We start from the raw sequence: 136,004 nt of genomic DNA on the forward strand, positions 1-136,004 counted from the left end.
AAAAATCCTTGGTAACATTGGTTGTTTTGAACTTTTTAAACCTGCTGCTTTTCTGTGTCTCATGCAACATAGCACTGGAGCAACTTAAATGATTGATTCATCTGGAAAATTCATTGGAATAAAAGCGACAACTTTGGGCTTCATGGCTCTCCTTCATGTCGAGCCGTGTCTATTTCCATTGTGGGCGTTTTTGGTTTAATTCATGCATGAATTGTTATATTTATGATTCCAGGCATGACCTGCCCTCTCCGCTGATAGGTCCCCACTTCCCGCATTCCACACCATTGACTTTCCTCAGAGGATATGGTTTTAACTGTGCAGAAGTAATTGAGCACAGACCAACAATCTAATGTGGCTTATTCATTCACACATGACAAACTTTTTCACCATGGTCATTTCACTGTTAGGCTTCATCTACCTTACAGTCCTTGGTGCGAGAACTTAAGTTTAGTACTGATACCATGTAGAAAAAAAAAATAATACAAATAAAAGTCTGGTATTAAAAAATAAACCTAAGGAAAGAGTACAAGAAAAGGCTAGATCTGTGTCATTCAGCTACATTCAGTGGTCACCTTGAAAATGTCAACAAATAAAACTGAGGGAATGTGAGACAAAGAAGAAGAAACAGAGTTCTGATACACATTTTGTGAAAGGTCACAAGACAAAACTAACATAGCTGGAAATTCGACTTTCTGAATGTGGTTCTTGTCCCAGTTTACATGCAACGGAGAAAATAAAATGACTGACGGGTGCATGTCCTCCTCCCTTCACACTAGGTGGCGATATGTGTCTTTTCAGCAGGTTAAAACCAGGTTAATACTGCCACCTTTCCGGTTGACCTATTACGTCATATAATAAACAAAAGTCATTCATGCGGCAGACCGCCACTTCACACAACAACAGGATGGATAATAGTACAGCTTTTTTAATCTTATTTGTAATGTGCATGCTACTTATGGTGCAGATAAAATGCACACTGTTCCTCAGGTGATTCTTCTGCTGGCTCTGTTTACCTTCTTCTTCTGCGACCAGCTTTCTTGGATGTTTTTGTTCTGAGGTCAAAGCCAGCAAAATGGTTGTGGCACACGCGCACACGCGTTATCTAGTTAAAAGTCAGAATAAGCGTATACATTCGCATTATCACAGTATCTTAATTGGATAAGGAGAACTCTGATTTAGTTTTACATGCACTTAAGTTGTCCCGTTAAAGTCAGATTAAGGCAATAATTTGTTGTTGTTTTTTCACATAGATGTACTGTGTGTTAGCCCTGCGATAGACTGGCGACCTGTCCAGAGTGTACCCTGCCTCTCCCCCGATGACAGCTGGGATAGGCTCCAGCAACCTCCACGACCCTTGTAAGGATAAGCGGTAGTAGAAGATGAAATAAGATTGTCTTTTATCTTTATATCTTTCTTTCAATCTTTTTACTTCATTAGGTACACCTTGCTAGTAAAAGGTTGGATCCCCTTTTGCCTTCAGAACTGCCTTAATTCTTTGTGGCATACTTTTCCACAGAGATTTTGGTCCACATTGACATGATAGCATCAGACAGGTGCTGCAGATTTGTCAGCTGTACACTGAACGAGATGCCAATCTCCTGTTCCACCACATCCCAAAAGGGGGGTCTATTGGATTGAGATGTGGTGACTGTGGAGGCCACTGGAGTACATTGAACTCATTGTCATGTCCCAGAAAACAGTTTGAGATGATATGAACTTTGTGACATGGTGCATTATCCTGCTGGAAGTAGCCGTCAGAAGATGGTACACTGTGGTCATAAAGGTCAGCAACAATACTCAGGTAGCCTGTGGCATTTAAACCATGCTCAGTTTGTACAAAATATGTTCCACACCATTACACCACCAGCAGCCTGAACCGCTGATATAAGGCAGGATAGATCCATGTTTTCATGTTGTTTAAGCCCAATTCTGACCCTGACATCCAAATGTTGCAGCTGAAACTAACCACTGTGTCTCCCTCTTTCCCCTCCCCTCCTCCTCCATCTTCTTGTAAGGGTCTCTGGCCTGTGGTGCTGTTTATCTCAAAATCAGAATCAGAATCAGAATTACTTTATTGATCCCAAGGGGAAATTACTTTTCGTTACAGCGGCTCCTACCCAAAGTATATGAGTGTTAAGAACAAAGAGCAATGTCAATATCTGACCTGTTAAGTTCCAGGCTACATCTGCTGTCATGTCCTCAACAACCAGCCCAGTCTTCATGGCTTGCAGTTGTCCACTCCTACCTGGATTCTCCAACCTGCCCATGATTCCTCTTATACTCTCAAACTGTCACATAAGGTCATCAGCTATATCTTGTATTATTAGATTCTACGTGTTTTCTTCTGCTTGATATATGTATCTTTGACGGACGTTTGTTTATGTTCCTGCACTTCTTTTCTCTCTATCTTTGTTTCTACCTGCTGGCCTTTGGCAGATGAGTCCCTCTATATTAGTTGGGTTCTGCTCAAGGTTTCTTCCTGTTAAAAGGGAGTTTTTCCTTGCCACTGTCACTCTCAGGCTTCCTCTTGAGGTTATTTTTTGTAAAGCGTCTTGAGTCAATTTGTATTGTTACTGATGATATGTAAATAAAATTCAATTGAATTGAACTGAAATCGAGACTCGTCAGACCAGACCAAACAACTTTTTTCTAATCTTCTAATGTCCAGTTTTGTTGAGCCTGTGTAAACTGCAGTCTCAGTTTCCTGTTCTTAGCTGACAGGAGTGGCAGCCGGTGTGGTCTTCTGCTGCTGTAGCCCATCTTCTTCAAGTTTCTGTGGCTTTCTGGCACCAACAACCATACTACGTTCAAAGTCACTTAAAGCCCCTTTCTTCCCCATTCTGATGCTTGGTTTGAACTTTAGCTTCAGTTGTCTTGATCACCTCTACATGCATAAATGCACTGAACTGCAGCCATGTGATTGGCTGATTAGCTATTTATCTTAACATGAAATTGAACAATAATGTGGCAAGTGAGTGTATATATGTATCTTGATGAAACAGAATTTTGAGAACTATGCATACAGTCCAAGTAAATCCAACAATAAAATGACATCAAAATGCAAAATCATTTAGTGTTACAGGCTGAATTAGTATTCAGAATTAAGCTTATTCTCTCAAAATATCCAAGTGTTCCAGTGTGATGTTACACTTACCACTGAGCATGGCAAGCAACTTACTGCCTCTGACCTGTTGGTGTTAGACTGGACTGGCTTCAGGTTGGGATCTGCCGGGGCTACTGATATTGAGGCTGGGGTTTGTCTGGATTTGTTCTGCACCTGATTTCCGCTTCTTTAAAAACAAAAGTCAGAAATATCCCTCTTCTCTTCACAAAGTGAGACTACCAGGTTACACATCACATAGGAGAATCTTAATCCCTATATGAAAAAATATGAGAAAAATAAACCCAATACAATACAAATAATCTATCAATTCGACATTTGAAGGGAAATAATGGAATTAGGCATAATAGAGGCACACAAATCCAAACCAAAAACAAAAGTATATCCTCCTATTTCTCTGTATGGGAAAAAATGTTTTAAATAATGTCTTCTTTTGCGGCTCGTTTTATACACGTTAAAGTGGTAAAATCTTGCAACCGTACGTGAATTCCGTCACAATCTCGACACTTTGGTTTTTTGCTTATACTATTTTATAATATTTTGACTATCTTCACCTTTTTTTGAGTTTTTTATGTGCAACTGTACTAAGCAATTTCCCTTCTGTCAAGTCTAAGCTGGAACACTTGTCTAAAAACCACAAATACTTCCTAGATGCAACATACATACATATTTCTTGGGAAAAGTTCTGAAGATATTTCAGCCTTGTCAGAGAAAAGACATCAAGTTCAGTTTCATTTTAACAAAATGCGTTTGTCATTTCTTCTGTTTTCAGTACAGGAGGTACTAGCTGAGCATAAAGAAAATACACCTATCAAAACTACACAATCTCACTAATTAACATGTTGAAGCAGTATTACTTATGTTTTATGGTGAATTAAATACTGTTGGTATTTCTTGACAAATGGTTTTAGTACAGAGCATCGCTATGGCGCAGGTTGCCAGGGAAACGCCTCACTGTGATAACAGTCCCCTGGAATCTCACGGCATTCTCGTGTGTGGTAAGAAATAGATCCAGTGCTACCCACAAAGCTGCAAATTATTGCTTTGAGGCTGGTGTACAAATCAAACAAACAAGATATGTGTTAATTAGTGAGCTTTTGATTTTCTTTTTTATTATTGTTATTATTTATTTAAGAGAGACAGAGAGTCTGGCTGTTCCAATATAAATGCTTGTTACAGACCTAAAGAAAGAAGGACAATACGTGTATTTCCATTTTTTTTTAAAAACTGGACAATTAAAAATTACTCAACTGTCTAACCAGCCACATTGTGGGGACACACTTAATTGCTGTCTCGATTATGTTCAGAGCGAGTCTCATTTTTTCCAGTGAAAGACACATTACATTAATGTTTTGTCCTGTTGTTGTGTGGTTGTTGTGTGGTGCATGCACACCAGAATCTGGGGTTCACATCCTGTTTTGTAGTTTATTTCCTCAACAAAAGTACTTTCGCCGGAGACAGATTGGGGTTTGGACTTAACGAGCTGTCTCTCGAGTTACTGAAGGTTTCTCAAAGACAATCTTTCTGGCTCTATTATTTAAATGTACCTGGGATATTGTATGGTACAGCTGGATCATTGTGACAGAAAACAAGTTTTAAGAGAACAATTGGGGGACATATTTGCAATTTGCACGCATCGTTTCCTTCCTCCTTGTAGTCAGCTGCTACTGCACCGAGACTCCACGAAGTTTCCAAGTTGTCTATCGAGTGTATAAGTTATGTCTTCCTCACTCATTTATCCCAAAAAGCAATGTCTCCTCTGGTTACATAACTTAACGCCAGGCGAGTGCCTAAAGGGAGCCTCGACTTCAAATTAGCTGCAGCAGAGGAACATTTTGTTAAAGCAAAATCTATTGTTCAGACTAATTAGAGGAGAAGACACACTGTCCTCTGAACACTGAGACTTGTTTACACAGCTTCTGCCAGTCAAAGGTGAATTGGAAAACGATGCCTTTTATTTTTTTTAATTGAATGAAAAGAAAGGGGAACATAAGACCAGAATAACACGAGCAAATGTTTTCAAAGTGCAGTGGAACAGGTCTAGTTGAAAATACTGAGCTGATAACTAGATGGTGTGTGAACATTTTTCCAATAACACACTGGAAATTAAACATGAATGGGATGAGCCCTACCATGCACTCTCTGGCTCCTCTTGACCTCAAGGTGTGAGAGGTTTCTGTTTCCAATCACTAGGACATAGTGTGGTGAGTCACCCCCCCTCCTTACATCTGCTGGCCCTCGCTTCGCTAGATTTTACCAGCAACAACTGGAAGGTGCTGAGGTAGCTGTCAGAGATGTAATGGCCTGATCAACTAAATCTCTCCAAAGAATTCTGGCCCACAAGAAGGACGAAGATAAAACAGTCAGATAATAACTGATGGCCGGAGGCAGACGTCAAAGTGCCAAAATTCTCCTGGAAGGTCACACCGATTAATATCTCATTCAGTCAGTCTCAGGATCCATCACCAGTGGAACTAATGCGCTTATGGAAAAAAATGCAGGTTATGTGGGTTCCCGAGACTGAGGGGATAGGTCTGGATATAAAGAGAAAATTCTCCTCTCGGAGTAAAATTAAAACTTATTTTTCAATCCATTTTTCAGCCAAAAAATGCCCAGATTTACCTGGCATCTTAGGCTGCTAGTGGAACAGAAACAAATGAAACCAAAAGATTTGTAATGATTTCTGTATCTAACATACAGGCAAAGAGAATCGTTTTATTTCACAGTCGCAGCCGTCAAAGAATACTGTCACTTTAAGAATTTCATGTGTTGAACGCAGGGAACATGTGCACACTGAGGGATAAGGGCTTAATTGACTGGGTCAAATAATTCCTGTATGATGTTTCTGGTATGCAGAAGTCAGTGCTTACCAAAAGTGTTAGAAAGACAGTCGGTGAAGCGCAGCCGGGGTCATGTGAGCCCGGGGTCCACTTTGACGGCCACCTAAACATTGATGCAGACCACGTGCAGTGCATCCCCTAACCTGGCAACAGTGGCAGGCTCCTCTCGGCAGAATAACAGGCCCATCCATCCACACTGCGAAAGAATGATTTGAGAATTACATAACACAGTTTTCAAGTTGTTGACCTGGCCTCCGAATTCCAGAGATCTCAATCTAACATCTGAGGGATGAGGTCGAAAGACAAATCAGGCTCATGGAGGCCCCGTCTCCCAACGCACAGGACTCACGCAGGATCTGCCAATAATGTCTCACTGCCTGATACCACAGGACTCTGTCAGGATCCAAACAGCTCCGTGGCAAAGAAGTGAACCGCATATTATTATTATTATTCATGTTTATAGCTTGGCTGAAAAAAATACCTAATAAGGGCTTAATTATTTGAACACGTTTTCCCTTTCATTTTTTTATTAGTCTTATCTTATCTTATCTTCCTCCTCAACTGAGCGTTAAACCAGAAAACTGGGGATTGGCAAGAAAAAGAAATGTCTTTTACATGAAAACTGCTTTTACTCAAGTGATATTTTAATCTGTATTTATACTTTTCTACTGTAGACCTGCACTTATTACACCTTCTCTGGCTTAGATGCATGTGAAGAAAAGGTCAAGTGTTTTTCAAATGAGTTAAGTTGGTATTTGGTTAATGACCTCACTAGGGGCACACCGTCGCCTCAGAAGCCAGCATGCCAAGCGTGGAAATCTTGCATGCAAATACCTTCACTCTTAGCATGTTTTGACACATGCAGAAACTCACTGAGATTATCTCTCTGCACGGAAACCCGCTCCCTTCCATCTGTTGAACATAATATAACGTACATTTCTGTCCTTCAAGGAAACAGTTCAGTTAGTCTATTATGTAAATGGCCGGGAGGAACACAGATTTAGATTGGATATGGATTGAGTTTCCCAAATCTCATGAGTAGCTCGGAGCCATGTTACTACATTACACTGCTGGGAGCATCCCCAGTATCAATTTCATGGATATCATCTGTCTCTGTTTAATATGAGATACAGATGTAGGATCTCTTTCCCACATTTGAGATGCAATGTGTTACACATGAAACAGCGTAGCAGGGGATTGTTTGTTTGGTTAGCCTCTGCTCTTCCTGTAGACAAGAAGTAGGCAGCCAGAGAGGACAGTGGCACCAGGCTGCATGAGTCTCATGGGTAAAGGCTGCATGGAAGGCGACTAGACATCTTCACACACCACAGCAGTCCATCAACATCACTGATGGCGTCTTGAAGCAAATACACTTTGATCTGAAAAGCACAGGCTTGAAGCCAAAAGATTTTTTTTTTAACTCATTTATTTTTATTGCTGTATTGTCTTTATAGCAACATACACCAATCAGCCACAACATTACAACCACTGACAGGAGAAGTGAATAACATTGATAAATGATCTTGCGACGTTACAGTGTTATGTTGGAAAACCTTGGGATAATTCATGTTGATGTACCACCCACCTAAACCAGACCACACACCCCCACCCCACGGTAATGACATTCCTTGATGACAGCAGGATGCAGCCTGACACAAACACACATAAACGGCTTAGGAACGATTAACAAAACACGAAGAACAGCACAAGGTGTTGACCTAGTTCCCCAAATTCACAAACTGTTCAAGTATCTGTGAGATGATCCACAGAGATCCCTCCTGTCAATTCATAGGATCCACTAACAGCATCCTGTTGACACCACAGGACACCCTCAGAAGACCCATGTCCATTCTCTGATGAGTCACAACTGTTTTGGAGGCACTAGGGAGACCTACACAGTATTAGGAAAGTGGTCATTATGTTATGCCTGATTGATGTATACTTGATTGTAGAAATCTCCATCCTAGATATTCACTGCCAATGATCAAACTTTAGCATGGTGAACTAAGATGATGAACATAGTTACAGTACATTAATGTTGTGCCCATACGAATAATCATAAAGTCCTAAAGCTGCTATCACTGCTACAGATACATAGTCATTTACATCACATACTGATACATTAAAATGTGTATAATCCTGCCAGAAGGATTATTTGCCAATGCTACTGCCAAGAGATAGATACAAGTATGAAATGTAGGACACTTTTTTGTCTTAAGCCTTTGGTGTTCCTGGTGGGGAACACAGGTCATGGACCTGTGTCTCAGGAAATGTAAAACAGGAGCACTTCACGAGAGATCAGAAATAATGAGGTTCATGTTTCCGTTGAATAATCGTACAGTGGTAATCTCCGCCAACAGTTTATCTTACCCAGCATGTAAATATTTAGAGCTTCTAACCAGGAATGGAAGTCATAAAAATTTTCCTTTATCCATCTTCTCCCCCCATAGACATTCTATAATGTAAGCTGTGTCTTTAGAAGAACAGAGTGTACAGTTACAAACATTGCTCAAAGTTAATGCAGAACTGCCTCCTTTCACTAAACTTAATAAAAACTTCTGGTTTGGAGCTTCACATTTGATCAAATTCAATATGCTGCGTTAAGTTGGACATTGTATGTTTGCTATTGTCCTTTGTAAACTTTGAGTTTACAGCTTGATTGTAAGATGAAGGCTGTTGAAGTGGAAGGCCAACCATCTGTACACATATACATATATATGTATATATATATATGTCCTGAATGTTTGCAACTTTAATCATTAAATGTGTAGAACTTCCTTGATTATTTTTCCCTTTTGGCCCAGCTTTGATTCTCCTGAGAAGAGTAATGTAAATGTTTGTACTTGCTAAATCCCCACATAATACACGTTCTAATGAGTGGCGCCCTCTTGAAATAAGAGCAGATCATAGTTGCCAGATTGATGTTTTTAGCTGCGGTGTGGTTCTGTTTAGCTAAAGGTCTTCGGGATGATGTTTAGTGTCCTAATTTGTTCGTGCTGATCAACAAAGGCCGAACTAGAAAAGACGATTATATTTGTTTAAATGTCATCGTGACCACCGCTGCGGCGTGCCGGGGAAGGGACTCGGTGAAATACGTCACAGTGGGAACCAAAAGTCTCTTGCGAGTTTGCTTTTTTGGGAAGAAACGATTGCGTGTTAACCGACGGAAAGTTACGAAAATGCTTTTGCGTGTGTCTGACTGACGGAAAAGGAGTCTGATTGAAAGGTCTGTGCATGCAAGCAATTAAGTAATATTTGTATATAAAAGAGATGCACTGGAAACAACCAGACACAAGTTCTGTTAAATCCCTACCAGATTGTGTTTTGCTTACTACTGAAACCACTGTGAAGAAAAGCTTCCACACTTTTGCCTGTGTAAGAGATAGCATATGTAATTTGGGCCCGTTTGACACTAGTATCACTTTGTGCTATAATACAGCCTTGGTTAGGTTTTAAGTGAGTTTTAACGATTGTATTTCATCTTCTTACTCACATTAAAAAGACAAAAAACCCGAGTACACAGTTCTGAATGAAAGCCATAGCTCTCTCTTTTTTATTAATGATCAACTCTCTTGAGATGTGCTGTAGGTTCTCCGAAGTGTCACAGATATGAACGAATGACCTATGAGTCATGCTTTGGTTCACTTTTCCAAGTCTCAAAAATGTTCTCTTCGCTTTGGCAAATATTTTTGGAACTCATGTGTCTGACTTGCCGGTGGTGGGAATGCCTTTTTGTGGCCCTTTATTATCTTCTGCATCAAATCACATCTAAAGAAAACATCCCACTTGAATATAGTATTGCTAAAAAGAAAAATGCAGACGTCAACCCCCTTTCATCACGACCAAGTTGATAAGAGGATGTGTTGTGTTTCTTAGTATGAATGCTGGCAGGCTGAGCGTTTCATCTGTGATTTCTTTCACGCTTTAGCGCTAACTGAACCTTTACATCGAGGACGACACATGCATATTATCTGTAGTGAATATGGGTAAACCAAAACCTGTTATCAGTCCCCCTAAACGCAAAATGATTGCAGGGTAATGCATTTAAATGCCTCAAGAGAGTGAGAGAAGTTCCTCGGAATAGGGGGGTTTGGCAAGTCACAATTTCCCAGTCGTATGCATAAACTGCAATTTCCTCTGTGCAGGTTGATGTGTCGCTATCTAATTTTGTTCTGTAAACATGACCACAGCCTGTGACTAACTTTCATTTCCTCTAGGCTTGTGTGATCTGGCGATAAGTTACAGGCAGAAAATTAAAACGAGAAAAACTTGAAATTAGTTCATGATGATTTTTGTGTGTTACAAAAACACGGCAGTTACCCACCGTCGTGATATGAGCTGCATCACGTTTCCATCTGGAAATGATGTGTTTATTGCATCACTAGCGCGCTCCAAATTTTTTAATAGTGAGTATAAGGCTGTGAGCTTTGGTGTTGGCGTGGGATTTGTGGTTAATTGAAGCGGAGTGTGTCGGTGATTTACAGCCAAATAAAAATGCGATCGAGTAATAACCATATCAAAGATTATTGAGTTCTGTGGTTGTTGAAAAACATGACGAGAAAGCCATGAAAAACGGATATAAAGCGGTGAGTTAATGTGCACCACATGTAACAGGCTTTGAGATTTCACCGAAGATTAACCACTCAGTCCCAAAATGTGAGCCATAAATTAAATTTTCCTGTTAAAATTTAATCAGCGCAGAGTGTTGAAGGAGGAGTCATAGATCACTCGATTTTATTTTTACCTCACGCTATGATAAAAATCTTCCTACTGTCAAAGTGTATCAGAGTCTGGTTTGTCAAAATGTTAGTGTTGGACTTGTCTATCAGCAAAGCACAGGGGTTTAAAAACACTCTGGCAAGCACAATTTTGTTCTTGTGATATGTGGACAACCAGTGTTGTTACTTTAAAATCAACAAATATCTAAATGAAAGATAGAATACTTAAGTTTTTAAAGTAATGTTCACGCAGTAAAGAATCAGCTTAAAGCCTGCCTAATGTTTTTTTGTTTAATAATCTCAAGGCAGCATATGGGAAACATTTAAGTTAAAAAAGTATTCTGATTTTCAATGCTACATGTGCTGTTATCACTTTATTTGACACTGATTTATTCTCCTGGCCCCAGTCAGCACCCACTGTTCACATTTCAGCAACGGGGAGATTCTAAAGTAAAACATCTCAGACTGTCTTAGCATGTGGCAAAAATAGACAGAACAACATCCATTTAGCACTGACAGTGAAAAATTAAAGATAATATGAAGGTTTTATTTTCAGTACAGCTGCAGCTGGTGCCCCAGTGCTTTTATTACAACCTATTCATTTATGTATACATGCACCTACTATAGCTCAGTTCATCCAAAGGTTAACATGTCCTGTGACTGCGCTGTAACGTTTACATAGTGATATACGCTGATCAGGCGAAACATTATGACCGCTGACAGAAATAAATAAATAACATTGACCATCTTGTGACAATACAATGTTCTGCTGGGAAATTTTTGGACCTGGTGTTCATGTGGCTGTTACTTAGACATGTACCACCCCATAGCAATGACACTCCTTGATAGCAGCAGTCATCCCTAGCAGGATGCAGCCTGACACAGGAACACACACAAGAACAGTTTAGGAACTAAAGAAAAACACGAAGAACAGAACAAGGTGTTGACGTGATCCTCCAAATTCACTAGATCACATACATCATGTATCCGTGGGATGATCCACAGAGGCCCCTCTCCTCAACCCTTAGAAAGACCCCCAATAACAACATCCTGTTTCCACACACCACAGGACACCCTCAGTAGACCCACGTCCATTCTCTGATGGGTCACAACTGTTTTGGAGACACAAGGGAGACCTACACTGTAACAGGAAGGTTGTCATAATGGTGACCAGTACGTGACTGTTGCATAGTGGTGGAACTTTGTAAATGTGAATAAATATGTAGTTTAATTACTCACTGATCTGGGACATAACACATCACTGTAAATGTTCCATTATCAATCAAATAATTATAAGTTCTGCATAATTATATAATTATAATAGTTGTCCCATTGAATAAAAAACAAATATTGTTAATGAGTGGCTTGTTGACACGGACAAGGTAATTAAAATTAAATAAAGACGACAAAAACAAAAGAAATAATGAGAGTCCTCAATTTGTGAGGGCTTTGGACAGTTTTACACTAATGTGTAGGATCTAATTTGAAGGTCAGACATAGCCCGGTACCCAATGCGTACTCTGTGAAATAGCATCACACATGCCAATAAATGTCAGTGATGTAAACAACAACAGTGATGGCTTGAAAATGCATTTTCTCACAAAATGTTTTTGTCTCAGTGACTGGAAAGTACACGACATCCCCCTCCTCCTGCATCCTACACATCGTCTACTCTGATCTCTTCCTTCTTTTGTTTGCTATCATATGGGTGTAGACCGCCAGAAGTATAAACCTTCTCTTAGAGACAACTCTCTCAGAACATCAAATTTGGATTAAAGGCAATATTACATCCCACAAATATACAATACATATTACCAGAACTTCAATATATTATAATATATTTACTTTTTCTCTCGTCATCTGCAAAGTAATTTGGTATTGTGTACTATTGTGTATTGTGTAAGTGCAATATCATCTCATTATGCGTCCAGAATCTTTTTAATCTGACTGATATCAGACTTTGCAAATGTCATCAGTTGGATCTATAAAAAGGTGTTGTGCAGCACAACACCTTTTGACATTTTCTCTATTTCTCCATTCCCGTATTGTTTTTTTTTCTGTATTATTACACTCATCACACACTCACTAATGAGGGTGTACTAAAATGAGGACACACATTCAGCTATCTTTTTTCCCCAATTTTCACCTCGTTATCTAATGGCCGTCCACAACAAGTAAAGTTTTAGTCATTAAGAGTTCACAGCTTGTGAGCGCTCAAAAGTTGTTGCTTTGAAAAATGCAAGTCCAGTCTGTGGTGTATTACAGTACACATGGTGACATCGTGTGTAGTGTCAGACAGCTAAAATATGCATCATGTTCGGATACTGATCTAGGAAAAAATGATTTTTTTCAAATATACTGTAGAAACCTGTTGCAAAATGAATGTAGAAGTGGATTTCCACTTCACAGATATGCTCATTTATACACTGTAATAATATAATATTATTAGAATGGTTATTGGAGAAAATGACAAATAAAGAAACACAATTTCAACCACGTCTTCCCATCCAGAGAGCTTTTGTTTTTTTTGTTTTTTTTTTATTGTTGCTGAATTTATTTCTAATATGGATCCAGCCTTTAATAGGAACCTAAGATTTATTTGTCCCTTACGCTGTTTGCTTTCTATTTTTACGGCTGACCCCTATCTTTTCTCGGTCATATCATGGGAACACACAAGCTCTGAGGAACAACAGGGAGGGCTCATAATAAAGGCCATTGAATCCAGAAATCTGGTGGTTGTTCTCTGGTCTCTGGTGTAACTGAACATCTGAAGTTTGGGTGGTGATGATAAAGGTTTAATACTTGACAGGTAGAACACACATATAAACATATGGACTACGGACTACAATTCTGAAACCAAAGTCTAGTTTCTAGAGAAAAATGACCGACTGCGATTCATCGAGTGCTGCTTCTCCAAGCATTATGTGATGATTAAGATTTGGACGGATAGCTGCATCCGTAGTTCACAAAGAATGTCTGGAATATGTCATTGTGAATATGGGGGAGTGTAAATTATAGCCTTTACTTATCAAACCACCCCACTCTTGGACTGTGGTTGCACATGGATCAAAACGCTCAAAGACACTTTTGAAAGTGATAACTGACTAGTAATTTTGTCTTGTCCAAATGCATTTATGGTTCAACTAAAAAAAGGAAAAAAATTGTGTAAATGAATATTTAGAATTGATTTCCTCAAATTCCTGGTCAGTGTAGCTGATACCAGTCAGACGAGACTCTCTCATAAACGGAAAATCCTTTTTTTTCTTGTTTATCTCACTGCCCTTGAATTTCCTTAACAATCAAAATGATGTTCCCACAGAGTTTTCATTTTAATTCTCCCGGTGCAAGCTGAAATACAATATCTCATTTCACCGGTACAATAACAGATGTGACTGGCACCAAGGGAACGGCCAAGAAATGTCTGAAATGTCTGAATGTGACAACGTGCGCTGCAGCAACATATAAATAAATCTGGTTTAAATTGTTCAACGTGGGCAAGCCAGGCCTTCATTTCATCACTTACACTATACAGGCAGGAAGACACACACTTTAGCAAAACAAAATGTCAAACACATCCTCGCCTCCAGTCAGATATCCTATAACACAATCAGGAAAAGACAAATAAAATTTAACAATCTTAAAAACAATATATTAAATACAATTTGCACTTAAACCCGGATTTATATTAATTTGGGGATGTATCAATTGCAGGCTTACTCAAGCTGTTCTTGGTAGTTCCTGCCCAAGGCCACTCTCGAAAAATCATTCCTCACATAGGTTGCATAATCAGTCATTCCCACATTTCATGGAGGAGGCTACAGTATTCTGTGCTACACTACACCTCCAACACATCTTATCCTGGCTCAGCCCCATCTGGTATAACTTAAAGACCGTGAAGAAGACTCTGCTGACTTGACACACAATACCATTTTCCTTTCTCTTGATGTTGTTTTTCTGCCACTGCTTCAAATAACGTGCCATGTCTTACCATGTGTGTTTGTCCCGGTGTGTATTATTGCATCTGCAATTCTTCAAGCAGCTGTAATCAGTAGTTATCCCCTGAATCTGTGGCTCCCCTTAGCTTTACAGAGCTTTCTAGTGAGTTAATGCAGCTAATCTCTATTACTTCACTTCTTTCATTTTCACCCACATGAGCAGCTTTTACTGTTGAACAGCTCTAAAAACCAGGGCTACACTTCCCGCTCGCAACTTAACAGCACAGTTAGCAAGTAGCTGCTACCCAGCAGCAGCTACACAGCCACAGAGTTTGATATATCAGGAGCCAGGAGTTACTAAGATAGTCCTAAAATAGAGTGAGCATTGGACTTGATTTTTATCAGGTGGCCAGAAACGGGAGTGCAAATGAATGATCAGTATTGTCACAGTTATCCTGAAAAAAATATGTTGTTATGAACAAGACAGCATTTCTTCTACAACACACTGCCCGACCAACTTCTTCAACTCTCCCCACTTACTGGTTTTGTACCAAAGTCCATCTTTGTTGTTGGGTGGTGGTGGACCTCCTGACCTGCATTAGGTGCAGCTCTCTGCTTCGCACAACCGGATGTCACCTGCTCTGTTAGCTTGACCGCGCTGCTGCGACCCCAAATGTTTCTTAAAATTCAACTTATTATCTTAATATCTTAATATCGTCTTCTATAGCTGACAAAAACTCAAAATATTGGCTGTGTCTCCAGCTAGAAAACGCGCATCTCTCTCCTCCCACCGTTATTGTTTACGTTTGTGTGCTGCGTGCACGTGCACGTGACTTGTCCTCATGCCTCATGTTGAAAACGTGACTTGTCGCATACCTGACGTCACGAGATAAAATACGAGAAGATAAGAAGAAAGCGTGTGTAGCGTATGTTTATACGTATAAAAATAGAAAATTGGGAAAGTAGTAGCGCACGGTGACTTGGATAAATAACTTTAATCTGATTACTGATTTGGTAATACTAACGCCTTAGATTAATCCTTACTGAAAGAAGTGGTCAGATTAGAGTAAGTGGCAACACTGTGAATGACAATGTTGTTTCCTAAGTGCAGGCTGTGTAAATGAGCAAGTATTTGCAAGCAGGTTTTTGCATGTCAACTAATAATTAAATATATTATAAATATATAATAATTAAAGTAGGCAAATCAATTATAGGGAAATGTCAGTCATTTGAGTGAAGTTTGACATGTAGAGAGGGTATTAGATAGGTAGGTAGATTAGCCCCTGCTAAAAAGCTAATATAGTCCTGTTTCTTCTGTTTCTTTCTGCATATTTTTGAGAAAGCCATCTATTTTGAGTAGAACCCGGGAAAGCTATAGAAAACTTCTGGACTCATGCACCTCTAGGCAAGTAATTGATATTGATGTGAGTGGGCGCCATCTTTAGCCAGTTCTCTTTAAAACATCCCAAACCCCCTTCTTCTTCTCAGAATAGGGGTAATATGCAGTTGCATCTTTAGTATATTATCTGGTGATAAGGACTAAGTATTAGTAGCTATGATTAACTTTTGAACAACTTTCAAAATGGATGACATCTATCAAAATAAAATTTAGATTAACATTTGTTACATGCAGATATGACCAAATACGTCACATGACATGGTCCAATCAGGCAGTGGCCTATTCAGACTTCTCAAGCACAACCTTGAAATGGATTTACTCAGTCGGAGTATAATCCTATGTCAAGTCCAACTAACCTGAAATATACAAACGGACGTGATTTGGGGCTGTATTCCCCGTTGAAGTAAGACAGCCCAGGAAACTGTAACTTAGAAGAGTTTGTAAACCATCCAAACATTTCTTCAACATCTGATACTCACAAAGTCCAATTTTCCATTGAACTTTACCTGGTAAAGAAATCCAGGCGCCTGTAAATTATGACACACACGTCTATGAAAGGCACATCATCAAAAGGTAGCAGATTGCATGCAAACCCTCTGTTTGAAAGCATGTCACTGATTTTTCATTAATTTAACACAGCATCCACAGATGGTTACAGATGCTGTGAGTATTATGCTATCCTCAAAGAACAGTGCCAGGGGCTCCGTATACTGTTGTATGGATTCTCTGGAGACTTGGCTTTTATCCCTGTTCTTTAAATTGAGTCCACATGCTGGAGTAGTTGTTGGAACTATTAGTTCTGAAACCAGTGATTACTGTTTTCCCCATTCAGACAAAAAAGCTTTACACCTTTGAAAATTAAATGGGACAAAAAAGGTTTTATTGCTCTTATCGCAGAATTATATTTTGTTAGACTTTGTTAGCACGTCTGAAAAAATGCAATCAGTCTTGTTACTGAAGTCACATCAGGTTCCAAAATTGCCCATGTCCTTTCTTTGATGCTCACAGCGTGACTGGTTCCATGGAAACAAATGATGGAAAAAACAAACAAATAAACAAAAATCATAGTCAGAATTAATTACATCTATCTATCTATCTATCTATCTATCTATCTATCTATCTATCTATCTATCTATCTATCTATCTATCTATCTATCTATCTATCTATCTATCTATCTATCTATCTATTTTCAGCTCTAGCCATTGAACGTATTTCAGATATTGCCTTTCCTAATCTTCATCATCTGCATGTACAAACTTTGGGCATTGTGTAAATATAATTGTATCTGGTCTTCTCTACTGAAACCAGAAACAGTTTTTCTCCTATTGAATATCTGAGTAAGGAGCAGCTTAAATTATTCTCAGTGGGTGTTTGTATCTACCATATCTATAACTGTCACCAAATAAAGCACTACTTAATCTTTGCTCTAAAGAATTCGGATTTTAATGGTGCAATAGTATTAAATTTACTAAGGTTTTTTTATTTCTTGTGTAAATAGAGGAAAAAAATATGTAAGACAATCCCGAAAGATGCAGTACACATGATAGGATATATAGATAGAAAATATAGCTTTTGAGACACTGTGTTTATTTTGGTTGGCAGTGTTCACACAAACCCTGTTAGTCACGCTAACATGATTTAGTTCTGCATGTGATTTCTGACCTTTCTGGTGCCACACACATGCTTCAGGTTAGGAACGAGAGAGTGACTGCTGGTTTATACCTGCGTGAGTACACGGAAACCACATGGCAGCTGCACCAACACACTGCTTTGCTATCCTGCACTGCAATGACCCTCCTGCGCTCGGGCAGTCCCACAGCAGGATGCCTCCACACTTACGTCACCAAGTCAAACACTGTCACTAAAATTTTCTGATGAACTGATGATGCATATAGATGCCATGTGCGCTTGAGCAAGTGTCAGTTACATGGCAGTTGTTATACTGATGAGCCCTTGTTGTGATATTGTCATCTGTTTGATGTCAAGGTGTTTGTGTGAAACAATATCAAGTCCAGTATCTGTGGACTTGGGTTAATGTGGTTCAGCTGTGCTGCAACTGGTGGAGACATGGTGAGATAACCATGAACGTGAGGCAAATTCACAAAATAATATCCTACGTACAGTGTCATTTATGCTAAAGCTAATGTGGTGTGGCTGTGCAGTTTTAAATTAATGTGGTGTGTGCTATAGAAACAAGATCTCTCAGTATACAGTCCAGATCATAAATGTTTGGACATTTCCACATTTTTGGGTTCGCCTAGTGCTTCACCTTCGGTTTGAAATTAACAAAATGGATACAACGTTAGCTACAGTGCCAAGTCTCTGCTTTGATTTAAGGAACTTTGCATCAATGTAAAAAAAAAAAAAAAAAAAAAAAAAAGCTTCACATGAGATAAAAAATATTTCAACAGTATCGAATGTGAAAGGTCTAAACGTCTCTTAGCTTTTACATTGAGTTCATTGTCTGAGTCAATGATTCGGAGTAAAGGGGAGAGCAGGCAAGTGAATAAGTGAATCAATATCTGATTTATTGATTTTCTGTTTAACAAAAACCCAAATACCACTGGAAAACCCCCACTCTTAAAGAAAAGAAAGATAAAAATGATGTAATGGCAGTAATAACGATTAATGTGACAAACACATAAACCTGCTCATAGAATATATGAGCTGGTTGTCCACATTGTCAGCTTAACTGAGTGAGACCTGAATACCTGTCTAGTACAGTATATATGTATGTGGACATTGCTGGTGTACAGGTATGCATTCACAGAGTTACACGTGCAGTTACTCAGGTCAGTGTTGACAGATACAACGAGAAAGGCTGCCACATTTTGTCCAAGGCTGCAGAGGTTAAAGAACTACCGTGTCGAATCCTCTCCAGATGCAGTAAGTTAGTCACTTCTGCCAGACAGGTCTTAAAAGAAGGGATGTCCTCATTTTTACATAGGGTTAAAATGTTCCTTTTTGCAAAGACCATGCAATATTGTACCATCTTTAGTTAGAGCTGAAATGCATTGGGACCTGCCCAGTATAGCTGTGTATGGATCTGGTGAGACACATACCAGAAGTTAAGTCAGGAGGTAAATCAAGAAATCAAGGGAGACTTCATTAGCAGTACCTCAAAGATGTTTGTATAGGTTCTCAGTCATCCAGGTCATGCTATATCCCAAAAAAAAGGCAACTGGACTTGTAGAGTTTCTTAAACATTTTTCACTCCTCATCCAAGCGGCTTCTTCAGTTCTAAGGGACAGGTGGGAAGTTGAGGTTTAAAAAGGAACATCTGTGAGTGTAGCCTCAACAGAAACTTGCTAGACTAGTGTCTCTTAACAGCTAGATACCTACCTGTCGCTGAGGGGGGACCTGTTTGTCCCGGTCCTAGTTCCTCAATGATTGGTGCTCTAAGAACCCAGTGAGAGGCTCCAGGCTCAAAGTATAAATGAGGGTGAAATGTCTTGGGGACAGAGGTTTAGACATGACACCGACATTTTACTGATGATTTCACTGCTGACAGCAGAAGCAGGACATAGGTACGCAGGAGAGCTCTGTTCACACACTGATCCAACTGCATCAGAACTCCTCATTTCAGCACTGAGAAGGACTACTATACTGAACAGAAAACTTTTCAGGGTGGGGGGGTTAAATAGCTTCACCGTGGGCGAGTCAATCACCTGGTCTTAGTCCAACAGTCCACTAAGTGAGGACAAAAGCAAAGGCAAAAAAGGGGCCCCATGGAAAGAAACTCATGGATGTGGATGTGGAGAATCCCCGTGAGACCATCAGCAGTGAAGATGAAGCATCTGCTGACACCAGTGGCTGGAAGACCCGTCAATGAGTGCAGAGGGTTTGGGATGGAAGATTGAATATCGTGCTTTTGTTTGACTTTTGTTGAACCTGTCAACTTCTGTCTCTTCAAGTTTAATGGGCTCAGTTTACACCATTCTTTCAGCATCAGTGTAAACCTACTCATATTAAGGCAGAGACTTGGCAGTAAAGCACAGAGCCTGAAGAACCAAAAATGTGTCACTATCCAAACACATCAAATACGCAGTCAGAGTTTAGATTGCGCTGTATATACACCATTTTTAGAAAGTGTTTGTTTTAGATTTTAGTGTTTTCCTTTCTAAATAGCAGATGACATTCACCTTTTGTTGTGGTCTCAACATGCAATGACCTCTTGAAAAAATGTTTCAACACATTTCCGATTTGATTGATTTCTGCGGAGCTGTGCCCTCTCTCCAGAGTCCAGACAAAATGCCGGAGCTTTTTTCTTTAAGATTTCATTCTTATTCTTAAACAGATAAAATCACATAAAGATTTGCTTTAGGGAATCTCCTCATAATCCCCAGTGATTAGGGTGCAGGCGTCTCCATCATGGGAACAGCATGCCCCCGTCTGACCTACAATCATAGTTCTGTTCTCGCTCATTACAGTTTAAACTTGTGTTCATATGGGAAAGAGGTTGTGTGTTTCCGAGTTGCAACATCCTCCTTCTGAACAATATTTTGGAAAAAATAATGATTGGATGTTTGTCTGAGCAGTTTTATTCCCCCATTTTTACAGTTATGAAAAGTGAAATGCAAAGGTGTATTTTTGTATTCTTTAGTTTTTATTGGGCTTTCCTTGTCACAGACAGATACAAGTATTTGAATAAATACAAATGTAAAGCTGTCAATTAAGTAAAAAAAAAAAAAAAAAAAAAAATTGAAAAAAAAATATGTGGAAGCATGAAAAGTCTAGAGATTATACGTATATCAGTAGGCCAAGTCTCCTACCTTCAGTTGTTCTGGGTAAGCCTGATTAATATTTGATTCTAATTGTTCCAATGTAATTTCTATTGTTATAGCTCTTCTTCTCTACAAACCAGCCCCAGTCCCATTTGCTTTGAATTTAGGTCTCACTCTATGGAGACTTATTGACTTCATGTGCGTTCCAGTCCCAGTTGCTGCCAGCCCCCACTCTTGACCTGAGGGAAAATATGACCAGTAATTTGTCTTCTCTCATTTACCAGATGCTGTCCTTTTTTTTTTAAATTTTTTCTTACCTGACAACACAGCATTTCACTTAGAAATCCTGTGAGACATTCAACAGGCTCCTCACCTAGCCGGTAGCAGCCCAGCAATAACAAAAGATTCCAGGTCAAGTAATTTATTTTTAATCTTGAAAGTTATAAGCTGGAATATTTTCATCAATATCTTACATCTTTGCTGTAAAACTCTTTCTGAGAATTACATTTCAAATGGGAAGAAGGAAGCAACCCTTTTAAAGTCGTAGGGTTACTATTTCATGCTCCTTGTATTGTGTTTGGAACTTTAACCATCTTAGCTTGTAAACTTGTGCATTTTCAATTTTCAAAAAGAAAAATTCTACCAGCGTACCTTTGAATAATGCAGTCCTGAGGAAATTAGCTCATAATCAACAGCTTAATTCTCACTAATTAAATCTTAAGCAGCATTTCATTGTTTTCGTATCTGCTTGCAGTGTCCAGATAACTGTGGCTGGACAGGCAAATGTGTCACAGTGCAATTATGTAAAAGTAATCATTTTCGAGTCAGTTATGTACCAATTATGGTAACACTGTCTGCCTTAACTAGTAAACAATTAGCATGTCTGATAGTATTTAAGCTGTGCTCCTTATAAATATCTGCAATTTTCATCCCCATTTAACTAAGAAGCACATAATGAATTAAAAACCCCAAAGTAAGAGGTAGAGGGGTCCTAAGCAGATACCGTATCAGCGATAGATCTTCCAAGGATTACTGAGTTTTTGCTTTGAAAGAGCTGAAATTTATTCCATGTGAGTATTAATTGAACATCTCATATAAAAGTTCACTTATTGCCGTACGTTTATATCGATGCCTTCACAAGCTTCTTCGTAAGGAGGTTACGTGACATTTCCAGCCTGTTAATGACATACAGCATTGTTGAGTCACCTTACAAATGAGCTGTTGCTTAAAAAGCATTTAAACAGCAGAACAGCGTGTCAGTTTTTGGGGGTTTGCCCAGCTGCTAATGCCGGATATGCTGGGAACGTACAACACAAGACAGAGACGCTGGGTACACTGCTGTTAAGTCGGTGTTAATCTGAATGCATCAACAGATATCTGACCCCTAACACTGCATTATGTATTGAGCAGTTAAGCATGATGATGTATTCAGATGCCTTTGGATGAATAATGGAAACTACGTACAGCATTTTGGTCAATACTCTCAGAGCTGACCTGAGGCATAAACAAACTAAGTGGCTGCTCAGGGCTATGGAGTCATTATAGTTTAATATAAACCAGCCACATAAACTTTTTGGGTGATTTGAAAACTGCTGTTTTCCTTATTGCTTTGGATGTTGGTGCCAATGTGAAGGTGTGTAATGACAGCAATTTATCAACTCTATAGCCAGGTATTTATATAGACAATTAAATCTGATCAACCTATGCAGTGGGAGGAGGAAAACTGCCAAACACTTCACACCCTTTACACTGATTCAGGGAAAACTGCCATCAAATATTCAGTCCCAGGATTCAACAAGTCCACTCTTCCTTTCACCTCTTTTTTTAACTGAAGGATGAGCTGTGAGGGGCTGCAATGAATCACAAGATGCCAGGAGGCTATTACTGTGCATAGCCTTCATTCTGCTCTTTGTACAGTTCAATGCTCCTTTCAAAGAGACCTCCTGATCAATAAGACACCATCTTGACCATCTAAAGCTTAACACCAAAATGATCATGTCCATCTTAGATGATAATGATTCCCTTGAATTCCACACAAACCTTCTTCAATAGTCATTTTTGTATAGAAAGCTGTACGGATCTGATTGGGTATTAAAACTCTTTCCCCTGGCGATGCACACCACACGAGCAAAATAAATGGATTGATCCTACCTATCAATGATAATGAAGCATGCTGAGTTCTTGTAGCATCGTTCATTGTGTTGATGTCAACACCCCCTTTTAAAGTTGTTCATCAGAAAGTGGAGATTTCACTTATTGTAGACCACGGGAAGACTAACTCGTCAGTTTAGGTGGGAGCTAATGGGGATCCATAAACAATTATTCATGGAGGAGAATTACATGTTAACATGAAATAATACATGTTAACAGTTAAAATTCACAAAACAAATCTATGTCCTATTGAACAGTCGTTTTGTAACACTTTATGTTATAATAAAACTGCTCCACTTGTCTACAGGTCAACTGTTGGTTGGTCAAAAGCACAAACATGCATATAGTGTGGAACCGCAGAGCAGAAAGCATTTACCTCCCAGCATGTCTGGTTAGATTACATCTAGCAGCAATTCAGCCGAATGAAGAACGACAATAGAGCATCTGGGCATCTGTGAAGTGTTCAACTGAGTCCATCAAATAAACTGTAAAGAAGGAACATTTGTTTTCATTTTTTTTTTTTTTTTTGCATGAGATGCCCTCATGCTCATGTTGTCCCCAAATAAAAGCAAAAGTTAACTGTATGTGACTGAGCTGCATAAGAAATATTCCGGCCCACTTAAATAAATGGTAAAGTCTTTTTTCTGTTCAGAAATAGTGTAAATGTTAATGTCAGGTTATTGGGTTAATAAAAAGAAAGAAAACGGTATTAGATAAAATCGAATGAGATTCAAATATACAATATATGACATTTAACTAAATGTCAACCTGCATTTTGACTCCTGTAAAAGATCACTTTGGATGATGGCTGTTTTCTAATTTTTAAATACCGCTTCTTGCTCTTTTATGGACCTGAACTTCATTCTTTCAGGGCTGCATTTGAGGAATTTAATTTGGCAAGCTGTTTAGTTGCTCCTGACAGCTGTTTACTTATGTTTACAGACAAACAAATATTGCAATCACTCACATCAACCCACTCTGCATATTTGAAATACAGTTGGATTTACTGACTCATTGCCCTAGCACACTTGAGTTATGCCTGTTTGATTGCATCTCCAATCATCCCTGACAGGCTTGGCTGGTTTATGGCACAACATCACAGACTCAGATTTTATTAGGCAAACATAGTTTATACATATACTGTAAGACAGCATCAGTTTTAATGTAATAGTCCAAATGACCTCTACAGATAAAAAGGGATCATGTCCAGTATTGTAGATTTTTTAAAAATTCAGTACTTCAAAATACAAGACAACAAACGATGCTGCCAAGTGACGTTTGATTTAGCACAGGGTCTGAGGATGAGAGAGACAGGAAGAATTATAATATGCAGTCTGGTCATACTCAGCCCAGGAAGTTTCCTGCAGAAGGAAATAAAAGGAGGGGAGGGGGGTTACATTGGTAGGGCACAGAGCTTCTGCAGACCACATCAAACTAGACTCAGCGAGTGATGAGGACTGTGGGTCCTCTGAGAATAATTCTACAAACGGTTTGAAAGGTGAGCTTATCTCTTTATTTATCATTTATTCACTCCAGCATGACTTCACATGGTTATGTGGTTATGACACAGGGCATGCGTGTATTGAATCACCGTTTTTAATTAAAAGTGTTGCATTTATCTTCTCTGCAGGTTACAGAACGACCGATTTTTGATTTATTGTTACAATTATTATTATGTTGGATTGTGCAATTCAACCGCAAGCCAACGGCAAAAACTAACTTTGACGGGGTGAGCTGGAAGGAAATTGCGCAGTAACACCACCACAGATGACAGCGGTCCTGTATCCCGGTTTGTGATGTGATCGCCGGCTGCGCCAAAGTGGCGCTTTTACGCACGATGGAAGACCTTTTGCGGGAGCACGACAGCTGGTCTCAGAATGTTTCTTGGAGCAACTCAAGTCGCGGAAACGAAAGCCACTTAGGAAACGCCACGGTGAACCCTTTGAAACGAAACGAAGAAGTGGCCAAAGTGGAAGTTACCGTCCTGGTCCTGGTGCTGCTGCTCGCTCTGACCGGAAACCTGTATGTTCTGTGGGCTATCCACACCACCAAGCACAGCCAGTCCCGAATGTATTACTTCATGAAGCACCTGAGCATCGCAGATCTCGTCGTTGCAATCTTTCAAGTTTTACCGCAACTCATATGGGATATCACATTTCGCTTCTATGGACCGGATTTATTGTGCAGGTTGGTCAAATACCTCCAGGTCGTGGGCATGTTTGCGTCTACATATATGCTCGTCCTGATGTCCATTGACAGGTGCTTAGCAATTTGCCACCCACTTCGCTCCGTTCACAAGGGAAAAGACCGCCTCTGTGTGATCGGCTCTTGGACGCTCAGCCTGATCTTCAGCACCCCTCAAGCGTACATATTTTCTCTTAAGGAGGTCGGGAACGGCGTGTACGACTGCTGGGGGGACTTCGTGCAGCCATGGGGGGCCAAAGCATACATCACTTGGATGAGTTTCAGCATTTACATTTTCCCAGTGGCAATTTTAATCGTCTGCTATGGTTTGATATGCTTTAAAATATGGCAGAATTTCAATTTAAAAACCAAAAGGGAGTCCTTCCTGACCCTCACTCCAAGGCCCTCCAAAGGCGCCCATCCCATTTCCCGTGTGAGCAGCGTGAGGCTCATTTCAAAAGCCAAGATCCGCACAGTGAAAATGACATTTGTGGTGGTCCTGGCTTACGTTGTGTGCTGGACACCCTTTTTCTTCGTCCAGATGTGGTCTGCATGGGATCCTGCTGCACCAAGAGAAGGTAGAATCACACAACTTGGTAGTCCTTTTTTATGTCAGATGACTAATACTGATATAAATGCACCACAACCAGTGTTTCCTTGATCCATAACATAATTTATCTTTCACATTACCTACTTGCTATTGTATGCAAAGTGCTCAGTGGGTAGAGCTTATCCTTGTCCAAGGTTATGGCGATAAATTGTTCGTCCATAAACCCTTCTTATCAATTATTATTATTCCACAACAATAATTCAACATGTTTCATACATAAAAAATGGCGTCCTTCAATCCATTTGTCTTCCAAGGCAACACAATGGTGTTTAAATTCAGGCTTCCACAGAGTGAACGCAGATGAATGGGTGTGCCATTTACACTGGTTATCAGTCCTCAGAGTCACTGGGAGAGAAATGTGCCAGGACATCAAAGAGTTTCCTTCACTGTTCCCACTGGTAGTTTATTTAATAAGCATTTAACTGAATAGTTTGTTCTCATATCTTGTTGGTTTGTCATTAAAGGGCACAAGAGCAGCGCAGTGCATGCCCTTTCAAGCATTTTTATCCTTAAAACAGGCATTCAGATTTCTCAGAGATTCAGATCAGTCTAAAATAGCCGAAGCTTGCCCAACTTAATCACCTTCCTGTTTTTGTCTTCTCCAAACAGTGAAGCCCAAAATCAGGAAAACAAACACATTAGGGCCAAAAAATGCATGTACTGTGGCAACACATGGTGCAACAGGGGTCGTGGGTTGTTTAAATGGATGAATGAACTATTTCTATTACTCTTTTTTCCAGTTCAACAATTTTATAAAAATATGCATTTTGTAGAGGACTCAAAGGTCATGTTCCAGCAAGTTTTTGTAAAAGAATTAATAGGATAATGTATATTTGTGTCACATTCATGACAGTAAACTATGAAATGCTTATCCCTCCAATGAAAGCAATGTCCGTATCTCCAAGATGTCAACATTTCACAGGCCAAGAAAAACAGTCCTGTTTCCATCTTTGCGCAGTTGTTTGAAAAGTTTAATTCACTCAAGAAGAAGGAGAATCTTCTGAGTCAATAAACAACTTTCAGGATAAAAAACTAAATGTCAGAAACATAGTTTTTATTGGGCACTATTTATAATTTGGAGCCATAAAAGTCACTCTGATGGTCAATTACACATCAAACGTACATTCAGTAAGCAAAAGAAAAGAATTAAAGAATGATAACAAAAATGAAGTGCTGTCAAATGCCATCACTTGACTTTTATATATGTTTTTTATCAGCAGTTTTGTGAGAGCTGGATGAGGAGACTGAATAAATCACTTATTTTGGATACATTTTATATTAAGGGTTAGATTTCAAAGAAGAATTTTCTGAAATAAGCCTCTAAAGAGATAAGTGAGACTCCACTGACTCTCTACCCGTGTTTCTGATTCACTGCAGTTTCTTAGAAGTACTGCAACTCAGTTTACGACTCCATGTTGCAGAGTTTCCTGTTGCTCAGGGCCTTCGATCAAAGTGTGAAAGCCATGAACTCTGTTCCACAGAGCTTTAGTCATATAATCACATTGTAGAACCTGCAGAGGATTCGCTGATAGCGAAGGATAATCCGTGTGCGCTCTTGCAGTGTTTGTTTAACTTTATATCGTCCAAATTATCTTTGATTTAGTGCGTGTTCTTAAAATACGTGACAGCAGTATCATCACAGTCATCCTTGAATGTCAGCATGCTTTCTTTTCTGTTTTTTTTATTTTTTTTTTAACTTCATGCTCAAAAGAGCAATGCATCATGATATTACAGGAGAGGAGGAGCCAGGATTACTGTTTTTCGTTTGTTTCTGGCAGCGCAAAGTGGCGATTGCGCTGTAAGTCAAAGTCAGCTGTACCACTTGCAGTTAAGTTTGAATGCTGTCTTTGAATTTAGGGGTAAGTTTCCACTGACCAAGCTAGATTTGTCTGTTAAACACTTTTTTGAAGTTTGAAGGCTTATTTAGTTGACACTGCGCAAAGCACATCCCCCTCAGTGACTCAGTGTACTGTAAGGAGTCAGAGCACCAGGAGCAGCATAGGTCAGCACTTGAGAGGAGAAGACAACAAGTTCTAAATCTCTTCACACCCCATTAAGGTTTTAGGGGGAAAAAAACAAAAAAAAAAACTTGGAAGTCTCCCACTTTCCACTTCATGCTCTTTCTCAACGCTCTCTGCAGCTCTAACGATTGGAAATGTAACGACTGAGCAGATGAGAAAATAAGGAATATATTTCCCCTCCCCGGAGAGCCACCTTTAATTGAAGCTATTTATCATATATGTGTCAAGTTATTTAATCTTCCCTTTGTGTGGCATCCGTCAACCTTTTCCAGAATCCCAAATGTTTTAGGCCTTGTCTAGAGGGCTGTCAGAGCAAATATTTCCAGATAATTTATGTGTAACACGCTCAGAATGGTGACTGATTTATTCAATAGAGAGTTCACAACTGTCCCAGTGTGGTTTAAATGTCACCTGAATTAACATTTACAGTTGCTGGTTTACAAAGTCTTTAACAGAAAATACAGATTAACGGATGTAGCAGTGCACTCTGGAAGCCATATGCTATGCTATGCTATGCTATGCTATGCTATGCTAACAGATTAACTGTTTTATGAGCTAAAGTTTCAATGTTTCCACTAAACACGTAGCGCAGCTGATGCCAATGGAGGTTGTCATTAGTTTTGGCCACAAGTTCAACAACTGGTTGACTTAAACTTTGACCCCAGGGAGATGTCTGGAGATTAGAGCTGATTGTGTCATGAAGTGGAGGCTGGTCACCATCACAAAGTAAAAGATTTGTTTCTATAAAACAAATAAAATGGCACAAAGAGGCAGCACAGTAACAGGGCGAGCTTTGAAGACTGGTGACTAACCGCATGGCTTTTCCATTTAAAACCCGACAGTGTTAGTCAAACCATCCCCAGAGCCAGACTAAAAAACTAAACAAATTTTGAACTTGATGACATGATAGTATCTTACCGGAATGCAGGAAATATGGTCATTTGAGTGTTTTTTAGAGAACCCCCTCACCCGCTGTTTACTTTCTAAACCGCTCATTTTATCCGTGGTTGCAGGGGACTGTCGCATTTACATCTTTATCACTGACAACAAGGCCAATGAAAGGCCGGAGAGGCACTTGCGTGAGTCTCTCGAGAGTGCCGACAGTTGAGTCGGCAGCAGAATTAATTCACTGTATAGCTAGAAGAAGAGAAACGGAAGTCTGGCGTAAACACACTCAATTCTCATCAGAATAAGAGTCTGGTAACAAACCGTGTGGATTTCATAATGGGACGCGTTTCAACTGATACAAGGAAAAAACAACAACCTCTGCACGCAATTGAACAGTCATACAACCAGTCAGAGCCATTTCGTTGTAAACACGAGTATAGAATGATGAATACAGACTACTGCCACAAGCTGGCATGAAGCTATTTCCTTTTGTGCAGATGCAGAACATATGTGCTGGCTCATCGTGTATGTAGTTCTGATACCCAATCCCATTAATTCTCACTGAAAATGGCGATCCTTAAACCCACAGATTATATCTTATTTCTCTTTCTTTCCCCAACAAAGAAGATGAACTGAAGAAGGGTTCAGGCAAAGGTTATGCATTCGTTGGTGAAAATGTTCCGCCTCAGATTTGGTGGAGTCGTAAATAAACAATCTATATCTATAGGACGGATTCATTCAGGGCAAACATCACCAGGTTTATTCTTTCTTTCTCTCACCTTTCTAAAGCCAAAACTTCTCAGATGCTCTTCTTTGTCTCTCTTTTTAGACATGGCGTTCATCATTGCCATGCTGCTGGCCAGTCTCAACAGCTGCTGTAACCCCTGGATCTACATGTTCTTTGCTGGTCATCTGTTTCATGACCTGATGCAGTGCTTCCTGTGCTGCTGTAGACAGCACCTGACGGACTCCTCGTACAGCTGTGATCAGCACTGCAGGCACAAGAGCAGCACTTATGTCATCAAGAACACCAGCAGTCAGAGGAGCCTCACTCACACGTCCAGTACAGGGGGAACATTACAGTGAAAAGTCACCTGAAAGCCTTTCGAGCTTCCTGTGATCGAGTATTCTAGAAAACACGCAAGTCCCCATTTCAGACAGTTAATATTCTGCAGCAGCTCCGCTGTGGTCTTTGCAAAATGATTGTTTTCAAACATTTTAAACTCAGACAAACAGACAGTGTAAACCTCCTGTCCAGACAATATCCTGTACCTCGTGATAACACAACGCAGGACAAAATGCCTTTGTGTCCAAAATGTGAACAAAATGGGATGCAAAGTGAGGCTTCTATACCGACTCCAGCTGGCATCAGTTTAAACCTCTAAGGATGTGGGCTCTTGGCTTTTCCAAAAGACTCTCTTTTCTTTTGGGTTTCCTTTGAACAAGGATCAAATCATATATTTCTTTAATACTGTGGGCCGTAACTCCATGATATGTATCCCTTAGCTTTCTGTTTCAACACACTACGAGCATTTACGAATGTGTTTGCATACTTCTGTCTGTTATTTTAAAGTACCCATATCGTACTACGTTTTAACATGTCAGTGTAGATCTCACAGAATGTGTCAGAACAGATCCTCCGTTACCATACCTATAAACCCCTGTTTTGTTTTGTTTGTTTGTTTGCTTTAAACCTTGTTTCAAATGGGAAATTTCACTGTATATAGCTTTAAATGCTATTGAGCAGGAGGAAGAATATGGCTGGAATGAAAACACAGGAGCAGTTGTGTTTGAACCAGCTGGGAGTGGAGCTCTAAGGTGCTGAAAACCTGAATTCAGATACAGGGACGTTCATGGTGACATGTAAACCAATTCATTACCCCGATCAGCAATAATATTATGACCACTGACATGTGAGGCGAACGGCACTAGGAATGTTGTCATCATGGCACCTGTCAGTGCGTGGGACATGTTAGACAACAAGTGAACGGTTTGTCATCAAGTCCGAAAAGTGGAAACATTTGAACGACCTTAAGCAGGCCCAGACTGTGGTGACTGAGTCACAGCGTCTCCAAAACATGCGCAGCCAAGGCTCTCTGTTGCACATAGTGAGCAAAGACTGGCCAGCGTGGCCATGACTAAGCTAACGTAGCTCTGACTGCTGGAAAGGTTAATGCTGGTTGTAATGTAAAGGTGTCAGAAGAGTGATTACCAGTGGAACACATGGAACTAGGATTCACCATGGGACAAAGGCAGGCAGTGTGATGCGTTATTTATATCTCATTTTTTTGAGGGAGATTTATTTTTTCACAATGTTCCGCTGGTTGACCTTGAGCCCTGCCATTAATACCACCACCTAGTAGAGGGTGGACACCGTTTCATGGAAATAGATTCCATTGTAGTCAGCTTTTTCAGTTGGATAATGTGGAAAAAAATGAAAAAGACTACAAAAATGAGTTCAAGGTATTGACTTGGCCTCCAAATTCCCCAGATGTCCAATTGAGCATCTTTGGCATGTGCTGAATAAACAAATAGAATCTGTGGACGCCCCACCCAGGATACTCAAGCACAAGTTCAGGGGTCAAGTGGAGTCCATGCTTTGAAGCATGAAGGAAAACTAGAGGATGTCTGGATCTAATGTTATGGCTGATCGGCATTTATATATATATATATATATAAATACCTGACATGGTCCAAAAATGCCACGATTTGACTTTTAAAGAGAAGTAATTACCACACTGTAGGGTAGATGAAATAGTGTTTGTCAGCCCTGAAGTAATTTGAAATTCAGTTTGTAAATAGTTCACTGCTCCTCGTCTCTGTCTCTGCATTAGCATTTTTATTAATTCTGTCTCTTCCTTTCTGGGTTGTTGATTTTTACAGTGTGCATGGGTTATCAGAGGACATTTAATTTGTCTGGAATCAAACCAGAATAATGGCCTCACCTTGTGGCGATGTTGGTGATTGTTGTAACAGTTTCCCGCTCAGTTACTTTATGAGACGATACGTCAGGTTAACATATGGAGAGGTTAAGTGTCATTGTCTGATAAAAGATGATGTGCATTCCTGTCTTATTAGTTGTGTTTCAAATTTAAACTCTGTGTAACCTTGCAAGCTGTCAAAGAGCCTCGCAAGATGTCAGTGGAACATGTGGCAGTATCCACAGGAAGCAGCTGCAAGGCGGAGGATGGGGTTATATGGAGTAGAAAAGGTGAGGGCAGAAGTGTCAGCAGCAGAGCTGTCAATTTAAAATCTGTCTGTGTTGTTTTGTAATTTGGGTCACAAGAAAATTAAAGGATTGGCTCAAAGCTTAACCTGTCGTTTTTTATTACTGAAAAGCTAGAACTGACGGCCACGATTGACACTAAATATGTAAAGTACCTGAACCACGGTTAATTTTAAACAAGAACACACGTTCATATTTTCTGCACGCAAAATGAAAGTATCCGTTCAGACTAGATTTCAGCCACAGTTTATAAATTGTTGTGCAGTGCAGCACACACAGTAAACTCAACAAATCAAAATGATTACATTTAAATTACACGTTTCCCCTCCTCTTGTCCTCCTCACAAAGATCTAAAGGAGTGATGTAAGTGGGGAGTTATTTATTTATTTTTTACACATTTACATATTCATACATACTGTAAATACAAGTCTTCACAAACAGAAATACTGTATATGCTGATGTCTGAAGAACTTCATTCCATTCATGCATCTTTTCTTTTTAATGTGTCGTATGTGTCGGTGAGCTCTGCCACTCTGTTGTGGATGTGGACGTCCCTCCTGGCTGTGATCCTGTCGGCTGTGGGAGCGGCAGTGAATCAACCAAAATACACCTCAGTGGTATTCCAATCCAAAAAATGCCGGCAGGCAGCTGCCACTGATAACTACCTCAGACTGTCAGACACACAGAAGGCACTGCTGACACGTCCCGTCAGATAACGGGACGCACACATGCACACACAACGGTCTTCATCACTTTAAAGGACATTACACTGATTTACATTCATCACTGACGCCTACCACCGCTGGAAATACTAACATGCCTCGCTCTCCCTCTAACTCAAACGTTAATTCAGTTAAATCAAGCCTCCAGCCAAAAATGGAATTATTTCATTTGTGGGGACTTGCTTTTGTCCACTAAAGTAAAGTACATCTTTTTTTTTTTTTTATGTTCCCACAGCAAGACCATTTGATTTTTAAATGTGTAAGTAAATATCTAAGCAACAATTAGAGTGTGAAGAGTAGAACATTAAATCATGTATTTTATTGCTTCTTCCTCCCAGGTTAATGCATTCAATATAACGCGTTTGTCTGTTCTACTGAAATGCGCTGGAAACCCCTTTAGGTTAGTTGTGATTGCTGTGATTGCACGTACATACATAGATGTATGTGCAGAGACTGCTACCAGACGCCTTTAAAAGAGGAAACTCTCTCCCATGTGTGACGTGGAGACCTGGATCGTTCAGGCGTTCGGTGATGCAGGCGACATCTCATGTCCAGCATTTACATTTTGGGAGGACGTTTGCGCACTTGCACAGAGTCAGAGTATCTTTCAAGGGCAGAGAAGGTGTCATTTTAATGTCATTTTCTAACCAAGTAATTGAATTTTTATCCAACATTAATTACCAATCAAAGCATATGAATAGTTTTTTTACACTCCTCCTGAAATACCTGGGGAGGAGCTTTAAAATTTAAACTTATTGTAGTAGAAAATAAAAGCTAAGCATTATGAGAGCTTATATAACCAAATTTGCATAACAAGCACTGCTGAATCACGTTGAAATCTTAATATCAGGGTGAGAAAGCATACAGCACGCAGAGCAAGAACATAAAAAAAGAAAGAAAAAGAAACAAAGGAAAAGTAATCCTGCGTTGAGCTTCTTTTTGTTACTGTGTCAGGTCCAGGAAACTCCAAATTACATAACCCAGATAAGAAGCACTTAAACTGATACCAAGGCTTTGTTCAAAGCAATTTTAACTGTCAAAAATGTGTGCTGTACTTTCTTTTTTTTAATTAAATATTTAAGAATCAATATCCACTTGGGCTAGGTCCACGAGAACAGGACACAAACAGTCCCAGTCTCATTCTTTGGCCAAGTGAATGCTGAAGCCTCCGCAGCATTTCCCAGCACTTGTGAATAAAGGTTGCACAATGATGCCCAGCACAATGCTCCACAGGTTCTGGAGCCAGCGAGTGCCAATGAGGACACAGTGGATGCAGGGACTGACCATCCTGTCACAAGAAGAAACACACAAAAAATAAATCAATCACATGTCCTCTATGTGTCTGCCAACAGAAATTGATTCTATTTTTTTTTCATCATTTCTCATATTGAATCAGGCTGCATCCTCTGTTTCTAGACATCATTCTTAAAGTGTTTATTTTCTTAGAGCTAATATTTCAGTTTTACTGCTTCATCGGACATGTTTTTCCACAGCTCGTAATACACACACGCTTCCTTTTAGCACATATTTCAATTTAATAGGATCGTTCAGTTGCTAACATTGAAATCAGCGTCTCATTCATTTTTTCGACATGTTAAAGGCTACCTAATAAACAGCTGCAGAGATTATTACCTCACCAAAGATTTTTATAGTCAGCCCCTGCTATGGGCACACTCTAAAAACTTGAATTTTCCTAAATGCAACAGGAGATGCCCCGTCTCAAAGCATCCACGTCTTTCCAACTGCAAATCACCAAAACCTGTCCGTCTGAATTTATAGCAGCCAACTTTAGAAAGGCGCTCTGACATTCATCACCATGAGCCCACACCATCAGCGGTGTGGCACTTTAATGGTATTGTAGAGAATATTTCAGTGTGGTTTCGGTCCTTTTCTCATCTCCAGAGGCTTAGAGTCTCTTTAGCCTCAAGGGAAATCAGAGCCATCTTTATGGCTTCACCTACACCTCCAAAGTCAGCAGCCAGCAGAGTGCAGTGAGGTTAAGCGGATTTTAACATGTGGTGCTTGTGCTTTCCCAGTTTTCCAGAAACACTGGCCAGTTACTTTGGAAACTCTACAGATCTCAATGTCAGCCGCGGGTTTTGTTTAAGACGGTGGATAGTGGTTTACAGAAGAAATAGTAACCTGACAGGGTGCGGATTGTCCACACATCGATGCTGTTTGTCATTGATTACTAGTGGGAATGTGTCAGACTTAGGAATGTGAGACATATATTATTGGGATTGTGTGAATGAATGAAAAACAGAGCACAGAGTGTTTAAGACACAAATATCAGTAAGTGGACTTAGTGCATCCAGAGTGACTGCAGGATCTAAACCTACCAGATGTGGAAGCAGCTGAGGACGGCAAAGAGGAGACCAGATATAACGGACATGGGGATGGCAAGAAGCACTGTGACTATCCTGTAAATCCAAACCCTGGACACCTCAAACAGCGCATTGCTCCAGATCCACACTCTGTCCCCGCTGCGCACCGACACCGGCTCAGCGATCACATCCTCAAACGTAACCTGCAGAGACAAAGACAAAAGCGGTGCTGGTGCTACTAAGGGTGATTCACATTTGCCTAATAAATTATCTCCACTGGAGGGCAGTGCAGTCAATCAAGCAGCTTCCTGGACGTGCGTGCCAGTTGCTGAGTGATTATTTATAAGCCAGTGTGCAGCATGGCAAATGCACAAATGGTCCATAAAACAAACTACAACGGAGCCACACTGGATTTTCAATGTAATACCTTGAGGGTGTCATTGATACCTCTCGGGTCTCTGGAATTAATCAGAGGCTTGGTATCACTGATTTCCACTAGTGTAGACGTATGAATGTTTTCCTCCTCTTCCAGGGCAGGAGGGGCCTTCCACAGTGTCTCTGGTTCCTCCTCATTTTCATATTCTTCTGGGTCGCTGGAGTCCCCCAAGTCAATCTCCACTTCCTCTGTTTCGTCCCCTTTATTCATGGTGTCCGCTCAAACATGCAAAGAAAACACGATTCAGAGTGGATGATCGTGACTCCGCTTACAGGCCAGAGTGAAGCCTCCCACTGACTGGACCCCCCTGCAGCTGGCTGTGCAGCGAGGTTATATTGGGAACATTACAGTGGCCCGGATGGTATTCGCAGATGGTCTTTCAAGTGAAGATCATTTTCCTGAGTTCTGGGAGGACAGGAAGGATAGGGGAAGATATAAATACTGTTAGCGTGAATGTGGCTCTGTATAATCCGATACACCCGAAGTAGGAATCTAACAGACACATCAGTAGTAGTAGTAGTAGTAGAAATGCAGTGCTAGCATGAGAGCAAAGGCAGAGAACAACAATTTTCAGCCCAAATATTTAGTGACACTGGTATTTCTTCCTCACTCATTCAGTTCATTCATTTACCACAGTCTGCCTCACTTGTTCGAAATGGCATTGTACCACAAAGTCAGAAAGACAATACTGCCATCCTCAGGGCTCTTATGGTAATCAACTAATCATCTTCGCTTGTAAAATTCTCTGTACACAGTCTCCTTTCTTCTCCCCAAAACTGACCTCTGAACCATTCTAGAGCAAGTGGGATTCATACAGACAATGGTGGAGTTAACCATTAATAAAACTACCATTTACTATGTACAGAATATCTCAGCTACTTTGGTATCTTGACCAAAATAATGATAAATAGAAATTATACTCCTTGTAACAATTAACAAAAATCCACGTGTGCGCCACTTGTCTGCTGACATTTTATGAATTTATAAGCTTTTACGAGCGAAATAATCCCCTGGTACATATAGGAAAACAAACCTTCATCACCTGAACTTTGGACTGTGCAGTTCCAGGACATTGCACACAGTATACCCTCCTCTAGCTGCACACGAGTTCTGTAGGGTACAGCTCATTTTGCAGCATGCCATCCCTGGCAACCTTTGTACCCACTGACCATTCATCCTCACTGCTTTTAGTAGGTCAACTACAAATGTGCAGAATTGGAGCACATCAGAGAAAAAAGAAAAAAAAAAGTTAAAATAACTAGGAATTTGAGTATATATTTATATATGTAGGATGTTCAGTAGTTTTGATCTATGCACTTACTGGCTAATTGTTGGAGGATCAAAAAGATCAGAACAATTTCTGAATGCATTACGCAACAGCCTACGGCCAAGTACAAACTGTACCTCTGTTCAGAGTTAAGAATAAGTGCTCGGCTACGCCATGTCCACTGGACAGTCTCCATGGTAATGATCATTTCTGCCTGCTGGATGGAGATGGAAAGAGAACACAGCGCATTGATGACAGAGATTTTCCTGTGGAGGCGCAGGAGACGGCGGTATGCTAATGGACCACACACCTCACCCAGCAGATGGGGTTTGTTTGTTTCCGGCTGCACAGGTGAGGTCAGCAGAGAGAGGGTGAATGTATGCGTGAATAGGAGGGAGAAGGAGTGGGAGAGAAGGAAGTGAGAGGAGGGGATAGACAAAGGAAAACTGTGGTTTTCTTCCCACACGACTGTGGAAAGTTAACTGCCATTTCAAATAAATAAATAAAGAAATGATTGAGTTGTGCTGTAAATGTGAAAAAACACACAAACTAAGTAACCAATGTCGATCATACATATTATGGAACATGTTGCTATATTTCTAGGAACAAAAATATATTTATTAAGGATTTAGCTTGTCACTTTCATTTAGACTGTGTAGGTGTGGTGTGATGGGATCAGAAAACTGCTACAAAGCAGATACGTATTTTTATCCAGTTCACCAAGTGGAGCTAGCATGTGTTCGTTTTAGCCAGTGCATTAATTCAAATCAAAGCTCAAACCTTCTGCTGACAGCAGCAGCTTATATGGGCTATGAGGGATGTCAGACAGTGTTCCTGCTCAGCACCTGTCAGTCCAGCTGTTTTCAGTACAATGGGTCAGACTGATTATTTTTCATGTCTAGTTCACGGTGAAGTCACCGATTTCAGCAGATCACGAATTCTTCAGCTGCTCACTTTCAGTTCCACGTTCTAACACACGTTTTTAAGTGCGGAGTTAATGTAATGATTAATAATATAATAATTATAAGTCATAATAAGTAAGTAAGTAAGTATAAGTAATAATATTCTAACACACAGTCAGCCAAAATTAACAAGTAGGTGGGATGACTTAACATCTTCTTTGAGGCCAAATGGTTAAAAAAAAGCAAAAAAAAGCAGTGTACTAAACAAAGAGGTGCTGGTGGATAGACCTTCAGACAGAGCCAGGTCTTTCCCCTCTTTTTCCACTCTTCATAATGAGCTCAGTTCATCAACCGTAAACTGTCACCATATGTTTACCACAAAGACATGAGTGGTGGTGTTCTTCTAAGACTCTGCACAAAAGCAAATAATCTTACTTCCTAAAGTGGCGGTGTTATAAACTCTCATTTGTACTATACTTGCTTTGAGTTTATCGTTAGTTTGTGGGACACGAACATTAGCGAAGATGCTTGGACGGCGACCATATTATCTGTGTACGCGCAGATCTGAGGAAACCCGAAGCTGCACGACTTTCCCGCTCTGATGAAATAACGTGGCTCATTCCCTCGGACAGCTCCATCAATCACACCTTCTCCCTTTGATTGTGCAGGAGTGGCTGCCTCATTGTTTCTTCTGCGGATCATTCATCACTGTGTGCATCAAAACAGCCCATCAGGTTTAAAGTAAAGCAGGCAGCACGAGGTAGAAGAACATCGTGTATTTAGAGCAGATTTACAATTAAGTCAGGCTAACAAACCACACTCAAATGGACCCGGGCCGTTTTCTGTAAAGAATGGGCTTGCGTTTGATCTGCGATGAATGCACTATGCAGCAGCAACGGACAGTTGATGTGATTGCCTTGTTTTCATAAAAGCTGCCACTGAAGCGGGCGGTCCTTCATTTAAATTAGCAACCTATGAGGGCTGCTCAGGCTCCAATATTCATGAGTCACACTCTCTGGGAGCAAGGGGATGAAACAGACAGATCTTTGAACTGACTGTCTGCCCCTTAAGTTGCATCGTAAGTGGAAAAATAATTTCATTTTATACAGCCAGACAAGATAATGTATAGCTTGAACAGGCTGTTGCTGCTCTTGAAGCCGCGTGATGTCTACACTCAGTGATACATTTAAACCAAGGGCTTCTGATTTTTATCATGTGAAGCCCCGACAAGATATATATGGAATTATATCTTTGCAATTTATTGGTAGTCTAAAGTGGACACTAAGAGGACAGTTAGGGAGGATAATTGCATTGCATTATTTTATTCGTCTGCTTTAAAAAGTGTGATAACATGTCTTTAAGGGACCGTGTTGCCCGTTACACATGAGTGTGTGAACAAGTGCACCTGAGAAAAATGCAAATATGGCCCCATCAAATACTTTTAACTGTGTTTTATGTTTTTATGTGTTTTTATGTGTGAGCGTGTGTGTGTGAAACATCCCTTCAAGTATCATGTCACCGCTTGTCCTTTTATTATACTGCCTTTGATAACAACACTTGGCTGCCACCGTTATCAGAGCTGCAGCCTACTGGTGCTCCTCAGCACTTAGGTGAATATGTTTGCAGCCAGGAACCATAAAATGGCATGGTGTTATCTTGCTTTTAACATATCCAGGTGTCTATAAATTGGATTTCGGTTACGGTGTGTGTTTTTGTGTCTCTGCAGCTGTCACTGCTCCCATTGATATTTCCGTCTTCGCTACCATCGCAGGCACGAAGAACTGCAGTTCTACCAGACTGCAAGGCTGGGGTTATTTTTATACGTCTCTTTGTGTAATCAATTAATTTGTTTGCTGATTTAGCTTTAGATTGTGTTTACAGGGGTTTGACATATTTAGCTCAGCATGCTCTTTTCATTTGTCACCAGTTCTCAGCGTGTTCATCCGATGTTATCCCTAAAGTCTAATCTGTGTGGGAGAGCTGCACATTCCCGCTAAATAATCAGCATCAAAACATCAGCAATATGTGATCAAACCACCTCCACTGATTGATCTGTGTACACGATAAGCTAGCTTAAACGTCCAAACCGCATACACCACTACACTACGCCACCTTGTATTATATGTGACAATATGTTATTCATGGATAAATGTAACACAAATTATTTGCTGTTAATCTGTGTATAGACACATATAAAGAGGGTATTAGAGAGTTATGAAATGGCATTTTCTCCTTATATAATTGTGTGTGTTAACTGAGCTCAGTCTTAGTTACAGGCTTTTTGGTAAGTGGACAAGTGGAGGACGGAGAGGTCAGGTCCCGGAGAGTCAACACTGGTTTGCACAGAGATGAAATGTACGGAATGAAATGCAGCTTGTTTTTTTAGCGCAGACACATAAATTTGGCTAACGAACTTGCGAAAATCTATAGGGAGCCTACAGTGAGTGCGCTCAAGGGTAATTTGACAGGATTTCTACGTAATAGACTTTGAGTGAGGAGGCTTGTTGTTGATCTTGTGGATACAGGACAGTCGGAGAAAAAAAAAGGACTGTAACCAAACAGAATGCAATAAATGAATCTTGTTGTCAGAACATAGAAAGTAACCCGCAAGAAGAAACCACATTTTTACTCTAGGACCCACCATGCACATATAAATTCCCTTCGTATTGCTTGTACAATAGAAATAAATGTTGACCTGAATTAACAACGTAACAAATGTTTATTTGCACATTGAAATCAATAAGAAGTAACATTTTAAACAAAAAGCAATATGTCTCCTCCTTTCATAGCAATAAATACAGTACACGAATTCCTGTAGGATAAATACAACAACTGATTGTGTTCTAATTACTCGTACAAAGAGTCTATAGTCATATTTAAAGTATAAAAGCAAGCGGTCTTCAGAGATCAGGATTATTGTTAAAATGATTGACTTCAAGTGTAAATCTGATGATAATAATAATAATTGATTCTGTCCATTTGTTCACACAGTAGTGTGAGTGGGCTGCAGCCTGAGGTAGGCCAGGCTCGGTGCTTGCTCAGGGCACCACAGCCATGGACAGGATGGGAGGCGAGCCTGTGACCCTTCTGCCTCCAAGCTGCACCTCTAACCACCACACCACTTTGTCTTCATTGTGTTAGATTCAAATATTGATTGCACGTAAATAGCAACTTTCCATCAGTAACAGGCAACTGCATCGCTGCAACATTTATCACGAATACAGTGAAAACTATTTTAAGAAGAAGTCCATTAATATCCCAGTGTTTTACTACATCTTTAGATAAAAGGAATAATGTTTATTATATTTGAAAGACAGTCTTTATTTTTTAATTCTGTATTTCAATCTTTGCACATATCATCATCAAACATCATTAAGTAACATTGTGCTTCAGTCATTACCATTATTATTACTATTATTATTATCCTTGCAGACTACTAAAGCTGTGGCACAACACTGAGGTATATCTAGCTGAACTCTTCTGGGATCTGTCCTGGTATCCTGAAAGCCGCCTGTCCGGTTTGATCCAGAGTGCTTCTCGGACTGGACGTGGCAAAGCTCGCGCGTGTCTCTAATGTGCAGCTGGTCCTGTGGAGGAACTGCAGGAAGTTCTCGTGGCCTGAGCCCTCGTGGCTGGACACGGCCAACTCCATGGGCCGGGCAGAGTAGCAGCGCCTCAGCTTACAAAGCTCCTCCCTGATCTGCCGGTTGAGAAGTCCATAGAAAAATGGGTTAACAGCGAACGAGGAATATGCGAGCCAGGTGACCGTTTCCTCCAGGTCCTCTGGGATCTGCGGTGATGTGTCCAGTATCAAACGGAGGTGGAAGGCAAAGTAAGGCAGCCAGCAGATAAGGAACTGTCCAACAATAACCACCAGGGTGAGGGCAGCTTTGCCGCCACCAAAAGGCCGCTCACGCTTAAACCTGCGGGGGGCGTTGCGTGTCGTGATGATGGTAGTCTGGCTGTTTATCGAGTCAGACCGATGCTTCAGCTGACTGTTTGTCCAGGACGGCAGAGGTCCGTGCTGTCGAGCCGCCACGCGAGCCACCTTGTACACGTTACAGTAGACGGCAAAAATCACAACAGCAGGCACGCAGAAGCAGGTGACGCTGAAGAGCACGGAGAAAATGCGCCTGTGGTCACTGTGGCTCCAGTACAGCGAGCACTGTGCAGCGCTGATGGAGCCAAAGCTGCCATGAGGCGGCCATCCAAACACGGTGGACAGCCCCAGCACGGCGGAGGCCACCCACACCATCACCACCACTGCTGCGGTCAGCTTCAGAGTCATCTTCACCTCGTAGCGCATGGGGTGGACAATGTAATAATAGCGTTCCACGCTGATGGCTGTGATGGTGAAGATAGAGGCAGCCATGAGAGTCACATTGAGGAAGATGTAGACCTGGCATTCCAGCACAGTGAACACCACACCGGCAAAGTACGGGGAGCTGGATACGATGCCAAGTGGCATGAGCAGGATGGCACACAGCAGGTCCACTGCACAGAGGTGACACACAAAGGCAAATTTCCTGAGATGAGGGGCTTTCATAACAACCACCAGAACAGCAGTGTTAGCCAGGAGTGCCAGAACATTCAGGGTCACCATGAAAAATATCCCTGTCAGGTCCTTGAAGCGTGTTTGTGGGTTTGGAAGAGTGCCCAGACGTCTGCTGGGAGCCGAGGGCATCGGTGCCCATTCAGGGGCGCTGTCATTGTACTCAGGGGTCAAAAATGTGCTGTTCTCCTCCATGATTCATTATAAAGGTTCCAAAGTGCACGTCTGTACTCCAGAGGCCTCCATTATTCAGTGACGAGGCCAAACGGTCATTCACACATCACATTAAACAGTCTTCACTCCTGTAAAGAAAAAAAAAGTCTTTCAAACAAACTAACAGACAAAGATATTTAAATTTGTCAACCTGTGAATTCGGCATTGCTATATTATCACGCTTAGAGTTGATATGACAAACCTTTTAGTAAACATTTGCTTATTTGCACATTCAGCAGCAAAGGCAGCAACGCGTTTCTGGAGACACATTTGTGTGCACCCGATCAATACAGGGACACAATTCGCACATTTCGAGTCGAATGCACGTTTGTTTTCCTGCTAATAACTATATCAACACATGCTGCTTAAACACGCCGCCTGCTGCAGCTTAAAAATGACACCGAGAAGGCAAACCAGAAGAGAACAGCTGCAGGCTGAAAAAGTAAAACAATGAGCTGCGAGTTGTAGAGCTGAGAGGGACTGCAGCTGGGAGATGAAGTCCCTGCGGGTCCTTCTGAAAGAGCTCCTCCTGTGTTCATGTGAAAATATTCATTAAAGCTACTCTAAACACACAGTTGAAAACATCATAGAGTACACATGATGCTGTTAGGTTAGTTTTATACCTCCAGTTTGTAACACAGTTGTTTTGCTCTTAATATTTAGTCTCAAGGCCTAAGCTGACTTGACATAATCAATGACATAATCAGAATTGATGTGGGCCCTTGAGTTTTCCTGAGTGGTATCAATCCAGGCTAGTTAGTACACCTTTTATTTGTTTTTATTATTCATTGACAAATATAATCATTGAATAATATCTACTGCGGTGTTATAAGAAAACACACACACAGGCTATTCAGTGAGGGTTTGCATTACTTGTGGGAATACGGAAGAAGGGACAGTCTCTCTTTAGTGAGGGAGAAACATGATCAATAGGAATAATTCATGGAGGACACCTTGTCTCTCCTCCATCCATCCCCATCCTTTAGAAATGAAAGATAATGAGTGTGCTTGTTTTAGCCCAGCTGCAGGGAACGAGGCTGCATTGATTAGTATGAGTTCAGTGTCACCCTTCACCCTACCATCAAAGGGGAAGGCTCTTACCAGAGGCACACTATAGCCCAATCACAATTTAGGAGCATTATAAATTGTAGTTATATGTCTACTCATCTTGTGCCGATGATCATAATCGGGATTCAGACGCACGGCCGTGGCAGATGCGTTGTCCTAAATACATGTGCTCTCTGTCTGCCAGCGGTCCACTGCTGTTGTAATCTCCTCTGGTGGACAGCTATTGGCATGCCACATTAGCACTGAGATTTATCCCCGTGAAGGACGGGTACGTGTATATCACCGTGCAGTCCGTATTATGTAAGGATGCCCTCATTTTAATCATGTTCCAGTTGCAGCTCAGCATATGTTAAATCCTTCAAGTCCGTGTTTTAATTCTGAGCAGGATGTTCATTTTTAAGCCACTGGCCATTTCCAGTTGATTTAGCTCTCCGAAGACTTCTTTATTTTAACAGGCAACATGCAGTTCACATTGTCTCCCTTGTAGTTCTTTGTTATAGATGCATTTAAAGAAGAAATCATTTTTCATTTTGTTTTAAGGTGGATGAGAGAATTGTGTAGGTATTTTAATGCCTAATAAAGCTCTAGAACTCCTCAGTTGCGCCGTTTTGATGAATGTAAGTTGGCATATTGCATGTGCCAACACATTTTTTTGCCAATTACAAAAATAAAATGTCAAGCATTAAAGACACTGTAAATGTGCATCACGTGAAAAAACAAGTTAAGAATTCTACAAAGGTCCTTTGATTGTGAGCCCTGTCCTGTGCAGATACAACATGAGAGACAATAAGATGTGCAGCTGCAAAAGTGTTGCAAAGTTCTCACAAACTGTCTTGGTGTTGGACACTGGATGTCAATATCTTAACCATAGACAGTCTATGATCTTAACAGGTTGTTCCTCCAGCTTCTTTCCTCACGTTGTGTGATCATTGAATTCATTCATTCATTCATTCATTCATTCATTCAAATTAAATCTTTGTAGTACTTGATTATTCATCTGTAAAAACTGGTTCTGCCTTTGGTATCATTTGTAACATCTACCTTTACGTTTGGTGCCTCGTCCATTCATGCATAGCTTAACCTGATGCTAACACCATTTAACAATTCTGTCTCAGGGTCCTTTTTTTTTTTTTTGCGGCGTCAGACTGATGTTAACAGAGGAGTAATGGAAGAATCACCAGGGAATCCCACAAAACTAAATGTCTCAACAATGTGACCTGATAAAAACGTTCATAAAAACGTACCAAACAACTCTTACATTTTGAAATCTGCCTGTAGGTCCTCCAAAAAGCTTTGGCAAGGCAGAATACTTCCAAGTATGGTGATAAGTCATCTTTGAAAATTAAAAAAAAAAAAAAACAAACAAACATCAAAGCTCAGGTGTTGCTTCCAGGTGTATAAGTGATGGTCCACTTTCCTGAGCTCCACAGGGAACTATCCTGCTGTTGCACAACTTGTAGTGAAATTTTCCCAGAGAAAGAGCAAGCGTAGCCCCAGGAGAGCTGCTAGTACCAGAGAGAGAGAGAGAGAGAGAGGGAGAGAGAGAGAGAGAGGTGATGTGGCGTGAGTCCACAGAGACCGCACAGCCCGCTTGAAGGGAAAGGACGGGGAGGGGCCAGCAGTTGGTGGCTGTTCAAATCCCATCTTTCAAGGGGAGATGACTGCATCAGTCCGCCACCCACTGACATGAGCCATGTCCCACACACACTCACTCGTTCATCAGGCGGTATGTGGCGGTGACTGTCACACACTCTCCTCTGTGCTTTACTTTAGCTTCTGGGAGAATGAGGAGCACTGGTTGGATTTGTTCGGTCCAATTACAATTTTAAGTGCAGTATTTCCTTAATTTAACTGAGTTAATTATGTTTGTTGAAGGCTAGCATGAAAAAGGGCTCAGCACTGACATCTGTTGGCTGTTGGGAAACCAGAACTGAGCACCTCACTGTACCCAAGTAAGGGAAACCCGGTAAGGTAAGTAAGGTAAGGTCAACAGGAGGATATCGGTTCCAAAAGTTTATTGGGCCTTTATTGGGATTATGAAGCACAACAAAGACGTGATCAACATGTTGGAAGAATTAGCACTTATAATACATTATGAAACTGCATATGAACTATCTAGAAACACAGTATCACTGGTTGTAAAGCACAGTTTTCTCATGAACCACGGGGTACAAAGGGGATCCCTGTTATTCTGAAACATCAAATGTCCTACACACACATCACTGAAGGTATAAACGCCAGACAAAGATTTCACAAACCTGTTACACACCGTCTCATATAAGGAAGCATAAATAAGAACACTTGTTTTATACCATTCACGACCACACATTGAGTAGCGTTACTGAACACCCACATTCAGTCACTAGGTTACACTTTTCAAACACACAACAGACAAAAACAGCTTAAGTAAAAAAAATAGAAATCTAAAAAGTGTTTAGAAAAGAACTAAAATCAAGCACAAGATCTCAATACCGAAGACAATCTTACACGTTTCTATCGGACACGAAATACTGACGAAGGCTGGAAAGGCTATAACTGAGAGTCGTTTGTCATCGCTCCGTTCTCAGATTGAAACGAAGGATCTTGGCAAAAGCTTTGCTCAATAATACCTTTGTTTTCATTTTTACCCAACCCCAATCTCTTCTTCAGTAATTTGTCCTCGTTATTCAACTTAGTTCGGATTGCAGTTTTTATCTGGCTGCTGTCAACGCCAAACTTGACCTCCACATGATCTAGAGGAAGAAAAAAAATGATGAAGTCTCTCATAAAAATGAGCAGTTAAACTAAATGAATTTGACCTTACCAATGATACTTTTCAGGATCTCAGGTGGGAGTTGAGGCTTGTGGCAGTCGTCTCCTGTGAAGGTGTTCCTCCGGCCCTGCAGAGAGTGAGTGGCCAAAGTTTCTCGGTCAAAGAGTATCATCAGCAGTGCTGAAGTGTACTTCTTGTAGTCTGCGATTTCCGCCACGCGCTCATAAAGATTTTTTGGCACTCGAAGACTCTCAGAGAGGTACAGGTAGTTGTGGTCGTCCTGAGAACGAAAGGAAAATAAACCTGTTAGTTTCAGAAATGTTAAGGTAAGATGTTAATGTCTGATTCTGGCGGCACGTTTTTTATGAAGTGAACCTGAACTTAATAATCTTGAAACAGAAACACTGACATGAAACCAGTTTGCAATGCAAACGATCTGAGCAATCTTCCCCCACTCATGCTGCAGACGGAAAGTATACTCACCTCTGGTAAATTATGAACTGCTCTCATCTCCACCTCAGGCTCGGTTAAGAAAGAGACAGTTTCATCAGAGTTTTGTGGTGCTACTCCGGGCTCGCCTCCCTGCAGGACGTGATCCAGAGTCACTCGTAATTCGTGTGCCGTGTGTCTCATCTGCATCATGAGAGTATTCATCTCTGCCAAAAAAAAGGAGTAAAACAAAACTTTGTGAATTCTTAAAATGATCTGAATTATTTCATGTCATAGTGAAAAGCTTAGACATGAGCAGCATTTCAGAAAGACGAGCCCGTAAATAAACAATAGTTTGAATTTATAATGGACTAGTGTTTCCTTCTCTGCTTATTGTGACAAGTACCCAAACTTAGTAGAGAATATAAAAATAAAATGTATTTGATTTTTATTTGTTATTATACTCAAATTGAAGTTTGTATGGTCTTTTTGAGATGATTATGTAATTTGTTGCAAATGAAAAGAAAAATAGGAATGTCCCTACACAAAATTCATTTTAGGGGAAGCTTTTAAACATGCATTCATTTGACTGTGCTACTATAAACACACGCTGTATCGTTCAGTTTAACATGAGCTGCTGGTTACTGACCTGACATGACATGAGGTGGGACGAGATCTGATAATAACTACTGTCACATCTGGGCTATAATAGAAATGTTTGTGTTTTTTTAGGATATTAATTAATTAATTAATTAATATTTTAATTAATGAATTATCTTGCCACCAACCTTTGAGTTCCCTCAGCTCTCTCTCGGCCAAAATCCTACACCTGCGTTCATATTTCAGCTGTGCCTGCAGTTGCTCTATTTTCATGAGAAGGCTGATGGTGTCTGTTCTGATGCCTGGACTTCCAACATTTTCTTCATCGAAGTCAATGGTTTCAGGCTGCCAGATTGGGAAAAAAAATAAAAACAAAGAATAAAAGCACATAGTGAGGAGATACACATGAGTAGTTTTTATTCACAGTTTAGTAGTCGAGATCCTCACCTCGTTGTTGGGGAAAGAAGAGTAGCTGCTCTCTTCAGCCAACCTGTACTTATCCTCCGCTGGATCGCAGCCAAACTCATCTGTCACGTTGCCGATCTTTATCATCTTCACTGGAGGCTGGGTGGAAGTCGCTCCTGATTCTCTCTTGGGTGGCATGGGAGGGGAAATATCTGGAGAGAGTAAGAAGGTTGGCCTGTTGACATGTCAAGCTACGCTTTTCTGCACAGGGTGGAGTCAAACTTGGGAGGCAAAACTTTTTTCTTTTTTTTTCCTCTCCAGTCACTTCAGCGACGTTTGTCTGTTCGTTTCAAACTCATTAACACGAGTCTAAACTGGGTCCTGGTTCACGTTGCATCCCCCTCCTCCTGCTGCCTCCTCGACCCCTCCTACTAGCCTCCAGCTGGAGCCACTGATACAAAACTCAATTTCACATTTTAAAAAAAAAAAAAAAAAAAATACACGTCATATTTAATGTGAGCCAGTGTTAGAGGAGCCTCACCTGGACGTTCAGACTGACTTCAACGATAAAACTGTGGACACAGTCACTGAGGACAAAGACAGCGCAGTACATGAAAATACTGCGTAGTAGAGGAAGTAGTAGTACTACTGCAGTAATACAGTAGATGGGTCCTGATATAATTACGGCAAATTTTAAACAGCCGCGCGTGACGTTTACGGTTAAATATGTGTGAAATACTTGACCGGTGTTCGTCTTTCACTGTGTATGGTTCGCCCTGTATATGTGATTAGTGTGCTATGAAATTTATATTTTTACAATTGTGCGCGGAACAAAGGTGTGGAAACTTATTCCCCGGGGGAAGGATTTCGCCTCAGTACAGTTTCCTGTTCATCTAAAGATCAGAACTGACCAATGAGATTCCAGAGTTCTGACAAAGGGCGGGACGTTTAGGAAATGACGTGACACTCAGCCAATCAGCGTGAGGCCGAACCAGGTTTTACACTTCCTAGTTTGGTTGCAGTCTACCCATGTGGGTTCAGTGTTGACTTGATGGTAGGAAAGTTGGAGAGTTAGCTCTATCAAAGCTTTGCTGTTCTGCAACAGCTGTCTCTCGCGTTTCAACATGTCTTCGTCGTTCTTCATAAAGAAGAAAGAAAATCCCAAACTAGCCAAAAAGGTGAAAAACACAGCAGGTCCAAAACGAAAAGTAAGTAAACTGAACTGTTAGCAAGTATGCTAAGCACTGTTAGCTAACCTGCAGTTTGACTCATGCTGCTCTCCTCATCTAGAATCTCAGACACCACATTTGTATTAAATACATATTTCCTCTCTTCTGCAGCAGGGTGATGGCACATTAAAGGCGAAGAAACCAAGCTCCAAATACAACGAAGAGATTTCGAGCGACTCTGAGACAGAGAGGTATATTACTTATGTGGTTATTCGAGAGTATACTTTGTTTGTGACGCCTTCAGTGAAAGCACAGCTCTTACTCAGTATTTGTGACATTTTTATGTTTCATTTCTCAGTCCGGCAGTGTCCAAGAAAAGGCAGTCAAACGAGGAGATTGAATATGATGAAACTCCACAAGAGAAGAAGCTTAGATTGGCTAAAGTTTACCTTGAACAGCTGAAGGAAGAAGGTAAACGCACTGACACAACATTAAAAGTGTAAGAAGGCGATCAAGGCCAACGGGTACTAACTGAGGGTTTGTTCTCATCAGAGGAAAAGAAAGCGGAAGAAGACGCCTTTGAGGCAGACCTGATTGCTGGAAGACTCCAAGAAGAAGTGGTAAGAAGTGGCTTCTCAAGGATGGAAGAGCTAACGTCCAACATTTTTGTTGTCATTTCACCATAATCAGGTCTACAGGGGAGGTTATAGTCCTGCATACTAACCACAGTATGCTTGGTAAATACATCCATATATAGTCAGTTTGATCTGTAGGTAGATATGTGGCTGTGGTCCTCTGGGGTGTAGTGATTCCTGAATGGTTTTGTGAACCTTGACCCTTTTCCCAGGTTTGGCAGAAAGAAAATGTATGCTTAATAGCCACTGGAACTGTCTAGAATTTAGTGGGTATTAATCACACATGCATCCTACTGTTTAAGAGACTGGCATTATGTTAGATGTAATAGAGACAATGAATTACTTCACATTTATGTCATTTTTCTGTGTGTGATTTTTCTCCTCAGCTTGAACAGAAAGGAAAACTCCAGAGGCTTATTGCCAAAGATGTAAGTATAACCACTTCCATCACTCGTGCCATCCAGTATCCTTGGTGGGGTGGGCGGTGCAGACTTCATACACAGGCTTTTTATTTAACTTTCATTCCATCTTTTTAGATCGTACCACCAGATCCTTCAGAGATCAGAGTGTTGAGAGGACACAAACTTCCAATTACTTGTCTGGTCATCACAGCCGATGACAAGTGCATCTTCTCTGCTGCCAAGGACTGCTCCATCATTAAATGTTGGTATAAAGTCACCTCCTCTGAAGCCATTATTTTAATAGCATTCAGGAAACGTAAATGAAAATGGTGTCACTTGTTGCATCTTCAGGGGATGTTGAGAGTGGTAAGAAACTGCATACAATACCTGGAGGACGGAAAGGGACACAGGATCGCCATGTTGGACATACAGCTCACATCCTGTGTATGTCCATATCTTCAGATGGAAAATACTTGGTGCGTAGTTCCTTCTCAGTTCCTGCTTTTGTAACTTTTGGAAAACCAGCCTATTACGCCTGTTAACTGAAATGTAACACGTCTTTTCAGGCAACTGGAGACATGAACAAACTTATCATGATTTGGGAAGCAGAGACTTGTAAACATCTATACACATTTTCAGGACACAAAGGCCCTGTGTCGGTACGTTGTCAATCATTCTCCTACATTTTGTTATGTTCATACAATTAGATACACTTTCTGCCTTTTTTGTACATTGACTGTCATCCGTCATATAAGCTGATAAAATCCTTTTACCTTCCCAGGGGCTCTCGTTCAGGAAGGGAAGTCATGATCTGTACAGTGCCTCTCATGACCGCTCAGTCAAGGTGTGGAATGTGGATGAGAATGCATACGTGGAGACTCTGTGAGTAACCAAAATCACTTCTCGCTTCCCAGCACTTTTCTCTTGCCTCTAAATGTGTAAATTTACTCGGGTGTCTCCGAAGCTTCGGCCACCAGGACGCCATCACAGGACTGGACAGCCTGAGCCGTGAGCGCTGTGTGACTGCGGGAGGACGGGACCGCACCGTGAGGGTGTGGAAGATAGCCGAGGAGTCTCAGCTGGTGTTTCACGGCCACGAGTGAGTTTTTATGCCACTTGTGGGGCAACAGTTTTTATAAATTTTACCCGGTTGTGACTGAAGAATGGGAGCAGTTTTAAAATAAGAAAGCTTGTTTTCATTGGACTCTAGCTATTTTCTCTTCTCTTGCTACGTTTACCACATCCCATACATCTCCCGCTGTCGTCCTTTATGTAAACATTTTATCATTATTATTTAGTGTATTGAATTGGGACAGTGCACATTAATCAACATTGATGCGTTAGTCATCAGTATAAATGCGCCAGCCATAGCACAGATGATAATTTTCAGCTGTAGTCCCAAGACCGCTACACAACACAGACACAGAAGACTTGTATATTTGTTGCTTATGTGTTTTGTATTCTATTGATTTACATGTGACATAACATGATTAAATTCACTCTGAAATGTAGAAAAACTGAGTTATGTTAATGTAAAAGGATGGAGAGTGAAAAATGGGGAAATGGTTGACATGGAAGAATTAGGAAAATCAAGGATAACTGCATTGTCATAAGACCCTTAAAGAGACCAAATGTCACTCATGTGAGGAACAAAGCATCACCAGTTACAGAATAATTTGTCTACATAGGGAGTAAAGAACTCATTCTAATTCTCGTCCACAAGAGTAGCTGTAAAAGATACGAAATAGCAGCTAAGGATAGTGGAAGGTAAAATGATGCAAACAAGTCTACACTGTAATCTGTTGCATTTTATAGAATTGCTTTTGGTGGAGGAAGGATATTTAATATATAGTGTTTTGACTATTGCTTGTCTTATAGCTTTAAACATTTTCTCTGCAGAACTAAGATTTATAACATTTTGAGAAAACTGAGTAGCTATTATGTAAAATTTATGGCGGAAAGTATTTTGGTAAACAACAATATCTAATACTCATGAGTATATGTGTCCTATTGCTTCTATGAACTCAGTGAAAGACTTACATAATTTGTGGTTTACATTTTTTTGTTTTTTCCATCAGGGGCTCAATCGATTGTATCCAGCTCATTAATGAGGAGCACATGATAACAGGAGCTGATGATGGGTAAGACACAATTTTTTCTTTTTTAAACATTCATATCTTGGTTCGTTTTTTTTCTGGATCTCATTGTTTCTCCTCTGTATTTTTCCTGGACTACACCAGCTCTGTGTCTCTTTGGAGCGTCAACAAGAAGAAGCCTCTCGGCACAGTGAAGCAGGCTCACGGTTGCCATGGTGATGCACGGCTGGAGCAGCCTCATTGGGTGACTTCAGTAGCGGCGCTTCAGAACTCAGATACCGTTGCCTCAGGTGCCTCTGGCTGTGAGAGTCTTTTTACAAGATTTTTAGTAGCCTGCAATCTTATTATTATTATTATTATTAGGATTTTATATATACATATATATAGGATGCATTAATTAAACCTTCTCACTGTTGGCTTATATAAATGCAAATTTATTCAATGTAAATAATGCAATTTTCCCAGAGTGGCTTATATATTAAACACTGTAGCAGTTGAGGTTTTATGTGTAACTAAGCTGCTCCCAGGATGTTGTAATTTGTGTAGGGATACTCAGTAACAATTGTTCTTCTGTGCAGGTTCTCACAACTCACAGGTGAATGTTTGGAAGTGTGGCCAGAATTATCGAGGGCTGGAGCTTCTATTCAGCATACCGGTGGTAAGATCTTTGTCTAAGCCACAAGATTTACACAACAATCCTGGCTGCAGTTACAATATCTGTACATTTATTTTGTCTTCCTCGTCTTTCCTCTCCCAGACGGGTTTTATCAACAGTCTCAAGTTTTCAAGCTCCGGTCAGTTCTTGGTGGCTGGAGTCGGACAGGAGCACAGGTGATTTTTGGATGCTCATGTTTCCATAGAAACTACCCAAAGAAAACTATTAAGTCAGTACGGAGTCATGTTCAGTGACATGACCACTAGATGGCAATGTTGGTCCATCTCATCCTCAGGTCAACACTCATCAGACTTGGTTTTTCTAGTGTAGACTGTCCAGATGTTTTCTTAAGATGATGCAGATTAATGAGCTATATGGAACTCAGTTGTTGTAAATCCATGTAATAGTGGTTGCATACTTTTAATGGTGCGATCCCAGAAAGTCGTCATGAATCTATCTCTTTGTAAAATGTTATGTTCATATAATTCTGTAAAAACAAAAATTATTTGTGATAATGAGTTTGCACAGAACCCAAAGTTGCTGTGATCTTAAACACGTGAACCCTCCAGGCTGGTAGGACAACTTTGGAAATAACTGGTCGTTCACAGTTTAATGCAGTTTCTGTTATTAGACCGCAGTGAAAAGCAGGCTATTCAGTTTATTTGTTGGTCAGATCAGCCTAAAACGAGAATAGATCATGAAACAATGGTCCATCCCTATTCTGTTGTTCTGCATCAGGTCTAAAGCTGATATTGCTTGTTTCATTCACAGGTTGGGCCGCTGGTGGAGACTAAAAGAAGCCAAGAATGGGATTTACGTTATTCCTCTTAAAAGGAAGCCTTCTAATCCTGGGGAAGCCAAGATGACTGAATAATGAACTGTTAAATGTCTTTTTGTTTTTGTAAATTAAAGGTTTAAAAACAGCCTAGATATCGTTTCCTTTTAATCCACTTTACTTGGAAGGAAAAAAAAGTGTGCATGTGTCTACTCTGCGTTTTCCCCTGTGGTTAATGTTTTCATCAAAGTGCTTTAACAGCTTCTTCTTTAATGTCTCAACTGAAGTTGGAAAAAAAAATGTGGAAAAAGCTGCAGTGTAGAAGTCTAACCAAGATTTGGTCTTTGTGCCTAATGATAAAAAGGTTTCTGTTGGAAGATGGTTTGAGCTTCACCTTAGCTTACTTAGTATATTACTTCCTTTATAATGTGAAAGACTTGACAATATAAAAAATGTATTTGTTTATTTTTGCAGTGCAGTTTGCATGTTCTCCCTCACTAGGTGCGAGTGTGAATGGTTGTTTGTGTTAGCCCTGCAATAGACTGGAGACCTGTCCAGGGTGTACCCTGTCTCTCGCCCGATGACAGCTGGGACAGGCTCCAGCGAACCTAGTGAGAATATGCGGTAGCAGAAGATAAGATTTTTTTTATTATTATTATTATTGGGAAAATGTGACTCTGGAGCATGAACATGTACAAGAAATGGGAGTTTAGCTAATTTACACTACTGGAAATGGACTGAGCAAAAGCGTTTGGTTAAATTATAAAAGGGATCTATCAGGGTAACCCTGAGCAACACATCTGTTAACTGATAATATGTCAAAGCTAATCATTGTTGAATTATAGAATAATAGTATTCAATATTTGCACTGTCTGCAGTTGTCCTGCAGGTGTCATCTGAGGCTGTGGCAGGTGTGTTCATGTCACTTCAACTGTTTCACTATTGTTACTCGTATCACTATTAATAGAATCGAAGTGTAAATATTAGGGAGGAATACCTGCATTACTGCGGCTATGGTTAAACAAAATCAGATCAGAGTCTCTTTTGTACTAGGTCTGGATGGGCCGCAGATTTATATATAATGTACGAGTGGATGCAATTTAAAATCAGGAAGAATAAACGAGAATCATTTATTCATATTCAGCTGGACATTCAGGTAAAATAAACTAGACTTTGAGCTGCTATGAGTCACTGCTTTTAATTTGACTTAATAATTGTGAACAAAGAGCAGTGCAATTTAATATTTTTAATAAGAAAAACAACATTTTATTTACATAAATTACAAGAAATCACACACTGTAATACCAGTCTACATTAACACATGTCCTTTATATTGTCTAGTTGCCTAGTTTTCTTCACGTTCACTATGGTTAGTCACACATTTTGTTTAACAGAAGGGCTAAATTCATCTCGTAGCATTTTATTTATTTGTTTTTTCTGTCTAAAACATTTGGATATATTCACAGCACTGTAAGGACAAGATAAGAACATCCTTTTGTATAATACTATTGCTTCACAACCACCCATTTGACAACAAGACTCTTCAGGACAAGGCACGGTGCATTTAATCACATCTATTTGTAAACCAAGGAGATCACAGCATATTAAATCTATACAAAAAGGCTTTACAGTTGATACATACTGCTCGCTGTAGCAACGTCATTTAGCTTTCACAGTTAAGAGTTACCCTCGCTGCTGTCAGTCTACCCCGACAGCGTTATCTCTCTGACACATGTTAGATGGCATGGATGACTGATAATGGGATGGTCTCTTGTGCTAAGAGAAGAACCTCTTTCACAAAGACGACGTTGTGGAGTCCACCACCTCGCGGCCGTTACAAACCGCTGGCACGTAGTTGGAGGCTGATCCTGAGAGAAAAAGAGCGGCGAGGTTAGCCAGGCAGAAGTGTTTCACTGATAGCAAACACAACTGTAACACGGAGATAAGTAAATGAACAAATAAATGAACAAGTCTGCACTTGACACTGGATCCCCAAGTACAAGTTTGAGGTACTTGTACTTTTGTTAGTTGGACTTTATGTTTTACACATGAAACATAGTCAGTAAACTATGACACACAGTATATATTTATTAACTGTATATACAATCCATTTAAATATATATAATACATAGACAGTACGTGAAGTTTGCATATCTGACAAGTGAATGCCTATTTTTGCAGAAAACAATTGCGTACCCTCGAGGTAAGACTTTTAATGGAGTACTTTTGTATAGTTGCTATTTTTACTTAAGCAAAACTTTGACTACTTTTGAGTCTTCACATTCATTTCAGACAACAGAATTTACTTAAGTCCAGGAGAAGAGATAACGACAAAATAAGCTAGTGTAAGCCTTTGAATGCACCATATTAACCAAATGTGTGTTATATATTTATTTAGTTAGCGTCGTGGACACGTTTAGTGTATTAATTAGCTCGAGATAAGCCTTCCTCTCATCCAGCATGAAGAGAAACATAATGACTGGATGTTAACTGCTCAGCCACAATGATACAAAACCAAAAAGACAAGCAGAAAGGAACTTTTAATATTGTTGAATTTTGATTATCAAGTGTCTTTGCTTGTCCTTTATGTTTCATCAAATAATTACAACAAAATAGAAACAGAAGTAAACGCAGCATAGAGCAGTACTACTGCACCAGCTTTATTTGGAAAATCTGAACCTTTAGGTCATGTGAGATGATTTGCGTCCTACGTATCCATGGTAGTGAAAAGCTACTGCCAGCAGCAAGCTAGCTTAGCATAAACACTGGAAAGCTATACCACCAAAGGTAACAAAAGTACCTCTGCCAGCACCTGTGAAGCTCACTCATTAACACACCAAAACTCATTTACTTAATTTCACACCAAAAATGAATAGTTGCAGTTTTACTAAGTACAGAACAAATTCTTGGCCAGTTTTCAGAGAGCTGACTTTCCAAAGCCTCTTCTGGTTGCCTGGCAACTGATTAGTGTTTGTAAGTTTAGTATCTGACTGCTTGAAAGTATATTTTCAGAGCTGCAGGTCTTAGGCAACTTTTTCTGGAACCTGAACCGACTCCACTGCAGCTGCTGTTATCTCAAACGGTAGGACTGACTTGACCTGACCTGTGAGATCATCCAAATATGAATGTGGTCATGATGAGGAAGAAAATAAATGTGGCCCAGAACACATTCTAGTTCATGCTTCTACAAGAACATACGAGGCCCCGGGACACCAGGACTCAGTGTGTTCTTGATTGATCTTGGGAGTTGTATCTTTGGCGTGTTCAGACAAAGCCACAGCTACAAGTCATTTTCAATGGAAGCCGGCAATGTTAAGCTACAAACCTACTAATGACTCTTATGATTATGTGATAGGTTTGATGCTCAACATATTCGATTTCAGAGCTTCAGTGGTGACTCACTTCAGTTATATTTCCCCAAATTTCCTGTTCTGTTTTGTCTGAAAAATGGAAGAAAACCATGCCCCTATTCATGTCATTATCAAGGTCCACGTGGAATTTAACCATAGCCATCGTGTTTTCGGCGTAAACAACATGAATATAGTCGCTTGTATTGAGAACATTGTGTTTAGAGCTATCCACTTCAGAACGTTCAGATAAGAACGCTGAAGACAAGGGTCAAAATGTATTTTCTTATTTAAATGATTCCAGACATAATCATCACTCATTAACCCTCTGAAGTCTTGGGTATAATTAAGTGCTTACATTTAATTTTACCTTTATATCTTACCTTAAAACTGTTTTTTTGTTTGTTTGTTTGTTTGTTTTTTGTTTTTTCATTTTGATGGTACTCTATCACCACTTTGGACCTAAAATCACACACACAAAATCCAAGGGGAAAAAGTTCTATTTTTTTTTATACTGTGAAGACTACAAACATGTTTAACGAACCACTTCTATAACTTTAATGCAAATATAACTTGTAAATTACAAAAACGTACGTACAAATTTAGCAAACAACAAAGTTATTTACAAGTATTTATATTAAAATGCAGATTTGCTTGTCCTCCATGTGCCGTTGTGCTGGTATTTAACATTCGTTTGGTACGTATAAAACCGGATACAGCATTTAACACAAAAAGTATTATTGGTACCTTTTGAATAGCTGGAGCTGGGAGCTGAGGCAGAAGTAGATACCGTGGCACTGAAGCGGTTGGCTGTGACCCTGAGCGTGGCCACGTTTTTCTGGGGCTGGAACAGGATGATGTGGACCTTGGGGGCAAAGAGGCAGCCGAGAACGACGGAACCACTCAGACTGACGGAGATGCACATGGTGGTTGTCTGCACCTGTGGACACAGAAAGAGTGTGTGATTATTACATATATATATATATGCTATGCAGTTGGATTTTCTCCTTTTGTCTTCAAAAGGACTAATGAAGTTTGTTCAAAGGCCACCTGGCCCCAGAGCTCCTTACACAAACACACAGTCCACAGCCTTTGATCTAATCAGTTCACTCACAATTTTATTTCTTCCCTGCTCTGGTTACTCCCACTCACCCCTTCTATGATTATCCCTGAATCATTGACCAATCACTTCCCTCTTTTCCAAGGGTCACTCATAAAAACTAAACATGACCTACATGTCAAACATATACTGTAGGTTCTGCCTTGTGCTTTGTGTCCTATGGATCACGTCTCTGTGGATCAGGCTTGTTCCAGTGCATCCCACAGATACTTGATCAGTTTGGGATCTAGTGAGTCTGGTCTGGTTCAGGCAGTTGGTACATGCCTAAGTAACATCCAGGTCCATAAGTTTCCCAGAAGAACATTGAATTTTCACTAGATGAACCTGATGTTATTTACTTGTCAGTGGTTTTAATGTTGCGTGTGATTGGTGTACATGCTAACTGATGAATAAATACTGTCAGCTAATCCTGCAATCATATCAAAAACTGAAATCTCCCAGGTCCTGTTCTGTTTCATATAGTTAATACGCTCACATTATTTGCTACAGTTTCATTTCCAATTATGGATATGTGTGTATGAGGTTTTCAATTATGCACATTAGCAATTTCAATTGAGCATTTGTATGTGAATGCATATGAGAGCAAGGAAGAGAATATGGGTAAAGCACAGCTGGCCGTCCCGGGCAGTCAGGGCCTTGTTAGTCATATTTCAACTGCTAATGTGAGCTGACTGCTGGGGTCATCTTCCTGAGCTCCATCTCTTCCCACCCCACTGGTTACCCCTGCAGTCCAGTAACTTCTATTTGCAGAACCACAGCATGAAATGAAAACCCTCCCAAACATACCGCACAACAACACAGTTGCAGAAATGAATGAAGTCTTTGTACATTTTAACTTGAAAAATAGCTGGTGAAAGCACCACAAGGACTGCAGGTAGTCTTACTTAGTCCTCTCTCTGTAGCTCCTGACCTCTTTAAACCATAGAGATGACTTTCGAGCAGCTAGTTCATTGACTATATAATGTTTTATAGGTGTTTGCATTTAGTTGGATTTAACTGAATATGTTTTTAATTACATAGATAGATAGATAGATAGATAGATAGATAGATAGATAGATAGATAGATAGATAGATAGATAGATAGATAGATAGATAGATAGATAGACTAAAGCCATGTTTATAAAAAACAGGAAAATGATATGTAAATAATTTTCACGTGAAGGTTTCTGAGCACAAGAGAATAATCGTATCTTTCAGTGAAACCTTCATCATGATTCACTGGGCAACAAGGTTACTCTCGGTCTCATTAGAATATTTCTGCACTATCCAACTCTAATTTGAAATGTGGCAACTCAACCCGCGGCCATTATTATTGTTGTCACACAGAACCGAGCCATCAAGGTCTCTGTTTCAGTGCCAAACTTCTCATTTTTTCAAGTACTGCGTGTGCTGCCTCTCCAGTATGAGGCCTTCAGTTCTACACCGTTCAGCTGGTCTCCTGAATCGTACTGAGGGTCACAAAAGGTGTTTTTCAGCTCATGATTTGGGGAAAAAGGAAAAGTGATCACTACCGACGTGTGAAGCCCGAGGTACCTCACGATGATACAAAGCGGGTGTGATCCCAGACCTCCCCCCATCTGTTTTCCCAGCAAAGGCCTTGTTGCACACCCACAACAAAATGCAGTGGCAGTAGCCTTGGGTCCGCCTGAGGCACCAGCAATCTGTACATGGTCTGTCAGCTTGTAAGTCTGGGCTTTAGTCTTATTTGTCTAACTTCACACTGCACAGGGAAATGAGCTAATTGTTACTAGCAGCTTTAAATAAAAGGCATGTTCTAATTTGTGGCCTGCTGGAACATTTCAGCGCAAACAAGTTCATGATCATTTATTCATGATCATTTGTGTGATACAAGGCTAAATTTAGCAATTTGTTTAAAGGCCAAAGGCAGCAAAAGTGACGACTCTGCAGCAGATTTTTACTCTTTTTTTTTTTCCACTTGACTACTGGGAAGGTAGTGTCACAAAACGAGCGAGCACTTTACATCTCTGCTTACAATTAAGTGGGTGTAAGTTCACTATGTAGAGCAGCTGTGATTTAAGCTTGGCATTTAAAAACTAATTTAAAAATATCTTTTGCACCTGAAAATGCATCACTAAGCATTTCCTAATAATGCGATTCAATGACTCAGTTTGACTGTCATTAATTATTTCTATCCGTATATTCAGGTCTGATGGGTCTCCAGAGTCTTTGTTCTTGTCTTGAAAGATCCTGCAGCCCACATGAAAAGAAAGCTTCCTCTTTCATGAGTCTGGGCAAAGGTGATCAAATGGAATGTGAAAGTGACATGGTCTTCTTTAGGAATGGCAAACACACAAGGGGCAGTCATTTGTAGACTTTGTATTATTCCACATCAGTGGACTTCAGTCGCTTTTATAGAAATAAAGATTATTCAATTAAATTTTTAAACAAAACATCACGGATATTTACCCGGTAGTCACTGGCAGTGACATAGAAGATGGGCTGAAAGGCGAGCCAGATGATGCAGGTTGTGTACATAGTAAACCCAATAAACTTGGCCTCATTGAAGTTTTCCGGGCACTTTCTTGTCTTGAAAGCGTAGACTGTGCAGAGGATGATGAGGATGCAGTTGTAGGTGAGGGACATGAGCATGCTGGTGTCTCTGCAGTTGCACTTGAGGGTAACCACGTCTCTCCTCTCTGGGCTCACCTCCTTTCGGACGCCTGGCACCTCAACCAAGAGCCAGATAACGGCCACGAGCAGCTGGCAGGAGATAAGAGCACCGCAGATTGCCACCTGGGAGGCTGGGCTGATGAAGCGTGGCCGCTGGGCTCCGTCTTTCACACCGCTGAAGATACGAGCGATCCGGTTGGTCTTTGTTAGCAGGGCGGAGTAGCATACAGCGAATGAGGTGCCCAGGCCTAGTCGGCGTAGGGTGCAAACAGCGGTAGAAGGTTTGACGATGTAGATGAAGGTCATGCTGTAGCACATCAACACTCCCAGCAAAAGGATGTAGGAGAGCTCCCGTCCACTCGCTTTAACCACAGGTGTCTCGTTGTTTTTTAAGAACAAGCCAACTACTGACAGGGTGCAAAGTATACCCAGACAAGAGATGGTAACAGGCCCGATTGCCCAGGCATCCTCCCACCGGATGTAATCTTCAGGGAGATCATAGCAGCCAGTCAAGTTAGCCAGAGGCCACTGACCGAAGCTGCAGTCAGCACAGGTGAACTCATCCTGCAGATACTGGTAGGGTTGACAGGGAATACAGATCCAGCAGCACACATCTCCTGGCTGCATGCTCTTCACCTCATTCTTCTTGCAGGGGTCACTACACTGGGAGGTCGGCGGTATGAGGCCACGCCAGGGTATCATTGTGGTGTTCAGGGTCAGGTTGTGGTCCCAGTAACCAACTTTCCTGTAGGTGAACTTGCCATCTTCTTTGTGATAATGAAAGATGTTGTAGCGGCTGATGCTGTCTCCAAAGGAGTCAAAGCGCACCATGCTCTGTGTGTCTACAGGTCTGAAGGGAGCTGGTAGGAAGCAAAAGATACAGAAAAGTTGACTTCAAGCTACTAAAATTCATGCATGCATATGACAGAAAAACATTTATAAACGGTCTCGGGGTACGCAATGATGGAAAGTTTTGCTATGCTGAATAAATACACTGTTGGAATTAAATATTTTTACATCTTCTCATGAAATGATTGTGACAATGTGATTAATTCTTGATAAAGTGTGGGCCTGTATCTTCTGAAAATAAATCTCTTCCAAACATAAGAAGAATAAATAACAAAAAAAATTAAACTAATCAATATGCCACAGGCTATATGCATCCACTGTATATATTATTGAAGTAGCAGTAGTAGTAGCCCCAGGTAAAGTATTTATAAAATGGGAACATAAATATGGAATACCCTGGCATACAGAAGAATGTTTCCTATCATTTTACTTCATCTAAATGTGAGCGTTCATTCATTCAGCAGATAGTCCTCTCGGAATAGTACGTAGATAAATTCCCATCCCTTGATTCCTCCAATGTTAATTCATGGATTATTTTTGTTAATTGAATAATTACAAAGCCTTTTTCAGCTCTACAGAGGAAACCGTCTGAAGTCTAATCCTGTGTCATGCTTATTTGCAAATGCATTAGTTTTACTTTAAATCCTTCACAATAAAGGGAATCATATCCCATCTATTTAAAAACCATTTGAAAAGCAACCATTTCTGTGTTGTTTGACTGAAACATTTGCATCTGTGCTGCTTTCATTGCAGTGCTCACCTTCAAACTTGGTCTTCAAGATGAACTCTTTGTAGAACCTTTTTCCATTACCTGGTTTCATGGCATCACAGACCTTGGATGTGTTGGAGCACACTGCTTGCCTCATGTTGTGCAGTGCATACGCCATGGCATAAACTGCATTCACCACAAACATAATCTTGGATTCCTGCTCAAAAGTGCCGTCCCGTAAATTGTGTTCACTGCAGCCATGCTCTTCGAGGCTGCAGCCGAACCGGTGCTCCCAGAACTCCTTGAACCACGGGTTCCTTGTGTTTGTGTATGGGTTCAGTTTGGTAAAGTAGTCTTCAAACTCTCTGATCGGATAGGAGGCTAGTTCAATGGTGAAAGCCCCGTCTGCCGCTGTCTCGCTGCCCCTCACCACACTCTCCTGTGCTCCCCATCCATCGCTGGCCACCCAGGTGAAGGACACATTCATTCGAGCGGCGGCCACCAGCAGCTGGCGGGCGTCCTCGCTGCGGGTGAACAGGATGACCACCTTGGCGTTGGACTTCTGCTGCAGGGAGCGGATCACATTGTCATAGCCCTGGCGGTTCATGGAGCGGCTGACTTTGGCTGAAGTGGCGATGCATATTTGGCGGGTGCGTGCCTCCTGCTGGAAGGCATCAATCCCGGTCTCACCATAGTCCCCCTCAGATGCTACCGTGGACACGTAGGTCCAGTTGAAGTAGCAGAGGATCTCAGCCATGGCCTTGGCTTGGTAGAAGTCAGGGGGCACGGTGCGGGCGAAGTAGTCATAGCGGGTCTTATCGCTCAGCTTTGCGCTAGTGGAGGCATAGCTGATTTGAGGGATCTGGAACAACCGCAGAAGGTTGGCCACCTGGAGAAAGAGAGGAGACAACAGAAAAATAAAGTGCTACTTTTCAAAGCCTACTTACAAGATGCATTGGTGAATTAACATATTGTGTTTTTTGGACAGTTGTGGTTACTTATGTTCATTTACACTCAATGGGTAATGTGGTCAAGGCCACGTTCTTCACGTACATGTGCTCCCCCAAACCATTAGGACTTTTTTTTAATACTCCAGTCATAGTTGCACTTAATGCTGCAATCAATCAATTGCACCTGTGCTCCTAGGCGTCCTGCTGGTTTACTACTACAAACAATCTGCGTCATTACTGCGACACCTGTGGTAATGTCACTTTAATAGCAACTATGAAACACAGCCAACAGTAAGGACAGTTTCACAATAATGAGATTCCAAATAACAATGTTCTAATTTCTCTAAATCTTAGCCTTTCAGCAGAATGCTTCAGTTTTGTATTTAAAGTTTTATTTTAACTCTTCTTCCTCCTTAAACTTGTAGATATCCATCTGTTTTGTCTGTGAAGTGGAGCCATTCAAGTGCAGAGCTCCTATCTGATTGTCTGCTTCAGCTCTATAGCGGCGACTGGCAGTTGAAACAGCAACAATTCACCGTTACTCTCCCTCACACTGTTTACTCTGTCAGGGATCCACATCGCCAGCAGCTAGCGCCACAAAATCCCTTCACCAATCGAGCCAGATAGCAACAGTGACAATGGCACGGAGATGAGGATTTTATCAGTGTGTTTTTCTCCAGTTAAAGCTATGCAGTCAAGGCATTTAACACTCATGAAAAATTTCGGGATGCCCACATAACCCAGACAAATATATTGAATTCCTCTTGGAGACGATGGTTGGTGGTGCTGAGTTAACCAGGGGTGGATGATAGTCTCCAACTGTAAACACAAGCCTGAAATGATTGTGTCATATCATAAAATCATGGCAATTATTTTCCCACACAGCAGTGTGGATCTGTGACAGAGAGGGAGTAAAAACTTGTCATTTTTGCAGGGTTCCCTGTGAGACAAAGTGGTGATTAGTGAATACCCACGGGCTTCAATATGACTGCCTCCTCCTTCAGGCATCATTGTCTGCCTGGAGGCTTTCCGAACAATGGCTTTCCCATGGATGTAATTGGAACCTATCTGCACTCACACTATGTCCTATTAAAAGTAGCATTCTCTATTCCAGCACAGTCACTCCAGCCCTCAACAACTTAAACAGACCTATTGGTGTGTTATATACTGCATCTACACCTGAATGTCAATTTTCTAGACGTGGTCTGTTACCTGAAGATCTTATTTTGTCCTTTCTCATAATGGCTGGTGGGCCTGTTGGTGAATCACTTTTAGGAAATAAATAAATGGATGAATAAGAACTATTGGATGCATTTAAGTAAATGTGACATGCACATTCATGTCTGTTGGTGACATTTAATTTAGCATCACCATAGGGGATATATTATATTAGTAGTTTATTACTCTATGACCAAAGGCAGTTATCTTCAGGGGCGCAGTGGTATTTATAATTATTATTATTATTATTATTAAGTATGTACATGGTTAATTTGTAGCTCATTTCTAAGATTATGTAAAAACTGTTCATATAGTGACAGTTTTACACACATTAGTTAATCCTGAGCAATAAATGGTGTATGTGTGTATAAATAAGAAGCTTCAAAAAAATAATCTGAATACATTGTTTTGCGATTTATTTGAAGGAGAAGTGGGATTAGAATCATCATTACCGATGTAAATGCACTATAGCTAGTGATACTTTATACGGGAAATAAATAAATCATGCAGTGTGCCAGAAAAATAACTATATAATGCAAAGTGCAAAACATTGCCTCATGAATCAAACACTAATATGCAAATCCTGCAAATCCAAATAAATATCAGCACTTCAACTAAATTCAGAATCAGAATTTCAACCAAATTAAACAAACCGTAAACGACTGTTTAACACGTCAACAGAAAAGTTGCGGAATTGAAGAATTTCCCCATGAGGAATCAATAGAAAAAAGGAAAACATAAAATATACAAATCTCACTGATACTGCAGAGAAGAATTTCTCCAACGTTCAGTAAAATGATTCATTCATTTCCTGTGACCGCTTGTCCTCTGGAGCTGTAACTGGGCGAGAGGCAGGGTACACCCTGAACAGGTCTCCAGTCTATCACAGGACTAACGCAGAGAGACAGACAACCGCTCACACTCACACCTACGGCCGATTTAGAATCACCAGTTAGCCTAACGAGCATTTAGTGTCTTCTCCCATTAGACCAAAGCAGTTCATATGGTAAACACTAAATCTGTTAAACATTAGTATTAAATCAAGCCGCCAGCATAACACGCTTGTCTTGTTCATTTTATGCTTCATTAAATCTCTTGCATATTTTCTTTCAGATTGGTATGACCAGCCTTTAAATACAAATAAACCATTTGTAATATAAATTACTCGACCGAACAACCGGTGGAGACTACTTGACATTCCAAATGCAATGCAAACACACTCTGTTTTGCCTGAGAAATTATTGACATTTACCCTCATCTGCGAGCGGCCATGTGCATAAACTGCTTTAGTTTAAACACCCCAAAGACAGACAGCATCAGAACACACAGGCACACCACAAGCTCTTGAGGGGATGGATGGAGTAAATATGATGGATTTAGACAAGCGAACTGCACTCAGCAGAGGTCCCCTGTACTGTTTCTAGTGGAATATAGGTCAGAGGTCTCATCAAATTAACAACAGAGAGATCTCTGTTATTAATGCATGGGAAAGCTTGATTAAATCCAATGATTGCATTTATGTTGCCTCATATACAGCATTTACGGAGAGGGCTAATGCATCAGCATCTACACTGAGTCAGTCGCTACAACTTGCATGCAAATAGGGTAGTTTCCTCTTTCAGGGGTTTTCAGACAAGCAGTCAGGCTTCATCAATAGTTTTGTGAGGAGAGTTGACAGCACACCTTTCAGGACGCCACTGGAGTGTGTGACAGTAACCGTCTGTTCGTCCTCATGCGGTGTTTCCCTTGTCAGTCGGATAAAAACACCCACAGTTGCAGCTCAGGAGTATTTTCTGTAAATTTGCTCTCGGTACACGAGACTTCAAAGAAAATGCGAACTTGCTTTTGATTTCACACTTAAGACCAATCACTGTAGAGGATGGCACAGTCTGTCACGATAATGTAGGGTGGGTCTGTTGCTGAATCGCTTTAAGTAAATAAATAAATAAGAGCTATTGGATGCATTTTCATGTCTGTTGGTGACATTTCAATCAGCATCACCATCCGAGGGGGATGATACATTTTTTTTTTTTAGTAGTTTATTACTCTATGACCGAATGCAGTGATGCAGTGGTCGTCAGTGGTTAAGAAGCTTCTAAGAAACCATCTGAATGGATTGTTTGGCAATTAATTAATGATGTAAATGCACTATAGCTGCTGATCCTGCAAATCCAGATTATGAACGCAGTGTGTGGGGCAGGTTTATTCAAACTAGGTACATAAACATCAGTACTTGTGAATTTCTTAAACCCATTCAAAAAATGTCACCCCGTACGAATTTCAACTAGATTAAACAATCGGTTACTTTAATGAAAAAGTTGCTTAGTTTGCATAGAGCTTTGATGTGAGACACTAATTTACTTAAAACTAATATTATTCATAATCATTACCAACCTAGATCTCTGCTGTCTTTGCCCTGACATAAACATGGTGATAACCCAAAACATTAAAAAAAAAAGAGAAAGAGATTCCCATTAGATTTTCTTCATGGCCCACTGGTTCAAAATCCCAATGAGATGAGCTCTGACCACAGCAACTCAGAAATAATTCATGACAGAGGCTTATCTACACACGGCCTCAACATGCAGTATCTGATTAGATTTTAAGGCAACTTCCTCCATGTAATTTCCAAAAGGAAGTACCTCAGAAAAGTAATTTTCTGAGGTAAACCACTCTACAGATGCAGAAATCTTATGAGTGGTGCACATTTGAGTTCACCGGCTTTATGAGAACTGTTGTATTTCTAATCATTGCATAACTGGTTTAATAATCTCATCAGAATAACAGGTTATATTGTGTTCATCATTATGATTCAGGCAGTGCATTATACACTTAAGGTCTTGTTTTAGTTCTGTAACTGGATATAAGAGGTTCTTTAGTCAAACGGACACTGCTTTCTAATATATCTTCTTTATAAAGTTGAATCTATGTATTTATTCCTTCTTCCTTCTCTCTTTTGTCCTGTCAGGGTCTCATTGCAGTACCGAAGGCAATAATAAGAGCACATTCTTTAATATATTCCCACTCATCCGTTTCACAAATGTTAATATCGCTGCGGAAATATTTTGGGCCTTTATGAGTCAAGAGATTTTGGTTGCCAATATTTATTTCAGAGGCTTCTCTGACTCATTTTCTAAGTTTACTTATGTAATGGGTTTGGAATTATTTTTATTACATTTATTTCATCTCATTGATATCTAGTTTTTTCGAGAGATGGAGTTTTTCTCTCTTACCACTCAAAACGCCCCTACACTAACAGGCGAGCCTCAATAATCCAACTTCAACTGACTACAACAACTGCACTAGCTTACAGCAGCAACTCCTTTAAGGTATCTCATCCCACTAACACAGGTATGTAAGAGCAGCATACTGCATCAGAATCAATTGTTCTTGCTCTTTGATTCGGTTATTATTACTTATGTAGTTTAGAACTAGTTATGCTACTATGCTCCCTATGTTCCCCTTTTCCGTGAGCTTCTAGCATATTCACAGTTAGCAGTGTATTTTGTATTATAAAACATAAAAAAATGTTTATTTGCAGTACTATAGCTATTAAAGTTGTTAAAAGTGGCAAAACTGAGGACTACTGTGAGAGCTATTTCAGGAATCGAACACAAAGGAATGTAATAGTTGCACTGCGTGTAGCTTCGGGCCAGAAATACAGCATATGTGTGTCGATATCTATTAATGTCACCGATCGAGGAAAAAAGATAAAAACTACACACGGATTCAATGTAAAAGTCTTCAGGTTTGGATTTATAGATTAAAATATTCCACCGTGGCTGCTTTTACGGCTGAGGTGCACCGTGAGGGCTGGCACTGTGGGACTCCATGCCAGTGTTCCTGCAGAAGCAGAAGCAGTAAAGAAACATATGAGACAGCTGGAACATGGGCAGCCTCTTACTCATGTGTCTGTCTTGATTTTTTTCAACATGGAAAGTCCATCTGTATTTCCCCGAGGTCCCTGTCAAGCTGAGCCCTACAGTAGGTACAGTAAATGGCATGCACAGCTAACGTCTGGATGTATAGTACGACAGCCCAGTTCCTGGCGGAGGATTCAGGAACACGATATACAGTAGTACACTTTGCTGAGACTAGTGGAAAATGTTAAGATATATAAGACATAACAGTTCTTAACCATTGGTATCAATAGCAAAGCCTCAAATAAAAAAATAAACACCCAGTATGACTCATTGCTAGCTGCAAGGTTACATGTTAATTAATGATATTAATTAATCAAGTGGCTAAGGAGAAATTTATCCAAGAACACAGCAGCTAAAATCTAGAGCAAATTATAGAGATTAATTTCATTTAACAACCTCTTTGTTCTTTAAGTGTTTCTTTTCAGTACGGCCTTTTCAAAATATCCTCTAATTTTGAAAAGAAGCTTAGATGTTATACAAATAATAGCTTCAATTTTCTGTGCCGAGCTCTGCGTTGGGTCCACATTGGAAATAATCTGCTTCAATTTGTGCATGCGAGAAGTTCTTCTGGAGAGGCAAATCACACAAAACATGCAACAAAAAGAGGAAAATAGCGATAATAGAGCTTAACTCTTTTATAGGTGCCAAAATACACCCAAGATCAAAAGTGACTGCTGTGACTCCATTAGGATGTTGAATCCCATCATCAAAGCGTGGTTACTCTGTGTGCCGTAACATGTAAGACAAGGGTAGTCAAAGGCAATAACAGGTTTGCATTATTTCACAGCAGTGAAAGCAGTACAAACTCCGGTCCAAATGTTCACTGAGAGAGAGCAGCATCAAGGCTAAATCATGCTACTGTGGGAAGACAGCTGATACAACAGCTCACCAGTGTTATCTAATTGACTGTGCAACATCAAATAGAAACAACTTCTGCAGGAGATGCATTTCCTATGCTCGTCTGATCAGATTTAGTTTGTTCTCACTCACAAGACAATTTGAAGGAAATCCAAGTACCAAGTATGAACTTGCCTCCTGAGACTGATCACAGCGCCTCCCTCCTTCCAAGACTTATTCCTCCCAGTTGGAGATTGGATCAACATTGGTGTGCTGCACACCTGTAATGAACTTGCTCACTTGCATCTGCTTCTGCTAACTGATATTTGAGAGAGTTTATCTTGACATTTTCTTACCTATACCTGATACCATGGGGGGAAATCACAGCGGTACACAGATGCTATGTGCTATTTCAGTATATAGCATGTCTGCTATATCTGCTACTACCCATCTGTCACACGGCAGGAAGAGATTTTGATCTGAAGCAGCTTCCTTCCAACTTCCCCCCAAAGTTTAAACAGATGTAATTCAAGATATGACCATATGTGGTTTTCAACTAACTTTATCATGAGCTCACAACAAAGTTGTTATGATACAGCCTCGTATATTAACCATTAATAAGAGCTTTTGGGATAGAAGCTGCTTGGTTGTGTGAAATGCTTTGAACATATGTGTCTTTATCTTTTGTTTTGTTAGAGTTTATTGATTAGGACAGGATGGATCTCCAACAATCAATGAGAAGCACTAGACCAGGAAGATTGGCAGCTGCCACCTGCAGTTGTCTGACCACCATGGGCCTACATGGATCTTTATTTCTGAAAAAGGAAAAGTGTGGTCAGTGGCGAGATATGTTATGGATTGAAAATAGCCATGGGGCTCTCCTGCCTTGCATAATTATTCCTCGCTCACCACTCTCAGTTCACCAGACAAGCACAGGGAATTCTTTCTCCCTCTGCCTTCTACGCACTATCTACTCTTTTCTTTGTGGCAGCGATTTCAGTAAAAGTAACTGTTAAGTTCAACTCCAGCATGAGACACTCAGTTCCAGTCGTCATTGTACTCAGAGTGTCATTGCTATGGGGTGGGGGTGTCTGATGTCTAAATAACGTCCACACTAATGCCAGGTCCAAGTCCAAGTTTCCCAGCAGAACAAGATGGTCAGTGTTAGTTAATTCTCCTGCCAGTGGTTTTAATGTTGTGGCAGGTCGGTGCAGGCTTTCAGTAAATCCACTGCAGGTGTACAAACCAAGCTCAAGGAAATGCACTTAATTATGACTTCTGACATGACATCTGCCCTTTAGTCTGCATCAGGTTGTAAAAGTATTCTTGGTGTATAGGGCTCGATGGGGATTGTGTCACTTTTGGAGCCAGCCCCAAGTGGTAATTTAAGGAACTGCAGTTTTCCACATCAGGCCGGCAAAAATGCAAATGCACATGTAAACAGGTGTGTGCTATACATAAGACTGTGTGTACGGTGTGTCTCTGGGTAACTGCTGCCTGTGGGCTAAATTTGACAGTAGAGCATAAATATCTGGGAATGCCCAGAATTCATGGGAGGAAGGGACGTGTGTTGATTTGCTTCTATTTCTAGAATTCTTCACATTAAACTTACATCTGTTATTTCCTCCCACCAGCAAAACATTGCTCACCAAGAGAGCAACCTTTCGAGCTGCTCTTGAGAACAGGGATACATCTGTTTCTTTATCGCCTTCACTAGCTTAAAGCTGTGAGATATCACTTCCAGCCCCAAGCACTTAGTAAACTCGATAAGTCTGGTAATTTTTACTGTTATTAAGAGTGAAATGCAGGGCTGCTGTCTCAAAATCTCAGCACTAAATAACAACCACAGTTTCTGAGTCGAGACTGGTCATTTATTCTATGTGGAGGGAAAAAATAAATAAATAACAGCTCTCAGACAGACAGGATGAAGAGAAGGGCATCTAGAAACCAATATGCTTGCAGTACTATTGACTCCAACCAACCTCCCAGTCATTACAGTGTTTTCCTTCACTTTGAATGACATTCAAATGTGCTAATTAGAGAGCTGAGACATGTTCTCCGAAAGTGTTAAAATTTCCAGTTCAAAAATAACAGTTTCAGGGAGAGGAGAGGAAAGGAGGGGGGGATTCAGCTGTAATATCACATGATAAACAAGCTCCTTTTGAAGTTAACACCAGAGCAGGCTTTTTTCTCTCCTCCGCCCGACTTGCTCTGAGAAGACGAAAACACAATAAAGACAGAAGCCCTCTTCACTTCCTCCGCGTGGCGCATCAACAGAGTTAATAAAGAACAGCAAACCAAAAATATTAAACATCAATATATGGCAGGACCGATGACAAACCCTTATTGAGGACTTTCCCGGCAGGTTTTGCTAAAGATTGTCCATTGGTCTTAAAGGATTAAGTTGGTGTTTTGGAAGTAGAAGTTGAAGATATTACATTTTGATATTCTTCATTCTGGGACGTCGGAAGAGAGAGAGAGGCTGCTATTATTAATTTCATTTAAAATGTCAGGAGGGAGAAAATTGTAGTTTTTTCTCAATTAAGGATATGTGCAACAGTTACCTTGTGAATCTTTGCTTTAAGTTATTTGTGTAAAGTTCACACGAAAGAAAAAGCTGTGAATTCACACCTCTGAGTAAAGGCTATTTACTTTTTCCACACTTTGTTATGTTACAGCCTTGTTCCAAAATGGATTAATTTTTTCCCCTCACAATACTACACACAACACCCCTTAACGACAATTTGATTTTTTTTTTTTTAGTTTAGACTTTATTATAAATAAAAAAGAAATCACATGTATTCACTGCCTTTGCCTTCATCCTTGAGATGTTTCTACAGCTTAGTTGGAGCCCACCTGTCTATATAAGGTCCCACAGTTGATAGTGTGGGACTAGGACTGGACTAGCCAGGGTAGAGGGAAAGATGAATGCAACAATGTACAGAGACACCCTGGATGAAAACCTGCCCCTGAGCACTCTTGATCTCAGACTGGGGCAACGGTTCATCTTTCAGCAGGACCGCGACCCTAAGCACACAGCCAGGATATCAAAGGAGTGGCTTCAGGACAACTCTGTGACTGTCCTTGAGTGACACAGACAGAGCCCAGATGTGAATCCAAACGAACATCTCTGGAGAGATCTCAAGATGACTTGGCACCGAGGCTTCCCATCCAACCTGAAGTAGCTTGTGAGCCGCTGCAACGAGGAATGGGCAAAACTGACCAAAGATAGGTGTGCCAAGCTTGTGGCATCATATTCAAAAAGCAACTACATACATGTGGTTTTTATTTTTTATTTTTAATACATTTGCAAAAAAATTTGCAAAGCCTTTTGCATTGTCAAATGGGGTGTTGTGGTAGAATTTTTAGAGAAAAAAAAAATGGAATCCATTATGAAATAAGTCTAACATAAGAACGTGTAGAAAAGGTGAAGTGTTGTGAATACTTTCCGGATGCACTGTGTTGTGTGGCTATTATTTGTAGATGAACATCTCACTTTCATTTTTGTTGTGCAGGAAGTTTGTGAAAACAGTTTAAAATGGTTTCATTGTTCTTTTTTATATATATATTATTTCTGTAATGCTTGGTTCATGTTCATGGCTGTAAATTGTGTAGGCTGTTAGGACTGAGTCATCACTCACAATTTATTCTATACTAACATCCCAGATGGTGATAAAAAGCTATTTTCAAGAACTTAAACTGTGAGAAAACATAACAAGGACCACAAAATACAGCAGGGTGACTAAGACAGCGATGAAAGCCTCCTGTATGTTGCTGGGCTAATTAAGAACGGATCTTTTGAGGCTGAGGAAGTACTGGCTCATCTCTCATCATCACCGCATCTTGTCCTTGGCCCTGTCACAGGCAGTGTTAGCCTTTTCCCGGCACGCAGGTTGACGCATGCCCGCCAGCCAATGGAGATGCACCCCACAGATGGGAAAAGCAGCTCCTCTCAAAGTTGCCCAGGATGGGTCCCTGGCAATCGTCCTCTTTAGTTTTATAATGTCCACAAAAGTGCTTCTCAGGGATAAATGGGGACTGTGTAAAGCAGTGACCTCTCTCAAAACAAAATAAAAAATCCCACTGTGGGCTTCCTGCCACTCTCACGGCTCAATTCATTATCGCGCCCAGGAAGTGAAAGCACTGACAAAGAGACTGTTGAGTATAACAGTAGAGGTATGTATTCAGATTCATACAAAGACACTCTAAAGGCAGAGAGCTTCTTTGAGTGTGAACACTCATTCACAGGGGGACACATACACAATAAATCATGCTGTTCTTTTGTCAAAGCATCATCAGCATTATAGGAGAGGAAGATCTATATTATTCACTCCTTTCTAAGAGGGAAAGCTCTGTATGTAATGGAGGCTTTGGACAATTACAACATGGACACCCATAGTCCAGTCTGTCTGACTCTCCATTCAGCTTAAAATGCTAAGATGAAGCATCTGTCTCTGCAAACCGAAAGCAAGGAGTCATCATCTAAACCGACGTTTTCCATTGAAGTCACTGTTGGAGATGGAGAGTAAATGAAGCTTGAAGTGGAATGTGTCCTAACTACAAACAAAGGACTTAAAAAAAGTAGAAATAATAATAAAAAATACTTAACGGAGTGGTGTTGACCCCGCTTTTCTTAGGTACAAATTGAGGTGGTTCCAAGAAAATACGGTTGAGAACCACTGTTGTAAGGGATTAAGCAAGGAAAACAAGTACCAATGTAATATTTAGTGTTAAGACTTTAAAACCACACAGGGTGTACAAATGTTTAAATAACCACAAGACCAGAACATAGTTTAATGCAGTCCACTGACATTTTGGGAATTATATTAACTTTTGTTTTTCTCGAATTCTCCAAAATGAAAAGGTCAACATCACACTCATATGCATCGATCAAGCATAACATTAGGACCATTGACGGGAGAAGTAAATCACACTGACCATCTTGTGACAATTCACTGTTCTTCTTTGAAACATTTGACCTGGCATGAATGTGGATGTTACTTAGACATGTACCACACACCTAGACCAGGCCGACACCCCCACCCCATAGCAATGACACTCCTCGATGGCTGCAGCCATCCCCAGCAGGATGCAGCCTGACACAGACACACACACAAAAACACTTTAAGAAAACAACAAACAAACATGAAGAACAGCGCAAGGTGTTGACTAGATCCAACTAGATCCAGACTGACTAGATCCAAACTGATGAAGTATTTGTGGGATGATCCAAAGGGGCCCCTCCCCTCCAAGGCCCCACTAACAACATCCTGTTAACAGACACCACAGGACACCCTCAGAAGACCCATGCCCATTCTCTGATGAGTCCCTGCTTTGCTTACACAATATTGGGACTTAATGTTATGTTTGATCTTTATTGACATGTGAGACTAAAGGAAGAAGGTTTGGTCAACCCTAAAGGGGTGCCTAAAATGGGCTCGAATCGCCTAAGGTGTGGCTTAACGGTGATCACATTAAAGCAGGAAAAAATGGCTTCTCAACTCAGGAAATTAATACAAACAATGTCATTGGTAACTAGTTGGTTATGTCTATAAATATAAATAATAATAATATATAAAATAAATTCCCGCAACCTAGCACTCAGTCCCTCAAGCTCCCGCCATTGTAGAAAGATTTAGCAGAATAGCTCAGTGTGTGTTGGCCTGTCGAGGGCTGCTGTTGAAATGGCTGATCTTTATTGTTTAACATTTGATGATGTGATGAAAATGCACAATTTGGACGTCGTAATCTAAGGTGAGTGTGTCATTCACACTTGTGGACATACACGCTTGTGCTTTTAGTAAATCTTTCAACAGTAGTGTTGTACAGGAAACCGAAAGCATGAAAAACTGACAACTGAGAAACTGTGGTAGGTGGCACACAAATAAAAATACCTTTGTGGTTATAGCCATCGTGGCCATTGGTTCACTAATCCAAGGTCCCTGTCACTAAACCAAACATTAGCTGTAGCCTTGCTGCTAATGCCGATGAAAATTATGAGTGTACATATTAGCACTGTGTGTGTGTGTCATAATTGTGTTGTGATCTGGTTGTAGTGAAAAGTGTTACCAAATTATTCCTACACATTTTGTCTCGCTAACACCCAGTGCAGCATGGTAATTATGCCACGTGAGGGCAATCAGAATTAATCAATTATGCTCAGATGCATAGCCACTGGCAACCTTTCATACGTGTGGGAAAGGTCAATTTTCTTTGCAAGGCGGAAATGAAGTCGCTGACAAAGTGATGGATGTTTTTTGTGAATGTTGGTGCTTCAAATAGAATCATCCCAGGTGGATTCCTCCTACACGCTAGTGAAGGCCTCCAGCTCGTAAAAAGGGCAGATGCAAGGATTTTTCTTAATTGCCGGAATGGCGTGATTGTGAGTGGCTCTATATTTTTACAAGCATGCTGAAATGGATGTTTGGAATGATTTAATTAGTTTGTGTGTTTTGTGTTTGAGGGGTATGAAGATGTGAAGTGGCAAAAAATTTGAAAATATTTTTGGAAAGACTTAACTGACATATTTGCAGAAGCTACTCAACCATGGGACTACAGAGACATAACTACTGATGACCCTAAATATGCGGATACATTGTTTAATTTACTGTAACTGCTTGTTTTCTTTCAGGGATACAGAGACATTCTACTGTTTTTGCGATTATGGCGAAACTAAACCTGCGTTCCTGCACCTACATTAAGAAATCTGAAATATCACAGATCTTTTTGCAAAATACGCACATTGAAAATGTAGCATGGTTAAGGTGAGTAAAAAGATTTTGTTTATGAAATGTTTATTAAAAATCCTCTACACGACACTATAGTAAGGCATAGAAGCTCGTTCAGTGACAGACTGTTATCTCTGTCCTGCTCCACGGATAGGGTGAGGAGGTTGTTTGTCCCTCAGGACATACGACTCTATAACATTGTATCCACACTGCCTACCCAAAAAAAAAATCACCACCAAAAAAAAAAAGGTAACACACTTTAATATTTAAAGTCTACGTCTAAGTCTCTCTAGCACCAAGCTCCTATCTTCTACTTTCTTTTCTCTGGCACTGAGCTACCATCCTCTAATTTCTTATCTATTTTTTCTTCCGTTACTAGTCATGCAATTCTGTGCTACTACTGTAGAACATGTTAACTGTTGTGCCTCCCCTCCCTTCCCCTCCCCTCCCCTCCCTCATCTTCTTGTGAGTGTCTCTGGCCTGGAGTTGTGTGTTTCTGACCTGTGGAGCTCCATACTGAATCTGTTGTCATGGTCTCATCAACCTGCTCAGTCTACACGGCCTGCAGTTATTCACTCCTACATGAGTGACCAATGCTCCAACCTGCCTACCTCTTATAGTCTCAAACTGTCATTTAACATTGATCAGCTACATCTTGTATTTGTATCATCATCAGATTCTACTGTCTCTATTTGCTTTAGTCAGATGTATTTATGACAAATGTATGATGATCTTGTTTCTTCTGCTGTTCTCTCTCTTTTCTGTCTCTACCCGGCCAGCAGATCCAGGTTCCTACATATAAGCCGGGTTCTGCTCAAGAATAATTCCTTGCCATCTTTACCTTCAGGCTTGTTCTGGAGTTTTCAGGCTAGTTTTTGTTTAAGCAAATTTGTATTGTTATTTGACGCTATAGAAACAAGTTATGACATCGGTTGCTCCGTGAAGCAGCCTCATGGGGTTGTGAGAATAAAAATTAGTACAGTGTATAATCCAACATTTCTTGGTAACTGGTGAAGGTACAGCAGAGCACAGTATTAATTAAATCAGTCATCGATGATGCGGCCGCGGGTGGCTCCACTCTCCGACCGTACTGAGCAGACTGTGGCTCCAAACACGCAAGATGGTGCCTGTACCCTCAGGAAAATAGCATCAGGTTGGCCAGTGCAAGGAAGTGGGGACATGTTGTCCATATTTATATACAGTCTATGTGGGATAGAGTCATTTTTTTATTATTATTATAGTAGTACTGCATTGCTGTGTACCATTTTCTTTAAATGTACACAAAAGCAAGTGAAACAGAAAACATGCACTAAATAAATTTTCACACTTACCTGAATTGAAACATCACTGTAGGAGCCTCCGATTACCCCAGATATGGCCAGTGGGACCTCATTTTGGATGGGTCTGGAGCCGTCTGGGCAGATGAAACCCGGATCTTGCACCTTGGTGAGGGAGGCCCTGACAAAGTCTAAGGACTGCTCCAGAGCGTAGGTGTCCTTCGAGCAGGTGTCCAGTATGTGGGCCCCCAGCTGGAGTCCGGGAAGGATGCGATCGCTGGAGTTAATCTCATCAAGCGCCAGCAGCATGGCTTCCAACCTCTGGATGCCTCTCGCCTCATTGATCTTACCGCAGTCCTCCATGCCATCGCCTTTTTCATGGACGGGGAAGAGGCCTCCAATCACCAAGTCCCCGTCCATGATGATCTCACGTTTGGCTGCAGGAGGCAATCTGGACATGCTAGGCAACACTCCAGGTATCAGCAGCTCCAGCAGGAATATGTGCAGGGGCCAGTAATTGGCAGAATTGGCCAGTGACTTGGCGTAAAGCACTGCAGTCAGCATGGCAGGATCAGGTAGGGTTTAGCTGGTTGAAGTAGAGAGGCGTGGAAGTTCACAGAGTCTGGAGGCAGATTACTTTCAAGTCATCTCTCAGGGAAGATAGCATATCTGATATTTCCTGAGTGTATGAAAGAGAAAAGTAATTTACCAGTTAATCATGCATGAATGAATAATCTCTATCTATCTATCTGATAAATTAAATATGTGAAACAGTAACTTCAAGGCAAATAATAGTATAGAGGCCACAGCATATATGTAAGATTTCTCTATTGATTCTTACCTTGAGATAACATTATTTTTTCTCTATTATTGTGACCTATACAGACAAATAACACACTCTTTCCTCTGGAGACTGAAATTGATCTTAGGAGTTACCTTCTAGGGTGAAACAGAAGTAGATATAATTTCAATCAGTCTGTTGGTGATTCCAGTGTGAAATTCAATCTTGGCACTTTTATGTGATGGACAAACTCGGAGGCGTGACCACATCAAACATTTATAGATATTTAATGCACCTCTCGAGCGAGGCGTAATTTCAGAGCTCACAACTGAGATACCACATACACGGTGGTTCTCCTCAATGGCTGCGGTTGTCATGGAAACATGGCGGGTAAAAAAACTCAGGGTTGGTCTGGGCAGTGATAAGCGTATGCTAATATAGATTCCTATCATGTTGAGGTTACTGGCTTGCATCTCACCAGGAGTTGTTATGATTCAGCCATTTGTCAAACATCACAGCTAAGTTGAGCAAATACATCGATTTATGTGGATACGCGTAGTCATGTACTTTAAATGACTCATTGTTTACCACTGTTTCCGGACTATAATCAGATTCTTTATCCAAGCAAATACCAGCTGTATTAGTCACAGTATTTGGAAGTCAGATAGATGAAACATTTTAGGCCAATAAACAGAAATTGTCCGTGAGACCGTTTTGCATCTTTTTAATCCAAGATGTAGAGATATAAGAGGAGTCATGCTGGAAAACCAACAGTGCTTGGCTGTAGTTTGGACTGTTTGATGAGCTGCCACTCCCCTCTCTTTTAAGGAACAGTGGGAAGCTTTGCACTGACTTTTACCCTTCTATCGCGCAGTGTTGTTGCTGACATTATAATACTACATTAAAATGTATCACTTGTACACCCAAAAATCCTTATGAGTTCTATTATTAGTATATCTCTACAATCAATCTGAGTGTGTCATGTTTCCTGAGCTCACAGAGGCAGAAAACCATCACAGTGGGGCATTCAGGGGCTGGTTGCAAAAACAGCTTCTGCAGCTACTCATACGCGACTTCATGTGGCGTACTATATGTGTTTAAGCATGCTTTTTTTTTCTTTTTTAGCTGGCAAGAATATCCAGTGACATCTAAAAGAGCAGCGCAAGCAGCAAACAAGGGAGAAAACAAAGGAGGGGGAAAAGTGTAATGAATGCAGAGTTTCTTTCCAGATAAATATTACATTAGGTTGTGGGTGGGAAACCGGACGGTGCATTGATGAATCCACTGCCCCCTATCTATCAAAGTGGATTACATGCGATAATGCATGATGGTGTAATGTAAAATACGTCTCGGATCTGTTAGATCTGGAGTCCTCGTGCAGGGTTTGCTCTTGTTGTGCCACATTTGCCCTATTATTAGAACCAAGGTGAGAAAGTAACTTAGAGAGTTCAACATTGAGATTCTAATTGCTCTTCTTTGCTGTCTGCTAGAGCAGATGGAGGCTTCTTCAGCTGCAAAGACTAGGTCACGGTGCAAATTAATGGTGCAATAAGGAACAGCCAATTAGGCCGCCCTATGCAAAATAGGCCAGAGTGAGGTTGGAGGTCCAGAGGAGCGTCTCAAACCTCTGAGAGCCACAAGTTAAAGTCGGGGAGGATAAAGTGGACACACATGACATCTAGCAGATCTCCTTCAAATGATTTGAAACACCTTTTTATATTATCAGCTTACATGTGCATTAAGTCTCAGTCTCAGCTCAAAGCAGCTTTTATCGGTGCGTCGATCACATCATTAAAACTGTCTTGAAACGGCTGTCACACTCACACTGAGCAGCCGAAAGAGGCGCTCACTCCCCAGCTGCCCGCGCACAGTATTCCCTCTGAAAGGCAAGTTCAAAAAGAAAAAGGCAGCGTGCTTTACTCAGCTTTGAACCGCCAACTAATGCATCACAGCCCCTGCCCGGCACAGAGAGAGTTTCTCCGACATTAGCATAAAGATGCTCTCAGAACACCATTTCTTATTGTACTTGTTTCTTATCCAAATATAGCTATATATAATGTGTAATATGTGACTCACAGCAGAGTTGCTTTCAGCCATGATGGTAATTGGCATGTATGCTCACGCCATACATGAATCTACAGAGAAACATGTTGTTATTTATGTCTGGTAAATGGGCTGGAGAAACGCTTTGAGGTGGAGGACAAAATAAGGACATGCCATCCATTTGTTATTGTTGATACAGTCCGCTGTGATTATTAAAGATATTTCTCTCTGTTATATAAAGCACAAATTTACAGTCCTTTACCTTGCTCGTTGCATTAACTTAAACTTGTAGACACAGCCTGCATGGACTTTTATTAAATGCTTGAAACTTCATGACATTTAATTCAGTGCCGAATCCACTAGACACGGATCATTAAGTCCGGTGAGTGATGACAGCCTAAACACGGCATTTGTCCTGTGACATTCAAAATATTGCTCTCCCATGTTTATGTGACTACAACGGATAAGATAATAATATATTGTAGGAGATTTTGTTATGGCACAATCCAAAATCTGTAGGCTGTAGAGTGTCAGGTAAAGAGTCATCATTTTCTGGATGTGTGAATTACAGGTTAGAATTTGGATCTATTATGCAACACCAGATAGAAACAGATTTTCAAGATATGCTGGAGAGCTGTGAGAAGACGAAGACAAATCACCCAGTTCAAAACAGACCTTCATATGACTAATGAAACACAAAACAATACAAGAAAACACACACACACGCACTGCAGCCTCCATAACTCATGTAATGATTTCCATTATTATATAATCTCCAGCGGGGACGCAGTTTATCCATCCACCTGGACTTGTCAGCTGAAGGAATTAGGATGCCTCTGTGTTTGGCAGCAGCCAACTGAATTTGAGTTTTATCTAATGCATCACGTTATCGGCATAGATCAGAGTAATCTGCTAGGAGCTTGTTTAACCCTCCAGAATAATGATTATATTCCGCATCATGTTTATTCATCGGATAATTGGCTGTGAGAGTGAGAGACTCCCCTGGACACAACAGGTTGTTATTGATTGTCGACCTGCGTGGTGGATCCATCTATAGATGATAACATCCACCAATGCATTGTGTCTCCCATAGTTATCAGTCCTCTTGCAATTGAGAGAAATCCCGATGCTACATCACAGTGTGTCTGACCCAATGCCGACCGTATCATGTTCAAAAGAGTAATTGTTAAGATTATATAAATTAAGCAGCGGAATTACTTTCCGCAGCAGAAACGTGTTAAGCTACATTGTCCAGGGCGCTGTCTAAAATCAGAACCTGTTATTGGTTAAAGCTCAGTCCGATGTTAATTTATGTAATTGTTGTTTGAGACAGTGATGTCTCGGGTCAAGCAGAGTAGAACTTAACATATTCATCCATATATGACAAATATTAAAGAGAGTCCGCCTCCTGTTTCTGTTTGCTTTAAAATAAATATTTTATTTTTTGTGGCTGGGATTTCAGTGGAATAAAAAGAAATATTGGAAGCGTTTTGTTCTGCTGATAAGGGTCATAACTAGATTTGGTTGCATTTACGTTGAAGGACATAGTCCTAACTCGTAAGAACAATAAAAATGCAAACGTCGGTAAGAAAATTGCGCGTAATTTGCGCGTAAGAAGCTCTCTGCCAGGTTCAAGTCAAAGGGTCATAGGACCGTTTCTTACCTGTGGTTGTGTCTTCTCTGACGTATTCGCAGGTCTCCTTTACACGAGTTGCACACAGAAAACGCGAGGAGCTTCATGTGAGGAGCAGTGTCCAGATGTTTCTCACTTTGGGCATATTTGCCAGCCAGCGGTTTGGATCTGTCCTTGGTTCTGAAGTGTCGTTCACACTGGCAAGTGTTCTAAACTCCTCTCGTTGGTCCCAAACTTAAAGCTGCCAGTCAGTGCACACAGACTGTATGTCCACAAGCACAGAAGAACCGATGGATTCACTGCGAGCTGGACTGAGACGCGAATGGATCTAAATTAAAACTCGCATTTTCTTGCGTAATATTTCATATATTTAGTCTCGTATGTTCTGAAAGTTAATCAAATCAACTTCAAAATGAGAGCTCGTTGAGAAATCCCGCTGCAACACGGTCGGATCACAGACGTGCAGCGACTCTCTGCGCCTCCACAGCTATAATGCGTGCGATGCGAGAGTCGACGCCGCGCTCGCCTTTCACAAACCTGACGATGCTTCATGCAGCGTTGGTTCGCAAGTGAGTTGGCACCGAAATAGCATAATGAAACCTAAAAAAAAAAAAAAAAAATCAATAAACAGTATGTGCTGTTTAGGATTCAACGAAGCCAACAACAACAGCGGTGATGCACTAATCCCAAATCCTGTCTCCAACTTCTCCCAGGTCTTTTTGAGTGACTCATCCATTGCATTCCCAGTGGAGCAGAATCTGTGGAAAACTTTTAATGATTAAGAAAAAAAGAAAAGAAATGGAAAAGTGTAATACGAAAAAAGATTATGCAAAGGCCTATCCTTCTACAAGAAAAGTGAAATGAACATCAACTTTGTTTTTCTTTTTCTTTTTTTTTCACTCTGTGAAGGCTGGCCAGTTCCTCATTCACCTCCATCTCATTAAAACTGAATCACACTCCAGTTGAGTGGCACAGCTCTTCACAAACTCAAGAGGCACGATGCAGAGTTTGTTTTTCACTGGAAAAGGCCATGGCATCCAAAAGAATTCATATCATTTAATCAGCAGTTCGACTGGGTGAAGGTCGTATTTTGAGATTTATTCTAACACGTTTTGTCAGATTAAAAACTCCTTAATTCAGGTTGTTCTTGGCATTCTGCACCGATTCTGATTATTAATATCTTTATGGGCAGCAGTGGTAAAAATAAATCCGTTTTTTTTTAACCCTCAATCGAAACTACATTACATCAGCAGCCTTCCTGAGCAATTAGTGAGGGGTGCAGAAAAGTAGCTGCTGCACCAGTTTGATTTTTGTGTCCAATTATTCTGACTGCACAGCCAGTTCAATCTAGGAAAGAAAAAAAAAAGAAAGAAAATCAGCCAGCGACATAAAGTTCACTCTGTGTGAATTTGTCTTCATTGCATTTTCTACTATAACTGCCACCCTCCTCTCAACCTCACGCGCAAAACACATCTCACAATTCTTGAAAAATGCTTAATTTCTGGATTCACGATAGCTACTTTGCAGTCAGGGGTTGGGTAAAGAAGAACTTTTCCTGAGTACAGTGGCAATTAAAATGACAAGCCTGCTCTGCTTGTTGCATAATTCCCTCTGCTAACACAAAGGGACCAATTTTCTCCTGAAATAGAATTGTAGTTTACGTTACAATAGTTGAGGGCATGTGGGTGGAATGCAGAGTTTGGATTGGAGCATGCCAATTAATGTCGAGCAAAATAACAGAGGACGGAAGCAGAGTGTTCACAGCCAGTGGTCAGCTCACATCAGTCAGACCACAGCTGCCTTTGTAGCTTCCTGATAATTCAGCGTTGAAGACGACAAAACAAACAGCCCACAATCCGCAATTAAGTTGCTCTCTGTGGTGTGTCTGTTTTATTCGATATCACCAGATTGTGAAAACATGTAAGCTTAAAAAACAAACAGCGGTTTATGTATTATCTGCACAGAGAGGAGCCATCAAATAGTTCTTTTGCTTCAGCACCTGTGCGTACACTCAAACTAGACATTTATATAGTTCCTCGCCATTATCTGTGGGGGAATCTTGTCTTAGTTTGAGCAGAATGAACTTCATACAAATTATGAAAAGCTCCCACGTCCAGTCACGCAGATCATTTTCATTTTGCGTGGGTTTTGAGTTCTGTAGCAAACACACTTCAGTATTTTTTTTTTTTTAGCTGAAATCCACATTTTCATTTCAGACCTCTTGACTCATCACAGTATGGAAAGCACAGGTGCATTAATAATAGATGTATTCCACTTAAGTGAGGTCCTGCTTTTGCACATGTTGGTTCTGCCCTGACATAAATAAATCTTTGATGTGTAAAAATGACTACACAGCATTTTTTTTTTTTTAATTAACAGGAAAAATGTACCAAACAATTCTGAATACATTAAATGTTTAAATGTGAGTAGACTGAATCATCATCAATTATCAGGATATTATGTGTTTCACTGGGAGCTCCATCAGGGGGAGAAAAATAGAAGAGCAGACAGTCCCACAGATCGTAATGAACCCTTATACTTGGAGACAAAAGAAGAGCTGAGCACATTTGAGATGAGAGTCCTGTAAGAAAGCAGCGCTTGCAGAAATGAATGCTTTAGTGGGACGGCAGGTAATTGGAGGAAGCCAGTCTGAGATGAATTTGGATAATAATTTAGATGCTCTTTTAATCCTCTTCTCACCACTGAAGTTTCTTTTCTTCTATGACTTTTTTTTAAGACATATCACCGTGAATAAAACCAGGTCTCAGCCAATATGAAGAAAATGATTTTCCAATTTTCAATTTCAACAGAAATTGTCATCTTAAGCTAAAAATCCATAATAATCCTTTAAATTTCCATTATCATAAAGCAGGGTCCCAACTGTGTGAGTTCGTTTACCTGCTGAGGTCATCATTGCATCACAATACATAATGATGTATACTGACATAACATTATGACCACCTTCCTAATACTATGTAGGTCTCACTTGTGCCTCGATATCAGTTGTGACTCATCAGAGAGAATGGACGTGGGTTTTGTCCGTCTGCATCCTGCTGCCATCAAGGAGTATGATTGTTATGAGGTGGGGGTGTCTGGTCTGGTCTAGGTGGGTGCTACATGTCTAAGTGACATCAACACAAATGGCAGGTCCAAAATTTTCCCTACAAAACACTGAATTGTCACAAGATGGTCAATGATATTCCCTTCTCCTGTCAGTGGTCATAATGTTGTGGCGGGTTGGAGTAAGCTGAGATAACTCTGGATCACTATGCCCTATCCATGTGCACATCACACAGTTACTACCTCACGTGTATACAAAGAGCGGAGTGCGCTCACTACTCCCAGAGGTGTTATAATTATTCAGGGAGAAAGCGTCTCAGCACTTTGTTTTAAGTCCCATCCATCTCGTTTAACTGCATCCTCTGGGCACCCCGTCTTTGGAGGAATCAGCATTTAGATTAAAAACACACCCATAGATCATCTTATTACCCCCAACATTTGACAGCTTTGAGCTCAGTACTCCAGTACTACCAATTAAACGTCTTTGGCCACTTTGTGTAAGGCTAAATAAATGAATGAGTGGTGCTATACGAGCGCATGTGCGGGTGTTTCCATGTTCATGTTCAGCTTAAGGAGATCATCATCAGCTTAAATGGTGCCTGTCAACACTCCACATATAGCTCTAATGGACATTTAAGCAGCTCACTAATTTTCATGAATGCACCGTCTTTGACACGACGCTTCAATGAGCTGGTTAGCACCACTTTGACTTGTCGTAGTCTTTTACTTCCAGCCTGTACAGGTTACATTAAGGTAAAGTCTACTTAATCTGTTTTATGATACATACATTAACATATTGTTATTTCTTTCTTATTTTCCCTCTTACTGTGTTCATTGGAATTGTTCTACACTAGAAGAATTTGGCAATAAGTGCATTTCTCATTAGAAGAGACCATACTGACACAGATAATGTTCAGACAAGTATTTTAGGCTTAATACACCTGTAGCTGAGATTCTCTGAGAGCAGACGTCCTGAACCAGGAAGTAGGTGAATTTGGGTGAAATTAGCCATAAGTTGGCTCCAGATCCATATTTTGTCTTTAGAGCGGCTGTAAACACGCATCACCTATTTCAAATCTTCATTTGATCATTGTTTGTCATTATTTAGAATTTTACAACAGTGCAGAGGAGAGTCTAGGTATGGTCTTCTTGTGGTGGATGGGACTTCTGATTCAAGATATTTGCAATGATCATGTGTCACAAAATGAGAAATATGGAACGTGTTAAACTATGAGTTTTAGCTTTTAGCTTTAGAAATAACTAATATCTAGTTATTATTTGTTCTATGTGGGCGTTTTTGTTACACATGGGTCGAGTTTAAAACTTAAATACTTCAGAGACGGTGCGCAAGCCTGCGTTCATTTTCATTTCAGGCAATTTCCAGAAGGCTATGAGAGTTTTTATTTGACCGGGATTTAGATTTACTGCTCACTACTTCAGCTTTGGATTGTTCCATGACTAGAATCCGTGACAGCACCGTTACAATAAAAATTCAGGACACATCCGTGATCCAGCGAGGATGAAATCGTTTGTATGTGGGAGGCTGTGGGCATAGCTAAGCCTTAGACTAACCCAGACAAAGTGGTGCTGTGAAAAATGAACAAGCTGGAAAAAATCACCACTTCTGTTTTACCTGAGATAAAATACCCTCACTTCAGTAGGTTTTCACAGGGCTCTGATACTGTAGCCTTTGCAGGATGACTCACGCATTCAGAAAATGACAGTTAATCTGTCATTGTAATGGCACTGTTATTACTGTATAGTATAATAATAATGAAAACTACTAACATCTTTCATGTTTTTGATTCTTTTAAGTGCCCACTTTCTGAAGTGGTCACCTGGGAAATTTCTACAGGTTCAACATACAGCGGTGGAAGAAAGTTTTGGGACAGCCCATGCATTTGTGAAATATTACATTAAGAATCACTCTTAGGTTTTCAAGTGCAATTTCTTTCAGTACAGTCACAGTGGCCAAGGGTTTCTTCAGCAAGAAATTACCGCATCCTGATCCACACGTGCAGGAAAAACCACATAATGACATCACAGGAGCTCCAACAGCAGTGGTCAAACCAAACTGGTGTTCAGTGATCCACCCACACTGTTCGTGACCAACTTTTAGATCATGGCTTAAGGTCCTACAAGGCTGTCAGGAAGCCCCCGATCAATGAGAGACAGAGGTTAGTCTGGTGTCGCCCAAGCACATAAGAACTGGACAGTCAGGAGTTGGAAGAAGATTCTGTAGTCAGATGAGTCCTGTTTCCAGATTTATCTTCCTACTGTCAAACATGGGTCAAACATTGTGGAGGCAGTATCATGGTTTGGGGATGAACGAGTGCTGCTGGTGTTGGTCAACTCCCTGTCTGTGATGGCACATTGAACTCTGCCAAATATTGAGCCATTCTCCAAACTCACATGCTCCTTTCTGCACATGCTCTGTCCCGATGAGGTCCAGACTGGATGTTTCAACAAGATAATGGTCCTTTCCACACATCCGGGACCAGTAGCACAGTATCCAGATCTTAGAGTGACCAGCTCAATCCACAGATATGAGGCCCATTGAAAACCTGTGGTGGATGATCAAAAGCACAAACCAAAGAATTCAGAAGAATTAAAAGCAGTAACTGAAGAAGAATGGAACCAGATTACCCCTCAACAGTGTGAAAGGCTCGTGGGGAACATGTCATCCAGGATTAGAGCTCTACTGCTGCTAATGATGAGTACTAAATATTCATTTGATGATGTGATGGTTCATTCATTTTTTGTGCAGTTTTGAACACATTCTCTTATTTGTTGACAATGTTGAGAACTGAGATATTGAAACCCTCAAGAATTTAGTTTTGTTAGTTTTTCTTCCAAACAATAAATTCAAATCTTGTTTTCACTTTTCTTGTACCATTGGTCAAAATGAGTCAAATTCCTTGTATATGCACACATACCTGGCTAATAAAGCTAATTCTGATTCTGATAACATTTGAGATAGTGTAAAATTTTAAGGGTGTCCAAAAAGTTTTTCCAACACTGTATGCTGAACAATTATTAGCCAGGACATCTGATGCAGAACTTTATCACTTTCCTTCATGGTCAGATAGAAGCTACAGGTGTGTTTTGGCCTGTGGTCCTGTGGAAGAAGCAAATAATTGTCCTACAAAATATCAATCAGCCTTGAATTGTGAATGGCGTCACCACCAACCAACCATAAGACTTACGGACTTTAATGATCCACAAGCTGTGTGGTTCTTAGCGTAATATGGATGACAACTCAAATTATGTTCTCAAAAAGCCTTATAATGAGTACTGTGAGTGATCTAACACACTAGTGTATTTACTATGCCGCAAAAAGCCTTGAACAAGTGGATGTGTCTACACCTCTCTAGACTTCATGTCTGTTTAAGCAAAGCTTTTGTTTTTAGTTGTTAAGACTAAAGGCAAACAAAAGCCTTTGTCTGCTGGTACCGTTTTACTAATTTCTGTAAAACAACAAAACTCTAGAGAGTCTTATGTGAACATGCGTTGGGGTCATAATGCGTGGAGGCTACTTGCTTTAAACTCTTCCCTCTCATACACACAGCTTGCAATCAAAGTGCGAACGGCTCGCTGTGAGGTTCTCCACGTGATCTCCTGTTTGTTGGAAGATGAAGGACACGATATCAGGGGTCACCAGGTGGTCTTTCAGGCTGCAGCTGCCATATTTATTTCACAGGGAAAGGGGAAAAAGAACAAGATGACTTCATAACAAACAGAAATTAGACTGCGCAAAGATACAACAGATGGGAGAAGCAGTGAGAAAGTGAAACGGGAGAATTTGACGGCTGAACTGAAAACACCAGTGAATGACTATGTGAGAACCATCTGAGGACGCCAGATGTATTGACTGTAAATATACGTTGGAGTCAGTGAGTGAAATTAATATGAATGATCAGTCCACTCTTGGCTGCACAGTCACTGTAATCATGTCCTCAATCTCAAGAGGTGCTCTGAGGACTACAGGAAGAAGGTCGTTGCGCATTCATTCATTCACACTATCTTTATAGTGTATATCTTTCAAAGGGCAGGACATTAAAACATACACGTCAACACTAAAGGTACAAAAGTGTATTTAAAATTCACACAAAGACATACGGTTCAAATATATTCACTGAAACATGAGAAAGTAAAATGTACTGACTCTCCGTGAGGTCTGGAGAAAGAAACGCTGTATTGATTGGAATTTGTAAACAAGTCACTAAATACATTTGAAATGAACAGAATTCCCTGCAGATACAGCACCGTGCAAATGTTTAGGCACTTACTGTAAGATGTTTCACAAATGTAATTTACTCATTATTTTCTATCTTCTAGATTGGTGTCAGATCCTATTCTGGATTTCCACTCATCACGCAACCAGGTCACTCAGAACTGGCAGTCAAAAGGAACTTTGTTTAGGATTAAGAGGGGCGGTGTAAGCTTTCAATAATCCGATTAGCATTAGCACTTAAAAATTATGAAAACACTTCCAATTGTTTCTCTCGACTCTCTACTAACGAGAATGAATAGATTCTTTCTGAAGGTAACGAGGCATCTTCTCAGTGTTTTTCCAAAGTACCTATATGTTTTTCACAGTACTTCATTTTGTTTTACTTAGTCCCCCCCAGTACAGCAACATAAAGATGATCAAACAGCGTTTTTCTCTTTCAGCTGAAAGGATTAAATATTAAAAGTGGAGGGTATTCAAGTCTGCAAAAAAACGTTTCAAAAAATGACCTGAAGCTTACCTGAACATCTTCACATTCAAGTACCCAAACTGTCATTTAGCAGTAATACACTTTCACTTTGTGATTAAAAGAACAAAAGCCTCTTGAAATTCTACATTGTTCGTTTTATCAACAAATGCCGATACAATACACCTGCAGTAGATTCTTGCAAGAGAACCAAATGTGCATTGATCAATAACCCTAACAAACGCACAGTTTAGTCCAGAATGAGCAGCAAATTTTTAAAAATGATTTATAAATTTGTAAATATCAATCTATTTATCAATAACCTTTTGGTGTTTCATGAAACTTCTCAGCAGTAATAAAAATATAAAGCCTCGCCGGTTATCTATTATGCATTTGGGCATGAACACATACTAAAACATTTTACAATCAGCAGTTCCCAACCTTTAAACTCTTATCCACAACTAATATGGCTCAGTGAACTTTTATTCCTCTCCAACAACACCCCACCAGGCTTGAGTGGGAACCTCCTGGCTCTTCTGGTTGGAGTCTTCATGAAGCTGCTCATCTCTCTCTTCCTGCTGTCCATCAGTCTGCTCCCAGTCCGGCCTTTTAATCGAATTTCCCCCGGAGCCTCTGTAGTCTCTATTCCCTTGATCGCGGATGGGCTCGGAGCGGACCGAGGACGCCGCCAGTGACGTCTCTCTGCTGTCTGACAGGAGAACCCCACTCTCCGAGCTGTACTCGCTGTTGGAGTCTGCACCTAGAGCAGTGATAAAAACAAAGGGTGGGGAAGGACAGATGGTGAGAGGACTTCTATAAACAAACACCACATGAGGAAAGCGAGACTGCCCAAACGTCTAAGGCTGGGAATGAACCAAAATCTGCATGACGGCATTTGAGCTGCTCTGTGATTTCAGCAGTTTTCCTTTAATTCACAGCAAACCGATGAATAACGTGTAAATCATATACACTGAGAGCGACACCAGAATGTTATTCCTGAAATTGTCACTTGAAAAGGAAGCCAGTCAATATATCAGTCAATAAAGGACAAACACTGTATGTGGTGTAGAAAAAATATTTTAATTCCAGCCCATAAAAACACTGAAAAACGTGTTAACCACCAACCTGTGAGTAATATTAAAGGTCCCTTATAATACCACTTTTTGGCAAGTCAGTGTAACTCTTGTAGGTGTCCAGAATGTGTCCTTTAAGTTTAAACTCAAAATACCTCACAGATTATTCATTCTACCGTACTTAATTACTCCTGTCTTTAGCCCTGTAACAAACGGGCTGTTTCAGTGCCTGTCACTTTAAGAGCAGAAAAAGCTGAAAACAGGAAGCAGAAAACAAGGCAGGTGAACCAACATGGCACCATTGTACACGTTAGAACCAGAACCTGGCCCATGACAAGGAGAGATGTCCCACACTTATGTAGGTAGTTATGTGGCTGGTTGTTGATTAGTATGAATAAAGCCTGATGGAGCTTCACACCTGAATGACTTGTTCAGACACAATGTTCTTGATAGACACAAAAGAAACAAGGGGGTGGTCCTCTCTTGTATTTTGTGGGTCTCCAGACAGTATGAAAAACTGGAATTAGATGTTATGTAAAGACATTACAAGCTTATAAATTAATTTAGTCTGTAATTTTATCTGAATTTCTTAGGAGAATGGTTGCTTACAGTGAAGTTTTCATAAAGACAGCTATTTTTCCCCGAGACTTTCAGATTTCTCTGAAACATTTTCATAAATGAATATACTAAAGTACAGAAGAGTTGTTTGGTCTTGCACATTCAGTTCAGTTTGGTATGATTACTGTATTTCAATTTATTATTACAACTATTAATGACACATTTTTACCTGACCTGTAACAGAAGATTCTTTTTAGCATATTTCCCTGCTTGTTAATGAGCTGCTGCTGATGATGATGATGCTGATGATGAAGACGACGACGAGATACCAATAATAGTACAACACCTTGTGCTGTATCCTGAAACCTAAAATAGGCACAAAAGTGTTGTTACTTAGAAACTCCTGTGAGGTAAAGGTCTTCTGTCTTTAATAGGATGGGATCGTATAAGAAGCTCTCTTGTCTCCTCCGTGTTTTCAAGCTTGAGCCTCACTGGTTAATAAGATCAGTTTCATACCTGTGTGTGCCAGCCTGTTGACCTTTTGTGTTTGAGTGTTTCCACACACTCTTCTCAAATCAATATCTCCTCACAATTAGCAAGCCTGTCATTAACCTCAAACCTGATGAGGATACACAAAAACGCCAAGAACTAACACCATAGTAGTGCACAGATACAGAGGCCGACTGACACACTGCACATTGTTATACATGACAGAATCTCTGAGGTTGTAGATGGAGTAAACAGAGTCACAAGGTGACAAAGTGTACGTCTGGTCTCCAAAGTGTATGACAGCTCACAAAAGTGTGAACATGACAGTATAACGCTGTTAATCTTACAGCCATCAACTATTTTTCCCATGAAAATTTGTTTAAATGCTACATTTCGAGCATTAAGATGAACGCTGTTCTTGACCTCAACTTAACCTTGGAAAAATTTTATTGATCCACAAGGGGAATTGCTTGGTCACAGTAGCTCAGTTGCACATAAAACATGAACAGTCTTGAAAACCACTAGCAAAAAGAAAAATGGATTTTAACATAGTTAAAATAAAATAAAATAATACAAGTATGTACAAGGTTTGCATGTGTGCAAATGTATGAGAAATAGAGACAGGAGTAAATGTACACGACATACAGAGGTGTGGAAAAAGTGACACAAGTCAGATAAGCGTGAATAGTCGTGCAGAAGAATGATGGGTGGAGGGGGTGGGTGCACTGGTGTGAAAATCACCCTTCCTGGGTTCTTATTTCATGCATGTTTATCACACATAAACGTTTCCGATTAAACCAATTTAAATACAAGACAAAAATAATACAAGTAAACACAAAACAAAAAAAAAATGCAAACCTACATGTGGTTGCCCTCCGTTTAAACACAACTTAACTGTGGTCTATTACACCAGAGTTCAATTTCTATAGCCACACACAGGCCTGATTACTGCCACATCTGTCCTCAATCAAGAAACCACTTCAATGGGACCTACCTGACAAAATGAAGTAGACCAAAAGATATTCACAAGCTAAACATCATGCCGAGATCCAAACAAATTCAGGAACAAATGAAAAAGAAAGTCATAGAGATCTATTAGTCTAGAAAGGGTTATAAAGCCTTTCATAAGGATTTGGCACTCCACTGAACCACAGTGAGAGCCATTATCCAAAAATGGTAAAAACATGGAACAGTGGTGAACCTTCCCAGGAGTGGCTGGCGCAGCGACGAGTCATCCAAGAGGTCACAAAAGACCCCGCAACAACATCTAAAGAACTGTAGTCAGTTGAGGTCAGTGTTCATGACTCCGCCAGAAGAAAGAGACTGGGCTAACATAGCCTGCATGGAAGAGTTCAAGGCCAAAAAGAAAAAGAACATTGTAGCAACAGTAAAATCTGCTGGTGGTAGTGTGATGGTCTGGGACTGTTTTGCTGCTTCAGGACCTGGAAGACTTGCTGTGATAAATGGAACCATGAATTCTGCTGTCTACCAAAAAATCCTGAAGGAGAATGTCTGACCATCTGTTGGTGACCTCAAGCAGAAGAGAACTTGAGTTCTGCAGCAGGACAATGATCCAAAACACACCAGCAAGTCCATCTTTGAATGCCTGAAGAAAAACTAAATGAAGACTTTGGAGTGGCCTAGTCAAAGTCCTGACCTGACTCCTACTGAGATGCTGTGACATGATCTTAAAAAGGTGGTTCATGCTGGAAAACCATCCAATACGACAACTGTACAAAATTCCTCCACAGCACTGTAAGACGCATTACAATTTATCACAAACGCTGGATTGCAGTTGTTGCTTATAAGGGTGGCCCAACCAGTTAAAAGGTTTACGGTAATCTCCTTTTAACATGTAGGGTTTGATTTTGTTTTCACCTAATAATAGAAACCTGCATTTTATGTTATCTTTGACACAAATATAATGTTATCTTTAACATTTAAATTAGTTTGATGATCTGAAACATTTCAGAAAGCAGGAAGGGGACCAACACTATTTTTCACACCACTGTACACAGGAAGGATAAATAAGGAGCAACTTGAGAGCTGAGTTGTTAACAGAATCATACATCTACATCCATACAGGAGATTCACAAATGTGAAGAAATAGCAAACAACTATAGAAAGAGTGTAATGTTTAATTACATTTTTATTTTTACTTCTCTCATATAAACTGTGTGTATTTGCATATGTGAACTTTTAGACCATACAAGTTCATAACAAGCCAAAATAAGTTTAGCAGAAGTTCACTGATAAGTGTGACGTTATGATTTTGTTTGTGCAGACTGCAGGTCTTCATTATCTCTTTTGACTTCGCTTACACTTCCTCCTGACTTTCTTACCTCCTTTCTATTCAGACGCAAGACTCGAGAAGAGCAAAGTGCATTTCCTCCAGCCCCACCAACGTGAGCGTGGACTACAAAACCTGTTGTCGCCCCCCATTGGTAATGTTACAATGTAAGAAACTCTGTCTGCTAGGTTAAGAAGTAATACTGCACGTTCAAGTAGGTCAGGATCACTGTTGAGTGTGCTGCATTTCATTAATTCTTATTAAGTATGACAATTTTCATGTGTTCTAGTGTAAGAGAAATTGTATATGTGAGACAGAAACGCATAATAAACTTATAAAATTAACTTCAATTTATCTTTTAATAAAAATGTTTTTGAAATTCAAATAAAAAAATAAAAAAATAAAAAATAACCATATCAAACCTACCCACAAGCTCTATCTGATTCATTTACACCCACCTCATGTGCAGTTGAGTGATGAGGCGATAGATAAATTAAATAAAACATTTAAACATACGCACACTGAGATCTGAAAGAGCGGCCCAATCAGTTTTCAAATGCTGGTTCAACCCCTGAAGCACGGCACAAAATGTAATCAGTGGCCACTTCAAATCCCTGCTGGATCGGAAGATGCACATTACATGTGATATTTTCATCTTTTAGGTTAATTGGAGAAAGACCATTTCACGAATAAGGCTTTTGTACTTTATTTTCTATTGAAAATGAATCCCTTAACTGAAGCAAGACACACAAAGCTGCTGCAGACTTTCAGGAAAATAATGCTGGATCTCAAGTACCTAAACTTACTGTACGGAAATGTAATTATTATAATCAGGCTTACGTCCAACAGGGTCACAAGCAGCCATGACACACACTTCCTGTGAAACTTAAAAGCAAACATATTCAGTTGGTGCTCTGCAATCTGCGAAACACTTTACAAAGCTGACAGTCTAACCACCACTAAACGTTCTGTATAAAAATGTAATTGTATGAATGGCATAAGCTCCATTCATACTTCTGCATTTAATGCTGTGACTACAGAGGCTGTGTGTGTCACCTGGCATGCAGCTCTACAAGAATGTAATTACACACTTCGGCTATAGAGCCAATGGAGACGTCACATGGAGAATGCATGAACTGTTTGTAATGCTGTTACATTAGTCAGTGAACTGTATGAAAATAGTTTTACGGACTCTTTTTCTGTATAGCAAATTGAATAAAGGCATACAAACAACAAATAAAATACATCACGCCCTGCACACTACATGACACAATATCAATATGACAATATTAATATGAGAAGCAGCTCTGAGACAGTGAGGGCACTGGCTAGATCCCCTCTAGAGGACCTAAGTCCTCCCTCAACCTCACTTACATACAGAAGGGAGCATGGGTTTATACACCGATCAGCCACAACATTAAAACCACTGACAGGTGAAGTAAATGACATTGAGCGTCTTGTGACAATTCAATGTTCTGCTGGGAAACCTTTTGGATCTGGCATGAATGTGGATGTTACTTAGACATGTACCACCCACTTAGACCTGACCTCCAAATTCACTAGATCCCATAGTGATCAAGTATCTGTGGGATGATCCACAGAGGCCCCTCCCCTCAACCCATAGGACCCAAAGGCCCCCACTAACAACATCCTGTTACCAGACACCACAGGACACCCTCAGAAGACCCATGTCCATTCTCTGAAGAGACACAACTGTTTTTTAGGAAGTGGTCATAATGTTATGCCTGATCTGGTGTGTAGTTAATGTTAGGGATGTAAAGCACATTCTCACCCTGAACGAGTCACTTTAGTAGCAGAGTGAACTATATACGCCAGAGAGTGAGTTTTAGACTGACAGAGTGAGGAGCCAGAGAAACTGAACACGGAGACAGGGCTGGTACGAGGGAGAGGAGGATAGTGGGTGGCTGAGTAGGGAGAGGGAGGTCATTGGACCAGAGAAGCTCCCAGTGGCCTGAATGCTCCACTGGCCTGGCTGAGTTGATCCCAAAGTGACAGGAGCATAGCTGTCTGTCACATTATCATTCGCAGTCATGAACCTGAATGTCACTTCCACTCTGCACCGCACGCTTGACACGTGAAGAGCACAGGATTTGTCAAGAGTACCCAGTTTTTATCTGCTTTGTAAAGTCAAACTGTGGATCTTCTGATGCGTGGCTGTGCAGCTTGAGTTTGAGCTGAAACGGGAGAGATATTAGATACTAGGAGCGAGTCGATGGAAAGAAATTAAACTACAGTCGAGCAGTTAATTGTTATAACACCGGTGGTGGTATATGAGTGGCTTTGTTATGCACTTCAGGGCAATTTGCTTCCAATTTAATTTAATTTAGATTATTGATGAAATATACTTCATCGCAACTGGAAAGGCAAGAATTAATATTCTGTTGGATTTTCATGGCTTTTTAGTCGTGAGCATTGCTGAGTAATTCAAAGAGTCTGCAGCCGCCACACACAGCAGCTTCAGCCTTTAACAGGCTGTGAATGAAATAAAAGCAATTTCTCTACAATCAGAATAACTTTGTGTAAAAGACTTTCCAAAATAAACTTTATAACAACAACGTGGAACCGGCAGTGTGATTAAGCGGCCATTTGCACCCTCAGATATTTCAGATTCAGCTGGCAAAATAAATAAAGGCAATGTCTTATGTGCAAAAAGAACGAAGCTCAGAGAGATGAGCGATTAAAGTCTGCCAGAAAACAGTCAAAGGAAAGAGGCAATCACAAGGACCTGTCTTCAAATTGCTTGTTCTGTCTCATTAACAGCCCAAAGCTAAAATATATTCAAATTAATAACAAAAACAGCGAATCATCAAATCTGAGAAGCTGAAACCAGGGCCTACTTCAGTATTTTTGACTGATAAAAACAATAATTAAAATAATTACCAATTAAATGTCAGTCTGTCATAATAATCACTGTAGCCAAGCTACAAACAACATGCTATTTACTAAACGTTTAATATTTAGACATAAGCTGTAACAGCTGCTGTCCCATGTGTACTCTATTTCTATTATTCACCGTTATGTTTGCGTCCTTTTCAGCGACGCTGCATTTGGATTGATCACACCACATCATAATTCATCATATTGCTAAACGGGACTACACGGCCTCTGCCACAGAGCTGTAGCAATCAGTGCTACGAGTCTGTTATGATCAGCTTTTTTTTCCCCACGACTCATGATTACAGTCACTTCATCCACCCCTGCACAAGCTCCTACGTGTCATGACAATAAATTACTGTCAGGCCGATTGCGCGCCCTTTACAGATTTCCATGCGGTGGTCGTATACGGCTGCGGACAGCCTCTCGGTGAGTGGCAGCACCCCTCCACCAGAGGCTGTTGTGTCTGGGATTTTCATTAACACCTAAGAAGGTGTCAATCACAGGTTGCTTCTGCGGGGCTGCTCATAAACAAAACAGCGGTAGGAACTAGGTCCGATTCACTTGTGGGTCCGACTCAAGCTGAACGTGACTGCACGAAAAAGCCAAAACATGGGGGGTTTAACGCGTAGTTTTCAAACAGCCGTAAGAAACTAACCTTAACTGTTAGATCTGAGATCTGTGCAGCTTTTTTAAAGTCTTGTTGCTTTTCTTTTGCAGACTTTGCTTTCACAGCAACAAGCTGGGAGCTGCTGTTCACAGTGGAGCATTGAGCAGCTAAACAGGTGGATATTTCCCCCAGGAGTTGGTGGAGACCAACAATCAGACTGAATATTATGGAAGTCGCCACAGTTTGCAGCGTGACAGAAGCCATAGAGATGTACCGCCTCTGGATATCATACAAGCCAGTTTAACTGCATCTTTGGTGACCTGTGTTTGGGCTCATGCTGGCTGAACAGCATGGACACTGAGTAACTGGAACTGAGGCTGCTGGCCTGACTGAGGCATAAAAAAAAAAAAAAAAAAACTAACTATGGGAGAGGTGAAGAGATGCACGAATAACTGTTGAACTTGAAACCTAACAAAAAGAGTTTATGCAAATATATCACAAAGGCCATTACTTTATTACTTGTCAGTGTTTGCCCTTTATTGTGTGACAACATTCATAAATTAAGGGTAAGGATTGTGTGCATCCTAAACGGGGCTTTGATTTAAACTGTAGACGTCCTTTATCATCAGACTTATGGACGTGACTTTGATTCCTGCTCCCTTTACAAAGCATAAAGGTTGTTGTACCTGAGACGTCCGTGTCACTGTGAGATTCCTCTTGTTCTGACAGCCTCCTCTCTATCTGCCGGACTTCAGGCACATAAAAATCTCCCTGCCGTGCCAAGGGGACCATGAAGTGGATGTGACCTCCTCTGTAGACTTCAAGGAATGGGTGCGCGCACAGCCTCCGTTCCTGAGAGAGTACAAAAAACAACAACTATGTAATACATCCGAATAATGTTACCTATGCACACACCGTAAAAAGGATCATCCACACATTCAGAGAAGTGAGATAGTTATTTTCACCACGATGCTGAATGCGTTACTGGTCGGGGCTTCATTTTAATCTGCAGATATTAGCAACACTCTTCAAGAAGAAGTTCCAAAAGTACTCCTTTAAAGCCGTTTACTGCTTTTGTTTTTTAAATAATTAATAAGGTAAAAGATTAAAAATGTCTTTTAGGAGAGCCAAGATCTGCAGCAGCACAAATCACAAGGCTGCAGACAGGATTATAGGCAAAAATATGATAGATAAGATAGTCACATAGAATGAAGATCAAGTTACGGAATCACAGAAGCATTCGTCAAAGTTATCAGTAGCAGGGATCAAACTATAGGGCCAGAGGAACCTGCCCAGACATCTGGAGCCAGATGTGAGCACATTCGGGTCAATTGAAATCAGTTTAAATTTTATTGTCACCACCTCTGCAAGATGTAGGTTAAAAAAAAATAAATAAATAATAAAAAAAGTTTTCTTTGCCAGTTCAGTTCCAACTCAAAAGACAGATGATGGGAATACGAACTGGGAGCAAAGACCACATCTTTCAATATTTTTATGAAGGATGCACTTTTGTTTGATGCAAGCTCACACATTAACAGAAAAAAATATGAGCAAAACTACTGGTACAAATAATTAAACTTTTAGGTGCAGAATCACTTGTGTCCATGTCAAAACGAACACAATCAACTCATTAACACGTGCTTTTATATTCACACATACATGCACATGTGAATGACAAACACCATATAGATACAAGCACAGACACGCCACAAACCAGAAATCCCCTGCTCCCGGTCGATTGTGAGTGAAAACAATTCGATGAGATTTTCCCTGGTCTAAAATGAACCCCGCGCCCTCGATTCCCACCCCCAGTATTTGCGAACGCGCGGCCTCTGCTTTTATTACTTGCCTCGCTTCTCCTTGATATGTGAAGTCTCACATGACAGAGACCACTCCACTCGTCGGGGCTCATTAACCTTTCATTCGTCGTGTTTAGTTATTCCGGTCATGCTCAGCAAATGTCTGTTACCTTCACCCTTTTGCCATATGTTAAATCTCGGGCAATAAAAAAAAAAAAGCACACCACAGACACCATTCAGCGTCTTGGTGCGACTGAGACAACATAACAATAAAGATACTTTCTAACAATAGAGAATCTATTGCTCCGTTTACTCCTGTTTTAACTAGTGTGGCTTGAAATTAGCTTCAACACGGAGCCCCCCAGCCCCCTCCAGCCCATCGCTGATGTTCCAGACTGGTGCAAAGTGGAAGTGGTGACTGGTTGTCACTGTTAAGTTGAGGAACACTTCTCACAATCAGGCTCGGAGACTGAGCAGAGCGAGCCGACTCCTGTTCAAACTCCGTCCCATCATCTCTCTTAACATCTGCCTCAACCCAATTATGACAGCAGTGATGTTCCACTCGCCGCTGTGTGCAATAACAACGTTGTCAGTTTCAGTGATTTCAGCGGCATCAATTATTGGTGCGTTTCTCCTTCAGAAACATCTGTGTATCCTCGCTGGCTTCGCTCATCAGCCAGACACAGACACAGGCTGCTACATAATGCATACTGATGTGTACGGAGTTGGACGCACGCAGACATACAAGTTAAACTCTGCAGCTCTGCCCCCATCAATAAATGATCAAATGTGTAAATAAAGCAGAGTGCAGACGCAGTGTTGGAACAATAGATGAAAGAATGCAATATAACAATATTGCATATACATATATATATATTTCACTGCTGTATTTGAATAATGAAGGATTGAGGACAAACTCACAAGAGCTGCACTGCAGACATGATGTAGCAAATAAAAGTAGACTCTGCAGTTTAATAACACATTCAGGGAATCCAAGCACAAAAAGATTTTACGTCAAGAGAACAGAATAAGGATGAGTTTTAGAAGCATCTCATTTACCTGTAAACAGAATGTAAAGTTGACTGTTTTGAATAATGATCAGGGTATGTCAGGTCCTGCAAAATGACCACATAGTTCTTATGTGCGAAAGTGCAAAGACAGGATTGATGGGGCATGTTTCAGAAGTTTTTGAAGACACAATAAAACATATTTTGCTGAATTTAAAACGTGAGAAAAGCTGGAAGTAGGACATAATGATGGTGCATAAGCAAACTGCTCTACCACAAGTTTAAAAAAAAAATAAAAAATCTGCACTCTTATTGTCTTTTTTATTAAAATGAAATTTGATTTGGTTGAACTCTCACCAACCTATGCTTTCGTTTTGGCAGCTCACTACCCTAGAGCTTAGATATTCCATGACTTCTGAAACCACTTTCTTTAGCACCTTACCTGTTCTTCAGTTTGTGACTAATGCACTTCAGACACAGGCTGTTTATTTTATCAGTGTACTTGGAAGAAGGATGATCATGTTTCTAAAAGTGACTCGAAAACTGAATTACTCATCTGTGAATCTGCTTTTGGAAGCGTCCTTTTTTTCCTACCCAGTGAAGATCTGCTGAGATGGGACCCTATTTAAAATGAATTCCTTGTAGAAAAGAAAAGGCAGAAGATGTGCACGTTTCTTTAATGAACAATCAAAACTGCTCTTTGGCAGTAAGTGGCTGTAATTTTGCCTCTTTCAAACCCACAGTGATGGCCAGACAAGTGAGTGAAGCAAAACAGAGCGTTAAATGCTAATTCATTCTGAACAGATTAATATTCAACAGGAAGGGTCCGCTCCATTCATCTGGGCTCTGAGACCGACTGGTCTTCACGATAACTGTATCAGGCTGAATGGAGATACAACAAAAAGTTTTTGTCTTTCTTTTAGTATTCTACAACTTCAGATACTAAGTTAAAAAAGCCTAAAAACCTTTGTTGGTTATGGTTAGGTTTAGTTTCAGTTAGTTTAGTTTCATTAGCAAGTACAGTAAACAATAAATATTAAAGTAAGACCACTACACGATCAGTCTATGATCCCTGTACCACACAGCAGCTGTATAGAAAGACATGTTCGGCCTGAAACTGAACAAATTGTTAAGAAAATGACATAAAATATCAAAAACATTTGGCACTGGTTGTTGGTTTTAGGAAACTGTGGCCTCAAGTAAACAAATATATGATTTCAAATTTTGTGTTAAATGTATTGTGAAACCTCAGTGACACCTTTGTTATTATTAATTTCGCCCGGAGAGTTCCTAACAACATTTGTAATCGCCGTACGCAGGTTAAACATCAATCTTGCCCGTGAGGCAAAGCACAAATCAAGACTAGTTTCTCTGTGTCTTATAAACCGAAGAGCTGAGACAACAGAGGCCAATAATTAGACCAGCAGTGGAATTGCTGAGGCCAACTGTTCGTGGTAGGCCTGTGTAATTGGGAAGGGGATTGCGGATAGTGTACTTATTGATTTTTTTCGTTTGATTTCCCCCCCAACTCTTCCCCTGCAGTATCAAGACCTCAGGGCCCAGGAGAGCCCTTAAAGCAGGTTCATTCAACAGGGTCACCACAAGGTCAGACTTTTCTTCACATCCTCCACGCTTCAGAAAATGCATTATTTTTATACAGCAACATGTTTTCTATATGGTTTCCCTGGATAAAAGCATTATTAGATTTATTACGTGAATAGACATGGAAAACCACAAGGACTAGTTGAACATAACCTCATCTTTCTCCGATTAATTATTTGCTTTAATGGGGGGTGGAGGGGAGAATCAAAACTAACATATCCATCTTCCCTTCATGCCGCTTTCATCTCACCTCGGGAGACGCACTCATGTCAGACGGGTCCAATCTTGTTTTTCACAACTGGGAATGCAGTGTAAGCCATGAATCATAACTGGGTATTAAAGATGATGCAGATCATCACCATCAGTGCACCAGCTTCACTGGTCTGTCTTCACCAAACCTGGTTCATAGATAACCATTTAACGTTCGAAAAAAAAGTCATTATGATTCTACTCATAGTAAAACTGAAAAGGTTAATCTGCACCAACAAAGGATTCAAGTGAAGAATACTGAACTGATGAAATAAAATATAAGAAGGCTAACTAGATACTCTGCTTTATATCCAATGGGGACTGGTAGAGGAAAGATGGTCTACAGAAAGAACATGATGCGTTACTGTGCTGTCTATAAACGCTAAAAGTATTTTTAGAAACTCCTAGATCCCATCAGTCCTCGTCCCATTTTCCTATACTGTCAGTCCAACGCAGCTAAAAACGTAGCTTACGACGCCTTAGGTTTTTATTTGCCTTGGAAACAACGTCAATAAATGAATCCATTTGTTGTCTGGAGTGCAATCTGTCCAACCAAACTATTAAAATAAACAAGAAATCAAGACTGTGGTCCGCTAATTGGTGTGTGCTTACTGTGATTTTGGTTGTAATTAGAGTCAACAAAAGGGATTAACAAGTGTAATAATTTTTGTAATTATTTGATTAAAATTGTAATTAACAAGATTATAATTAAACAAAACAATCCGAAAAAGAAAAAAAAAAAAAACACTGAAAACTCATGAAATTGTGAATGTGCCGTTAAAACTTTTTGAATAGGATTTGAATAAATCTCATTTAATCCCATAAATGACATTGCTGCATCTTGCTATGAATTCCAGCATGGCCCTTCTTTTAGATATGACAAAATTGAAAGATTAAGTAGTTGCGTATTGCTTTGTGGAGCAGCAAAAATTACACTGCAGGTTTTGTCTTTATTTACTTTTCTATCTTTTTCCTCTTCTGGATTAAACTGTGCATCTTGTTATAGGTGTGCATTTTACTAATCTGATGGGAACAAAATATGAATAATACATAAAAAAAAAAAAAAACATGCAGTTTGCTGCAATTTCCCTCATGAGCAGCAATTCAATGATTGACAAAAAAAAGAGAGGAAATTTCTCTCCACTGTGGAGGAGGAAACGTGGAAGTGCTCTTTTCCTCAAAGAAGACATGTCTTACCACCGCATAAAGAGGCACTTCGGGGTGGCATGACAAATATAGTGATTACATTTGGGTACCGGAGGGGTGATTTCAACAAGCAAAAAAAAAAAAAAAAGAAAAAGAAAAAAAGTGATATTCTGTAGAAGGAGACTAACCAAAGTCAAGAACACCACGAATAAAGCCTGCGCCCAAACTACCAGTACTGGCTCTGTGGAGGAGCCATTAGCTCACAGCAGACAAAGAAATAGGACATGCTTTTCCAAGGAGCCTCGTGATGAATCACACACACTAAGAGTTTGTCATTTTAGCTTGTGATATGGTTGTTGTCCACATATAAATATGGGAAAGGGACAAGATTCTGGGACAGGAACATGGTTTTGATCCATGCATGAAAACAGAAAGGCTGTCAAGCAAACACCACAAAGCTGCTGTACTGTAACACTGTCTGGCTGCTCAATACCAAGACTATTCTAACATCTCAAGTTGCTAGTTAGACTGACAGGTACAGGCAGTCTTTCCCAGACAGGATCTCTTATCTGGATTTCTGGCAACACCAAAAACATCATGAGGCTGTAGCTGATTAGCTCCCAGATGAATGAAGTTCATATTAAAGTTAGCTCTAAGTTTGAATAACGGGGGCATGATGAACCTCTACTACACAATTTGGGTCCCAAAATGAACACAATCCAAAGCCCTGTGTTTGTATGATCTGCAATTCAGTTGTGCAATTAACCATGTTATGGTTTCCTTTATCAAATGTCAGAAAACAGTTATCGTGTGTCTACAGCCTACTTCAGTGCAAGAAAACCAGGTCTTAAAAGACCAATTTCCAAAAGGCCTAGATGACATATTATCTTTCCTTTTGTCCTGTCAAGAGTCTAAATCCCAAGGATGTGCAATTTACAGAGGTATAAAACAGAGAAAAGAAAAACTGCGTGTGTCTAGATCGAGAAGAATCACTTCTCCGTGGCAGTGGACGGGCAGTCTGTCACACAGAAAACATGCCTAGGTTACCACAGGACTTTGCCCTTAACCGGTAATGGTTTTAACACCTCAACTGCCACGCTCCCGCAGAGTGAGGCAGTATGGGGGGAAATGCATCGGGCGGAGCAAGTGGAGGAAAGGCTCCAACTGAACAATGAAAAAAGGACGTAATGGAGAATGTAAATACGTTCCCAAATAACAAACGTCATTATTGCAGCACAGTTGTCAGGTTTCAGTTCAAAACACCTTTGAGTCATCTGCTCTGGAATTCACAGGTCTGTTGAAAAAAATAGGTTAAAGATAAATCAAAAGAATTTTGAAGCCATTTTTATGGCATTTGGCATCTAAAAGATGCATTACACCTCATGTTTACCACTGTCTGTCTTTCACGGTAAACAGTAACTTCAGTGATGGTGCAGAGTTTATAAAGCCAGTGTTAACAGACATACGAGAAGAGGATCTCTATTTTCAGCCCAGTTGTCTTTTCAGGGTTATTCTGGTCATATTTGCTCAGGCATGTTGGACTTCAGATTGCTGTCAACATGGTTCAACGGATATGAAGACATGCAGCAGATGTCTCGCAGCAGAAATGTAGCAAAGAGAAGAGAAAAATGGAAAAGTAAGAGATATATTGGTGCTACATGTGACACGGACCCAACTAATTCAGAAAATGAAAGATACTCATATCGATTGAGAATACAGCCTGCTTCACTACAATCGATTGAGTAACCAGGGGTATGTTGTTTTTCAGATGTTTTTATTATACATCTTTAAATTAGACAGAAGAGCAAAAATGAACACAAGTGACGACATTCTCATGTTAAAAGCTGCAGCTTGCTGGTTCTGTTGTAAAATGGGGACGTAGTGGATAAAGCAGAGTAGCTATGGGTTATGATCATGCCCAGAGAATGTCTCGGGTCACATGGACTCAAAAGATTTTTACAGAAAAGTGGTTTCTATCCAGCTGTGCTACTGTTGTGGCTTGATTGATGATGTGCTGCTGAGATGGTTGTCCTCCGTCTGCTACTTCTGAAACTCTGTTTCAGACAAAGCACCTCCTTAGTCGGTTAAAGGTGGGCTCAGAAATCCTGCCCATTTATAAAATCAGGCAACATAGCAAGTTTTGTAAGAGTATTAACATATACATCTTATAAAATATGGCACACACACTACAGCCTAACACATGCTACTGGGTATTATTTAGATGATTGTCTCAGATCAAGGGGCACACAGCACCACTCCACATGGTCGCATGGAGAAGGTAATTTAAACAAAACAGAGGCTGAAGTGCAACAAGTTGATGTAAATCCACTGATTCAGACTCCAGTCGGGATGGCAGCCATAGTGCAAGCTGGTTTGCAAACAAAACCAAAAAAGAAGAACGTCTTGCTAGTATTAGATTATTATCCCACAGGAGGACAGATTTAGTTGAAGATGTTCATCAATTACAAACTGTCTCCAGTTATATCAGTTTTTCCCCCTAATGACATCAATTTAGAAATAACCATAAAAAAAGACTTTAAAATTCCACTTGCTAGTTCTTTTGTTAAAAACACTCTGAAAGGACACCGCATTGTCACTGCTCAGCAGTGACACAGAATGTATAATTCAGTGGGTAGGAAACACTTGACTGTTTCCGCTGTTGTTAATAACAGCTATCGGTAAGATTGTGGAGGACACCACTCGATCAGACGCACACTAACGGCCTCGCCCTGGCAACTCACGTCCCCTTTATGTCTTTGGCTTTGTTTAGTTTTTTCACCATATCAAATAAACCACTAATATTAACGCTGCATTTATTCTCTATTCAGCTTTGCTTTAATGGTCATTTTGATAACTTGATTGTGTGAAAGTAGAACTACAATAGTGTTTCCTCACTAGTGTTCAAATGTCCTATTGCTTCACATACAATATCCCCAGCCCTTTAAAGTCTACATTTCATTTCAAAGCCTTGAGGGGAAAAATGGTTCAAAGGGTCTGAGGGCATGATAAGTGACAGTAGTCTCTGCCAGTACGAACAATCCAGGTGTCACTCAAGCGACTACACTCTTTACACGGTCTTATTCAGCCTTGACAAATGAACAAGGGCCGTCTGAAAGTCACTGAGCTGAATAAAGCTGTTAAATCCTAAGCCTCTTTTTTTATCTTTTCCATTTTCTTTAGTTCATTCACTGAGGTCCCAAACCTCCACACCTTGGTTAAGGTGCCCCCATCCTGTTGTTGGACTCATACTTGAATGGTTCAGAATTGCCTCTTGGATTGCTTTTCAGAAAATCCCTCAAGAGGACACTGGAGCAAATTCATTTAATTTGCATGTCTATCTCAACAAAGGACGCGGCCAAATTGCCGGAATATTTTAGCCAGCCTCGAACCAGTGGGCGAGTGTCTGAGCGTGTTTTCTTTTCTTTCATATGGCAGAGCAATATCACAGATATACAACTGACCAGGTGTCCGATAAACCCAATTTGTTCCCCTAATAGAGCTACGAATGCTACAATTTGTGAAAAGATGTTTGGACTTGACTTTGGTAAATCACCCAATCACAAATATGTCAGCAGCAGCTTCAACGCCAGAGGGTGATTTCAGAGTACTTCCAGGTTGTTTCTGAATTTGAGAAATACATTTTCTATTTTTATCCCAACCAGTTACTCCCAAAAATATGAACATTCTGCTTGTTTTCCGAAGGGATTTGGGGATTTTGCAGTTTTGCCACAGCCAGCCGCTAATAAGGAAACACCATATGTGTTGTAATTGCTCGGTATCTCATTTTAATGAAGTTTAGTAACATCGCTATAGATTCACTATATCCGTTAAGGAACTTTTTCAGCGTTTAACAATACACAATAGTGCCTCTGCTCCACATCCGAAAGAGATTGATAAGATGGCCACAGGCGGGGAAAAAGCTATTTGTCTTATATTTAAAAATAACCACAGTTCTTAAATTGTAATCACACCCCCCTGCCTGATCTTAATTCACAGCGACAGTGCAACAGTGAATAAAGTTTAAATAAGATCAATCATATGTAGATGTGACATTTAACACCAACAGTAGAATCCCAGCTGCTGGAGGATGAAAGTCATGTTTGAACATTTGATGGGCAAACTGCACTGAGGCTCTTGGGGGGGAACTTGAATTGAAACTCATTTTTATCTCTCATACACTGGCAGTCAAAAGTTTGGGCACACCTTCTCAGTTTTGACTGCTAGTGTAAGTTGACCAAAACTACTGATTACTGAAGATGAAGTTTTTAATAATTAGTAATTAGACATTTCATTTTTAACAAACCATCAGTTCACAGTATCACTTTATAAAATCCAAACACTGCTATTTTATAAGACATTAGAAGGGAAGTAGACAAAAGGAAAACCAGAAACATTTACGGGCGTGATTCATGCTGCAATGAAGACAGCGCTGAAGATAGAAGCCGGTGTTTTATATTCAAGTTGAGACTTGAGGCTTCAGCGTTAACTGGCATTAATTGGGACTTGTGCACATGCAGTGCCAACGACTTGGACAAGCTGGGGAGGAAGGCCGGCTCTGTGGTGGGGATGGAACTGGACGGTGGGAGGCAGTGACAGAAAAGAGGATAAGAGGGAATATGAAAACCAACATGGACAAGCCCTCTCACGCTGCCCATGCCAAGCTGAAGCAGATCAGGAGCACGTTCAGCCACAGACTCAGGCAGCCACATGTCTCGGAGCGTTTAGGGGGCTCTGTCACGCCAACAGCCCTCAGCCTCCACATCACCCAGTAAGTCCACCAGCCACAGACTGTCTCACAGATATATACCACTCACAGTCTGTCATACTATTATTACTGCCCATATTAGATAGATAGACACATAGACAGATAGACACATAGACAGATAGACAGATAGACAGGTAGGTAGGTAGGTAGGTAGGTAGGTAGGTAGGTAGGTAGGTAGGTAGGCAGGGATGTAGGTAGATATTTTTGTCTATTTTTTGCTGTCTCTGTCTATGATTGAACCATTTCTTTCTGCTGTTCCAGTTTTGTCTGTTCATCTGTTCTGCTCTGCTTCTGTTGTATGGATTTATGAAGGTTCCTTTCTGATGTTAACTCCCTATGCTATGCAGTTGTCTCTTTCTGAATCTCTCCTATGGGGTATCGTTAAACATATTGTACATCTTACAAAATATATATTTTGTTAGAATTTGTTGCATGTTACTGATCCTGGAAGCAAAAAAAATCAAAAATGGTTGAACTGTTCTGCTGCAGGTGTCTCATTAATGATATAATACTGTGTCACATGTTCCAAAATAACAACAAATTGTAGATAGGAGATATAAGACTTAAAAGTATGTATTAAAGTAAGCACTAAAGACAAAAAAGTCTGATAATAAATCCTCCTAAATATGGCTTCATCCATGTAACTCATTAGTGTTACCACTGAAACAGACATCCACAATTGGAAGAAATATTCTTGAGTGTCCACGTCCAACTCCTTAAAAACAGCTTTAAACCAATAGTTTCTGACTTTCCTCTTGCAGCAAACAAACAACCAACAACCTTTTCTGACCTTTTTGTACATGGGTCACGGTTTGCCAAAAGTCTGCATGTTTAACAGAGCCTGCGGACTAGCATCTGTGCACTGCAATCCTCACTCCTGCACATATAGATGGAAAGAGTAAGAATTGAGAGAGGTCCAAAGCCAAGCCTTCGTTTTCTCTCGGGATGAGACTTAATGATCACGTTAACACGTGTGTTAGTGTCAAAAAAAAAAAGAGAAAAAAAAAAGGAACAAATGAGAACTTGTTCTGTATTCAGCCCAGAACCTCTGTGCTGGCAGAAATCTTCAGTGCCCTCAAGCAAACAAATGCTCCATCGTCTGCCTTTCGCAAACCTTTAGATCTCTGTGAATGTCAGCAATATCATTCTCCTGCTCCAGTTCCCAATCCAGTCCGAAGGCCTGGCCACTGAGCGCGAACCAAATCTCAAGGTGCCAAGGCGTCTGTGATGTAGCTCCTCCGTAAAAAGCCAAGGCACAGAAAAAAAAACAGTGGGGCCGATCGATGGTCTGACTAGGCAAATATCAGGCCTGACCATGGGGCTGCGAATCAAAGTGTCTGACAGACAGAAATCATTCTGCCATGACAAGCCGAGCATGCTAAATGCTGATGAGCTTGTCTGAAAAGGTCTCACCACTTGGGATATTCAAAGTGTCAGCCATCAACAGCATGCTTTATTCATGAAAAGAATCCCGTTCTGTTCCACTGGTTCTGTTAAATGTTTGCCACATCTTTAGTTTAAATATTGCTGTTGAACATTTTAAATTACAATAAATCATAAATTAAATGAATGGACTGTTGCAGAGTTAGTTTTCAGAGCATTCAACTGTCAAATACACAATTAAAATAAGCTAAGATATGTTTTAAGTCCTTGTGTTGAAGTGACAATTTTATTTTTAGTCACTCAGCATCCCAGCAGTCTTAAAGACCTTTACTTGTCAAACCTTTTTAATGCACCGCCGACACCATGTCAGTTTCCTTTCTTTCTTACAGTGACACTTCAGCTTCTTTAACAGCATTCAAACATGTTTCACCACAATAAAAATGCAGTCTAAGTAAACCGTGTGATACAGCTGGATCCGTCTCTCAGAGGGAAGAAAGGTACCGGATGCTGCAGGAAGCAAGAACTGAATTTCAATGTGAATTTTCCAAACAATGTTGACTCAAGTGTAATAGTGTGTGATCTGAAAACACAGCAGTATTGGAATAACTACTTACTGTGGAGTCACCGGGAACTGTAAACCTCACAAAGACTCGGCAACATAGTCTTTCCTGATTCTGACATGTACCCAGCCAAAGGTGTCATTCCTATTAATTAAACTGTAAGTGAAACTGATTTTCTAGACTTTTAAACAAAACCATATGGATTCCATGGCTGTGTGGCTAAATTGTGAGTCAGAAACCCCAGATTCTGAAACATGTTTTTCTTAGTCTCACCTCATCTTCTACTACCGCTTAATCCTCACCAGGGTCATGGCGATTGCTGGAGCCGATCCCAGCGGTCACTGGGCAAGAGGCAGGGGAAACACCCTGGACAGGTCGCCAGCCTATCGCAGGGCTAACACTGAGACAAACAACCACTCTCAAACCTAGGGTCAATTCAGAGTTACCAACCAGCCTAACGAGCACGTCTGTGGTGGTGGGAGGAACCCAGACCTTCTCGCTGGGAGGCATCAGCGCTAACCACCGAGCCGCTGTGCTGCCTAACAGACAGGCAGACGACAGGTATTTATTATTAAATGTAAATTTATTCTATTATAGTCTTACACCTGGATTTTAACAGAAAAGATCAATATGAACTTAACATCTAGGGTTTTTTTTCCAGTCCTTCCATATAAATAATAGCTGGCGGGTCAACAGGTGATAAGGAGAGAAATCCGCCCACATGAGACATTATAGACAGAGACGGTTTTGGTTATAGTGCAGTTAGCACAACGATATTCTGTAAATGCTACATACCTTGAGTTTATGGTATTTATTAGCTACCACTAATGCAGTCTAATATCAACAGGCAATAAATCCTGTCTGCTTAAAGGTTAATGAAATAACTTTCCAGAAGAGAAGTTTATTAAATTCAGTGGCTATTCTGGGGGCTGCCATTTGCAGAATCAGTCCCGGGATGAAGCTGAACGAACACCTCAATGAACCGATTCACGAGATCACGTAGATCGTGAATTTCATGTACAAGTACAATCAAGTACAATTTACACCAGTCAGCCACAACATTAAAAACAATGACAGGAGACATCTTGTGACAATTCAACGTTCTGTGGATGTTACTTAGATGTTAGATGTCACCCCCACCCACCTAGACCAGACCAGACCAGACCAGACCACTCCCCAGAAGGATGCAGCCTGACACAGACAGCCACAAAAACACTTTAGGAACAACTAAAAAACAACAACAACAAAAAAAAAAAAAAACATGAAGAACAGCACAAGGTGTTGACCTGGCCTCCAAATTCACTATCTGTGTCTGTGGGATGACGCACTGAGAACCCTCCCCTCAACCCATAGGACCCAAAGGTCCCCACTAACAACAGACACTACAGGACACCCTCAGAAGACCCATGTCCATTCTCTGATGAATCACAACTGCTTTGGAGGCACAAGGGAGAGAATATTAAGAAGTCATAATGTTATACATGAGGTAGTAAATAGAAAGGTAAGGACATTTGAGTACACCACGAGAAAATTCAAAATACTACTATAGTATTTAACCATCTGTATTAAAAGAAGGAGAAATCCTCGGCTATGCAACTACAACAAACTACAGCCAGACTGTGTAAGCTGACCTCCCAGATAGGGTAAGTGCCCACTGGAGCGGAGCCAGGCTTAAACGTCGTCCAAGCAGATGGTAGCGCCAGCCACACACGACACACCGACACATTCCTCCAGCAGAACCAGAGAGACTGAGACATCCTGTAGTGATGCCACCTGTTTTAGCACACTACACCGCACTCGCAAAACTCTCTGCTCATCACAATGACTCATTTTCCCAGCATCCCCTGAGCAAAACTCGGCGAGAACGTCGATGATTAAGTCCTAAAATGAGCTTGAATTGGGGTTTTTTTTCTTCTCCTTCTTCTATCTTCAAGTTCACCTCCTGTTTTGCCACCCAACTATAAATCTCTTCCTGCTGTACTATCTCGCACACGACTCCAACCCTCCAGGGGATGCTGCAAAGAAAAGAAGGCCTAAGGACATGTGATGAAAAGGTCTGATGTGCTCAACTTCCCACAAAATACATTTTAACTCTGTGCTGCCTGAAAACACGCGATATGACTCAGGAAGTTCATGTCGTGCGGTTTGTTATTGATCATTTGCTTGCTACCGGTTGAAGTAAACCCACATCAGATTTAGCAATGATTCACTCATTTCACCGCTCTGCTCTTGCTAAGATAACCATAGAGACAATGGCTTACAAAAGGTAATTTATTCCTCCCATAATATGTTTGGTTGGTGCTCGCCCCTGAACACTGATGGACTATATTAGTCTATACGGTGTGTTCTATTAAGTGCATTAATGGTGCTTTGTCTGCTGACTCAGTGTGCAGCCAAGACACTTTACATTTACACCTGTGATTTTACATGCAGACGCTCAAACAGCATCTATCCACGGGTAATGATTATGTTATTAGTGTCACGTTAAGTCTCGTTGTATCATTGCTTTCAAAAAGTATATTAAACAGGATGAAGAAAATGGTAATAAAGAGTCTAAAAAGCATTAATACCTTGATGTAGTGCTCTAGCTGTGGGTAGACTCGCTTTACACTCAGGAGGATGGAGAAAAAGGTCTTGTAGGGAAACGAGGTAGTGACCGCATGTGTGACTTCGGGAAAGGAGTAGACGTTAAAGCCAGACGCCTCATAGCGCTTCAGGAGCTCCTCGTCTGCCTTGTTTTCCCCTTCGCTGAGAATGCTGCCGACAGCGTAGCGGCAAAGTGATCCAGGCACCTACAAACGAGGAGCAAACAACCAAATGAGTCAAGGTGTGTGAGGAAAATAGAAGATGTGAACAATACAAACTGATAGATAAGGGGCTCGTACATATTGTCTTATCACGTTATTCGTGGACAACAATACAGCAGCAGCAGTAATTGGCAGATAAGGGCCGTAAATAAACAACAATTTCAGTATAATGTTCATTAGTTGTGTTCTTGCTTGCTCACTCTATATAGTATATCATCTTGACTCACAAATTCTATCTTCCTGAAAGAAAAAAACCTCTGAAATGCCAACTACCCAGTCTTGAAAACAAGGGTGTGCAGTTTTGTGAACACTGCATGGCATACATTAAGAGAAAAAAACTGGGAGGTATGAATAAAAAAATCCTCTTGTGATGTTAGCCAGGTGCCAATGTTAAGGAGAAAATATGCTCATTAATCTGAGCTCTAATTGGAAGATTTGGAAGCGCTGCAATAATTGCACCTTCGTCTATTTTCAGCACCGCGGTGCCCATTAAAAAAGAAGAAGAACAGGGAGACGCTCACTTACAAATGAATAATCCTGGGACAACCAGGACTTTCTACCCACTGTGCTGAGCTGAGCACCACTGAAGGCTCGTGCAATAAATAAGCTGAAATCATCTAATTTGTTTGGAAACCTATCACTGTGTTGCACTTTAAGCACAGTCAGGATGTCTGAGAAAGTTTTTTTTTTCCCCTCCAACACACAATGCCAGCGATGGGTGGAAATTTACTGTTCGTGGGGCTCACAGTCCACTGCAGAGAAGGCTAATTTATCACTCATTCAAACCATGGAACCCAAAGAAATGAAAGGGGAGGGGGAGGTCTGCATATATTTCTGACGTAAGCTTCTTCCAGTATAAATTAATACGTGTTTAATTAAATTAATTAATAAGTGGGAAAGTACTAAATGCACATTTATCTTGTCTTGCACTGCATGCATACATTAGGCTTCATTGTCACTGCATATAGTTCAGGTACAGGCACCATGAAATGCAGTTAGGTGTCTAAACAGTGCAAAATTTACCCAATAGTAAGGAATAAGCTATGCGTGTTGTACAGGCTATGACTATCGCATTATATAAATTAGTATTTTACACTAAAAGCAACTTTCATCATTTTAGGATGAACACTGAGAACCTCAGCTTGGTATGTGCATTGCCTTTTAAATGCTGACTAACACACTATTAGTAAAAAGAAATGGGTTCATCTCTGTAGGGAGGTGTGGTTACTGTAATGATGACCCTAATCAAGCCCTGGCTGCTTGATGAAGGCAGTCTTCATCAAACGTGGACACAACCGGAATAAAAACCTACTCTCCAATCCAAATCAATAACAGTGACTCTTGCTCAACACAAGAGGAGAGTCGAGCTTCGGTGAATCTGTCAGAACTAAAAAGTAAACGTGGTAAATTCTTGACCTAAAAATAAATACCTGTTCCTGATGGATTTGGGATTTGAGTGAATGGCTGGACTAATCTTGCTGAAAGCACCACAACCACATCTGGGAAAATTTACACGTGAGGATGTATTTTTTTTTATATGCTTTGGTTGTTTTGAGGGCTCACAGCGGGGGGGAGTCTGATCCAAGTGGATTTATTAAGCATCACGGGAATGCAAGCAGGGAGTCCAGAACAAAGAAGCAACCAGAAAAAGCACAAATCTCTGTCCGCGTCCTTTGTTTTGCCCCTCTACACTTATCAAGACACAAGAGTGCTGCCTTTTGATGCTTCTTCAATACGCTGACAGGCCGTCTGAAGAAAAAAGTTCAGCAAAAGGAATCACGTCTTCTTCTTCTTCTGTCTCGGTTGCACATCAGCTGAACCGACTTTGGCGAGGCGTCGGGCAAAGAGGTGCAAACGAGAATACAAAGCATCTTCCGTCTGCGGTCAGATTCAGAGGGCCTTATATTTTAAATGTTTTAATCCGACTTTCTGGAAGGGCGAGTGGAGGAGAGATTTCATCATTCACCGCGAAGACCCACAAGCGTACTGATTTCCTGACCAGCCCCTCCTCTCCGGCTTCCATTCCCACAGCTTTCATCATATTGTGACACAAAAACATTGGTCCCCGAAGATGGGCAGACACATGTGTCATCTCGCCACTATTCCACATGTCATCCAGCTTTTTATTTAGACAATCTATGTCTTGAGGATTGCAAACCCCTGACCCCAAATGCTTACTTGGAATATCAAATTTGACACAGCGCCATATCTCCCCTCCCTGTTCGCTCCCTCCCGACGAATGCTGGACTGAAAGGTGGAGAGCTGCAGGGTAGAGGTGAAGTGGGAACAGCGGGTCAGAGAAGCTCCCCCCCTGCCTTTGAAACTGTGAAGAGGCTGGTGGAGGGGAATGGATTGGTGAGAGGGGCCCACAATATGTGTTAGCCGTTTGAAGGAGCACACGGAGCTGCACCAGCCCCGTATCCATGGCAACCATCTCAGGACCAGCTCGAGTCCTCGTCGAGATCTTTTGTTTCTCCAGAGGAAGTGATTAAAGGACGTAAAAGTGAGAAAACCCCAGAACTGAGGACGAAACTTAGCCATGGTGATGGCACTCACACTGGTGTCTGCTGCACTTTTGATCCTTCCCATCGCAAATATCTGTGGACAGTGTCGTACTATTTATACTGGTCCTCCTATCTGAGAACACCCTCTTTCTCTCCGTCTCTCTTTCTCTCCGGGGCTCCTGATGCGGGGACTAAACAGCATCCTGAGGCTCGAACGCTAATGAGCTGTGATCATTACGCCAATTATTCCAACTTAGATCAGGATTTGGCTGTTACTGTGCAGAGGAACTAGGACCCACTGCTAGCCTAATTGCTGGCTTGGGAAAATGAGGATGAGCGCAACAAAAGGGTTTTAGAGAAGGGCTGGGAAGAGTCCATCACTAAACTCTGGTTACATTCCATCAGGTTGTTTTGTGTTGGGCTGTGGGAGGTTTCAGCAGTGTCATTTAAGTCAGTGCTGTTTAAAGGAAGTTCTGTAGCTTCCTTTAAACATGTCAGTATTCTTAATTAATCGTTTCAAAGTTCCTGGGCCTGACTATTGGTGCATCCATGTAGCATTTCTCCCCGAATAAGGGCACAAAATGACAGGAAGAAAATTTATTAAAAGCCAAGCAAGGGAGTGTTTGCTCACTGCTCAGTTAGAACGGCTCATTTATAATTTCAGCGTACGGCACAAGTACACTCACTAGACACTAGGTACACCAGTGAAAACAAAGGCATACTAATGTAACAGTCCTGCACTAAACCACAGCTTCATGAAGGTTACGGTACTCAGCTTTTGTTGAAAATAACTGAGAGAGACGCTGATACGACTGTGTTTTCGGTTGGAAGCTGCGGTTTGTAATACTGTTGAAGTGTACTGTGTCCTATCAACACGTTTTTATCATTCCCATAATCCTCATTAGTCAGTGACCTCAACTAAATAGCAGAAACAATTCTGTGTTTAAATCGGAACAGAACTCTAAACTACATCCCTTCAAAATGATCATGCAGTGAGTGTATATAGACAAATTACAAGGTACACGTAGCTAATGTCTAATCCTGTCATTTGTGGTGACTACAATATTCAGTTAGTAATTAGGTGTAGCACATAAATTATTTCAAATTTGCAGAGTATCTCCTTAATTCTTTAAAATATAACTGACACATCTGTCATCTAACAAATGTGGAAAAGTCACACATTGTTACAGTAGCTGCAACTATTTGGCTATAAAGGTTGAATGTTGTTAATAAATTACCTAAATTATTAAGTAAATATCAAACTATTGTCCAATTGATTTTCCAAGCTATGTTGCATTGTATCATAGGAGGTTGAGACTCCCAGTGTCGTATGAATACAACAGCAGGTTACATACAAGTGTGATTTTTGATTAAAATTTTTGATCTGCTCCTTGTCTCATTCCTTCTTGGTCTGGTAGAACCTAATAAAAACACAACTCACGTTGCACTCACAAGCACCACACGACTGCGGGGACCCCGGAGAGTGTGGAGTATTAGGTATCAGGAAAACAGATCCAGCAGATATTATTGCCTGCTGCTTATAGGAACTCAGATTTTGGGAGGAAAGAGTTCACACGAGGAACTACTGTAGGAACGCATTTGAGAGAGACCCAACTCACAACAGCTTTGTTAGCAACACCGGGACGACAATAAAGGAGTGAACATCAGCTCCAGTGAGGTTTGCATATGTCATAATCTCCCCCTTTTAATCTGTATTAAACTCTCGCCATAGTTTTTCTCGAAGTGACTCTTATTCAGCATGTGAAACTTTCTGTCTACAACATTGTCACGGCTCAACTACTATCAGCGTTAAGGCAGAGACCATCCTGATTTACACGACCAGATGCTGCTTTTATACCTCCACCCACACTAATGAGACAAGGCCGTCAGCTCACTGTCAGGAGGTGAGTTCAACGTAGCAAGTTGTTAGATTACGTGAACGATGATCACGAATGCACCATAATCCAGTTACATGGAACCACTTGCAGAGCAGTTACACACCCCAATGACTAATTTACACAATGGCATTTTCAAATACAGCACATCACAACACCCCAACCACTCAAACCTGCTGCATACTGGATACAAGCATTAAGTAAACTGACAAAATGTAACAATAAAAGCACTAAATCCCCCTTCATGACTGTAATATTCAGTTTATGTTGAAATGGTGCAAAAAAAGGCAGTAATTGAACTGTATGAACTGATTGAACTGTATTTTGGAGGATGTAGTTAGAGTAGAACGGAAACAGTGCAGACACAAAATATATACAAAATAGTGCAAAGTGTACTATTTTCAAGAGAGTTAAAACAATAAAAGCGTTGAATATATATATAAAAAATATAAAAAGAAATGTAAAAATGTATTTTTGCGGTGAAGACACCAGGTTGTCAAAATAATAGGAACACCTGTTTAACAAAATTGTAACAAAATTTAGTGTAGTACAAACTGCAGCACACAATAGAAAACACAGTTGAATCAATAGCCCTTTGAGTTATTAAAAACAAAACAAAACAAAACAACAATAACACCATAAGCCTTCATAAGATTTTTACTGGGACTGTTATTAATTTTACTAGTGAATCTAATGAACTGGCAAGTGAGTATTTGTTGCCACATGTCATGCTGGGGTATCTGATTGACACTCTCTCTGCTCCCGCTGGTGACCATATAAGAACCTTGAAAGAACTTAACCAAGCACATTAGATTAAGCAGATCTCATTCGAAGCATACAATCAGATAAATCAAATCTGTGAGATATTTGTATCTATTGTAACAATGTCCTGAGAAAATGACACCAGTATCATTAGATTGAATTTCAATGATTTTTTTTTGCCCCCACACTGAAATAACAATGACAGTGTGTTTTATTAAGCAATTATGTGTGAATGAAATTCCCCATAGAGTCTTAATTAAGCTCAGGTTTGTGATTATATTGCAGGACCTTAAAAGGGCAATCCAGTAATGCATTTGGATTGCAATTCATCAGAACCTACTAAACAGGTCCTGTCCAGATGTGCTACGATAATACTCATGAAAAACACGCAAACAAAGTCTGCTAGTCCCAGCAACCTTTGAAACGAACTGAGGAGTAAATGAAAATAAACGGTATCGAGATGAATCAAATGGCTTAACCCGTCAAGCTTAAATAAAAGCCGAGAAGTAAAGGGTTCAGGTTCGGCCACTTGTCTATTTTTATGAGAATGACGTTGTCGCCATCTAGCGGTCAAGCACACAATTACGTAGTTTACATTTTTAAAACATCTCCAAATTTTTAAGCTAAAATTGCTAAGCAAAGTGCTAAAAACATAGGTGGAAAAATGCTATCATACACAGAGTGCTGTTTAGTAGATATTTACCTTTTTAGGGTCATCATAAAATACTCCAATCTCTGCAAGTCCTGGGCCAATATAGTTAGACTCCTTAAAAAGTTGACCGCTGTTTCTGTAAGGTCCTTGTTTGAATTTGTAGGCGAATGTAATCTTTTTTATGGGTGGGCGTCCAGTTAGGACAGCGATCTCTGAAAGGAGTCCCGAATACAAAATGTAACTGGCCAGTGTTAGAAGACTTAGGAGGCTAACGACTACACACAGACTGACCCAGTCTGGCATGGTAGCTTACCAACAGGCGGACCAGGTACCGTTATTTAGCTGCTACCGTACACTAAACACGGCTTTAATAGCTGTAACAAGTTGTCATGTTTCAAATAATCGCTTGTCGTTTCCCTTCAGTATTTGTACTTGTTTGAAATTATAAATTTCACTACGCGGCAACAATAGCAGCAGATTGCACATTGCACGGGACTTCCTGGAACGTACCATTTACTCCGATCACGGGGGTGAGCGTTACAAATAATTTGTAAATCTTTTAGAAAGAAAACATATCCATGAATGTGTGTTTTTATAAGCCACATCTACTATAATTAAATAGTGGTGTTTGAGTTCACTGTCAAATTTTGCAGAGGTTGTTTCATAAATAATAATAATTTCGATGCACGATGTTATCATTGCTAATGCTTAAATTTGTCACGCAGAGTCCAGAGCAAATATGGACTTCGGGGGGATGGTACTGAGTGAACATAATTTGTCATATTTGGCTAAAAGTAATGTACATTTTATAATTATGTAGTACAGCACAATAGGCTACAAGGACAGACTAGTTCCTTGTAGAGAAATGGACAATTGTGAGTCATAGTTAATCAAGAATTGCAACATTGATAACTGAAATCATGTCTTTGTGATTAAATGTTAATTTTTTTCGGAAATAAATAATAACGATTTAAAAATAAATAAATAATTGCGACAGTAAAGCCATGAGGTGTGTGTCATCTAAATGCCCCGCCCTCAAAGAGGCTGGTCTTGGAAGTAGTGATGACAGAATAAAGTTAAACTGGGCGTCTTGTTCGCGCAATTTTCACTCGCGCAATTCGTAAGAATGTCTGGGAATCTGAAAAGGTTTTACGACGTGACAGCTAAGCTGCTGTCCGGAGAAACATTCAGCTTTTCTTCGCTGAAGGGGAAAGTTGTTCTCATTGAGAATGTTGCGTCTCTATGAGGAACAACAATCAGGGATTACACTCAAATGAACGAGCTGCACTCCCGCTACTCCTCCAAGGGGCTCGTTATTCTGGGTGTTCCCTGCAATCAGTTCGGACATCAGGTAAGACAGCTGTGTCCTTGTATATCATATGATCACATATGACTAAGTGCACACACGTGTGTTTCCAATTTTTGACCAGTTTGGTGACTTTTATTTCAGTTAAAAACATCAGTAAGATACTTAAACGATCAAAGTGTGCTCAGAAGTACCTATATGCAGCTGAATTGTGATGTGTAGCGTTATACTAATCACTAATAGTGAATTATTACTAACTAAAGCATCTTAGATGACAATGGTGAACTGCTGGAATACCACTGGTTCATACCATATTTTTATGTTATATCTGCCTAATAATCAGTAACATCCTGTGTGGCTGTGAAATGTAGTCTACAATTAAATGCACCTGTTACTACAAGAATATATTAGCATAAAATGCAAATACTGCAGTGCTCTGTAATTTGTCCATGTTTGTGTACTTTTATAACAGGAGAATGGCAACAACGATGAAATCCTCAGGTGTCTGAAGTACGTCCGTCCAGGGAATGGCTTTGAACCAAAGTTCCAGCTCCTGGAGAAGGTGGATGTGAATGGAAAGGATGCCCACCCACTGTTTGTCTATCTCAAGGAAAAACTCCCAATCCCCAGTGATGATGCTGTGTCTCTCATGACTGATCCAAAGTTTGTCATTTGGAGTCCAGTGTGTAGGAATGACATATCCTGGAACTTTGAGAAGTTCCTGATCGGTCCTGATGGGGAGGCTTACAAGCGCTACAGCAGACATTTCCTCACTATTGACATAGAAACAGATATTAAAGAGCTACTTAAGAGGGTCAAGTAAAATGCACTGCAACACACTAAGGGTGACTGTTAGGATATCAGTAACAGCCACCCTGACTAAAGTGATTAATCAGCAGACACAAATGTTTAGGGTATTTTATCTTTACTTCCAGATTCACGGCTTTGAGTCGATTTGAGCTCTGCAAAGGGAGAGATATTTACAGTTCATACACTATGGTTGTTCAGCCTATTTACTGAATGAAAAAACTGCTTGAAATATATCTGTGAGGGGAGTTTCTGATGAAAATGTAAAAGTTTGACCCTACCAAAGTGTATAATTGTAAATGTTTTCAATTGATGGACTGAAAAAAAATAAATAAATATGCTATATTATATCTGTGTTGTGTTTTTTTGTATAAATACATACAAACACGTTTATTTAAATACAAAATAATAAGTGTACGTAGTTAATAAGTATTAAAGTGTAAAGAAATGTATGTAATTCATGTAAACAAACGTGTTTTATCTCCAATAAAATTTACAACAATAATACAATCTTCCAGGTTCTAAACTTTGCTGGACGGGCTTTTATACAGTGGCTGTGAATGGACACGAAATGTGTTATTTTAAGTTGGCTCCGATGGTGATGTGATTTCGATTAACTTGTAACTAAAAGCAGAACCATATCTCTCTGGTCCATCTTCGCGGTGCTTCCTGGATGAAAACAGATTGGTCATCCTCGATTGAACGTGACGCGAAACTGCAACTCGTCCAACATGGCTGGCCAGGAAGACCCGGTGCAAAGAGAGATTCACCAAGATTGGGCGAATCGAGAGTATATAGAAGTCATTACGAGCAGTATCAAGAAGATAGCCGACTTCCTTAACTCGTTTGGTAAGCTCTGTGTGGATATTTTGATTGCTGAGCTAGCTCTTCGGCTGTTGCTAGCATTGATGTTGATGTTTGCAGTGACCACTCCCAGCTAGCAGTTAGCTTGGCCGCTAGCTGAGAGCTTGTTATTGTTGTTTAGGAGGATGATGGCGACAATTTAGAGTGGAATTGTTTTACACCTTCGTTTGCTTGTTCGGCAACGCTGGCTGCTTGACAAATGTCAAACTGTTGAATTGAGTTACACTTAGTATATTCGATGGCTAACGCCTATACGGCTACCGTAAGAGCTAATGCTAGTCTTCCCGGTTGTGATAAACATCTACCATACTAGCAGCTGAGCGGAGGCATACGATCCGAATGACACAGTGCTCTCTAAACAGTAGTTGTCACCTGTGACACTTGTAATCGACAGCATTTTCAGTCAAGCTACACTGAATGAAATGTCACGACTGTAGATGATAACACGCTAAATACAATATCTCCCCAACAGATATGTCATGTCGATCTCGCCTGGCCACCCTCAATGAGAAGTTGACGGCGTTGGAAAGGAGGATTGAATATATCGAGGCCAGAGTAAGTATGCCACAACAATGAAATTAATTTTTGTGTTTATTCGTTTCCGACTAATATAACCATTGAATTGCTGTTTATCTCAATACAGGTGACAAAAGGAGAAACCTTGACCTAGCTTCCATCATGAACATTCATAGCATCCTCGAGCTACCTGCCCACTTCCCATTCTGATTTTTTGTTTGTTTGTTTTTTTGAATATGTGTGATGGACCACTCTCCATTTTTGGGACCATGTGGACCATTTTTATATTATGTGGCTGGGTTTTGTGTTGTTTTATTTCATAACACATTTGTATACAACACGTGGGTCTGTCTTGAGTGTCAGTGACTCAAGCATCATCAATGTTACAGAACAAAACTACATAAGTATTGGTTAAAAATATGTATATTCTGGAGCTCAATTATAGATCTGGTATCAGCACAATTTGTTGACCAACTGTATGATATATTTCATCATTATCAGTTCAAATAATTATAAAGGGTAACATTCTTGTGTGCCAAGTTAATCAAGTAATTGTGGAGTCACCTTTATTAAGGAACTAACTGTACAGTGAACTGTGTGATGTTTTGGAATTTAAATACTGTAATAAATGAAAGTCAATAGTCTTGTTTCCTGTTGCTGTCTTACAATCATATTTAACTTTGTTGGTTAAGTATGTTGTCATATTGAATTTAATCTATTTCTATGGAGCACTGAACACTTACATAAAGCAGACAGGCTCACAAGGATACACATAAGGGCATCCAGCTGAACAAACATTTACAGTATCTCCCATAGGAAGATAGATTTTGAGCATAACGTTTATTATAGCTCAACGTGCTTATACAGATTTTGGTGCACACATTGGAAGAGTCCATAGCAGTTGAGTTAAACGTATGAGTAAACATTGTAAGAATAAGAAGCTACCCTGCAGTACAAAGTGAATTGAATTAACTGGCATTCTGGAGGAATTAAACACATTGCTCACAGCATTGGGGTTTAATATGCTTTAAGATAATATCATTTAACGACCACTGACATCTCTAATGCATTAATTAATTAAGTAACACGCTCCTATATTGCAAATAAGAACGCCAAAAACAAACGGTAAAATGGCGGAAATATATAGAGGTGTGACTTTCGGCCCTCGGTTTTGACTTTCAGGCAGTCCTTCGGGCTATGCTCCATCGATATTCAAGTAACGTGTTTCCGCTTTTTTTCCCGACATTTAAGTCCCTAACTTCCGCAAATTTCATCCGTAGCCATGAGTCGCGACACAAATCTCATGTAACTTCGGCCGTATCATCAAGTGGGGACGGACAGAGAAATCACACCAGGGATAATTGTCTGCCTGTAAGGCAAATCCGGGGCTAAATTATATTTTTACCCACAATGCACCTGGTTATACACCAATGCATTTTGGGATAAAGAAGGGTCCATAGTTGGGTAGTGGAAAGACCGAGAACGTGAGATGAATTTTTGTGCTCACATTTCTTCAGCTATCGTTTTGATAAAATAATAGCGGGTAATAATACTATCACCAAACTTTAATCGGTAAGTTAATGTATGTTCAGTCTAAAAAATGCAATGTATTTCTAACCTTTTTTTTTTTCTTAGCGTAATTGCTTTTGTCAGAAGTTACATCCGTTTGCCCAGTCCAGGGTCCATATTATGTTGTCGTTCACGGGCGTTTATTATGCACAGCGGAATCGTTCGGCTGTAGGGAACCTGTCATGTTAGATGACGTTAATAAGTTTAAAACACACCACAATACCTGACCAACTCTGAACACTTGGTATTTTTTTCTCTCTACAGGCCGTGTGTGTGCTACAGCCGTAGGAAAAATGGGAGCAGATAAACGGTGAGTGGTAACCGTAGGCCCTCGTCCCTTGCTAGGTGTGGCTAATTATAACGAAAGTGTTACTTTAATCCAGTTTCTAATGTCAATTTCCTCATACGTTTCTTTTTTCCCCCCATGGTCATAAAATCTCTGTTTAAAAATGTGACATTACCTGAGCTAGTTGAATCACGGAGCGCTCTGAAGTGGCCTTAAGTGGGAGGAAAATAGTTAAATTCATATTTAAATACATATTTTTATTACCGCTTTCACAGTATAAGTTGCAGTTGCTTTTGCAGAGCTAGTATTGATGCAACCTGCACAGTGGTTACAGACCAGCTGACTTGTGTTGTGTGATCATGCCACCACTCATAGCGCATATGACACAAATTGAACTCTTGAACTATAAACGAAGTCAGCCCTGGTCTTATCTTTTCTTTCTGGGTTTAAGTACTCGATTATATAAAACAATGTAAGCAGGTGTTGAGAATACTATTTTTGTAAGGTATTACCAGTGTATGTTTGTGTTGCACCTTACCTGGAACAGTGTCCCAAAAGTGTGGCAATACCTCATGCTTATCATTTTGTATACATTTTATCAAGGGATTGTGTTTGACACAGTGGTGTTTGGTTGAATCATTCTGCATAAATATGTAGATTAATTTCGAAATTCACATTATTTTCCCCCAATATTCTCCTGATTAGGATAAGCCGGACAGAACGTAGCGGGAGATATGGTTCCGACCAGTCCCGTGATGAATCCGAGTGGCGCGACAGACGAGAGAGAGACCCAGAGCGTGAACACAACATGCGCCGCTGGGGTGAAGAGAGACGTAACGATCGTTATGAAGGTGATCGCCGGGGATCAAGAGACAGTCCTGAGGTACTTATGCTAACATTTAGAGACTTTTATTTGCATTATCTTTCAGTAAAACGTCTTTGTTTGGTGACAGTGATACTGAACAAATCTATGTGTTTTAAAGCAAAGAGAGAGGAAACGACGTAACAGCGACAGATCAGAAGATGGTTATCATTCGGACGGTGACTACCCAGAGCAGGATTACAGACGGGAGCCAGGAGAGGAGAAGAAAAGCAAGACCATAATGCTCTGGGGTCTGTCTCCTCAAGTTACCGAGGATGATGTAAGTATTGCAGTTCCTTTTATAGATGTGTAACCTTTTTAATTGTCTGGGTTTCATGCTGACATTTTATTCATTGTGAAAGAGGATTTACCAGTGTGTCATCTGTACGTCTCTGGTTAGATTCGTTTTGCCATAGACCAACTGGAGGGGCCCCAGCCAGTGGATGTCAGACTGATGAAAAAGAAAACAGGTGAGACCCAGAGACGTGGCAGACCCTGCTCTTCCCCCAGTCTTTGAGCATAGGGCCAATCTGCTTCCATTCAGACCCATTTTCCCATAACGACTAGGAAATAATATGAAATTACTTACAAAATTATGCAAAATATTGATTTAAGGCTTATCATTTCAGTACGTTGTGGATCACTCCAAGGTAAGTAAGAGCAGCATTAAGCAGTTATGAGGATGTCAATTGGCTGACACACTTTGTTGTTGACTGAGGTTCAAACAGTGGTATTCACCAGGATTACTTGCTATGGTAAACTCCTAAGGGGTGGCCTATTGTGTACCAAACTGGGCCTGGGTCGTGAAGCAGTTTGTGGAAGAGTTTGAATCATATGCCCATGGACTCTTAACTAACACGCCTCCCGTCTATATTTGAATGCTGTCTCTAGGTATAAGCCGTGGTTTCGCCTTCGTGGACTTTTATCACTTGCAAGATGCTACCCGATGGATGGAGACCAATCAGGTTGCTTCACAATCGCCAAGTCTAGTTTTAATCTTGGGGATCTGAAAAAAAAAAAAAAACCCTAAAGGCAACCAGAATGTGTTTAATGCATAGTGTGGAATCTGTACAGAAAGGGCAACTCATGGATTCAATGCCAGAGTGCAACAGTATTTTGATTGTGTATAGAGATGATTATATTTGATCTATAAATTATAATTAAACAGATATTTTAGTGACTTATTGGCAGTCGCACTAAAGCTGCAGATTTGACTCATTTTGTGAGGTCATCTCCTTATGGAATCTGCATTCAAAGTTATGAACATACCATGCTGATACTCGCATTATCAGTCATAACTTTTTTGTTTTTTAGAGTTCAGCGTAACCTCAGTCTTTTTTTCTCCCCCTCCCGTAAGCCTACCCCTCAATAGATGGGATTTTTTTTTTTCTTTTTAAGTCATTTTCTCCTCAACATTTCTTGTTGGAAGCCCATACATGTTTTTTTTTCTTTGTTTTTTTCTTTTTTTAAAAAAGCATTCAGAAGTGTCTGTAGGATCACATTGTACACTCTGCTCCAGCTCAGTCTGGGCACACGGGTCCCAAACACTTAAAGAACCCTCTTTACACCATGTTCACATATACATCATGTACCTGTCTTAAACTCAAAGGCTATCTGTTGGGGGTCCCTCTCCCCTTCTCTCCCTTCCAACACTGCTTGCTCTTTTGATGAGATCAGTGCTCGCCATGAACACTTGAGTGATTTTGTTTTCCTCTTTCAGAAACTTCTGAACATCCAAGGCAAAAGCGTGGACATGCACTACAGCCACCCCAGAAACAAATACGAAGACTGGCTCTGCAGCACTGTAAGTTATTGTCTTGGTTACACAGTCACATTATCCAAACAATTGTTCTGCAGAACACTGCACACACACAAACCTGATAGGCTTCTGAGTTACAATTGTTGCAGTCCTGTCAGCTTATGTTTTTGTGCACCCACATATGGAGAAGTGGTAAAGGTTACTTTGTGTCTCTGGTAAGTGTGGTATGCTGACACAATATGGATTGCCTGTTCTCTGAGGCAGCACTGTACAGGGTTTTAGTAGGTGTATAATCAAAATGATGTGAACGGTTACTTGCAGTGTGGCCTGTACAATTTCCGGAGGAGGCTGAAGTGCTTCAGGTGTGGAGCAGCCAAAGCTGGTAAGTAGTTTAATCAACAAGAGGCCACTGACTGCAGACATCCAGGCAGCCAGAGACAAAAGTGCTGGGATGCAACACGAAGTTGTGGAGGCCCAAGTTTATAGAGATGTTGTCACTGTCATTTAGAGACGAAATGCATAGATTTGAAACGGCATGCAGTTTTCATTACTTTCTCACCTAATTAATAAGAAACGGGAGGTGGAATACAACACATATTGAAGGTTTATATGAGGCTTATATTGTGAACACTGACTCAATTTAAGCACAGGTTTTTGAGAGTTACCACTTTATAGCTTCATTTGCTACACATTTCTGAATGTTATGTTAACGCAGTTTGTATTTCTGTTTTCTCAACAGAAAGTGAAACTGGCAATAACACTGGAGTCTCTGAAACTCAACCCAGTGGAGATTTCTATGGCGACAGTAAGAACTTCTGCTACATAGATGCAGTGTCCAGTCTCAAAATATTTCTATCCATGGAATGTGGTGCTTAAATGCAGTATTTTCCTTTTCAGCAATCATCCTGAGAAACATTGCTCCTCTGACCACTGTGGAAGCCATCATGGCAGCCTTGGCACCATACGCCAATCTATCTTCTAACAACATTCGCCTCATCAAGGACAAGCAGACAGGCCAGAACAGAGGTTTTGCCTTCGTGCAGCTGTCTTCTCCTCTGGTAAACATTTCTTCATCGTGTACAAATAATAATGTCACAGCTCATATGTCTCCATATCACTTAAAGTTGAATGTTTCTCCCTTTTTGCAGGAGGCTTCTCAGCTGCTAACCATCTTGCAGGGACTGCAGCCTCCGCTAAAACTGGATGGAAAAACAATTGGAGTGGATTATGCCAAGAGTGCTAGAAAGTGAGTGTAATGCTGTAGATTTTGTGAGGGCAAATATTTTCGTGCAACACTGTTCTTTTTGATTTCTTTCTGAAGTCTTGCTGCACATTAATCAACTTCCCTCTTTTTTTTGTGTGTATTAGGGACCTTTTGCTACCTGATGGGAATCGTGTCAGCGCGTTCTCTGTAGCCAGCACAGCCATTGCTGCCGCCCAGTGGTCCTCAACTCAGGTGCGTACATTTTCTCTCATCCTCCTATTATTTGTCGTCTTCTATTATTTGTGACACATGCTAATAATTGAGATGTGTTTGTTTTTATTTCAGTCTCAGCAGAGCTCAGAGGGAATGTCTGAGTACAGCTACCTGCAAGAAGGCTATGCTCCACTGGCGCCGGTTAGTAGGAAATTAAATGGATAATTTTCAATCTCTTTCACTTTGTTTGCTGATGCATTTGGAAAAATATGGCTCTATAATGTCATGTCATGGTAGATCTGTTATACAACTGTTTCTGACTATGTGTGTGTGTATCATAGCAAAATGAACACTTTATATTGCCCATCTATTATTAACAGGACTACCAGTCATACTACCAGCAGGGAGCAGGAGCCAGCACCTCCCAGGGAAATGGGATTCTAGGAGGTAATGGATGCTTTCACGCATTTCATGTAATGCGACATAACTGATGTCACACAATATCTTGACAATCACACTGAGACACACCGATTGGATGCAGTTGGACAGATATGTTTATTTAGTGGTTCCTTTTGTGCTTGTATGTAATTTTACATCAGTTTCAGTCTTCTTTCAAACATGCATTGTTGACAAAGTTGAGAAATGCTTGCACGTCCGCTTCTTCAGACTGATATTTCATTCAAAAACATTTGTGTGTATGTTTAATTTCAGCGTATAGCTGAACTGCATCTGTAACCACTACCCAGCAGCTTCCATAAAACAACAAGCTAGCCAGGAGTGATGTTGAATGTTTGGATAACTGATCTTTTTTTATTTAATTCTAGCTGCCCCGGGTGTGAAGATTGTTCCGACACCAGTCGGAGTAGTAATATCACAGAATGCTCAAGTCTACCAACCCCATATAATCGCACAGCCTGCTGTGCAGGTAACACACACAGTTTTGTGACTTCTGTAATTAATTGATTTAAATGAATGTCTTAAATGCTCAATAACTCTTTCACCATTTGTAGGCATTGTCACTTGCTCATCAGCTGGAGGCAAAACCCCAGACGGGACACCTTTCAGGCATTGCAGCTGCATCTGTGCCGGCTGCCGCTGTAGCTGCTGCCGCTGTTGCTGCCAGTACATCAACAGTGTCTGGACAGCTAACGGACACCAACACTGGTACGAGCACACGATGTCCCTTAAATCTTCTACTCGAGCAACGTGAAAGTGTCTTGATGTCACTGTGATGTATACATTGTTGTAGTGGGTTCATAGCTTTTTTTAATTTTATTTTATTTTTTTTAAATGGCATTGTGTTTTATAACCGGCAGCTGTTCCTGACATATCCAGCTATCAGTATGATGAGTCCTCTGGCTACTACTATGATCCTCAAACTGGTCTCTACTATGACCCAAATACACATGTAAGCACCACCGTCTCTTGATGTTTTCGTATTGTTTATTTGATCATCAGTTGGAATATTAACTTTGTTCTTTCAACAATGTGTGGATTTTGTTTGCAGTACTACTACAACTCTCAGACTCAGCAGTATTTGTATTGGGATAGTGAGAAGCAGACATACGTACCCGCCACAAACACAAATGCTGAAAACGCAGCAAGTGGCTCTACAGGAACGGGCAACAAAGAACCTAAAGAAGGCAAAGAGAAAAAGGAAAAGCCCAAAAGCAAAACTGCTCAGCAGGTGACCTGTTATAACCTCTGCATTAGCACACATTGTCTGTTGTACTTGTCGTAAAGTCTTCAAAACTTGTGATCCTTTAAGGGTTTTAACTTTTTATGTACTTCATGTTCAAACCCATGATGCTTTCAGATTGCTAAAGACATGGAGCGGTGGGCTAAAAGTCTCAACAAGCAGAAAGAGAACTTCAAAAGTAGCTTTCAGCCTATTAGTCAAGAAGAGCGGAAGGAGGCAGCAGCTGCTGATGCTGGATTCACACTGTTTGAAAAGAAGGTATACCATTAGGATTATATTAAAGTTCTGGGATTGCATGTGTACGTTTTAGACTTTCATGTCCTAAATGGCTTGGGTGATGTTTTTGCAGCAGGCAGGTCTAGATAGACTCATGCCAGAAATGCTAAGGACCCCTGAAGAGGAGCCACCAACCAGCTCAGCCACCACTTCAAAGGTGAGCCTTAAATGTCTGCTTTTGGTATGTGTAAGCTCTGTTGAAAGTATGATGTTGCATATATATTGCACATATTCTGCTTTTATGTTAATTGTGGCGCTTGTTCGTCCACAGTGTGGTCTTGTGGCAGCATACAGTGGAGACAGTGATCCTGAGGAAGGAGGATCAGAGCCCGATGGTTGTGATAGCAGCCAGGACAAGCTGACAGACTGGAAGAAGTTGGCTTGCTTGCTGTGTAGGAGGCAGTTTCCCAATAAAGAGAGCCTTATTAGACACCAGCAACTCTCTGATCTTCACAAGGTAACATATAATTTGTTTTCAAGCCTAAAATGCATGCAGGCAGTAAAGAAGAGCCGTGAGATCACAAAATTTGTTGATGTATGCGTCTTGTTGTCTTGTGTAGAAAAACCTGGAAGTTCTCCGCAGATCCAAAATGACTGAAGCCGAGCTGGAGGAGTTGGAAAGAAAAGAGACGGAGGTACACCTCAATATAGAATCACCCACTTAGCACTGAATCATTTTCTTTCCTCCTTAAACTGGATCCATTTTAAATGTTTTTTGTTTTACTATGAATAGATGAAGTATAGAGACAGAGCAGCTGAGAGGAGAGAAAAATATGGGATCCCAGAACCACCAGCGCCTAAAAAGAAGAAATTCAGTCAACCAGCACCCGTCATGTAAGCACCTTAACTTTATTTAATAAACTTATTTTGTGTTTTGCCTGAAGTTATAAATTTTGTGATTTGATACTTAATTTCTTTCATTTTTCTTGTGTTCAGTAACTACGAGCAACCGACAAAAGATGGCCTTAACAGCGACAATATTGGGAACAAAATGCTTCAGGCCATGGGCTGGAAGGAGGGCAAAGGTCTTGGTCGCAATCAGCAGGGCATCACTACTCCAATAGAGGTATTTTAAAAAAAATAATAATAATAATAAAAAATTATTGTAATAATTTTCCTCCTTTTGTCAAGTTATATCCGCTAAATCATCACTTATTAAATGTCACGAAACTGAATTCTGTTCGTTTCATCCTCAGGCACAGTTGAGAACAAAAGGAGCAGGTCTTGGCACTAAAGGCACCAACTACACCCTGTCTGCTTCAGACACATACAAAGACGCAGTCCGCAAAGCCATGTTTGCTCGCTTCACTGAATTGGAATGATACATCAGGCTCATCGACAGAAGGAAAACAGCTGTTTTTAATAAGTTGATGATTATACCTCTTGCCATAAACCAGACTGTAGGAAACAATCTATAGGGTGGCATACTGAGATGGTTAATTCTCTCATCTTCTACTGCCACTTATCCCAGCTATGGTTAAAAAATATAATTTATAAATTGTACATATGCACAGTCAATTTCTTTCCTGGTTTACATATTTCTTTTGAGATCTATAGTAATGACAGTTTTGTTTCTGCATGTTAAAAATGTACAGTTTATACAAAATCTTGTCTATTTGTACAGGAAATAAATGACATGAGACATTTCTGGTGGTCTTAATTGTAGTTAAGTGCACACGGCAGTGTGTTTTAGTGAAATGTATTATAAAATGTGCAGATTCAGAGTTTGGTTCTACTGTTGCCACAATTTCACAACAAAATCGGCTCATTAGTGAAAACTGGTGGGTCTCACTGGTACTGTTAACTGGTCTTATTTATCTCTCAGATCGTCATTTATTTGTGAGTGGATACATGTTCCTCGAGAATGCATGAAATTAAGTGTGGGGTTCCCCAAGGTTCAGTTTCAGACTCAATACTTTTTAGTCTTTATATGCTTCCACTACTCCATTATCATCAGGAGCATGGCACCATTATTCACAGTTACGCTGATGATCCACAGTGCTACATTGCTGTATCTCCTGATTACATGGCCAATTAATGCCCTTTAAGACTGTATTTTAGATATGAAGTCATTGATGGTCAACCCAGACAAAACTGAAGTTTTAATCATTGGTCCTGAAGGCAAGAGAGAGAAACTTACCAAAACTGAAGGATTTTAAACCAACACAATGTGTTACAAATCTGGGCGTCCTTTTCAACTCTGCTTGATTTTATTCCGCATATTAGAAACACCGCAAAAATGGGATTTAATCATTTTAAGAATATAGCCAGAGTTCACCAATTTCTCTCTCCGGCCAGCACAGAGGTGCTAATGCGTGCTTTTATTCCTATTCATATAAATGATTGTAATTTCCCTGCTTTCTGGTCTCCCCAAAATGTGTATTTCACAGCTTCAGCTACTCCAGAACTCCACTGCACGTGTGCTGATGAGGACCAGAAAGCAGGCTCATATTACACGAGTTATAGAATCAGTGCATTGGCTTCATGTGCATTTCAGTATTGATTTTAAGGTCCTTTTATTAGTTTTTAAGTGTTTTAACGGCCTTGTTATCTGTCTGAGCTGCTTTTACCCTCTCAGATCCTGAGGTTCTGCAGTACTGGTCTTTTAACTGTTCCCAAGGTTAGAACAAAAACCCATGGTGAAGCCTCATTTTAATATTATGGCCCATGCATGTGGAACAGCCTGCTTAATTTAGCTTTCTTTATTACTTATTTATGCTTTTCTTATTTATCTATTTATGTATGTGGATTTTACTGTTTTACTGTTTGTAATTGCTCTTAAAAGTTAGTTCTTTTTTTTTTTTTTTAAAAAGTTAAATATATATACCTATATATATATATATAAATAGTTCATTCTTTTTAGTATTATTCATATTTTACTCCATTGTTTTCTTAGTTTTTAGTTTGAGTGTTTTGCTCATAGGGGCCGTCCACTCTGGGACCTATGTCTGGCCTGCCTGTGGAGGTGCCGTCCTGGGTGTTTTCCTGGCCTGGAAGGTTGGGGGTCCTGCTTAAGGGCTTTATGGCCGTGGTGTGGGCTGCCTGTCTGCCTGGGTCGTGGTGGTCTCTGTGGCGGCGTCCTCTCGGTGTGGACCGAGAGAAGAACAGTGTTTCCTCACTCGGTCCCTCAGTGCTCAGCCATACTCAACCTTTCCATTCTGTGGACAGGGTAAAATGTTAATGTTTTAGTTTTGTAACAATCCTTCCATCACAGGGTGATTTTATAGTCCTAATCAGATACTGCCCTCTTGCAGAGACCTTGAGCAAGATGCTGAATCCCACACGACCTCATAATATTGACCTTCCTCTGAAGGTAATGGCAAAAACTAATTTCATCAGGGAGACATTAGGAATCAGATCCACGAATAACATGTTACACTGTCATCTTCAATAAATGTACTGACAGCTGGATATTGTTGCTTTTTATTTTTGGCCTGGTTGCTGTTATATGTGTGTATCCAGCTATTTATTCTTCCACAGTCTTAAGCAAGTAAGACTTGGGTGAGATGTAAAAATAACACACGGACGTGAGCTGCTTTTGGTGTAGCAGTGAACCTGTGGAGCTGGTATGAAACAAAAAACAGTGCCCCTAAGAGAACCACAGGCAGGGCACAATGTCAATGTTTGTCTTTTCCACTGAAATTATAGACGTTAATAGTTAGTGCCTTTTACCTTTTGTGTAGTTGTGTTTGGTTGCATTTCCAGTGCTATTCTGTCCTCTTGTGTCCTCATGTTAATGGTATGCTGCGACCTTGGCAGCCCAGCTGAACAGACCTAGTGTAAGTGCAATTAATCACACTGTGGTGCTGGAGGTGGTTGCTCTCTTTTGGCTGTTGCTTTGTGGATTTTTATTTTCTCAGTATTACTGTTATTATTATTAGACTGAGGCTGTTCTTTTCATACAGTATAAGTATTATGGATGTGAGAATGCGTACATTTGTAGTGTTGGATTAGGAAGTTCTTCAGTCTTTTAATGTTGTTTCCCTGGTTTTTCTAAACTGTTAAAGTGTCATTGTAAACTCCCTTAGGCCCCAGGTATGTAATCAGAAACGTCGCCATTAAAAACATCTCTAAATCTGGTCAGTTACATTTACAGTTCAGCTGAAGGCCTCTGTCTCTACAGATGGGAGGCGCTTGAGAAATTTTGGAAATACTTTCTGTATCAGTGTCACCATCACCACGAGGTCAGATTAAGAAATAAATCTATGAAAAAAAAAACAACAAAACACTTTTTACTTCCTTGTTAAATCAAAGGGAAAAAAATGTAAATAAGACGGTAGAAAGAAATACATCTCTGAAGTGGGCTGAAGCACTACAAGGCTATATCTATTTGTGTCTTTACTGAATGTGAACCTCCAACAGAATAGCAGCCATCTGCTTCTAATGACAGCCGGGTCCTCTGGGCTGAAAAAGGTGAGTTTTATTGCTACTTAGCATTGCTGAATACAAATAAATCTTTTATGTGTGGTGAAGTAAGGTGTTTTGGGTTGGGGGCGATTTGGCAAATCCACAAGAATGATCACATCTGGCCAAACACCGAGTCCATATGACAAGTGAAACAAAAAAACCCCAGCATGTATTAAGACCTTTGAGTTCATGCGTGTCTTTGGTGTAAGGGAAAATGAAACATCCTGTCACCAGAGATCGGCGGTAACGAATCAGCCACGTCACACTCACCTGTCCTACTTTTCTCGTAAAGTGAAGTCAGTTTGCCTGTCTCACTGCTGGCAGCCTGTATGTAAACAATCGGTGTTACGTAAGGGAACATAATACACTATATCCCTTGGGTTGCTTGGTGAACTATGCGGTGCCCCATCGTTTGAAATTTTCCTCTCTCAGGGAGAAATGTTCCGACCCTCACATCCACCTCTGCTACATAAATATAATGTAGCAATACGGTGTGAGCGTGAGCAGCGAGATTATATATCTCACTTTCGTTTTCTCATCTGTTCTTCTGTAGAGTATCCACACACAGACAAACACCGCACCTAAAAAACCAGCTGGGCTACGGAGTGATATTCTAAAGCAAGAATGTAGCACTGTGTTCTTTTTAGCCCTCCTATGGATCAAGCCACACTGTGTTTTTACTGGTGACCTGAAAGCCGCTGTTTAATGAAAATGACTTCTGATGACCTGTGCAATGTATCGTTTGTATTTTTGTTTTTCATCAGCGAGGAAACGTGTTCCCTCCTCTCCATCTTTAAAGGTAATGAAAGCACACTGGCAGAGGTAGGTTTTGTTGGCCTCGTGGGTTTCTTGGAATATTGCCCAAGACTATTTCTTTAGCAGATGCTGAACTTAATAAAATGTATAAATGAATATACATGTGAGAGGCACAAAACAGAAACAGTCTTTTGAGCAACAATAGTAAAGAAATTACTTTTGCAGTCGAATGTTTCACTTTATACACTTGGCAAGCTGAAGGAGCTCCGAGAGTATGAGATGTGTGTGTATAAAGCATTTTCTTTTCTATTCCTGATTAAGCCCCGTATGCAAATGTGTATGTAATATGCACCATAGTTTGAGGTGATGGGCATTCTCGTGGAATCCCAGAACTAACAACTAATCACGTGAAAGGTCACACACTTAATAAACCCTCGGGGAGCTATTTCACAACTCAAAACTTGGCTGAACACTAAGTGCGAAACTACAAACCAAACGTCAGTGTGTACCTTGTGTACCTGATGAACATAGTGAAGCATTTTGCAACTGAGCAGCTATTTGCCTAGTGTGAATGGAACAGCTGGAGGAAAACAAAATGACCTATGACGACAAAAAAGGTAAACAACTTCATTTGTGAGGGCATAAGTGAGACATTGTGTACAACTGTTGCTAAGGTTTGACATATCTAAAAAAAAGAAAGAAAGAAATAAAGAAGAGAAAGAAAGAAAGAAAGAAAGAAAGAAAGAAAGAAAGAAAGAAAGAAAGAAAGAAAGAAAGAAGAGAAAATAGAAAAATGCCAAAGTTCCTCCATCTGGCTAAAATGTCAGTTTCTGATAAGTTAATTGAGCAAGTTTTATTCTCAGATACTCAGATGCTTTACAAGGACTTTTAGTCACACTGCACTTGGTTACACGTATCAGGCATAACGTTATGAACGTTATTTTCCCAGTTCCTTAACTGTTCTTGTGATTTCTTTTAGCCATCGTGGCCCCTAGAGGCCGCTAGAGGGGACCACCTCCACACTAATGAATTTCGACCATCTACTTTGAAGACTTTTTAGGAAACGTTAACAAAGCCCTTGAAGTGGCAACATTACTAAACGGGCCGTGTTTGTTCTGCGGAAGAAATGCTGTCGTGTATGTTATGGTTTCAGATATCTTGACAGCCTCTGTAATTTATTCCGTGTTTAGTCTAGTCTATTTTAGTGCATGATGTCATATTGTAGACTGAAATACACGTTGCATTTTAGTGTAAGTTGGCAACACTTTGATCGTATAAGGTTCGGATTTGTGTCTAAGTTACCTTTTTTTAAAAAAAAATATATATATATATATATATTTTTTTTAGCTGAAATTAATATTTAGTTTTAGATTCTCTATAAATCTTCTCTATAAATTGATCAAATCACACAT

General features: G+C 40.4%; 10 protein-coding genes across 11 annotated transcripts; 5 read left to right on the top strand and 5 right to left on the bottom strand.

Moving 5' to 3' along the window:
• The first annotated feature begins 24,156 nt into the window (after nt 1-24,156).
• Nucleotides 24,157-32,043, top strand: oxtrb (oxytocin receptor b). Its single transcript, XM_047583824.1, has 3 exons — nt 24,157-24,387; nt 24,520-25,651; nt 29,422-32,043. Exons 2-3 carry the CDS (start codon nt 24,727-24,729, stop codon nt 29,676-29,678), a joined length of 1,182 nt encoding a protein of 393 aa, XP_047439780.1. The 5' UTR covers nt 24,157-24,387; nt 24,520-24,726; the 3' UTR covers nt 29,679-32,043.
• Nucleotides 32,044-32,182: 139 nt separating this feature from the next.
• Nucleotides 32,183-35,618, bottom strand: cav4a (caveolin 4a). Its single transcript, XM_047583826.1, has 3 exons — nt 35,292-35,618; nt 34,880-35,067; nt 32,183-33,828 (listed from the first exon to the last, which is right to left on the bottom strand). The coding sequence occupies exons 1-3, from the start codon at nt 35,508-35,510 to the stop codon at nt 33,678-33,680; spliced, it is 558 nt and encodes a 185-aa protein (XP_047439782.1). The 5' UTR covers nt 35,511-35,618; the 3' UTR covers nt 32,183-33,677.
• A 4,551-nt stretch (nt 35,619-40,169) lies between these two features.
• On the bottom strand, nt 40,170-44,795 carry si:ch211-213o11.11 (probable G-protein coupled receptor). The gene is made up of 2 exons (XM_047583481.1): nt 44,561-44,795; nt 40,170-42,323 (listed from the first exon to the last, which is right to left on the bottom strand). The coding sequence occupies exon 2, from the start codon at nt 42,214-42,216 to the stop codon at nt 40,936-40,938; it is 1,281 nt and encodes a 426-aa protein (XP_047439437.1). The 5' UTR covers nt 42,217-42,323; nt 44,561-44,795; the 3' UTR covers nt 40,170-40,935.
• Nucleotides 44,796-45,300: 505 nt separating this feature from the next.
• LOC125006678 lies at nt 45,301-48,318 on the bottom strand. Its single transcript, XM_047582951.1, has 6 exons — nt 48,030-48,318; nt 47,531-47,700; nt 47,272-47,428; nt 46,538-46,710; nt 46,106-46,334; nt 45,301-46,034 (listed from the first exon to the last, which is right to left on the bottom strand). Exons 2-6 carry the CDS (start codon nt 47,684-47,686, stop codon nt 45,832-45,834), a joined length of 918 nt encoding a protein of 305 aa, XP_047438907.1. The 5' UTR covers nt 47,687-47,700; nt 48,030-48,318; the 3' UTR covers nt 45,301-45,831.
• A 173-nt stretch (nt 48,319-48,491) lies between these two features.
• Nucleotides 48,492-53,372, top strand: rrp9 (ribosomal RNA processing 9, U3 small nucleolar RNA binding protein). Of its 2 annotated transcripts, none has more exons than XM_047582949.1 (15): nt 48,492-48,696; nt 48,829-48,908; nt 49,016-49,128; nt 49,210-49,277; nt 49,679-49,720; nt 49,829-49,955; nt 50,045-50,169; nt 50,260-50,352; nt 50,475-50,575; nt 50,658-50,792; nt 51,772-51,834; nt 51,934-52,091; nt 52,368-52,447; nt 52,547-52,620; nt 53,216-53,372. In XM_047582949.1, exons 1-15 carry the CDS (start codon nt 48,613-48,615, stop codon nt 53,316-53,318), a joined length of 1,446 nt encoding a protein of 481 aa, XP_047438905.1. In that variant the 5' UTR covers nt 48,492-48,612; the 3' UTR covers nt 53,319-53,372. The 2 variants fall into 2 exon arrangements, with proteins under 2 accessions (XP_047438905.1, XP_047438906.1); XM_047582950.1 differs by having other exon boundaries at nt 48,493-48,696; nt 51,934-52,079.
• Nucleotides 53,373-54,450: 1,078 nt separating this feature from the next.
• grm2b (glutamate receptor, metabotropic 2b) lies at nt 54,451-82,061 on the bottom strand. Its single transcript, XM_047582948.1, has 6 exons — nt 81,296-82,061; nt 76,863-77,487; nt 61,927-62,764; nt 60,114-61,177; nt 57,314-57,506; nt 54,451-55,087 (listed from the first exon to the last, which is right to left on the bottom strand). The coding sequence occupies exons 2-6, from the start codon at nt 77,370-77,372 to the stop codon at nt 55,014-55,016; spliced, it is 2,679 nt and encodes an 892-aa protein (XP_047438904.1). The 5' UTR covers nt 77,373-77,487; nt 81,296-82,061; the 3' UTR covers nt 54,451-55,013.
• A 5,928-nt stretch (nt 82,062-87,989) lies between these two features.
• Nucleotides 87,990-118,692, bottom strand: LOC125006608 (testis-expressed protein 264 homolog). The gene is made up of 4 exons (XM_047582803.1): nt 118,120-118,692; nt 112,019-112,240; nt 97,624-97,789; nt 87,990-89,782 (listed from the first exon to the last, which is right to left on the bottom strand). The coding sequence occupies exons 1-4, from the start codon at nt 118,369-118,371 to the stop codon at nt 89,505-89,507; spliced, it is 918 nt and encodes a 305-aa protein (XP_047438759.1). The 5' UTR covers nt 118,372-118,692; the 3' UTR covers nt 87,990-89,504.
• A 422-nt stretch (nt 118,693-119,114) lies between these two features.
• On the top strand, nt 119,115-120,529 carry LOC125006609 (glutathione peroxidase 1-like). Its single transcript, XM_047582804.1, has 2 exons — nt 119,115-119,419; nt 119,847-120,529. Exons 1-2 carry the CDS (start codon nt 119,195-119,197, stop codon nt 120,195-120,197), a joined length of 576 nt encoding a protein of 191 aa, XP_047438760.1. The 5' UTR covers nt 119,115-119,194; the 3' UTR covers nt 120,198-120,529.
• Nucleotides 120,530-120,861: 332 nt separating this feature from the next.
• brk1 (BRICK1 subunit of SCAR/WAVE actin nucleating complex) lies at nt 120,862-122,202 on the top strand. The gene is made up of 3 exons (XM_047582805.1): nt 120,862-121,030; nt 121,518-121,600; nt 121,689-122,202. The coding sequence occupies exons 1-3, from the start codon at nt 120,913-120,915 to the stop codon at nt 121,713-121,715; spliced, it is 228 nt and encodes a 75-aa protein (XP_047438761.1). The 5' UTR covers nt 120,862-120,912; the 3' UTR covers nt 121,716-122,202.
• A 785-nt stretch (nt 122,203-122,987) lies between these two features.
• On the top strand, nt 122,988-131,075 carry rbm5 (RNA binding motif protein 5). Its single transcript, XM_047583006.1, has 25 exons — nt 122,988-123,133; nt 123,395-123,440; nt 124,122-124,299; nt 124,400-124,558; nt 124,679-124,748; nt 125,170-125,243; nt 125,999-126,082; nt 126,359-126,419; nt 126,777-126,842; nt 126,935-127,095; nt 127,186-127,283; nt 127,406-127,493; nt 127,587-127,655; nt 127,835-127,901; nt 128,279-128,379; nt 128,465-128,618; nt 128,771-128,862; nt 128,962-129,141; nt 129,271-129,411; nt 129,503-129,586; nt 129,701-129,886; nt 129,990-130,064; nt 130,163-130,263; nt 130,366-130,495; nt 130,626-131,075. The coding sequence occupies exons 2-25, from the start codon at nt 123,424-123,426 to the stop codon at nt 130,749-130,751; spliced, it is 2,562 nt and encodes an 853-aa protein (XP_047438962.1). The 5' UTR covers nt 122,988-123,133; nt 123,395-123,423; the 3' UTR covers nt 130,752-131,075.
• Nucleotides 131,076-136,004: the final 4,929 nt, after the last annotated feature.

The sequence above is a fragment of the Mugil cephalus genome, chromosome 4, assembly GCF_022458985.1.
Source record: "Mugil cephalus isolate CIBA_MC_2020 chromosome 4, CIBA_Mcephalus_1.1, whole genome shotgun sequence".
NCBI classification, from domain to species: domain Eukaryota; kingdom Metazoa; phylum Chordata; class Actinopteri; order Mugiliformes; family Mugilidae; genus Mugil; species Mugil cephalus.

Bases quoted from the DNA above. Each gene is read 5' to 3' on its own strand.
- oxtrb (XM_047583824.1), top strand. From the start codon at position 24,727: ATGGAAGACCTTTTGCGGGAGCACGACAGCTGGTCTCAGAATGTTTCT. The intron at 25,652-29,421 runs GTAGAATCACAC...CTCTCTTTTTAG, and splicing joins TCCTGCTGCACCAAGAGAAG to ACATGGCGTTCATCATTGCC.
- cav4a (XM_047583826.1), bottom strand. From the start codon at position 35,510: ATGAATAAAGGGGACGAAACAGAGGAAGTGGAGATTGACTTGGGGGAC. The intron at 35,068-35,291 runs GTATTACATTGA...TTGTCTCTGCAG, and splicing joins GTATCAATGACACCCTCAAG to GTTACGTTTGAGGATGTGAT. The intron at 33,829-34,879 runs GTAGGTTTAGAT...TTCTTGTGACAG, and splicing joins CTCAGCTGCTTCCACATCTG to GATGGTCAGTCCCTGCATCC.
- si:ch211-213o11.11 (XM_047583481.1), bottom strand. From the start codon at position 42,216: ATGGAGGAGAACAGCACATTTTTGACCCCTGAGTACAATGACAGCGCC.
- LOC125006678 (XM_047582951.1), bottom strand. From the start codon at position 47,686: ATGCCACCCAAGAGAGAATCAGGAGCGACTTCCACCCAGCCTCCAGTG. The intron at 46,335-46,537 runs GTGAGTATACTT...TTTCGTTCTCAG, and splicing joins CAGTTCATAATTTACCAGAG to GACGACCACAACTACCTGTA. The intron at 46,035-46,105 runs GTAAGGTCAAAT...TTCTTCCTCTAG, and splicing joins GATCCTGAAAAGTATCATTG to ATCATGTGGAGGTCAAGTTT.
- rrp9 (XM_047582949.1), top strand. From the start codon at position 48,613: ATGTCTTCGTCGTTCTTCATAAAGAAGAAAGAAAATCCCAAACTAGCC. The intron at 50,576-50,657 runs GTGAGTAACCAA...GTGTCTCCGAAG, and splicing joins AATGCATACGTGGAGACTCT to CTTCGGCCACCAGGACGCCA. The intron at 51,835-51,933 runs GTAAGACACAAT...GGACTACACCAG, and splicing joins ATAACAGGAGCTGATGATGG to CTCTGTGTCTCTTTGGAGCG.
- grm2b (XM_047582948.1), bottom strand. From the start codon at position 77,372: ATGCTGACTGCAGTGCTTTACGCCAAGTCACTGGCCAATTCTGCCAAT. The intron at 57,507-60,113 runs GTAAATATCCGT...CTGTGTCCACAG, and splicing joins TCACTGCCAGTGACTACCGG to GTGCAGACAACCACCATGTG. The intron at 55,088-57,313 runs GTACCAATAATA...TTTTTCTCTCAG, and splicing joins CAGCTCCAGCTATTCAAAAG to GATCAGCCTCCAACTACGTG.
- LOC125006608 (XM_047582803.1), bottom strand. From the start codon at position 118,371: ATGCCAGACTGGGTCAGTCTGTGTGTAGTCGTTAGCCTCCTAAGTCTT. The intron at 112,241-118,119 runs GTAAATATCTAC...CCTCGTTTGTAG, and splicing joins TTTATGATGACCCTAAAAAG to GTGCCTGGATCACTTTGCCG. The intron at 89,783-97,623 runs GTACAACAACCT...TCACTGCTCTAG, and splicing joins CAGTGACACGGACGTCTCAG to GTGCAGACTCCAACAGCGAG.
- brk1 (XM_047582805.1), top strand. From the start codon at position 120,913: ATGGCTGGCCAGGAAGACCCGGTGCAAAGAGAGATTCACCAAGATTGG. The intron at 121,031-121,517 runs GTAAGCTCTGTG...TCTCCCCAACAG, and splicing joins CGACTTCCTTAACTCGTTTG to ATATGTCATGTCGATCTCGC. The intron at 121,601-121,688 runs GTAAGTATGCCA...ATCTCAATACAG, and splicing joins TTGAATATATCGAGGCCAGA to GTGACAAAAGGAGAAACCTT.
- rbm5 (XM_047583006.1), top strand. The intron at 124,559-124,678 runs GTAAGTATTGCA...GTCTCTGGTTAG, and splicing joins CTCAAGTTACCGAGGATGAT to ATTCGTTTTGCCATAGACCA. The intron at 130,264-130,365 runs GTAAGCACCTTA...TCTTGTGTTCAG, and splicing joins AGTCAACCAGCACCCGTCAT to TAACTACGAGCAACCGACAA.